This window comes from Oncorhynchus clarkii, chromosome 17 (genome assembly GCF_045791955.1).
Source record: "Oncorhynchus clarkii lewisi isolate Uvic-CL-2024 chromosome 17, UVic_Ocla_1.0, whole genome shotgun sequence".
Classification (NCBI taxonomy): Eukaryota; Metazoa; Chordata; class Actinopteri; order Salmoniformes; family Salmonidae; genus Oncorhynchus; species Oncorhynchus clarkii.
In genome coordinates this window covers 36,456,697-36,577,332 of record NC_092163.1, presented here as the reverse complement: position 1 = coordinate 36,577,332, position 120,636 = coordinate 36,456,697, and the positions used below count along the sequence as shown (strand labels likewise).

The window sequence follows — 120,636 nt, the reverse complement described above, 5'->3', positions numbered from 1 at the left end:
CGACAGATACAACGACACAGAGTTACACATGGAGTAAAACAAACATACAGTCAATAATATAATATAAACAAGTCTATATACAATGTGAGCAAATGAGGTGAGAAGGGAGGTAAAGGCAAAAAAGGCCATGGTGGCAAAGTAAATACAATATAGCAAGTAAAACACTGGAATGGTAGTTTTGCAATGGAAGAATGTGCAAAGTAGAAATAAAAATAATGGGGTGCAAAGGAGCAAAATAAATAAATCAATTAAATACAGTTGGGAAAGAGGTAGTTGTTTGGGCTAAATTATAGGTGGGCTATGTACAGGTGCAGTAATCTGTGAGCTGCTCTGACAGTTGGTGCTTAAAGCTAGTGAGGGAGATAAGTGTTTCCAGTTTCAGAGATTTTTGTAGTTCGTTCCAGTCATTGGCAGCAGAGAACTGGAAGGAGAGGCGGCCAAAGAAATAATTGGTTTTGGGGGTGACTAGTGAGATATACCTGCTGGAGTGTGTGCTACAGGTGGGAGATGCTATGGTGACCAGCGAGCTGAGATAAGGGGGGACTTTACCTAGCAGGGTCTTGTAGATGACATGGAGCCAGTGGGTTTGGCGACGAGTATGAAGTGAGGGCCAGCCAACGAGAGCGTACAGGTCGCAATGGTGGGTAGTATATGGGGCTTTGGTGACAAAACGGATTGCACTGTGATAGACTGCATCCAATTTGTTGAGTAGGGTTTGAGGCTATTTTGTAAATGACATCGCCAAAGTCGAGGATTGGTAGGATGGTCAGTTTTACAAGGGTATGTTTGGCAGCATGAGTGAAGGATGCTTTGTTGCGAAATAGGAAGCCAATTCTAGATTTAACTTTGGATTGGAGATGTTTGATATGGGTCTGGAAGGAGAGTTTACAGTCTAACCAGACACCTAAGTATTTGTAGTTGTCCACGTATTCTAAGTCAGAGCCGTCCAGAGTAGTGATGTTGGACAGGCGGGTAGGTGCAGGTAGCGATCGGTTGAAGAGCATGCATTTAGTTTTACTTGTATTTAAGAGCAATTGGAGGCCACGGAAGGAGAGTTGTATGGCATTGAAGCTTGCCTGGAGGGTTGTTAACACAGTGTCCAAAGAAGGGCCGGACGTATACAGAATGGTGTCGTCTGCGTAGAGGTGGATTAGAGACTCACCAGCAGCAAGAGCGACCTCATTGATGTATACAGAGAAGAGAGTCGGTCCAAGAATTGAACCCTGTGGCACCCCCATAGAGACTGCCAGAGGTCTGGACAGCAGACCCTCCGATTTGACACACTGAACTCTATCAGAGAAGTAGTTGGTGAACCAGGCGAGGCAATCATTTGAGAAACCAAGGCTGTCGAGTCTGCCGATGAGGATGGATGTGGAAGAACATGCTCTGAAAGAAGAAACATGTGGAAGAAGGTGCTCTGGTCAGATGAAACCAAAATTGAACTTTTTGGCAACAATGCAAAACGTTATGTTTGGCGTAAAAGCAACACAGCTGAACACACCATCCCCACTGTCAAACATGGTGGTGGCAGCATCATGGTTTGGGCCTGCTTTTCTTCAGCAGGGACAGGGAAGATGGTTAAAATGGATGGGAAGATGGATGGAGCCAAATACAGGACCATTCTGGAAGAAAACCTGATGGAGTCTGCAAAAGACCTGAGACTGGGATGGAGATTTGTCTTCCAACAAGACAATGATCCAAAACATAAAGCAAAATCTACAATGGAATGGTTCAAAAATAAACATATCCAGGTGTTAGAATGGCCAAGTCAAAGTCCAGACCTGAATCCAAATCGAGAATCTGTGGAAAGAACTGAAAACTGCTGTTCACAAATGCTCTCCATCCAACCTCACTGAGCTCGAGCTGTTTTGCAAGGAGGAATGGGAAAAAATGTCAGTCTCTCGATGTGCAAAACTGATAGAGACATACCCCAAGCGACTTACAGCTGTAATCGCAGCAAAAGGTGGCGCTACAAAGTATTAACTTAAGGGGGCTGAATAATTTTGCACGCCCAATTTTTCAATTTTTGATTTGTTAAAAAAGTTTGAAATATCCAATAAATGTCGTTCCACTTCATGATTGTGTCCCACTTGTTGTTGATTCTTCACAAAAAAATACAGTTTTATATCTTTATGTTTGAAGCCTGAAATGTGGCAAAAGGTCGCAAAGTTCAAGGGGGCCGAATACTTTCGCAAGGCACTGTATAACTTTGAGGATCTGGGGACCTATGCCAAATCTTTTCAATCTCCTGAGGGGGAACAGGCATTGTTGTGCCCTCTTCACAACTGTCTTGGTGTGTTTGGACCATGATAGTTTGTTGGTGATGTGGACACTAGGAAACTTGAAGCTCTCAACCTGCTCCGCTACAGCCCCGTCGATGAGAATGGGGGCGTGCTCGGTCCTCCTTTTTCTGTAGTCCACAATCATCTCATTGGTCTTGATCACGTTGTTGTTCAGCCACCACACTGCCTGGTCTCTGACCTTCTCACTATAGGCTGTTTCATCGTTGTCAGTGACCAGACCTACCATGGTTGTGTCGTAGGAAAACTTAATGATGGTGTTGGAGTCGTGCTTGGCCACGCAGTCATGGGTGAACAGGGAGTACAGGAGGGGACAAAGCACATACCCCTGAGGGTCCCTTGTGTTGAGGATCCAGTGTGGCAGATGTGTTGTTACCTACCCTTACCACCTGAGGGCGACCCGTCATGAAGTCCAGGATCCAGTTGCAGAGGGAGGTGTTTCGTCCCAGGGTCCTTAGCTTGGTGATTTGCTTTGAGGGCACAATGGTGTTGAAAACTGAGCTGTAGTCAATGAATAGCGTTCTCACGTAGGTGTTCCTTTTGTCAAGGTTGGTAAGGACAGTGTGGAGTGCAATAGAGATTGCATCATCTGTGGATCTGTTGGGGCGGTATGTAAATTGGAGTGGGTCTAGCGTTTCTAGGATAATGGTGTTGCTGTGAGCCATGACCAGCCTTTTCAAAGCACTTCATGGCTACAGACGTGAGTGCTACGGGTCGGTAGTCATTTAGGCAGGTTACCTTGGTGTTCTTGTGCACAGGGACTATGGTGGTCTGCTTGAAACATGTTGGTATTACAGACTCTCAGGGACGGGTTGAAAATGTCAGTGAAAACAGTTGGTCAGCGCATGCTTGCAGTACACATCCTGGTAATCCGTCTGCCCCTGTGGCCTTGTGAATGTTGACCTGTTTAAGGTCTTACTTACATTGGCTACGGAGAGCGTGATCACACAGTCATATGGAACAGCTGATGCTCTCATGGATGCTTCAGTGTTGCTTGCCTCGAAGCGATCATAGAAGTTATTTCGCTCATCTGGTAGTGTGAGAGACGATTTGGACATATTTGTATAAAAGACTGAACATACGGAGCGCCATGTATATTTCTGTAAATATATTAAATATTAATGTACATGATGAAATATTAGGTACCTTTATGATTTATATTGACCTTATTGAGATATTTTCATTTGTTAGTGTAACTCAGTTTTTGGCCCCCCCTCTTGCCCATTCATTGTATTGTTCAAGTGTGTTAGGATAAAGGCAGGAAGTTGGGCCTTCGGGGGAGGGAGTCCTTGCTAGATGTGGGAGCGGTACAGTTTTTTGACCATACATACAGACATACATACAGGTAATATGTATTTTCCATATCAAGTAATCTATGCTTTAAGTTGATTGGAGAATCATTTCTTTGTTAGATATAAGAAGAATACACTTTTTTGTTGCACCATATCCCTGGATGTCATTGAATGTTTGGCCGTTTGGAAACCTTGAGTGTGGACTGTATGCGCACCAAACAACCCCGCTTCAGGCTTGGGCAGTGGCTATGGGAAGAAGGAAAGGAAGCCACTACAGGTAGGGCTGTGTCACTGGGCAGCTCGCGGCTGTGCTTCCCTTTGTAGTCTGTAATAGTTTGCAAGCCCTGCCACATCTGACGAGCGTCGGAGCCGGTGTAGTACAATTCAGTCTTAGTCTTGTATAGATGCTTTGCTTGTTTGATGGTTCGTCAGAGTGCATAGCGGGATTTCTTGTAAGTGTTCGGGTTAGAGTCCCGCTCCTTGAAAGTGGCAGCTCTACCCTTTAGCTCAGTGCGGATGTTGCCTGTAATCCATGGCTTCTTTTTGGGGTATGTACGTACGGTCACTGTGGGGATGATGTCATCGATGCACTTACTGATGAAGCCAGTGACTGATGTGGTGTACTCCTCAATGCCATTGGAAGAATCCCAGAACATATTCCACTCTGTGCTAGAAAAACAGTCCTGTAGCTTAGCATCTGCGTCATCTGACTACTTCCTTATTGAGCGAGTCACTGATACATTCTGCTTTAGTTTTTGCTTGTAAACAGGAATTAGGAGGATAGTATTATGGTCAGATTTTCCAAATGAAGGGCGAGGGAGAGCTTTGTACGTGTCTCTGTGTGTGGTGTAAAAGTGGTCTTGAGTTTATTTATTTATTATATATTTTTTCTCTCTCTCTTTACCCCTCTCTGGTTGCACATTTAACTTGCTGGTAGAACAGATTTAAGTTTCCCTGCATTAAAGTCCTGGCCACTAGGAGCGCCACCTGGATGAGCATGTTCTTGTTTGCTTATGGCCTTATACAGTTTGTTTACCATCTTAGTGCCAGCATCAGTTCGTGATGGTAAATAGACAGCGCCGAAAAATATAGATGAAAACTCTTTGGTAAGTAGTGTGGTTTACAGGTTATCATGAGATACTCTACTTCAGGCGAGCAAAACCTTCAGACTTCCTTAATATTAGATTTCGTGCACCAGCTGTTATTTACAAATAGACACAGACCGCCACCTCTTGTCTTACCGAAGGCACTTGTTCTATCTTGCCAAGAACCGAAAACCCCACCAGCTGTATGCTACCCATGTTTCCACAACTCTGTGAAACATAAGATATTACAGTTTAAAATGTCCCGTTGGTAGGATAGCCTTGATCAGAGCTCATCCATTTTGTTCTCCAATGATTGCACGTTGGCTAATAGGAATGATGATAGAGGGGGATTACAAACTCGCCGTTGGATCCTTACAAGGCACCCTGACCTACGTCCCCGATATGTGTCTTCATCATGGGAATGTGGGACTTGTCTGGTGTCTGATGTAAATCATTTGCATCCGACTTAAAGAAAAAATCTTTGTCCAGTACGAGGTGAGTAATCGCTGTCCTGATATCTAGAAGTTTGTTTCTGTCATATGAGACGGTGGCAGAAACATTATATACAAAATAAGTTACCAATAACCTGACAAAAAAAACATAGACAATAGCACAATTAGATAGGAGCCCGTAAAATGTCAGTCATCTCTTCCGATGCCACTCATTAAATCACGTATGGTTTAGATTTTTTCCACAAAACATTTTTTTCAACCCGCCCAGTTGGTGGCGACAATACTTCATTGTGGGTTGTAGTCCGCCATAAAACCCACAGAAGAAGAGGTACGTACGCACCAGGGTTGCCATATCTGCGGTTTTCCTCAATTGGGCTAGCACAATTGGGCTACTTTGAAAACGATGCCACGGGTGACAATGATTTGGTTGCGGGTAGCAGGTTTTTGCGCTACCTCTAAATTGCACTGCGGCCGCCAAGGCATTTCACTTAAAAAAAACATATATACAGTACCAGTCAAATAATTGGATATACCTAATCATTTGTAGAATGTTGTAGAATAATGGTGAAGACATCAAAACTATGAAATAACACATATGGAATCATGTAGTAACCAAAAAAGTGTTAAATAAAGTAGCCAACCTTTGCTTTGATGACAGTTTTGCACACTCTTGGTATTCTTTCAACCAGCTTGAGGAGGTAGTCACCTGGAATGCATTTCAATTAACATGTGTGCCTTGTTAAAAGTTAATTTGTGGAATTTCTTTCCTTAATGCATTTGAGCCAATCAGGTGTGTTGTGACAAGGTAGGGTGGTATACGCTACTGTTATTTGGGAAAAGATCCAAGTCCATATTATGGAACTGCTCAATTAAGCAAAGAGAAACGACAGTCCATCATTACCTTAAGGCACGAAGGTCAGTCAATCTGGGAAATTTGAACGTTTCTTCAAGTGCAGTTGCAGAAACCATGAAGCTCTATGATGAAACTGGCACTCACGAGGACCACCACTGGAAAGGAAGACCCAGAGTTACCTCTGCTGCAGAGGATAAGGTCATTAGAGTTACCAGCCTCAGAAATTGCAGCCCAAATAAATGCTTCACAATGTTAAAATAACAGACACATCTCAACATCAACTGTTCGGAGGAGACTGCGTGAATCAGGCCTTCATTGTCGAATTGCTGCAAAGACACCACTACTCAAGGACACCAATAAGAAGACTTGCTTGGGCCAAGAAACACGAGCAATGGACATTAGACCGGTGGAAATCTGTCCTTTGGTCTAATGAGTCCAATTTTTTTGCAATTTTTGGTTCCAACCACTGTCTTTGTGAGATGCAGAGTAGGTGAATGGATGATCTCTGCATGTGTAGATCCCAGCATGAAGCATGGAGGTGGTGTGATGGTGCTTTGCCAGTGACACTGTCTGTGATTTATTTAGAATTCAAGACACACTTACCCGGCATGGCTACCACCGCATTCTGCAGCGATAAGCCATCCCATCTCGTTTGCGCTTATTGGGACTGTCATTTGTTTTTCAACATGACAATGACCCAACACATCCAGGCTGTATAAGTGCTATTTGACCACAAAGGAGAGTGATGGTATGCTGCATCAGATAATCTGGCCTCCTCAATCATCTGACCTCGACCCAATTGAGATGGTTTGGGATGAGTTGAACTGCAGAGTGATGGAAAAGCAGCCAACAAGTGCTCAGCATATGTGGGAAGTCCTTCAAGACTGTTGGAAAACCATTCCAGGTAAAGCTGGTTGAGAGAATGCCAAGAGTGTGCAAAGTTCTCATCAAGGCAATGGGTGGCTACTTTGAAGAATCCATGTGTTATTTCATAGTTTTGATTTATTCACTCTTATTCTACAAGTTAGAAAATAGTCCAAATAAACAAAAACCCTTGAATGAGTCAGTCCAAATGTTTGACTGGTACTTTTCGTGTGTGTTTGTGTATATATAATGCATATATTATTTATTTTACTGTGACCTGATGCCTATCATGTGAATGATTGAGGAGTGTGTGTTGAGAGCACTGGTTGAGTCACAGATATGGAATGTACACGTCATGAAAACTTTTTACCAGTTGTAGGTAGGCTGTTTAGATTGTCATTATGGAGAGACCTATTTCCAACCTTTTTTCCATAAAACATATTAATGCTCTAGAACTGATATAACTGTGACAATGCACTGGAAAATGTCTTTAGGCGCACTAGAGCGCTTTAGAGTCATTCAGAAGTGGTTTAAAGTAAACTGCATTCTAATGTTGACTTTTCTTATGGCAGGGATTCCCAAACTCTGTCCTTGGCACCCCAAGGGGTGCACATTTGTTTTTTGCCCTAGTACTACACAGCTGATTTCAAATATGCTAATCAACTAATCATCAAGCTTTGATCATTTGAGTCGTGCTATGGCAAAAACCAAAACGTGCACCTCTTGCATCTTGAGGACCAAGTTTGGGAAACACAAAAATACTGTTTAATACATACTATATACAATTAATTCCTTTTAGTATATTGTAAACAAACATTATCCTTTCAGTTGAGTGTTCTTTCGATTTGCCTGTCTATCGGAAGTTGATGCTGTTGCTATGCAACTTCTTGCTAGCATAACAAGTTACTAGCTCGACATCTTATGACTTCATTAACAATTTCCATTGGGACGCACAACGGCTATACCACTTACATAAGCTAAGAGCGACGTGAATAATCAATTCGATACACATTGAGTAGTTAGCATATAGTTAATATTGCAGGAGGTTGGTGCCACCTTAATTGGGGAAGATGGGCTAGTGGTAATGGCTGATGAGGAATGAGATGAATGGTATCAAATACATTAAAAAACATGGTTTCCATGTGTTTTGATGCCATTCGCTTCCTTTCCAGCCATTATTATGAGCCGTCCTCCCCTCAGCAGCTTCCACTGGTTAATATACCGGCAAGTTTGATGTGTTATCAGCCAACTAACGTTAGGTATCTAGCTAATATACTGGTCCATACAAGCAACTGTTGTAATGATATGCGGTTCGTAAGGTTGGTGTAGCTAACAAATTGTCAGCCAACGTAATTTGTATAAGTGTAACGTAATTTAAAAGTCATTACTTTATTACATTGCCAAACATTTGCCATAATTTGTGAAAGCAAGGGATTTGTATCTGCTCTCATCGGACGTCTATTTTCCTCCATTTTCTTCTAGTCTGAAAATGTTGTCAAGCCATGCCCATTTTCTGAAGAATTGCATTATAGGCCCTAAAACCAACTGACATTAAATGTGAAGAATAATACATTTGCAGCTGTTGGCCATCAAGTATGCTATTACTTTATATGCCATTGTTGGCTACTGTAACCTACCATTTGATACAATATGTTGAAATAAGTCATTGCAAATCAATTTCTGCCACTTATTTATTTTTTATTTAAACTTTATTTATCCAGGGAAGCTAGTTGAGAACAAGTTCTCATTTACAACTGCGACCTGGCCAAGATAAAGCAAAGCAGTGCGACACGAACAACACAGTTACACATGGAATAAACAGGCGTACAGTCAATAACACAATAGAAAAAGTCTATATACAGTGTGTGCAAATGACGTAAGGAGGTAAGGCAATAAATAGGCCATTTTTTTTATTTTTTTATTTCACCTTTATTTAACCAGGTAGGCTAGTTGAGAACAAGTTCTCATTTGCAACTGCGACCTGGCCAAGATAAAGCATAGCAGTGTGAACAGACAACACAGAGTTACACATGGAGTAAACAATAAACAAGTCAATAACATAGAAAAAAAAGAATCTATATACATTGTGTGCAAAAGGCATGAGGAGGTAGGCAATAAATAGGCCATATGAGTGAATAATTACAATTTAGCACATTAACACTGGAGTGATAAATGATCAGATGAACATGTGCAGGTAGAGATACTTATGCGCAAAAGAGCAGAAAAGTAAATTAAATAAAAACAGTATGGGGATGAGGTAGGTAAATTGGGTGGGTTTTATACCGATGGACTATGTACAGCTGCAGCGATCGGTTAGCTGCTCAGATAGCAGATGTTTAAAGTTTGTGAGGGAGATAAAAATCTCCAACTTCAGAGATTTTTGCAATTCGTTCCAGTCGCAGGCAGCAGAGAACTGGAAGGAAAGGTGGCCAAATTAGGTGTTGGCTTTAGGGATGATCAGTGAGATACACCTGCTGGAGCGCGTGCTACGGGTGGGTGTTGCCATCGTGACCAGTGAACTGAGATAAGGCGGAGCTTTACCTAGCATAGACTTGTAGATGATCTGGAGCCAGTGGGTCTGGCGACGAACATGTAGCGAGGGCCAGCCGACTAGAGCATACAGGTCGCAGTAGTGGGTGGTATAAGGTGCTTTAGTAACAAAACGGATGGCACTGTGATAAACTGCATCCAGTTTGCTGAGTAGAGTATTGGAAGCTATTTTGTAGATGACATCGCCAAAGTCGAGGATCGGTAGGATAGTCAGTTTTACTAGGGTAAGTTGTGGCGTGAGTGAAGGAGGCTTTGTTGCGAAATAGAAAGCCAACTCTAGATTTGATTTTGGATTGGAGATGTTTGATATGAGTCTGGAAGGAGAGTTTAGTCTAGCCAGACACCTAGGTACTTATAGATGTCCACATATTCTAGGTTGGAACCATCCAGGGTGGTGATGCTAGTCGGGCGTGCGGGTGCAGGCAGCGAACGGTGGAAAAGCATGCATTTGGTTTTACTAGCATTTAAGAGCAGTTGGAGGCCATGGAAGGAGTGTTGTATGGCATTGAAGCTCGTTTGGAGGTTAGCTAGCACAGTGTCCAAGGAAGGGCCAGAAGTATACAGAATGGTGTCGTCTGCTTAGAGGTGGATCAGGGAATCGCGCGCAGCAAGAGCAACATCATTGATATATACAGAGAAAAGAGTCGGCCCGAGAATTGAACCCTGTGGTACCCCCAGAGGTCCGGACAACAGACCCTCCGATTTGACACACTGAACTAGTTGACGAACCAGGAGACTCACTCATTTGAGAAGCCTGAAACCAAGGCTGTTGAGTCTGCCGATAAGAATACGGTGATTGACAGAGTCGAAAGCTTTGGCCAGGTCGATGAAGATGGCTGCACAGTACTGTCTTTTATCGATGGCGGTTATGATATCGTTTACAGCTCTGTTTGCCATTACTACATACCCTTGTCCCTTCATTATTATTTGTGATTGTGCAACATGGAATTGTAACAGATGTTATGTGACCAATATGATTTGTTTAAATGGAATCCACAAAGATTCTTACTGTATGGTGATTGATTGCATGTCTACATCACTACAGCCTGCAGTGTATTTCTTTACTTCTCAACCATGGTTGCTTTTGTCAGTAAACATGTAATGAGCAGAAAGATCATCAAGGACAAAAACCACCCGAGCCACTGCCTGTTAACCCCGCTATCATCCAGAAGGCGAGGTCAGTACAGGTGCATCAAAGCGGGGACCGGGAGACTGAAAAACAGCTTCTATCTCAAGGCCATCAGACTGTTAAACAGCCACCACTAACATTGAGTGGCTGCTGCCAACATACTGACTCAACTCCAGCCACTTTAATAATGGAACAATTTGTCAAAAATGTATCACTAGCCACTTTAAACAATTCAACTTAATACTGTATAATGTTTACATACCCTACATTACTCATCTCATTGTTAGGTTAGATTACTCGTTGGTTATTACTGCATTGTCGGAACTAGAAGCACAAGAATTTCGCTACACTCGCATTAACATCTACTAACCATGTGTATGTGACAAATAAGATTTGATTTTGATTTCAATTCAATCACATGAAGGAAAAACCCTTCATTGTACAGAAAAGGATTAGACTATACATGCAAGATTAGTGGAATCTGTGTGAGTAGCTGGACAGGTAGGATGACTGACAGTGAAGGTGAACAGGTGGTCGGTCACGTGTCAGGTGACAGAGGAATGGATGAGACTGAGGCAGGAATTCCTTTAACCATAAAGTGGTATATTTACCGAGTAGTCTGTGCTGCATCACAAAGGAAACAAATAACATGTATCCAATCAGATTCATAATCAAAGATCAAATCATATCATTCATTATTAACACAAGTTAGGGAGGTCAACAGTTCAGTTCATTAAGTCAATAGTAATCATCCGCGAGTCATTTAGGCTCGTTACTATTTATCATAAATTATGAAAGAATACAAACAGTGAATGGTTATACAATCTATAATCCCCATCAAAGTCAATCAGTTAGCAAACAATGACGTTTCTCATTTCACTCTTTCAATTGTCTTCATGTGTACATATAATTAATTTCATTAAATATTAACCATATCGATTGCATAATTGGCCTATGAGGATCCGTAGGGCCGTGACCATTGACAATTCACATTACACAATATGTTTGAAGCGTGCGCTCCAAGCCGCGCTCCGCGGTAAAACCTATAAACAATAACTGAATGGCCCACTCTCCCGATCGCCACAGATAATTCAGATGAAAGGTAACATAGTCGGTGGACTTACGTGGATTCATGGATGCACAGAACTTCTGGATCAGATGGAGTTAAGGAAGAGAAAGCAGCGAGATCAGGCGATGGCAATTTCCTCCTTTTATGGAGTTGAGATCTGTTGGACATTTCCACCTGACCTAATTAAAGCGCCCCTGGCCCAGCTGAGTAAATGGCAATGAATTAAAGGAGTATTCCACCAACTCCATGGGCCTTTTCTACAATACATGTACATCAGTTCACATAAGTTACTTGGTAAACAATATGAAAGGACTAGACTAAATGTACATCAGTTCACATAAGTTACTTGGTAAACAATATGCCAAGCGATGTGCCAATCAGCCAAATGCACTTGGTATTGATCCCACAACGGGTGTCTGGGGTGCTTTCTCATTAAGGGTCGGTTTCCCGGGCACAGATTAAGCCTCTGAAATTGCCAGTGTAGAAATCCCCTACAATAAACAATGTGTAGCCTATAATTATGTATTCAGTTTTATTCACACTTACTAGACAATCAACACATTTTTATTGATTTGGAGACAACAATATTACAGACGAGACAAATTGTAGGCTATAACATGGGACACATTACAGTAACATCTAGATAAATACATTAACTCGGGGAAGTATTGGGACCCATTGAATTTTCACCTTTTGTTAGGTTATCGCCTTATTCTAAAATTGATTAAATATTTTTTTACTCATCAATCTATACACAATATCCCATAATGACAAAGAAAAAACACGATTTTGACATTTTTGCTAATGTATTAAATATTTAAAAAAGTGAAATATAACATTTACATAGTGTTCAGATCCTTTACTAAGTACTTTGTTGAAGGATCTTCGGCAGCGATTACAGCCTCAATTATTCTTGGGTACGACGCTACAAGGTTATCACACCTGTATTTGGGGAGTTTCTCCCATTCTTCTCTGCGGATCCTCTCAACCTCTCTCAGGTTGTATGGGGAGCGTTGCTACCCAGCTATTTTCAGGTCCCTCCAGAGATGTTTGATCTGGTTCAAGTCCCTGCTCTGGCTGGGCCACTCAAGGACATTCAGAGACTTGTTCCAAAGCCACTCCTGCGTTGTTTTGGGTACTTAGGGTCATTGTCCTGTTGTAAGGTGAACAGTTGCCCCAGTCTGAGGTCCTGAGCGGTCTAGAGCAGGTTTCATCAATGATCTCTCTGTACTTTGTTCTGTTCATCTTTGACTAGCCTACCAGTCCATGCTGCTGAAAAACATTCCCACAGCATGATGCTGCCACCACAATGCTTCACCGCAGGGGTGGTGTCAGGTTTCCTCTAGAAGTGACACTTGGCATTCAGGCCAAAGAGTTCAATCTTGGTTTCATTAGACCAGAGAATCGTGTTTCTCATGGTCTGAGAGTCTTTAAGTGCCTATTTGCAAACTCCAAGTGGGCTTTCATGTGCTTTTTACTGAAGAGTGGCTTCTGTCTGGCAACTCTACCATAAAGGCCTGATTGGTTGAGTGTAACTCTTACATAGGGACACTCAAAGTCAATCTTAAATGAATCACTCCTTATTGTCAGCAAGCTGGAAAGGTCACCATTTTTACTTTATTTTTATTTCACCCTTATTTAACCATGAAGGCCAGTTGAGAACAAGTTATAATTTATAACTGCGACCTGGCCAAGATAAAGCAAAGCAGTGCGACAAAAAACAACAACACAGAGTTACACATGGGAATAAACAAACGTACAGTCAATAACACAATATAAAAATTTATATACAGTGTGTGCAAATGTAAGATTAGGGAGGTAAGGCAATAAATAGGCCATAGTGGCGAAATAATTACAATTTAACATTAACACTGGAGTGATAGATATGCAGATGATGATGTGCAAGTAGAGATACTTTGGTGCAAAAAATAAATAACATTATGGGGATGAGGTAGTTGGGTGGGCTATTTACAGGTGGGCTGTGTACAGGTGCAATGATCGGAAAGCTGCTCTGACAGCTGATGCTTAAAGCTAGTGAGGGAGATATAAGTCTCCAGCTTCAGTGATTTTTGCAATTCGTTCCAGTCATTGGCAGCAGAGAACTGGAAGGAAACGCTGCCAAAGGATGAGTTTACTTTTGGGGATGACCAGTGAAATACACCTGCTGGAGCGCGTGCTAGGGGTGGGTGTTGCTATGGTGTCCAGTGAGCTGAGATAAGGCGGTACCTAGCAAAGACTTATAGATGGCCTGGAGCCAGTGGGTTTGGCGACAAATATGAAGCGAGGGCCAGCCAATGAGAGCATATAGGTCGCAGTGGTGGGTAGTATATGAGGCTTTGGTGACAAAACAGATGGCACTGTGATAGACTACATCCAGTTTGCTGAGTAGTGTTGGAGGCTATTTTGTAAATGACATCGCCGAAGTCAAGGATCGGTAGGATAGTTTTACGAGGGTATTTTGGCAGCGTGAATGAAGGAGGCTTTGTTTTGCGAAATAAGAAGCCGATTCTAGATTACATTTTTGATTGGAGATGCTTAATGTGAGTCTGGAAGGAGAGTTTGCAGTCTAACCAGACAGGTATTTGTAGTTGTCCACATATTCTAAGTCAGAGCCGTCCAGAGTAGTGATGCTAGTCGGGCTGACAAATGCGGGCAGCGATCGGTTGAAGAGCATGCATTTAATTTTACTAGCATTTAAGAGCAGTTGGAGGCCACAGAAGGAGTGTTGACTGGCATTGAAGCTCGTCTGGAGGTTTGTTAACACAGTGTCCAAAGAAGGGCCAGATGTATACAGAACGGTGACGTCTGCGTAGAGGTGGATCAGAGAATCACCCGCGGCAAGAGCGGCATCATTGATATATGCAGAGAAAAGAGTCGGCCTGAGAATTGAACCCTGTGGCACCCCCATAGAGACTGCCAGAGGTCCGGGCAACAGGCCCTCAGATTTGACACACTGAACTCTATCTGAGAAGTAGTCGGTGAACCAGGCGAGGCAGTCATTTTAGAAACCAAGGCTGTAGTGTCTTCCGATAAGAATGTGGTGATTGACAGAGTCGAAAGCCTTGGCCAGGTCGATGAAGAAGGCTGCACAGTATTGTCTCTTATCGATGGCGGTTATGATATCGTTTAGGTCCTTGAGTGTGGCAGACGTGCACCCATGACCAGCTCAGAAACCAGAAACCAGATTACATAACGGAGAAGGTACGGTGGGATTCGAAATGGTCGGTGATCTGTCTGTTAACTTGGCTGTACCCCTTGGCAAGTTGTTGCAAGGGGTACAGAGCTGTTGGCCGGGGTTGGGGTAGCCAGGTTGAAAGCATGGCCAGCTGTAGAGAAATGCTTATTACAATTCTCGATTATCGTAGATTTATCGGTGGTGACGGTGTTTCCTAGCCTCAGTGCAGTGGGCAGCTGGGAGGAGGTGCTCTTATTCTCTGTGGACTTTACAGTGTCCCAAAACTTTTTGGAATTTGTGCTACAGGATGCAAATTTCTGTTTGAAAAAGCTAGCCTTTGCTTTCCTAACTGACTCTGTATATTGGTTCCTAACTGACTCTGTATATTGGTTTATAACTTACCAACCAATCAAAACTCATGTACTATCCATGGTACTATCTCTGCTGATCATGTCTGGGAATCACTTTATCCATATATAATGTTGTAGATAGATAGCAATAGAGGGTGGGTGGAGGTGAGATGATGCCAAGGCGTAAGTATGGCGCAGTGAAGAGCGCTCTGAGGTTGAGCCAGTCCAAGATGAAGTGGGACTACTTGCAGCCACAGGTGTAGTGGAGACTTCCAATGTTTGCCCTGAGAATCCTACCAGAAAGGATTTGAGACCGGGAAAGAATGGATTCCTGATTTTTTTGGCCGACCCATACATTGTGTCAGGCTGGGTAAAGGACAAACTGGCAATGGTTACATCTGTGAACATTTCGAGAAGTGGAATTGCTTCAATTTGTTTGAGTATCCGCCTCCCAGAGGAAGCAGGTGCTTTGAGTCACGTGGCTCGGGGCTCAACCTATGGTAGTGCTTTGCTCTCCGGAGCAGGGCGGTGCTGAAAGTGGTGATCAGTGTGGTAGCGTTGAGTTTGTATGGGGGATACAACCATTCCAACTGCAGATTTTGCTGGGAAGAAACAGAATCATTAGACCATTTGTTTTGGCATTTAGCCTTATTAGTCGCAGGTTTAGGAATGCAAATGTTCTAACTCTGCAAATAGCACTGTGGGTGATTTTAAAAAGTCATAGTTAATTTATCAATAATATTAATTTTGGACTCATCAGACCAAAGGACAGATTTCCACTGGTCTAATGTCTATTGCTCCTGTTTCTTCCAAGCAAGTCTCTTATTATTATTATTGGTGTCCTTCAGTAGTGGTTTCTTAGCATCAATTCCACCACAAATGCCTGATTCACGCAGTCTCCTCTGAACAGTTGATGTTGAAATGTGTCTGTTACTTGAACTCTGTGAAGCATTTATTTGGGCTGTAATCCGAGGTGCAGTTAATTGCCGATTTCTGAGGCTGGTAACTCTAATGAACTTATCCTCTGCAGCAGAGGTAACTCTGGGTCTTTCTTTCCTGTGGCGGTCTTCACGAGAGCCAGTTTCATAATGCTTCATGGATTTTGCGACTGCACTTGAAGAAACTTTCAAAGTTTCAAATTTTCCAGATTGTCTGACCTTCATGTCTGAAAGTAATGATGGACTGTCATTTCTCTTTGCTTATTTCAGCTGTATTTCTATATACCACCCCTACCTTGTCACAACACACCTGATTAGCTCAAACGCATTAAGAAGAAAATAACTTCCACAAATGAACTTTGAACAAGGCACACCTGTTAATTGAAATGCATTCCAGGAGCTGGTTGAGAGAATGCCAAAAATGTGTGAAGCTGTAATCATCTGTCCTTTGGTCTGATGAGACCAAAATTGATATTATTGATAAATTGGCTACTTTGAAGAATCTCAGATATAAATATACTTATATTTAACACATTTTTTTGGTTACTACATGATTCCATATGTGTTATTTTATAGTGTTGATGTCTTAACTATTATTCTACAATGTAGAAAATAGTAAAAATAAAGAAAAACCATGGAATGAGTAGGTGTGTCCAAACTTTTGACTGGTACTGTATACTGAACAAAAATATAAATGCAACCATTGTTGGACCCATGTTTCATGAGCTGAAATAAAATAAAACATCCCATATACACAAAAATAGCTTTTCTCTCAAATTTGTTTACATCCCTGTTAGTGAGCATTTCTCCATTGCCAAGATTATCCACCCACCTGACAGGTGTGGCATATCAAGAAGCTGAATAAACAGCATGATCATTACACAGGTGCACCTTGTGCTGGGGACAATAAAAGGCCACTCTAAAATGTGCAGTTTTGTCAAACAACACAATGCCATAGATGTCTCAAGTTTTGAAGGAGCGTGCAATTGGCATGCTGACTGCAGAATATCCACCAGAGCTGTTGCCAGATAATATAATGTTTATTTTTCTGCCATAGCCGCCTCCAATGTCGTTTTAGAGGATTTGGCAGTACGTCCAACCGGCCTCACAAGTGCAAACCACGTGTAACCATGCCAGCCCAGCAGTTTAATGAAGTAGCCTACACGTTGCTGCAGTTCCTTCTCACCAACTACACCATGCAGCCATCGCCTGTTTTTGGTTTACCCATGCACACGTGACCAAATACATGACTGAAACAGGAACCAACTTTGCCTTTATTCTAAAAGCTACAGGGGAGACACATGAAAGTGATCTTTAACATATGAATTGTACACCTGTTATGTTTTAAGTTTATGAGTGTGTGATTTATAGATTTCATTTATTTTTACATTTAGAAAGAAATACTTTTATGAACAATAGCAGGTATGTTGACACTGCAATGTTAGTCTGAGCCAATGACTGTATATATGAAAGAACAAAGCCATCGATCACGTGACACCGTTCGTTACACTGTGGAAAAAGTACCCAATTGTCACTCTTGAGTAAAAGTAAAGAAACTTTATTAATTATTTATTTATTTATTTATTTTGAATTTTACCCCTTTTTCTCCCAAATTTCGTAGTATCCAATTGTTGTAGTAGCTACTATCTTGTCTCATCGCTACAACTCTCGTACGGGCTCGGGAGAGACGAAGGTTGAAAGTCATGCGTCCTCCGATACACAACCAACCAAGCCGCTGCTTCTTTAACACAGCACACATCCAACCCGGAAGCCAGCCGCACCAATGCGCCGGAGGAAACACCGTGCACCTGGCCACCTTGGCTAGTGTACACTGCGCCCAGCCTGCCACAGGAGTCGCTGGTGCGCGATGAGACAAGGACACCCCTACCGACCAAGCCCTCCCTAACCCGGGCGACGCTAGGCCAATTGTGCGTCGCCCCACGGACCTCCCGGTCGCGGCCGGTTACGACAGAGCCTGGGCGCGAAAAGTAAAGATACTTTAATAGAAAATGACTCAAGTAATGGTGAAAGTCATCCAGTAAAATACTACTTGAGTAAAAGTATTTGGTTTTAAATATACTTAAGTATCAAAAGTAAATATATAAATAATTTCTAATTCCTTACATAAAGCAAACCAGACGGCATAATTTAATTAATTTTTTTAAGGATAGCCGGGGGCATGCTCTAACACTCAGCCATAATTTACAAACGAAGCATGTGTTTAATGAGTCTGCCAGATCAGAGGCAGTAGGGATGAGCCATTGATGTTCTCTTGATAAGTGTGTGAATTAGACAATTGTCCTGTTGTGCTAAACATTCCAAATGTAACGAGTACTTTGGGGTGTCAGGGAAAATGTATGGAGTAAAAAGTACATAATTTCTTTAGGAATGAAGTGAAGTAAAAGTTGTCAAAAAACATAAACAGTAAAGGTAAGTCGAGATACCCCAAAAATCGACTTAAGTAGTACTTTCAAGTATTTTTACTTACACACGTTAAACCACTGAAGAATAAAAAGTGCATTGAAGCCAAATGAAGTTAGTTAACCTCTACGGGATCAGTCCCCCCACAGGACATATATCTGATATCGTCAGAAAGCTTAGATTCTTGTTAATCTAACGGCGCCTTCCAATTTACAGTAGCCATTACAGTGAAAGAATATCATGCTATTGTTTGAGGAGAGTGCACAATTATGAACTTGAAAATGTATTAATAAACCAATTAGGCACATTTGGACAGTATTGATACAACATTTTGAACATATATGCAATGGTTCATTGGATCAGTCTAAAACTTTGCACATACACTGCTGCCATCTCGTGGCCAAAATCTAAATTGTGCCTGGGCTGGAATAATACATTATGGCATTTATCTTGCATTTCAAAGATGACAGTAAACATACATGTTTTTTTCTTTGTATTATCTTTTACCCGATATAATGTATTAAATTCTCTTACATTAATTTAACATTTCCAAACTTTAAAGTGTTTCCTTTCAAATGTTATCAAGAATATGCATATCCTTGCTTCAGGTTCTGAGCTACTGGCAGTTAGATTTGGATATGTAATTTTAGGCTAAAACGGAGAGAAAAAAATACAAATAAAAAAAGGGTCCAATAGTTCTTAATATGGTGTCTCATGGAGACATGTGCATTTTGAGCTACTCCAGGAAGTGACATTGCAGGCTAGCTCATTGAGTAACTAAATTGAAGGCCGACCGGGGTACTGCAGGCTGCCATTAGCAACTAAATAATCCTAAAAACTAAACTAAAAAATAAAAAGTTCAATGACATACATCTGGTGTATTCGAATACATTATTGGTACCATAATTGTCTTCTAAATATGTTTGTATTTACATGAAGATTGACCACGAAGATTACAATATTTCCATTCACTTTAATGGATGGGGGATCCTGTTTTCGGCTAACGATGCTTGCAGTACCGCAGTCGTTCTCCTCTGGGTTGTTGTTGTCATTCACCAAAAATTGAGACCTCTGCAAAAAATTAATTACAGATGTGTTTTCTTGATGTTTCTTCGATGAATTCAGACTATTTTGAGGAGGTGTACACTAACTATTTTGTTGCCACGTGCCGCAAGATGGACAAACAGTCATGTTGCCTAGTATGCGGGCGGGCGCTTTTAACCTAACTACTCGAACACACCCAATGCGTGCAGTGTGCACCCATCCATGAAAATCGAGATAAGAGTAATTATCTCGGGCAAATGTAATTAGCATGCAGTAGTAGTTTAATCAGATTTATTGGAGACGGTCAAGGGTCTTTATTTAAACTATCTAATTTCTTACATGGGATAGATTAATTGATCAAATGAAAAACAATATATTGCAGAAATCAGAATACTCAAAGTTGAAATCGTAATTATAGCACTGTAATGTTATAAATCAGAAAACTATAATTATTACTGTAGTTTACAAAGTTTATCATACAAAAAGCCCTTTAATAACTTACTCTGGCCACCAGAGGGAAACCTTTGCTTGTATACAGCCCATGAAATGACACAATGGGGCTCCAGTTTGCTCCTCGCAGTTGTAGTATAAAGCAAGGTATAAGTTTTCATTAGTGTCATTCCATGCCGACATTTATACCCATTGCATTTATACCCATTGGGTGTAAAATAAATGGGATAACTTTGGCTACTGTTGTTTGACTTCTTATAAGAAATTGAACTGGAACTGGAATGAAAATGTGATGTTGACAAAAGTGCAAAACATTATTTAGCTCCTCCCTCTCAAATATTGTAGTGCCCTTAACCCAACACCAATAGTGACCTCATCAAGAGTTTCAACGCTCTTGGCGCAACGGCAAAGGAAGGGCTCAATTTAATCCGTAGAGCTGAAGAACCGTTTTATAGTGTGATTGACCAATTTAAAGGCAATGTTCCAGCGGTCGTGGAGACTGCATTCACAGTAAAGGCTGCATATGTCAGCTCAATCGGAAAATACCTTTCGTGGCTACCCCCTGAATTTGCTACAATATTATTCTTCGTTGTGGGGTTCAATAAAATATAAAGATAAAAGGCCTAACTAATCATGAAAAATATTTCTAACCATTTCAAAGGGAAATTGGGCAGACATGCATGTTTTTCCAACCTCTTGGTTTTCTCATATTTAAATTCAAAATTTTAAGTTAAGAGCCCTCTGTTTATGCATAAACTGTTGTTTTATGTTTTTGAAATAAAACATTTACATTTGAAGTACAGGTTATATTGCAAATGTAAAATGTGGTCAATGCAAATGTAAAATGTGGTCAATGCAAAACTATCTTATTGCAATAATTTGCATAGGTCTGCTTAAAGAACCTTACATCCTTTATTCAAGATGTTATAGAATTCTTTAGAGAACAACAATTTACATAAAGGTCTCGTTTTTCATCCATGCTCATTAAGACATGCTTGCGGCCAAGACTGAAGGCAAACAAGAGTCGTCTTTGGGGTGTGGTTTGATGTGGGTGTTTCTTGGGTGTGTCTTTGTCATTCAATCACGACAAACAATTGCAGCAATGAGTACAGCGAGGTAAACTAAGCTAGTTTTGCGATGGAGAAAACAAAGTTGAGGGCTTTGGACTCGCCATCTTCAGATGGTCAGCGAATTCAATTCTATGTGTAGGCTAAAGCCTGCACTAACCTTGTGTTCATTGGTGGAAAAGTTTTAAATTGTCAAACTTGAGGTAAAGTAAAGATACTTTAATAGACAATGACTCAAGTAAAAGTGAAACTCACCCAGTAAAATAATACTTGAGTAAAAGTCTAAAAGTAACCCACTTTAAAATGTACTTAAGTACAGTGGTGGAAAATGTTCTCAATTGTCATACCTGAGTAAAATTTGAAATAAATGCTATACATAAAATTCCTTACATAAAGCAAACTAGACGGAACAGTTGTTTATTGCATTTTTTATTTACGGACAGCCAGAGGTACACTCCAAGACATAATTTACAAATGCAGTATTTGTGTTTAGTGAGTCCACCAGATCAGAGGAAGAAGGGATGACAACGCGTTATATTGATAGGTGTGTGAATTGGACCATATTGTCCTGCCTGAGCATTCGAAATGTAACAAATACTTTTGGGTGTCAGTGAAAATGTATGGGAGTAAAAAGTATATTTTCTATAGAAATGTAGTGGAGTAAAAAGAAAAGTTCTCAAAAATATAAATAGTAAAGTAAACTACAGATACCCCAAAAAACGACTTAAGTAGTACATTAAAGTATTCTTACTTAAGTACTTTACACTTTTGCTTGTGTTTAGCCAAGCTGACAGCAGCTAGCTAGCATAGATTTTTAATAGCTGCAGCTGGTTATCCTCCTAGCTGATATGTCTCTGTCAAAATCAGTTATTGCAACATGGCCAGAGCCAGTATCTGGAATGTGTTTCATAAGACACTCATTCTACAACGCCTTGCTACCAAAGTCGCTTGCAAATTAGTTTCAACGTTTCATCATGTCATGTAATACATGTTACCGTGGAAATGATATCGACTACTGCCAGTTGAATGCCCGAGGTCTTCAGTCAGCTCAGCTGTCCTACAACACAATATTCTATAACTGGATGGTTTTGTCTCATCTCTCCTCATGTCCGCTGTTAGATCTTTCCCGGGAGACAAATCCCAGAACTAATATCCCTACAGGTGTAGGATTAGATTCAGGCCGGTGATGCCGTTACACTATGCAACCAACTGTGACATGTTGTTCTATCGCCCTGGGTTGGTTTGGGTTTGTGGTAACCGGTTATAGTCAGAAATCAGTAGTACCATCATAGCAATTCTCCAAAGTGCTGCCTCCATACAGGTATCTGTGAACATATAGTCACTGTTCTATTACCAATAGCAGTTAGAATAGGTCATATCTGACACACAAACATATACTATGTTGAAGTTTGAATGGGTCAGACTAAACCTACCTAATTCTGTTCTCCCCATCGACAACCGTTGGTGAGGAGGCAAGAGGTGAGGTCTTTGCCAGAGCTCCATTGATGGGCATAGCAGCTTAGATCAGCTCCTCGGTCGGTCGTCCGTCAGGTCGGTCGCATGCGCACACACAGAGCACTGGTTGCATTATCAATAATGGTTATGATTAGCCTGGTGGAACCAACCTGATCGCTGCGTTCACCTTTCTATTTCACTTCAGATATCATCAAATGTCAAGTGAAATCGAATGGTGAACACAGTGATCAGACTGGTTCCACCAGGCTACATTATGCCCATGGGCATCATATGCATCTAAGAAGTAGAAAATAAGAACCAAATAATGTCAGTATAGATAAATTATGTTTCACAATTGGGTTATCAAATGTATCAAAGGAATGAAGTGGTTTACCTTCTGTTTTTGTACAAATGATGAGCCTGTGAATGTTGTTGATACTGACAAGTGAATGTTTCTGGATGGATACTTGCCAATATGTGGCTGACTGATCAAATTCATAGGAATGCTCACAGCGAGGGCTGGTCTGCATGATACTGATGAGGGCCCCTCCCACCCATCTCTTGAACAACCGCAGCAGGCAATCTTTCGAGGTGGTGTTAACTGGAGGGCCTGTGACGGGGTGATGTGATCGACAGCCAAGTGGTAAATTGCATTTTGTTCGAAAGAAAGGAAAAAACGTTTTGCTAATGCACTTCACAACCAAAATTAGTCTACTAGTTGTAACTGGCCTACTAGTTTATCAAGCCAGGTATTTTGTTATACAACTTTTCGCATGACACACATTACTTGTCGTTGTTGATGAAGCTGTTAGTGACCCTAATTACTGTCTTGATGACACTAACAGAGGCCTCGTGATTATGTGTCCTTTTCAAAGGAGTCGAGGGAGACTGGCAACAACGGAGGTGTGATAAAGGGTACTTGTGTCGCATGACACACTTTTATTATGAGGCCTGCCTGACATGCTGTGAAAGTAGCAAGTGAACAGTGAATTCAAATATTTTTGGAGGTTGATGAACCATTGCAACCACATTTCTGGACATGTTACCTTTACTCCTTCTGGTAGGTTCCAGCATCCGTTCATGTCCAGGGGATCAGTTTGGCACCCAGCTGTGCACTTTATCTAACTGAAAAAACAGGATCAACGATTGTCATCATCCCTCAATTATAAATATAGTTCGAGAAATAACGTAATCTTTTTTGGAAACTAATTTTATGCTTTACAGATGTAGACTGACTGGCTCCAAATTGGATTAGATTTTGGCCGGTGACGCCGTTACACTATGTAACCAACTGTGACATGTTTTGCTATGGCCCTGGGTTGGTTTGGGTTTGTTGTACACTGTTGTAGTCAGACATGACTTAGCTAGTACCACCACACCTATATTCAAAATATACAGTTGAAGTCGGAATTTTACATACACCTTAGCCAAATACATTTAAACTCAGTTTTTCACAATTCCTGACATTTAATCCTAGTAAAAAATCCCTGTTTTAGGTCAGATAGGATCACTACTTTATTTTAAGAATGTGAAGTATCAGAATAATAGTAGAGAGAATAATTTATTTCAGCTTTTATTTTGTTCATCATATTCCCAGTGGGTCAGAAGTTTACATACCTCAATTAGTATTTGAGGTATGTAAGAGATGACAGAGATGGCCACATCGCTTCGCGTTCCTAGGAAACGATGCAGTATTTTTTTTTTTTTTTACGTGTTATGTCTTACATTGGTACCCCAGGTAATCTTAGGTTTTATTACATACAGTCGGGAGGAACTATTGGATATAAGAGCAACGTCAACGTACCATCATTACGACCAGGAATACGACTTTCCCGAAGCGGATCCTGTGTTTTGCCCACCACCCAGGACAATGGATCGGATCCCAGCCGGCGAACTAAAACAACGATGCCGTAAAAGGGGCAGATGAAGTGGTCTTCTGGTCAGGCTCCGGAGACGGGCACATCGCGCACCGCTCCCGAGCATACTACTCGCCAATGTCCAGTCTCTTGACAACAAGGTAGATGAAATCCGAGCAAGGGTAGCATTCCAGAGAGACATAAGAGACTAACGTTCTTTGCTTCATGGAAACATGGCTCACTCGAGACACGCTATCGGAGTCGGGTACAGCCAGCTGGTTTCTTCACACATCGCGCCGACAGAAACAAGCATCTTTCTGGTAAGAAGAAGGGTGGGGGGGTATGCCTTATGATTAACAAGGCGTGGTGTGATCATAACAACATACAGGGACTCAAGTCCTTCTGTTCACCTGACTTAGAATTCCTCACAATCAAATGTCGACCGCATTATCTACCAAGAGAATTCTCTTCGATTATTATCACAGCCACATATATTCCCCCCCAAGCAGACACATCGATGGCCCTGAACAAACTTAATGTAAACTGGAAACCACATTTCCTGAGGCATTCATTGTAGCTGGGGATTTTAACAAGGCTAATCTGAAAAGACTCCTTAAATTCTATCAGCATATCGATTGTGCAACCAGGGCTGGTAAAACCCTGGATCATTGTTATTCTAACTTCCGCGACGCATATAAGGCCCTCCCCCGTCCTCCGGAAAAGCTGACCTTGACTCCATTTTGTGGCTCCCAGCCTATAGACAGAAACTAAAACAGGAAGCTCCCACGCTCAGGTCTGTTTAACGCTGGTCCGATCAATCTGATTCCACGCTTCAAGATTGCTTCGATCACGTGGACTGGGATATGTTCCGCATTGCGGCAAACAACAACATTGACGAATACGCTGATTCGGTGAGCGAGTTTATTAGCAAGTGCATCGGCGATGTCGTACCCACAGCAACTATTAAAACATTCCCAAACAAGAAACCGTGGATTGATGGCAGCATTCGCTCGAAACTGAAAGCGTGAACCACTGCTTTTAATCAGGGCAAGGTGACCGGAAATATGACCGAATACAAACAGTGTAGCTATTCCCTCCGAAAGGAAATCAAACAAGCTAAGCGTCAGTATAGAGACAAAGTAGAGTCACAATTCAATGGCTCAGACACAAGAGGTATGTGGCAGGGTCTACAGTCAATCATGGATTACAAAAAGAAAACCAGACGTGTCGCGGAACACGATGTCTTGCTCCCAGACAGACTAAACAACTTTTTTGCTCGCTTTGAGGACAATACAGTGCCACTGACACGGCCCACTACCAAAACCTGCGGACTCTCCTTCACTGCAGCCGACGTGAGTAAAATATTTAAGAGTGTTAACCCTCGCAAGGCTGCAGGCCCAGATGGCATCCCCAGCCGCGTCCTCAGAGCATGCGCAGACCAGCTGGCTGGTGTGTTTACGGACATATTCAATCAATCCTTATCCCAGTCTGCTTTTCCCACATGCTTCAAGAGGGCCACCATTGTTCCTGTTCCCAAGAAAGCTAAGGTAACTGAGCTAAACGACTACTGCCCCGTAGCACTCACTTTCGTCATCATGAAGTGCTTTGAGAGACGAGTCAAGGCTAGACCCACTCCAATTTGCTTACCGCCCCAATAGGTCCACAGATGACGCAATCGCAACCACACTGCAAACTGCCCTAACCCATCTAAACAAGAGGAATAACTATGTGAGAATGCTGTTCATCGACTACAGCTCAGCGTTAAACACCATAGTACCCTCCAAACTCGTCTCGACCCCGCCCTGTGCAACTGGGTACTGGACTTCCTGACCGGCCGCCCCCAGGCGGTGAGGGTAGGTAAAAACATCTCCACCCTGCTGATCCTCAACACTGGGGCCCCACAAGGGTGCGTTCTCAGCCCTCTTCTGTACTCCCTGTTCACCCACGACTGCGTGGCCATGCACGCCTCCAACTCAATCATCAAGTTTGCAGACAACCTACAGTGGTAGGCTTGATTACCAACAACGACAAGACAGCCTACAGGGAGGAGGTGAGGGCCCTCTGCGTGTGGTGTCAGGAAAATAACCTCACACTCAATGTCAACAAAACAAAGGAGATTATCGTGGACTTCAGGAAACAGCAGAGGGAGCACCCCCCTATCCACATTGACGGGACAGTAGTGGAGAGGGTAGTAAGTTTTAAGTTCCTCGGCGCACACATCACGGACAAACTGAATTGGTCCACCCACACAGACAGCGTGGTGAAGGCGGCGCAGCAGCACCTCTTCAACCTCAGGAGGCTGAAAAAATTTGGCTTGTCACCAGAGGCACTCACAAACTTTTACAGATGCACAATCGAGAGCATCCTGTCGGGCTGTATACGCCTGGTACGGCAACTGCTCCGCCCACAACTGCAGAGGGTAGTGAGGTCTGCACAACGCATCACCGGGGGCAAACTACCAGGACACCACCGGGGGCAAACTACCAGGACACCTACACCACCCGATGTCACAGGAAGGCCAAAAAGATCATCAAGGACAACAATCACCCGAGCTACTGCCTGTTCACCCCGCTATCATCCAGAAGGCGAGGTCAGTACAGGTGCATCAAAGCAGGGACCGAGAGACTGAAAAACAGCTTATATCTCAAGGCCATCAGACTGTTAAACAGCCACCACTAACATTGAGTGGTTGCTGCCAACATACTGACTCAACTCCAGCCACTTTAATAATGGAAACATTTATGAAACTTTAAACAATGCCACTTCATATAATGTTTACATACCCTACATTACTCATCTCATATGTATATACTGTACTCTATACCATCTACTGCATCTTGCCATCTTGATGTACTACATGTTTCACTAGCCACTTTAAACAATGCCACTTCATATAATGTTTACATACCCTACATTACTCATCTCATATGTATATACTGTACTCGATACCATCTACTGCATCTTGCCTATGCCCTTCTGTACCATCACTCATTCATATATCTTTATGTACATATTCTTTATCCCTTTACACTTGTGTGTATAAGGTAGTTGTTGTGAAATTGTTAGGTTAGATGACTCGTTGGTTATTACTGCATTGTCGGAACTAGAAGCACAAGCATTTCGCTGCACTCGCATTAACATCTGCTAACCATGTGTATGTGACAAATAACATTTGATTTGGTAGCATTGCCTTTAAATTGTTTAACTTGGGTCAAATGTTTTGGGTAGCCTTCCACAAGCTTCCCACAATAAGTTGGGTGAATTTTGGCACATTCCTCCTGACAGAGTTGGTGAAACTGAGTCAGGTTTGTGGGCCTCCTTGCTCGCACACGCTTAGTTCTGCCCACAAATTTCCTATAGGAATGAGGTCAGGGCTTTGTGATGGCCAACTCTAATGCCTTGAATTTGTTGTCCTTAAGCCATTGTGCCACAACTTTGGAAGTATGCTTGGGGTCATTCTCCATTTGGAAAACCAATTTGCGACCAAGCTTTAACTTCCTGACTGATGTCTTGAGATGTTGCTTCAATATATCTACATAATTTTCCTCCGTCATGATGCCATCTATTTTGTGAAGTGCACCAGTCTCTCCTGCAGCAAAGCACCCCCACAACATGATGCTGCCACCCCCGTGCTTCACGGTTGGGATGGTGTTCTTCGGCTTGGCACACTTTTTAATTGAAAAGCATTCCACCTCATGAAGCTGGTTGAGGGTCTGCAAAGCTGCCATCAAGACAAAGTGTGACTACTTTGAAGAATCTGAAATATAAAATCTATTTTGATTTGTTTAACACTTTTTTGGTTACTACATGATTCCATATGTGTTATTTCATAGTTTTGATGTCTTCACTATTATTCTACTATGTAGAAAAAAACCTTGAATGAGTAGGTGTGTCCAAACTTTTGACTGGTACTGTACATAACCACACCTAGACTCTATCCACTCGGGCCAGTACATGGACCCCATGCTTGTGAAGTTGTGGACCACACTGTAGATACATAACCAGCAGTCTATGGTCTAGCTAGAGGTATACTCAACAAACTCCAACCACTTATTCTGCATGGTAGGGTCTTTTTGGCAGGGCATGTAAACCATAGTTGGCTGTGCATCCTTCTGGAAGCATGCATTGTTGCATGGTCAATCTGTATAGGGCATTTTTAGTCTCAAAACGGGCCGTGATCCTTTGAACGTGTTCGGGGAGAGGAAACAACGAAGCTCCGTTCAATGAAGGGAAGCGAAGTGGGCGGAGGGGCCATTTGTATGTGGAGCTTGGCAAAAGGCATCATTCATGGTTGACATAATTATAATCCAAACCCAACCTCCATTTACTCGTGACGCACTCAGGTTCCAAACTCCGAGACTGACTTTATGACAAATTATTCTATTTACATATTGTAGTCAATTTTGACACTAGAATAAATGTTTCTGACTTATATTGATAACACATACGCTGTTTTCAAAGGGATTAGTTGTTTTTTAGGGGCAGTCGTTAATGTGAAAAACAGATTTGTTTCTTTGCACCCCATGTATGGAACAATCTACAGAGTTCCCTACAACTGGATGTACTGGTGCCTCTCGGCAGTTCAAATTGTTGGTTGGGGACATCTTTGCTGAGGAATGTCATTGTGTTTCTTGAGTGTGTTTGTAATTTTGTATATTTGTATTATATTATATTTTGACATTTGAGTACATGCTGAGCCAAGAGACCTTGGTTTCAATGGTGACTCCCTGTTAAAAAAAGGTCAAATAAAGAAGTGACTTGGCTATACATGGTAAGTTCAGATAAGGTATACACGTCAATGGATACATTTGGATAATAACACCACAAAGTAGGTGTGACTACATCTGTGCAACTCAAATGTGACCAGATACTTTGTTTCTTGGTAGGTATTTGCAAAAACAGTAACACAAGAATTTAAAAGGGACATCTAATTGGAACAGCACAACAAAAAACACAGAACTGATGCTACTGCCATGACAAAAGGTGGTGCCTAGAGTTCCAGACAGTAGCTTGGCTGTGCAGACTGCCTTTTTAAGGAGTCCCCTAGGCAGCTTGAAAAACAACTAGGGGCTCTCCTTTAGGGGCCGGGTTCTCTGGTGTTCTATCTTCTCTTCCATCCCCTCCATCCCCCCCAGATACAAAAGCAGAAACCATAGACAACTCCTTTGCACGCTGCCCCTTTATTTTTTCTCTCTAAATAAGGCAGCCTTATCAGAGTTCCTGTCATTTCAGCCCCATTCCCAAACATCCCCTGCTCCGCTATGGCAGTGGGGAGCAGCAGGCCTGCACATTCTTTTCCCTTGTATGGGTAAACGCCTGAGCTGGGCCAGCTCTGTTTGGGACAGCCGGGACAGGCGATTGGCCAGGGGAGGAGTGGGAGGGGCCGGTTAGCAGACTGATGCTTTAAACAAACTTTTCAGCAGAGCTGCCTGCTTCCCTTCCATCTAAACAGTGAGACCCAGACAAAGAGCTAGGAGGACTCCTGAAACAACTACTATTCCCTTGAAGCCAAGGTAAGATAAGTTTTTCTTCCATTTTGCCTTCTGTTTTAATGTTGTTTAGTTGAGAGGGATTTATGTTGGGATTAGATTTGTGTCACTTTAACACATTAGCCAGAGTTGTATGGGAAACTGTCAACAGTGGTAAGAGCTGGGCTAAAGGTGGGGGTGGGATAGGGTTTCTGAGTTCACCTTGTATGCCAAAAGTAACCGGTCATAGGTTTAGGGTCATCTGGAGTAGCGTCTCATCATGCTGGTGTAAATCCCCACAACTTGTGGAAGGAAGGCTTTACTAATGTACTCCCATCATCACACCAGATTAGACAGTGGAATTTCACCACTCTGTGACCCACATAAACTCAGTCTCACTTCTAATCTAAAGCCCGTCATGTTTAGCTGTTTGCAGACAAGAGGTTGGTTAGGTTTGTTGGACTGTGTTGCGTTGTGAAACGACCCCAGTGCTGACCCCTCGGTAGTAGTAGTGACCTGTGGTGAGAGGTTAGGTGCTCAGGTCAAGACTGAGTGATTGACTGTCTGGTGACTAACAGTCTGAGTGAGTGTAAATGTCTGCAACACAGAGGGGAGGGATACATATAATGCATTGGGCAAGGATGAGGTACACTAATAAACAGTTATCAGAGAATAGCACAACACACAAACCAATGATTGAGTTGATCCTGAAACGTTTTCAAGACCTCATCGGTGAGTCAGACAGTCGAGAGTGCTGAGGAATTCAATAGGTTTCAGAAGCAGTGAGGTCATTGGGGCGTAGAAATCCACTTGAATGTTACACACAAAGGTTGGCAAACACAGGTTTCCAAGGTGGCTTCAGACTGAAGAGATTTAGTTAGTTGGGATTAGATGAGGGGGTTTGGACTAGACTAATTGATCCATTTTAACAGTTGTGCTAGCCGTCACTACAAGGGGATAGGGATCTCGTTGTCCCTTGCCCTCTGGAGTCACACAAGAATGTGAAAGATAACGGGAACATTCCAAAATTCCACAGATTCATGTTTACAGAAAGTCAGTTAACTTGGCCCTGAAAGTCACTTCTCCTAACAATCTCCTTTTTGACCAGCCCCCTTTGTCATAGTGGTGTGTTATAAAGCTCTGGAAAAGAGGACTGTGAGAACTTCTGAGAAGAAACAATTGCCCCCTGGCCCAAAATCCTAATCATCTTCTAATTCCTTCATCCTCTGAAAAGGAGCTGGACAATGTTTTGTTTAGGGCTTCCTCACGTAGCAACAGGGAGAATTAGCAAACTTTCACACTCCCTCAGATCTCTGTTACCTCTGACGGCAAGCAGAGAGACCGAAACAGAGTAAAGTAAACAAACCTAATTAAAACAAACAAGCAACTGCTTGGAGTGCAATGCTGTGTGATTGTCTACTTTGTTAGTGAGGGCATAACGTGCAGGTTTTACACACAGGCCTGTTTACTTCTACTGGGTCATATACAGTTGGCTGGCTGATAGCAGTAAGGATGCTTTGCATTGGAGATCTTGACTAGGTTGAAATGTGGTTACATATTACAGAGTAAAATTGAGAGCACTGTCTGTTATTGCAGGTTGATCCAATTGGGAAAATGACTGTCCCTTTGTACCAGAGAGGGGGAGAGAGAGAGAGAGCAATAAAGGACAGTGAAGATAGGCAAACGACGAGCCTTAGCTAACATAGCCTTCCTTGGAAGTCTGAGTATTGCCTCTGAAACCAACTTTGGAGAAATATTCTAACCACTCGTGGCTTATGAACTGGAAACAGTTACTTGTAACTAGAGGGTTCTGTAGAAACAAGTAAATGCAATATGTTTACCTGTCCGCCTTCATATGTTCCAGTTGTTCCGTGTTAACAACCTCATCAAGTCTATGTCCAGAGAGGAGTTGCCCGCAACATATGAAGGTGGACTGGTAGACATATTACGTAACTTGTTTCTGCAGAACCCTCAAGTTACAAGTAACCGTGTTAACAACAAGTAGGGGTGAAACAGTAGATTTTTGTTAATAATACCTGAATTTGGACGATAAGAACGCTAATTTTAGTTAAAGTTTTATAACGTTCTCCGGTTTGTTTTTTTGCCTGAACACAATCACTATTTAGTGTTCTACCATTCTACAAGCTGTTATCACACGCACACACGTTGTTCCAATCTACCCCCCAAAAAAGGCTTGCTCAATGACAGTATTTGCAGTGCATTCCGAAAGTATCAGACCCCTTGACTTTTTCCACTTTGTTACAGCCTTATTCTAAAATAGATTAAATCATTTCCCCCCTCAATCTACACACAATACCCCATGACAAACCCAAAACAGGTTTTTATACATTTTTTACACCAAACAAATGAAATTTGACATTTAAATAAGTATTCAGACTCTTTACTCAGTACTTTGTTGAAGCACCTTTGGCAGCGATTACAGCATCGACTCTTCTTGGGTATGATGCTACAAGCTTGGCACACCTGTATTTGGGGAGTTATTCCCATTATTCTCTGCAGATCCTCTCAAGCACTGTCAGGTTGTATGGGGAGCATTGCTGCAGGTCTCTCCAGAGATGTTCGATTGGGTTCAAGTCCGGGCTCTGGCTGGGGTACTCAAGAACATTCAGAGATTTGTCACGAAGCCACTCTTGCGTTGTCTTGGCTGTGTGCTTAGGGTCATTGTCCTGTTAGAAGGTGAACATTCACCCCATTCTGAGGTTCTGAGCGCTCTGGGGCAGGTTTTCAGCAAGGATCACTCTGTACTGCTACATTCATCTTTCCCTCAATACTAACTAGTCCCCCAGTCCCTGCCACTGAAAAACATCCCCACATCGTGATGCTGCCACCACCATGCTTCACCGTAGAGATGGTGCCAGGTTTCCTCAAGAACATGAGGCTTGGCATTCAGGCCAAAGAATCTTGTTTCCATTGGTCTGAGTCCTTTAAGTACCCTTTGGCAAATTCCAAGTGGGCTGTCATGTGTCTTTTCCTGAGGAGTGGCTTCTGTCTGGCCACTCTCCCATAAAGGCCTGATTGGTGGAGTGCTACAGAGATGGGAAAACCTTCCAGAAGGACAACCATTTCCACGTAGGAACTCTGGAGCTCTGTCAGTGACCATGAGGTTCTTGGTCACCTCCCTGCCCAAGTCCCTTCTCTCCCCTTTTGCTCAGTTTGGCCAGGTGGCTAGCTCTAGGAAGAGTCTTGGTGTTTCCAAACTTCTTACATTTAAGAATGATGGCGGCCTCTGTGGACCTTCAATGCTGCAGAAACTTTTCAGTACCCTTCCCCAGATCTGTGCCTCGACGTAATCCTGTCTTGGAGCTCTAAGGACAATTCCTTCGACCACATGGCTTGGTTTTTGCTCTGACATACAATGTTGACTGTACGACCTTATATAGACAGGTGTGTGCCTTTCCAAATCATGTCCAATCAATTGAATTTACCACGGGTGGACTCCAATCAAGTTGTAAAAACATCTAAAGGATGATCAATGGAAAATTGAGCTCAATTTTGAGTCTCATAGCAAAGGGTCTGAATAATTATGTAAATATAATTGCTACAATTTCTAAAAACCTGTTTTCGCTTTGTCATTATGGGGAATTGTGTGTAGATTATTTATTTTTTAAATCCATTTTAGAATAAGGCTGTAACATAAAAAAATGTGGACAAAGGGAAGGGGTCTGATTACTTTCCAAATGAACTGTATATCTCCTGTACTTAATGCCAGTAAAGAGATAAACAATAGATACTCCATCAGTCACTGATTCAAATCCAACATATTTTTTTAATTACCTGTTCCTTCCTGCATGGCATTGGCTCTCTCATAATCAGCATTCTGAAGTACCACAACCCAGCAGCACTATCATCTCCTGTACACACTTCCTCAATGGTGCACACTGAGCCCCGCGTGTGAGTGACAGGTCTAAATTTGGCCCATTCTCCAGGAAAGCAGGTGGCCGTCTTTTGTCATCTTGACACTGTTCACTTTAGGGGTAGCACCACCGGTGTCTTCAGTGCATTGAGAGAGAAAGTATGATTTGGAGGTTGATGGCATGATCTTTCTCACAAATGCAGAGAAACTGAAGATGGTAGAGATGCACGACATATCAGTGAACATAACGGAATCGGACGATATTAGCTAAAAATGCCAACGTCAGTATCGACCCGATGTATAGTTTAACGGCGATGTTAAAAACTGATGTCAAAGCTACCGTGCATACCTATATAATGTAGGTCCATGGCATAATGACGCAACATAATATTTTTGCGCAACACTAACCTAAACTAGCCCACAATGTCTGCTTTGTGGATTGAGCAGTCAACAAGTCGAGCCGTCATTTGAAAAAGAACATTTCAGCGAGACAACTCGAAAGCGAAGATAGCAGACAGATCACCAACCATTTCGAATCCCACCGTAACTTCTCCACGATGCAATCTGGTTTCCGAGCTGGTCATGGGTGCACCTCAGCCACGCTCAAGGTCCTAAACAATATCATAACCGCCATCGATAAAAGACAGCACTGTGCAGCCGTCTTCATCAACCTGGCCAAGGCTTTCGACTCTGTCAATCAATTCTTATTGGCAGACTCAATAGCCTTGGTTTCTCAAATGACTGCCTCGCCTGGTTCACCAACTACTTCTCAGAGTTCAGTGTGTCAAATCGGAGGGCCTGTTGTCCAGACCTCTGTCAGTATATGTGGGTGTCACAGTGTTCAATTCTCGGGCCGACTCTTTCCTCTGTATATATCAATGATGTCACTCTTGCTGCTGGTGATTCTCTGATCCACCTCTACGCAGACGACACCATTCTGTATACATCTGGCCCTTCTTTGGACACTGTGTTAACAAACATCCAAACGAGCTTCAATGCCATACAACACTCCTTGTAAAACTAAATGCATGCTCTTCAACCGATTGCTGCCTGCACCCGACCGACCAGCATCACTACTCTGGACGGTTCTGACTTAGAATATGTGGACAACTACAAATACCAAGGTGTCTGGTTAGACTGTAAACTCTCCTTCCAGACTCACATTAAGCATCTCCAATCCAAAATGATATCTAGAATTGGCTTCCTATTTCGCAGCAAAGCCTCCTTCACTCATGCTGCCAAACATACCCTCGTAAAACTGACTATCCTACCGAGCCTTGACTTCGGCGATGTAATTTACAAAATGGCCTCCAACACTCAGCAAATTGGATGTAGTCTATCACAGTGCCATCCGTTTTGTCACCAAAGCCCCATATACTACCCACCATTGCGACCTGTACGCCCTCGTTGCCTGGTCCTCGCTACATATTCTTTGCCAAACCCACTAGCTCCAGGTCATCTATAAGTTTTTGCTAGGTAAAGCCATGCCTTATCTCAGCTCACTGGTCACCATAGCAACACCCACCCGTAGCGCTAGCTCCAGCAGGTATATTTCACTGGTCATCCCCAAAGCCAACACCTCCTTTGGCCGCCTTCCAGTTCTCTGCTGCCAATGACTGGTCAGATAGCTGATGTGTTGTGCACTGAAGTCCACAAGCGAAGGGAAGAGGTGAGAGGAAGAGAGTGCGTAGAGGCGAGAAGGAATTATATAACGATGTGGCTGCTATGAAAGTGAACTGTGTTTGCATGTGATCAGGGGTGTATTAATTCCGTCGATTCTGTTGAAAAACGTTTCTTAAACGGAAGCGAACGAAACGGAGATAAACATACCTGAATTTGTCCAATAGAAACTCCCATTTGCAACTGTTGGACTAATGATTACACCCTAGGTCAGCTAGATGCAGGCAAGATTGCAAGGCGGTATTGAATGTGTCAAAGTCTGTCACCTTGATTACTCACATTTCTCTCAACTGTGCACCTATGTTGTAAACTTTCAGTCATAGGCTAGGTTGTAGCAACCTCATGATGGTTATAGGGAGAATTTGAGTGTCATGTAGTAAGTAGCCTAAACCTATTCTATTTACATTGAACTGGGTGAATGGAATATGAATGACAGTCATCCAATATGCTCTAATAGAAATAAGGTCATGCTTCTAAAAAAAGAATCGTCCTCCATCATCTTAAATGGCACTGACCGTCACTAACTCATGTATGATCATTTAAAATGCACATCGTAATGACACCGACTGATTTAGTCTTGTAAAGCGTCACTGTCTACATTTTCACTTTATATACTCTCAAATTATTTTTTGGGACATTCCCCTTCGACAATATGCAAGTCTCTATCTTTCATCTGACTAACGATCCATGTCCTATTCTGCAACCCGTAGGCCAATCCAACCGCCACCATGTCGAGCAAACGCGCAAAGGGGAAGACCACCAAGAAGCGCCCCCAGAGGGCCACGTCCAACGTGTTCGCCATGTTTGACCAGTCTCAGATCCAGGAGTTCAAGGAGGCCTTCAACATGATCGACCAGAACCGAGATGGCTTCATCGACAAGGAGGATCTGCACGATATGCTGGCCTCACTGGGTAAGACACGGGCCAAAGGGGAACCCATTGGAAACTGTTGTTAGAGGGTTGACTATATTCTAAACATCCCTTTTTCAGGACCCTGTCTTTCAAAGATAATTCATAAAAATCCAAATGACTTCACAAATCTTCATTAAAAAGGGTTTAAACACTGTTTCCCATGCTTGTTCAATGAACCATAAACAATTAATGAACATGCACCTGTGGAACAGTCGTTAAGACACTAACAGCTTACAGAGGGTAGGCAATTAAGGTCACAGTTATGAAAACTTAGGACACTAAAGAGACTTTTCTACTGACTGAAAAACATCAAAAGAAAGATGCCCAGGGTCCCTGCTCATCTGCGTGAACGTGTGGTGTGTCACAGCATCATCAGACTGAGCTTACTGTCATTGCAGGCAATCACAACGCTGTGCGTTACAGGGAAAACATCCCCCTCCCTCATGTGGTACCCTTCCTGCAGGCTCATCCTGACATGACCGTCCAGCATGACAATTCCACCAGCCATACTGCTCGTTCTGTGCGTGATTTCCTGCAAGACAGGAATGTCAGTGTTCTGCCATGGCCAGCGAAGAGCCCGGATCTCAATCCACTTGAGGTCTAGGACCGTTTGGATTGGAGGGTGAGGGCTAGGGCCATTCCCCCCCAGAAATGTCCGAGAACTTGCAGGTGCCTTGGTGGGAGAGCGTGGTAACATCTCACAGCAAGAACTGGCAAATCTGGTGCAGTCCATGAGGAGATGCACTGCAGTACTTAATGCAGCTGGTGGCCACACCAGTTACTGACTGTTACTTTTGATTTTGGCCCCCTTTGTTCAGGGACACATTATTCAATTTCTGTTAGTCACATGTCTGTGGAACTGTTTCAGCTTATGTCTCAGTTGTTGTATCTTATGTTCATACAAATATTTACACATTTTAAGTTTGCTGAAAATAAACGCAGTTGACAGTGAGAGGATGTTTATTTTTTTGCTGAGTTTATATACAAGGCCTAAACATTCAACTCATGAGTTGAAAATCAAATTGAATTGGCCACACCCCACACAATGTTGCGTTTGAGTGACAGGAAGTAGAATTGAATTTAGTGCAATTAAAAGAAATTCCACTCAGTCATAGAACATGAGTTTCATTGAATCTTTATTGCAACAGAAATGCATTTCCCAGCTAAACACTAGTATACTGTAAAATAGAGAGAACAATAAGCAGGCAGATCAATAATAACATTTAACCATAATCTACCAAAAAACAAAGCCTGACCTAATTAATCAATGGCTACTGTTGAACAAAATTCAGATTTGACTACTTAAAGACATGCTCCAGAACTTTAAGAGAACATGCTCCAGATATCTAAGTATTTTTTAAACCTCCCGCTTTGGGCTGGATGTGTCAATGTGTAGTTCATACATGAATATTCTATGAGCAGAATTACTGTCTTACCTAGTTTGAAAGCAACTGTTTTTCTGTAAACTGTGCAGTGCTATTTTCCCCCACGTACGGTTGGCCAGCCCCCTAGAAATTTGAGTTCAGCCCCTCCCCATATGAGTGACAGCTAGCAAGAGGAACATCATGCACCCACAGCAGAGCGAGAGAGAGCAACGATGTGGTGCGCATATCTGCACAGTGTGAAATAGTATGCCATTTTCGGGAACCACTTTTGGCTAGTGAAGCTACTTTCAGAACTACTGGCTAAAAAGTATTCAAAAGACCGCTGAAATGTTGACCATAGTGTGTGTGTTTCGTTGTGTTCCTCAGGTAAGAACCCATCTGATGAGTACCTGGAGGGGATGATGGCTGAGGCGCCGGGGCCCATCAACTTCACCATGTTCCTCACTATGTTTGGAGAGCGCCTCAACGGCACCGACCCCGAGGACGTCATCCGCAACGCCTTCGCCTGCTTCGACGAGGAGGGCTCTGGTGAGACACACAAACGCACACACAAGCACACACAAACACTCTCCAATGTCAACCCCTAGCCTCCACCATAACAACAACATCAAATGCTAAAAAGGAAAAACAAATGGGAAAATTATAGGAATTTAATGATACACAGATATGCATCAGTCCCCGGTTCATATGTTTAAAGTTGAACTATGCAGAAAATTCTCCACCTTTTCCTGGTTGCTAAAAATCTAATTTCAGTTTATGTAACAAAATAAGCTAGTCTAATGTAGAGAATCATTGTACCTAAACTGCTGTGAAATATATTTTCCATAACCAAAAATATTGTTTCAGCTGTTGAAGCTGGTGTACAAAACCAAAAGTAAAAGAAGCAAAAACAAAACTTAAGAACCAGAAGCATAGAAATAGTGCACATATAACAGATCTACTGCTTCTTAGACTTGCTTTCAAGTAGGATGACAGATCAATAACTGACATTTCTATGTGAATTTGGTCAGCTCACCCAAAAAGTTACATATTGCTACTTTAAAAGGCCCACCTCAGAGGAAGTTGCTGCAACTATTGAGTAATTCCTGTCAGTTGAAAATCATGATTTCAGAAAATGACTACCTGTCATGCTGTATAATGATAGGAGACAAGCGCAGGAATACATAGCAGGGTTTTTTTTATTTTCTCCACCCAAACAAAGAGTGAGGTATAAACCTCTAAATAATACACGGGACGAGACCCGTAAAAAAAAAGTGCACAATAACACGTAGCATGGAAGCTGATACAACAGCACAGGTGCTCACAAGACCAACGGACATGGTAACAATAACCGACAAGGACAATGGGGAACAGAGGGCTCATATATAACATACTTATCAGGGGGAAGGGGAACCAGGTGTGCATAATGAGACAAGACAGTCCGGGGTTGGTGGTAATGAATCCAGTTCAGTGACGCCTAGAAGGCCAGTGACGTAGGTGACATAGACCTCTGGATCAGTGACACTACCAGCCTACCTGTCAAGAGATGAGTCTCAGCTAAACCGTGCCTATATGAGCTGTTGATAGCTATGTATCAATGTATTATCTAAATTGCGGCCGCAAATCCGTCATAGAAATAGAAAGATTATTGCTGGTAATATGGATAAAGTAACTACTGAACAGTTCTTCTTCTTTAAAGTTTTATGGCAGACTACACCTATTGGTGTATTGCCCCGCCTACTGTGCAGGGTATTGAAATAAAACAAAAATAATATATTTAATTGCGGGAAGGGATAATACAAAAATAAATCAAAATAACCATCCCACTCCTTCAGTCACATTCAAATCACAATCCTACTCAGGCTCAGGTGCCTGTGAGGACGGAGCATTCATCGACAGGATTCCTTGTAAATGCCTGCAGAAAAGTAACCAAAAAACGCTCAGCCGCACTCACAATGATGCCTATCTTCTCTGTGCAGTTGATAACCAAAGTAATAAATGCTACAAAGTCCACTTTCTTAACATGCAACATGTCAGGATCCCTCTTGACAAGGAACATCATCTTGTGTCTCTACTCCAACTACCATTTCTTATTGAACTGCACGCCATTCTTCCATTCTTCTCAATGCCACCGGATAGGAGAAATTCTGGACAGACCTTATTCTTGCCACCTCTGTCTCCTTCACCCTAACAGGACACTTCAGAAATTCGGGGGTGCATGTTCACCACCACATTTGCTGCATTTAGGCTTAGCTGGCATATAATACTCCTCTTGTCTACATACTAGAGGTCAACCGATTAATCGGAATGGGTGATTAATTAGGGCCGATTTCAAGTTTTCATTACAATTGGTAATCAGCATTTTTGGACACCGATCATGGCCGATTACATTGCACTCCACGAGGAGACTGCGTGGCAGACTGACTACTTGTTTTGCGAGTGCAGCAAGGAGCCAAGGTAAGGTGCTAGCTAGCATTAAGCATATCTTATAAAAAACAATGAATCTTAACATAATCACTGGTTAACTACACATGGTTGATGATATTACTAGTTTATTTAGCTTGTCCTGCGTTGCATATAATCGATGCGGTGCCTGTTCATTTATCATTGAATCATAGCCTACTTCGCCAAACAGGTGATTTAACAAGCGCATTAGCGAAAAAAGCACTGTCGTTGCACCAATGTGTACTTAACCATTAACATTAACGCCTTTCTTAAAATCAATACACAAGTATATATTTTTAAACCTGCATATTTAGTTAATATTGCCTGCTAACATTAATTTATTTTACCTAGGGAAATTGAGTCACTTTCTCTGTGCAACAGAGTCAGGGTATATGCAGCAGTTTGGGCCGCCTGGCTCGTTGCAAACTGTGTGAAGACTATTTCTTCCTAACAAAGACAGCCAACTTCGCCAAACGGGGGATGATTTAACAAAAGCGCATTTACACAGAAGTATATATTTTTTAAACCTGCATATTTAGTTAAAAGAAATCCAGGTTAGCAGGCAATATCAAATTAGGGAAATTGTGTCACTGCTCTTGCGTTCATTGCACACAGTCAGGGTATATGCAACAGTTTAGGCCCCCTGGCTTGTTGCAAACTAATTTGTCAGAATTTTACGTAATTATGACACAACATTGAAGATTGTGCGATGTAACAGGAATATTTAGACTTATGGATGCCAACCATTAGATAAAATATGGAGAGGTTCCGTATTCCACTGAAAGATGAAACATTTTGTTTTCGAAATGATAGTTTCCGGATTTGAACATATTAATGACCTAAGGCTCATATTTCTGTGTGTAATTATGTTATAATTAAGTCTATGATTTGATATTTGATAGAGCAGTCTGACTGAGCGGTGGTAGGCAGCAGCAGGCTCGTAAGCATTCATTCGAACAGCACTTTAGTGCATTTGCAAAATTGCGCGACTAAGACCTCCTCAACAAAAACGTCAAAATTCATGTCAGATTTATGTATTATTAATTACTGGCTATGGCGTCTCAAGATGGACAAATAGTACTATTCAAATCAAATGGTATTTGTCATATGTGCCGAATACAACAGTGAAATGCTTACTTACAAGCCCTTAACCAACAATGCAGTTCAAGAAATAAAGTTAAGAAAATATTAAATAAAACATAATAAAATACCAATAACGAGGCTATGGGGGTACCGGTACCGGTACCGAGTCAATGTGGGGGGTACAGGTTAGTTGAGGTAATTTGTACAGGTACAGTGACTATGCATCAATAATAAACAGAGAGCAGCATCAGTGTAAAAACAAATGGGGGGGTGTCAATGTACTATTGCTGCTTATTTGTGGTTTTTCAAGCGAAGGTCTTCTAAGGGATTATGCGAGCGCACACGTTCGAGTGCCAAGTGGTCACACATTCAGATTTGGCACTTCATAACAAAATATATCATACTTTGACTAAAACAATGACTTATTGACTTCCATCTCTGTGCAACATCATGGGAAACTCAAACTTTGTCCATCCTCTTTTAGCTCGAAAGGTGTGGGAGTTTAAGATACTACTGTATCGGTCTGCAGGAGTCCAAACCGATTTGTTCACTTATGTTTTTAACTAATATTGTTTTATTTCTAAAATAGCTTCCTCTCCATCAGTTCAGTAACCCAGGGTTTCCCAAAGTCGGTCCTGGGACCCCCCTGGGTGCATGTCTTGGTTTTTGCCCTAGCACTACACAGCTGACTCAAATAATCAAAGCTTGATGATGAATTGGTTATTTTAATCAGCTGTGTAGTGTTAGGGGGGAGTGGGGACGCAACAGTTGATAGGAGTTTCCAATCATTACGATTTTATTTAGATGGTTCAGGTTCACCATAAGAAATTGTTTTGGTAGTTTTGTTTTAAAAAGTCAAGGTATTTGGTCATTTTTATATGAACAGGGTGATTTTGGGAAGTTGTACATGGTCACATTCATATATTTTTTAATGTTGATAGTATCTCGAAATATTGACTTGCGTATCTTGGAATTTCTAGATAGTAGAACATACATATAGGTAGGATATGTGTTTTCATTTGTAGCATTATGTGGTGGTATCCATCTATCCAGCAAACGTGAGATCAGCAAACGTGTGGCGAGCTGGCATATTCCCCAACACTTTTGATTGTTTGATAAATAAATATTGACATAAAAGTGTTGAAAATAGGGACAAAGTACTGTTGTTTAGACTGATTTGCCAAGTCGTGCATAATTAATCTGTGCTTCAGTCTGATCAACTGTAGCCTACTGATAACAGCTGCAGTAAGCCTAGAGAAGCCTATGAGCTCTGATCCCCTCTGGCAAAGGGAAACAAGTGTTTTTATAGCCGCCGAAGCTATAAAATGTGTTCATAGCCTAAAATTGGACAATTTATATATGTTAAGAGAAAATGTGAGTGATCAAATTTGGTTTATATTCAAACTTTGGGTGGCTAGGCTACCTAGACAATAGTGATGACATACTGTATGAGTAACTTTTTAATTATAGATGCAAAGGCCCACACAACGCAACCCTGCCTCAAGCAAACTCAGCTCTGTTAGTTCTATTGTCCAATTTTTTTTTAAACCGTATGACCTGATTAGAAAAAATCTCGTCCCATCATAGCAGATTTATCACTGTCCTACTGTAAGAATATTCCGAAGATAAATACACAACGCAGAGGACGAGAGGTCAATAGAGTACTAACGAACAATGGAAATAATGTTTGTTTCCTGCAATATCAATGGGCCAGTGACATGTGAGGAATTTCAGTCCAGGACTCATAGCAAGTTCTCATTGGCCCAAATTGTTTATACATTGAATCTGAAATAAGATACTTGTTATTTGGCCATTGGCCTCCTTCTCTCACAGGAGAGAATCACTGAGGACAGGGGAGCATGAACATCTACCTCCCCACATGATTTGTTCTCTTTGAATAAACCTATTTTCCTCCCCTTGATTTGCTTTGGGGTCTGTGTTATTGAAGAGTAACATCAACTTCTAATAATACCATCCAACTAGGGTGCAAAGTTTTAGCTGGTTAGGTTAGCCCAGTGGTTCTCAAACCTCTCCTCTGAGACCCCCAGACATTTCACAATTTTGTTTTAGCCCTGAAATAGTTTATCTGATTCACATTAATCAAGGTTAGGGTGATTTGTTGAATCAGGTGTGCTAGTTCTGGAATAGATAAAATACATGAACTGTCTGAGGGTCCCCAAGGAGAGGTTTGAGAACCACTGGGTTAGCCTAACAGATTAGGAAATCTCTGGGCCACAGGGAAAGAAATCTTGAAATTTCGACTTACACTGAACAAAAAATATAAACGCAACATGTATGGTGTTGGTCCAATGTTTCCTGAGCTGAAATAAGAGCCCAGAAATGTTCCATACGCACAAAATATATAATTTCTTTCAAATGTTTACATCCCCGTTAGTGAGCATTTCTCCTTTGCCAAGACTATCCATCCACCTGACAGTGTGGCATATCAAGAAGCTGATTAAACAGCATGATCATTACACAGGTGCACCTTGTGCTGGGGACAATAAAAGACCACTCTAAAATGTGCAGTTTTGTCACACAACGCCACAGATGTATCAAGTTTTGAAGGGGTGTGCAATTGGCATGCTGACTGCAGGAATGTCCACCAGAGCTGTTATTCAGATAATTGAATGGTAATTTCTATATCATAAGCCGCCTCCAACGTTGTTTTAGAGAATTTGGCAGTACAACAGCAGACCACGTGTAACCATGCCAGCCAAGGATCTCCACATCCGGCTTCTTCACCTGCTGGATCGTCTGAGACCAGCCACCCGGACAGCTGATGAAACTGTAGGTTTGCACAACAGAATAATTTCTGCACAAACTGTCAGAAACTGTCTCATGAAAGCTCATCTGCGTCCTCACCCGGGTCTTGACCTGACTGCAGTTCAGCGTCATAGCTGACTTCAGTGGGCATATGCTCACCTTTGATGGCCAGTGGCATGCTGGAGAAGTGTGCTCTTCACGGATGAATCCCGGTTTCAACTGTACTGGGGCAGATGGCAGACAGCATATATGTCGTCATGTGGGCGAGCAGTTTGCTGATTCCAATGTTTTTAACAGAGTCCACATGGTGAGGTTATGGTATGGGCAGGCATAAGCTACGGACAACGAACATAAGTTGCATTTTATCGATGCCAATTTAAATGCACAGAGTTACCCTGTCGAGATCCTGAGGCCCATTGTCGTGCCATTCATCCGCCGCCATCGTCTCATGTTTCAGCATGATAATGCACTGCCCCATGTCACAAGGACCTGCACACAAAAATTACCCAGTTCTTCCATGGCCTGCATACTCAGACATGTCACCCATTGACCATGTTTGGGATGCGCTGAATCGACGTGTATGACAGTTCCCCGCCAATATCCAGCAACATCGCACAGAAGAGGAGTGGGACAACATCCCATAGGTCACAATCAACAGCCTGATCAACTCTATGCGAATAAGACCAGATATAGTCTTTTTCTGATCCACACCACTCTTATTTTAAGCTGTATTCCCAGTCATGTGAAATCCATAGATTAGGGCAGTGTTTCCCAAACTCCGTCCTGGGGACCCCAAGGGGTGCACAATTTAGTTTTTGCCCTACACTCTTAGAAAAAAGGTGCTATCTAGAACCTAAAATAGTTATTCGGCTGTCCCCATAGGAGAACCCTTTGAAGAACCCATTTGGTTCCAGGTAGAACCCTTTTGGGTTCCATGTAAAAGTCTTTCCACAGAGGGATCTACCTGGAACCAAAAAGGCTTCTCCTAAATGAAGAGCCGAAGAACCCTTTTTGGAAGCCTTTTTTCTAAGAGTGTGGCACTACACAGCTGATTCAAATAATCAACTCATCATTAAGCTTTGATTATTTAATCAACTGTGTAGTGCTAGGGCAAAAAATCTAAACGTGCACCCATTGGGGTCCCCGGGAACGAGTTTGGGAAACACTAGAGTAGGGCTGATTTGATTTCCTCATATGAACTTTAACTCAGTAAAATCTTAGAAAATGTTGCATGTTGCGTTTTTACATATTTGTGTCGGGAATGGCCTTCCATACATAGATTCACTGATCTGTAAAGGAGAAGCTCTAAGTAAAATTCCAAAAGATCTACCATTTGCTTTTGAGACGGTAAAAATCCTAAACTCATTATATTAATGGCTAAATGGCATGCACATTTTTTTGTTCAATGGCACGAGAGAAGAAGACTGACGTTTTACGTGTCCCCAACCGATTGTTTTTTTGTTCATTTATTTCCGTTGTTTGTAACTATTTTTTTTGTACTTATTTTGTACATAATGTTGCCGTTACTGTCTCTTATGACCGAAAATAACTTCTGGACATCAGGACTGCGATTACTCACCACGGACTGGCAGAATCCTTTTTTTTCCTTTAACGAGTCTAACACAAATTATATACTGCTTTCTCGGGAACAGGCCCAGATCCCTGTGATTTGCGTGAAGAGGAGGTGGAGAAAAAGGGGCCTGAGGGCGGGCTGCCTTCTGAGAAGTCGTAGGCGATCAAATAAAACCCCACTTCCTTCCATTCTGCTAGCACACACACACTTCTTAAACTGAGGGCTAATCAATTGTGAGAAGTTATCCCATCAGCAGCGATATTCATTTAAAATGGAAAATGAATTTGTTCATGCAAGAAATGTAGTGCATCGAATCGTATTGAACCGAATCGCATCAATTCCTCCTCCGAATTGTTTCAAAATAAAACGTATCTTATCCAAGCCCATGTATCTAGATGCTTATTGAACCGCTCATGAAAGGCGAGATGCACATCCCTAGAAAATTACAAACCCAATTAGTTTGGTCCAGATGTAGGTTGTGCAAAGTCGTCATTGTAGCCTGGTCTAGATCTGAAGCTAGAGCTGATCAACCCTCCTTAGCACATACAGATCTGGACCACCGGACCAGATATACAGGCTACAGCCCATTATCTTGGAAAGAGAGTCCACGAGGCTGAGTCCACGAGGCTGAGTCCCAGATCTGTTTGTGCTGTATTACTCCATTGCTGGCATGACAATGACAATACTAGGAGTCCGCTAAGTGACACAGGCCCAATAACTCTCCCCTGTTTGCAGGGGTGATCCACGAGGACCACCTGAGGGAGCTGCTGACCACCATGGGTGACCGCTTCACCGACGAGGAGGTGGACGAGCTGTTTCGCGAGGCGCCCATCGACAAGAAGGGCAACTTCAACTACGCCGAGTTCACTCGCATCCTCAAACACGGCGCCAAGGACAAGGACGACATGTAGAGAGACAGGCGACTGCCTCGCGGCCCACACACATACAGTGCTTTCTAGCTGGGATGGACTCCTCTTCAGTGAGTTTTATTGTCAATGGTGATTATCCATTGAGGAGGAGTGCATCTCAGCTAAATGCATCTTAACAAGTCTTTAGTGGCTTCGTCTCCATATGTCCTCTCTGTAATTCGTAGTCTCTCATAAATCAGTGCAGATGAAGGAAAGGTGACAAAGTGGTAGGAAGCCGTGTTAGACTTATAAGATGCACTGAACACCTTTTGTGTGTGTGTGTATTGGCCAAGTTTACCTCTCCTTCTCTCACATCAGCACCAGCACTGCCTTTGTAAGAAACTGCACCTTCTATCCAGGAGCTGTGTTGGAAAACCACATTTTAAAAGGACTATTTTGTTCTATTCATGTAATGTTTTTGACAATCAAAGCAGGTTATAGTTTACCTTCATTGCTTAAATGCTTATTATTCCACCTTTTGTTTGACATGTTGCTAGTCGTATCCTCTTGCCAGCTGGTCAGGTCTATTCTAACTATGCCTGCATTGATGCATCAAAATCATTCAAGTTGGAACACTCAACATGAATGTTGCTGAAGGATTGGACATGTTAAAAAAAAAGAAGCCAGGGGCAACGTTGTGGAGGAAGTCAGCCTTGAAATTGTGTTTTGCCGAGCAAAGTCTTATGTGTTGCCCTTCCAAGGAGGATGAGTTGTTTGGGTTGAAATGTTGTGGAAAAGTAGCACGCCTGTAAAGAACCAATGAAGGACCCTTGTTTTAAAATTTAAAAAATCATGTGTCCTTTATTCCAAGATGAAGAGTTGTTTCAATGTCCTGCTGCATTCAGTGCAGCAGCTGTATACCTTTTATATTCTGTATTGGAGAAAATAAAAGACATTCCCATACCAAAAGTACCGATTTGATTTCCTCACATTGCAGTTTTGACACCATTTTGACAAGTGATAAAATTAAGTAGTCCACTATAATGAAACACTGGATCCCACTTGTGAACGGTTTTAGTAAAAAGCGGCAGATAATGTTTCAAGAGCCACTGAGTCTTTAGGGTCAATAACATCTAGATATCTAAAAGGGCTGTCATTCTCTCGTTGTAACGTATACGCTGCGAGTCAGGAAGCAGATGCAAAGGGTGAGTTTAATAAGAATCCTAAAGATAAAAACAGAAGTGTACAGAACGTGAACAAAACCAATACTGATGACTGGGGGAAAAATAAAAGGGAGAGAACCAGGGTGATGATGAGGTCCAGGTGTGCGTAACGATTGCCAGGAACGGTAGTTAGTAGACCGGCAATGTAGAGGAGTTTCTGGGTCTGGGTGTTTCAGCAATGGGCGGAGGTCTCATCGGCTGCAGGACTCCACAGCCACTTAAGGGGACCACCCTTGAGGTGAGAGGAGCGGCGATGGAGTTGCAGTTATTAATGAAGCGGCTGTAGAAGTTGGCAAACCACCCCAAAAAAGTTGTAGTCCCTTTATGGTGGTTGGGACTGGTACCTTCCATTCTTCCATAACCACTCCCTGCGGGCTGATCCGGTATCCCAAGAAGGAGACATCGACCTGATAGAACAGGCACTTCTCCGCTTTGACGTACAGATGGTTCTCCAGGTGGCGCCTCAGGACTACCCGGTCAAGGGCGATGTGATCCTCCAAGGTGGCCGAAGTAGATCAGGATGTCATCAATATGCACAACCACCTGGCGCCCGAGCATGTCACAGAACACCTCGTTCACGAATGCCTAGAACACCGACGGGGCATTGGCTAATCCATAAGGCATCACCAAGAACTCGTAGTGCCCAGACATTGTGCTGAAGGCCGTTTTCCATTCATCCCCCTCTTGGATGCGGTTTAGGCACTCCGCAGGTCCAGTTTAGTAAAATAAAATGGGCCTGGCGGAGCTGTTCGATGGCGGGGGGTATTGTGACTTGGTGGTGATGGAATTGTGGCCTCTAATCGATGCACGGTCGTGGACCTCCCTCCTTGGTCATGAAGAAGCCATCCGACTCAGGGGAGGTGGATGAGTGGGTGAAACACTGTTGGAGAGCCTCCTGGATGTACTCCTCCAGGGCTGGAAAGGAGAGCGGGTACAAGGTGATGTTCAGGGAGGAGGCGAGGGCCTGGTCGATGAAATTCCCTGCGGCACCGGGGTCCTTTAGAGCTGTAGAGCCAACACTTGAGGGACCGCCAGCCAGCGAAATGGAAACCAGGAAGGGTTTGGTGTAAAGCGATGATGGAATACTCACGCCTTCCCCCTGGAGACAGATGATCACGGGGCCCTCCCTCTGTCCCTGTGGACACCGGGTTGGGACGCACCGGACACCACTGAATCTGGTGCCCCTCATGGCCCTCGCGATGAGCGCATCGAAGGGAAGGTTGTCATCCCGGCACGCCAACTCCATCTGGACCTCCTCACGCAGTCCTCTTTGGAATATGGTGAGTCGCGCCGGCTAATCCCATCCGCTGGTGGCTGCCACGGTCCTGAAGGTGAGGGAGTACTCCGCAGGGGTCTGGACACCCTGCCGGAGTTGAAGTAATCACTCACCTCCGATGGATGGTCGAAGACTGCCCTGAACGGAGCCATGAACCTCTCGTAGGAGCCAAGCTCTTCCTCTCCTCTCTCCCAGACCGCCATAGCCCACTCCAACCCCCACCCGGTCAGCAGGGAAATGACCGGCATCGCTGACCTGGGCGGACTGCTGGATAGGCTGGGGGACTGACTTGTGGTAGGAGGACCTCCGCTAGATGTAGGTGAATCTTCTCGGCCGGTGTCGAGGCGGTGGAGAATGCGGAGGACCTTATCTATAGCTGTACACAATTGTGCCAGCTGATCCTGGTGTTGGCATATTAGGTGTCCTTGTTTGTCAACCGTCTAGGAGATGTCCTTATCTTCTGCTAATAATATTTTTTAAGAGTCAGTATTCTGTAGAGCTGGGAGTCAGGAAGCAGGTGATTTTAATAAGAATTACGATAACCAAAACCAATATTGCCTGATGATTGAGGCTACTGAGGCCTAAATAAAGGGAGTAATCAAGGTGATAATGAGGTCCGGTGAATGTCTCCCAGTGTCTGTGGGAAAGCAGACTGAACCTAGTATTTCTCTAGGAATTTTCCTGTGCTTAGCTCTATTCCGTTTATTTTTATCCTTAAACTCCCTAGTCCTTTCCAATGACAACCATACCCATAACATGATGCAACCACCACCATGCTTGAAAATATGAAGTCGTACTCAGTGACGTGTTGCAATGTTTTTGCCCCAAACATAACACTTTGTATTTAGGACAAAAAGTTAATTTTACATTTTTTTGCAGCATTACTTTGGTGCCTTATTGAAAACAGGATGCATGTTTCGGAATATTTCTTAAATGTTTTCTTTCCACTCCATTCTCAGTTCTATCCACAGCCATTTAACTCTAACTGTTTTAAAAATCAGCATTGGCCTCATGGTGAAATCCCTCGGTTTCATTCCTCTCCAGCAACAGCGTTTGAATGGGCACCTGTATCTTTGTAGTGACTTGGTGTATTGCACAGGAGATTGGTGGTACCTAATTTGGGAGGACAGACTAGCAATAATGGGTGGAGCGGAATGGTATCAAATACATAAAACACATGGTTTCCATGTGTGTGATGCCATTCAGGCCATTATGAGCCACCCACCCCTCAGCAGCCTCCTGTGGTATATTGATGCCACCATCAAAAGTGTAATTAATAACTTGAATGCTTGACTGAAGACATTTAAGCTTCTCATTCATAATTAATTTGTAAACATTGAAACAATTGTGTAGATGAGTGATAAAATCTCAAATTCATTCTAAATTCAGGCTGTAGCAAAATGTCGAGGGGTGTGAATACATTATGAAGGCACTGGTATTGTGCTGGAGATAATCAAGTTGAAGTGTCCTTGAACCCTACAGATGGTCAAAAAAAAAAAGTACATCAGGCACACCCCTATGGATAGAGCAAAATGGTTATCTGGGGGTCTATGGGAGTCATCTGGAGTACTCCAGATAAAACCATCTAGTATGTTAATTACATCCAAAAGGTTATGTACAACTTGACCTGCCTTAAATTAAAATCATTTGATAAACTGGGGTGGAAACCCAGTGTACAATATCTTGCCCATGTAATTAGTTCCAAGAAAGGAAGTTGTGCTATTACACTTTGTTGAGACAAAAGAAAGCACAAGGACATGGTTAATTCTACACACTCAAGTTGGATTTTAAAAAATGCACAAGGAGCAGCGTATAATAACAGGTTTTATTCTCTGAAACGCTTGTACAAAACACATTTAAAGTTTAAGGCATATATTGCACAGACTATTCAAAAGTTTCTATGTAGAAGGGGCATGTTCCCTCAATCCCAGGTTTAAGGCACGATAGCCAGTTATATTGTCCTACACATCAGCCATGATTTCACAGTGAAATGGAAAAACATTTAGGATGCATTTGGTCGTATTGAGATGCTACACATTTGAGACAGTTCATGGCCCCGTCCCCACCGTGACATTTTTCCCATTGGCATCTACGACTCAAGTTTCATTCTGCATCCAAAACCTGATATATATAAAATAGCCTTTCTAAATAATGTTCAGTATCCAGCCAATTCCAGTATCACAATGAGAAATATGTAGTAACATAGAAGTGTAGTAATGAATAAACCACATACCCGCTTTATTGTACTGCATTCAAAACATGTTAAAATAGTTAACATTCTTTGCTTAGTATTCAGACTCAAGTCTGACCGAACCCTACAGTCGACCCAAAGTGTGTGAGAAAGAGGTGACTCTTTTAGCATATCTCCGTTAGCAGAGGATCTAGAACATCTACCCTTCCCCACTGATATTCTAGACAATTCAGGAAATGGTGCTGACATTAAGCCTCACCTCACGAAAGAGCAGAAAACAAGAGGAAGTGAAGGAATGGGGGTTTGTGCTAGTCACAAATCTAGGTATATAATAACACAGGATTCCATATCTGCTCTTCTCATGCATCCAGTTGTAAAAAAACAAAAACAAAAAAAATCACCACCAGGGTCATTACATGTATGGCACCGGTAACATCTATTAAAGACTAAGTTAGTCCCATTTTAACTGACCCATGGACAGAAGAAAATTACTTTGCAGCAGCACTGTTTACGTAGTAGAGCCCCAACTAACTTTGTGCGGCGTCGATTTGGCCATAACATGCAGTATGAGAGATTGTTTCATGGAAACTACAACCATATAAGAAATAGTCAAATAGTCTAACGAGAGGATATGCGTCGCTAAAACAGAGGGAAAAGAGAGAGTGAAAGGAAGTCAGACAGTTTGCTTCTCAATAACTTACTCAACATTAAAAATCAACTAATTCAATACAACACTGACCAGATTGTCATCCAAGCGAACAACAGGCGTTTCAATTAAGATATATTTGTTTGCAACACAAGGACCAAATCTTAAGCCGCCAATGATTCGCTACTTGGGTCAATCCCTCTCCAAACAGGGGGGCCCAAAAGCTTGAAATGTTTGTGACAAGCTTCATCCATAAAAGACTATGGCAGAATAGGGCAATTATAGCAAGTGTTACATTACCCTTAAGAACTAAGCCTTTAGCTTCGCCACAAAATCGATTTCTATAACGGGACCTCCCGCCCCATCGCTCTCAAACACACAGACAGGAATTCCACCTCCTTCACATCCACAATAAAAACAATACATCCCTGGAAATTGTACATGATGCATAAAGATAGCGCAGAAAGTAACAGACCAAAAAAAAAATATCATTTCTGGTGTGTTTTCACACAAAAACATTTACCTACTAAGATACTATTTTGGAAACAGGTTTAAATGAACATTTTAAAAAAGTTTTAAAAAAGAGTTCATATTCTTTGCAACTGATGATTTAGTGTCTCAAACATAGAATCCATGGTGGCCACTTGTTTACAGTAGCTTTAATTAAGGCAAGGAGAGAGGAGACAGACATTGGAGCTGTGCAGTCAGGCACACTGCAATACAATCAATTTCCCCTTCCGCCCGTCTTCCGGCACTGTGTGAAGATGTGGACATGAAAATATCTAAAGTGCATAAACTGTACTGGAGGAGCGCAACACCAGGGCTTGAAAAACACTTGTCTCAGCCCCAGGTCCACCCTTGTTTAACCTTGGTGGGAATGATTGACAGGCTAGACCGCCAGAGATAAAAGTAACCTTAATACATTCAACCAAGTCCAGTATTGCTACAGATAAGCCTAGCTCTACTGGTGCAACTTCACTGTTAAAAAAAAAAAAAAACATCACAGGGGAAGGAAATGTCCTCCTTGACCCCTTTTGGAAATAGTTGAGATAGTGGAAAAGGGAGTTAAAAACTACATCATGGAACTTGGTGTCGTTGTTCTTATGTCAACCGTCGCAACATTTAACCTATACTCTGAAAACCACATTGAAAGGTTCCACCCAGCAACAGTCTGCATTGGATAAGTCCTGATAAAAATGCTTAAAAAAAGCACTGTCTTTAAAAACAATAGTCTTTCCATCCCTCGTATCCTTCCTAGCGTCTGATGTATGAACCGTATGCATGAGTTCTGCCATATCCAAACTGCAGAGCATAGTGTCAGAGGGGCCGATGAAGGAAACGTACACATAGGTAGGGGCAGTCTGAGTAGGGATACGGGGCTCCCTCACATACACACAGACAAGGGAGTGGCCGTGGCTCTAGTTGACGGTTTCGCTGACAGTGTGCAAGGTGTGCTGTGGCCCCCACACGGCGGCCTTGGGAGTCTGAACCACGGGGACAGGCTGTCGGACTGTAACATCGCTGTGGACCACACTCCACACACTGGGCACCGACTGGGCCCTCTGGACACTGCTGTTGGGGATGGAGGAGGACAAGGGCTGGAGGGAGGCCAGGCCCAGGAATGGGTTGAGGGCTGGTGGTGCTGGGGCTAAAGGTTGGGCCGGGGTTAGGACAGAGGTTAGGGTTGGGACCTGGGTAGAGCTTGGAGCTGGGACTGAGGTTGGGACACAGGACACAGTTGGTGCACCGGCAAAGGTTTGAACGGGGCTTGGGAGAAGGGGTTTGGTTGGGATTGGAGTTGGAGTTGAAGCTGGGACAAAGGTTGGAAAGGGGGTTGAAACTGGCACTAGGACTGGCATTTGGGCTAGGCAGGGAGGCACATTTGGAGCCGGTACAGAGGCCATGGCGAGTTTAGGTGCAGAACAGACTGGGACATGGATTAGGACTGAAACTGGGGACACCACCGCCTTGTTCGCAGGACTCTGCTCTCTGGGCGAGTCAAACGTAGCTTGGCTCTGCGCCGGTGGAGTGGTCGGACCCATAGCACTGCTGCTGTGGCTACAGCCACCCGTCGCTTCTGCAGTAGCCCTGCTCTGGTACTCTGGGAGCAGCCTCTGACTCTCGTGCTCGGCGGCCCTCTGGAGAGCTGCATCCACCAGCAACCTCAAGTCACTGAAATCCTGGCAGGGGCACAGCTCCGGAGGCGTGGGGGGCGGCGTGTTGAATAGCCCGCCAGTGGGGCTGGCGCTGATAACCTTGGAGCCCTTCTCCTCGGCCTCCCTCCTCAGGAGACTCTGCATGTCCAGCTGCATCAGGGCCTGGACACAGTAGCCCTCTTGGCTGGGGTAGCCAGCTCCCAAAAGGATGGCAGTGGCAGTATTTCCCAGGAGGCTGAGGTCCAGTGTGGGGGCTGGTCGGATGACAGAGGGCCTGAGAGGGGGCAGGGCTGGAGAGTGGACTGAGGTGGGGCTTTCAGGGGAACTGCCAAATCCTCCTGTGGCTGGGCAGCCCTCACCCTTCCCCGTCCGCCTGGAGATGGTGAACTGGGTGGGGTCTTTGCCATCCTTGCGGAGAAGGTCGGGGAGGAGGCGGCGGCGGGCATTGATGAACCAGTTGCATATCTGGAAAAGAGTCAGTAACTTTAACAACACCTGCAAAAAAAACAACAGGGGTGCATCTCAAAAGCCTAACAGATTCCCTGAAGAATCATACTGCAAGAACAGATGACAGTGGACAGTTTATTAAGTACACCACCTCATTCACGAAAATGGATCGCTAGTCACGTGGCCGTGGCTCGCTATATAATGCAGGTAGACAGGCATCCAGTTACTGTTTGATTGAATGTTAGAACGGGCAAGACGAGTGACCTAAGCGACTTTGAGCGTGGTATGATAGTCAGTGCCAGGCTTGCCGGATCCAACATCTCAGAAACGGTCTCTCTCCTGGGCTTTTCGCGCACGACAATGTCTAGGATTTACCGAGAACGGTTCAACAAACCAGAACTCAGCAGCAGTCCCGTGGGCAAAAACAGCTTGTTGATGAGAGATTGAAGGACAATGGCAAGAATCATGCAAGCAAACAGGCAGGCCAGAAACAGACAAATAACACCGCAGTACAACAGTGGCATCTCGGAACACAACTCTAACCGATCCTTGTCAAGGATGGACTATTGCATCAGATGACCACACCGGGTTCCCCTCTTTTTCAGCTAAAAACAAAAGGAAGCAACTCTTGGGGACACGACCACCAACACTAGACAATTGAGGAGTGGAAAAACATTGCATGGTCCGACAAATCCTGTTTCCTGTCACGTCCCGCTGATGGCAGTGTCAGGATTTGGTTTAAGTAGCATGAGTCCATAGCTCAAACTGGTCCGAGGGGTAGTTTGTTGGAATGAGACTTCCGCCCACATGTTCTCATTCTCCTGCTCTCCTCCAGGTCTCGTTTACTGCCATCTTGTGGTAAAAACCTCCCACACGCAGTGAGATGAGTGGCCTCAGACAGCTGGCATTAATGAAGTCTCGGGTGAAAAACGCTGAGTGGCAGAGCAAGTAGAGCACAGCCAACCAGGGACATTTCACTGCAGTGACTACACTATGGGTCTGTCAGCGCTACTCTAGCCCTGCTTGCTCTCTGCTCAGTCCAGGAATACCTCATGTCGCCACTCCTGGGGTGTGAATGTGTGTGTGTGTGTGTGTGTGTGTGTATTTGAGGAGAGAGGAAACGACAACAAATGGTCGGCCTACAAGGTGAGAAGGGAAGACTGCGGTGACGGTGTCAAATTAATCTGTACAGTAGTACCTTGCCCATGTGACATTTGAATATTGTTGTACGCTAAGCTGTTGAGAAACACCCTAGCGCTGAAGTATGATGATAAGTACAACGTAAGTATCATGGGATGAATCTATTTAGCGCCAGCCTGAAGTAGACCTATAGGTGCTACGGCATTCATCTCCCCGCACACAGAGACACTTACAAGGGGCCAATAGAGAACACAATAGAGAACACACAATAAAGAAACCACCATCTTCGACAGAGTACGTAGTCATGGCTCCATCTGGGCCCCAAGTGTCTGCTATGATCAATTGTTTACACTACATCAGGCACTAATCTGGAACAATTGAACTGGAGGAAAATTGTAAATCCCTTTCGCAATTATGTTAGCACAGCTGAAAACAGTTGTCCTGATTAAATAAGCAATAAATCTGGCCTTCTTTAGACTAGTTGAGTATCTGGAGCATCAGCATTTGTGGGTTTGATTACAGGCTCAAAATGTCCAGAAACAAAGTACTTTCTTCTGAAACTCAAGTCTATTTTGAAATTAAGGCTATTCCATGCGAGAAATTGCCAAGAATCTAAAGATCTCATACAACGCTGTGTACTACTCCCTTCACAGAACAGCGCAAACTGGCTCTAACCAGAATAGAAAGAGTGGGCGGCCCAGGTTCACAACTAAGCAAAAGTACAAGTACAGTAGGGTCCAGCAGCAATTTAGCCAACAACTGTTATACTAGCTGTCCAGTATGTTTTATAAATGTGTGAAGCATAAAACAATTATATAAAGGAATTGGCAACTTGTTCTCAATCTGAGAAATTGGGTATGCCCCTTCAACATCTGAACACTGTAGACAGGATACCGTGCTTTTCAAAAAGGGTGTGTTCATAACTTTTCAACCCTGTTAGCTAGCAAACAGATCCAAGTTGGCTAAACTTGAAATATAAAGAGCAACTGGATAAATCGCCAGGGCTTGAGACCTGTTAATTTTCTATAGCCCAACACCCGCTACAAGAAGTTTGTTATTATTTGTGAATGTGCACTACACGTGGTTCTAGTAATTTTTTAAAAATACAATAAACATATTCCATAACAAGTCTTGAAAGACAGATCATTGCAACAAAAAAAGATTGCCGACTGTTTGAAATGCAGTGTATTTGACCTTTAAAAACAACCATGCTTATTTAGAGAACATTTTTTAAGAGATCTTGATTTGCCAATAAGTTAATAAATAAATAAAATAATCTCCCAGCCCCATGTTGGTGCTCTGCTACACAGCTCAAAGTTTCCACCTGGCAAAGGCTACTGTAGGCCAAAATGTCTGGACTGCTGCTTGATTAGGCCCAATTCAAGCATTTTGGAGCAAGAATTAACTTGAATTTGTTTAATTATTATTAATTAAATAAATGATTTAAAGTCTGATCCCGGTCCACTCACCTGCAGCACAGAAAGGCTGGTCTGATCTGACAAGCTGAGTTTCTCCTGCTCTGAGGGGTAGGCGTTGAAGCGGTGCTCGTACAGCCAGCTCCGCAGCACCTGCACTGCCACCTTGGGCAGGTTGCCACGGCGACGCCGCTTGCCTGAGCCCCCACCAGACAGGTCAAGGGTGGAGCTGTCATCCTCAAAGGGGTCACTGTCAGACATGGCTGACAGCTCCTGCTCTCGCATCCGCTCCTCTTCCAGAACTGAGGACAAGGAGAAGGGGTTCAGAGGGGGTTGTTGAGTCAGTGATAGTGTTTGTACTCATAGACCAGGGTTGGACATTAACTTGTTATAGAATGTGTTGCTTTCCCTCCAAATCAGAAACTGACAACCATCTACTAGTTGATTGGGCATGTGCTTCTTGTTTGTTATTTTAATGTGCATTCACCCAGAGGCAAGTGTGGGTGTAGTAGTTGACAACAAATGTACAAGCATGCATGATGACGCAATGAGACACTCCCTCATTAAATTAAGTGATGAGATAAGCTAATTGAAAGAAAATAAATACATTGAAAACAAGATTTGTCTTCCTTCCCCAAATCACTATATTTGTGGCACTGGGGAAGACCAACTCAAAATGGTTTCTCCCGGGGTATAGAATGAAGTAAATGTCTTTCTCCGGGTGAAATCTGACCCCTAGAGACAGCTCCTGTCCTCACAAAAGAAGATCGTGTGCATGTCAACATCTCCAGCCGCTAGGGCTCTATAGACCGTGCGAGGGGCTATTTTCACCTTTGGCCAGGGAATTTAAGTCCTGGAGCAATTTATTTTAATTCAATGGCTAACAGAGTGTATGTGGCTAGCTACTAACTATAATCTTAAAATCAAGTTAGGAAATGTGCGCATGAATGGGCAAAACATTTTAAATATGCTAGCTACCAAACTTGGTGGCCAGAAGAATCCGACTAGACGTGCATTACTTTTCTAGCTGGAAGTGAGCGATGCCAAGATCAAGACAGCGCCCGCATGAGAAACGGGTCAGAAAACGTACAGTATACGTTCAAAGTTGACACACCAACTCATTCAATTTAGCCGACATTCGGTGTATCGTTTTACAGCAAGAAATGCTTAAATTCAACATGAGTTACTATTAAGGCCACGAGAGGTTATAGTGTCCATATTGCTATTTAACCCATCTGAAAAGTATAGGGATGCAGTTCCCTTGACATGCCACAGGTCAATTTGAAGTCCCCTTCGTGTGACTCAAATGTGTATAGCGCCTCACAATCACACAGCCACCCTCCTCTTTAACCACTTCAACATTACTTTTCTGGCCCACCCCTTCTGTTATTTTCTAATATCAATTTCGCAGCTTTTCTCGTAATGAAATCAGTCAGCCTTTTTGCCTTGGATCCACATTCAATTGTTCTGGTAGTTCGCCGAAAAGCATGTGGCGATTGTCTTGTAGTCTATTTGGCACGCGTACAGTCAGGACCTAAAACGTACTCAGTCATTCCAGATAGCCTAAAATAACGAAAGGCCTCCGTGTAGCATATAGATATAAAATGCACAATAATGGTACATTTATGAATTTAAAGGTACTCTTTACTCAACCCGCCAGCTACCCACGAAATATTTCATGACCCTGAACCCACCCACCCGAGCCACAGGTTACGAGTCAACTCGCGCATCACTAGTAGAGGTACAGTCCGCCCACTCGTCTCCGTTGATGTTATAGTAGCGATATAAGGTTACGCTAGAAAACGGCTTTAAAATATGTGGTAGCAACATCGTGGAGTTTTACTTTGCTAGCCAGCTACAGTAACGTTACATGTCACACGCTGTTCCTGTCAAACCTCAACTTTTTGTTTGCATAACAAAAGGGCGTTATTATTTTTCTTATACGGAGTTAGCCATCTAGTCAAAATACGTTGACAAACTTAAGGCAAAAGGTGTGCATAATTTGAGTTTGTTCAAATGTACTAATCTTCAAAGGCGGATTTAGCTAGCTAGTTTCTGGCTAAAGTTAGCAGGCTAGCTAACAAACAATGAAGCCATTTCGTGGAATTGTCTCGTTCTAGTCAATGTAGTCTATCGTGGGGTTAAGATTACTGTTGCAATGACATCGAATAGCTACCGAAATTGCTATCCATTTGCCAAATGCAAAAATAAGACGTAACATGAGAATTATAAATTAATTTAAAAAACGATGACTAAGTTGGCTAGCCATCTTCCCATCGTGTATCAAACGTACAAAGAACCCGCTGAACGCACGCCTCCGCGGATGCAGGACTGTTCTGTCGCTCCGCCAGATGGACACCATGCTTGCTTCCAAAGATAACTTAGCTGGTTCGCTGTCCCTCCAAATTCAAACAAACACACGCTGCATTTGCTCGCAACAAAAAGCCGCATTCCATTAACACCCAAAAGCCGGGCACACTTGGCAAACTGTCAGGGTGATAATGAATGCCTGCCAATATTTTCTGTACTAAAATCCCCATAAAACGTACGCCTACCTCGTTTGAATGATTTCATTCTTTGTTGATGGCTTGTTTGAAAACACGCAGCTGTCGAAGTGCCTTGTAAAAAAAAAAAGAAGTGTGCCCCCGACCAAACGTTGACGCGATATTTTCTTTCCAAGGTGTTGCACGCTTTTATTTTGCCGCTCGTGGGTTCAATTCTTCGTTCGTGTGACATAAACGTGTTGCTCGTCAACAGAACAGTGTCTGGCCATTGCTTTTCGTTGTCTAGTAAGGTAGGAGAAATACTGTACGTTACTTCGTTTGTGTTGCTTGGTTCTCTTTACCTGCACACAGCAACGCCGAGCTCCAATCTGACAGTCGAATATTTATTGATCCCGCCTCCTATACCAGTGCCCTCCAATCACGGCTCTTCATTTCCAGTAGACAGGCCCGTGTCATCACTCCTTGAGTGAATGACAGGATTAGCATTTAATTCAAATTCAGGCAGTAAAAGATTTCATTAAAAATAGTATTTTGTTAACGACATGATTGCAATTCCTTGGACAGGATTAATCAACACACGAGCCCCCTGTTTGCCAACACGTTATAGTGGCCACTGGCCAGCAACACAAGAGGATTTCCTCGTGTCGTTGGAGTTCTGCGTTTATTATGTAACCGAAACGATCATGTTTTCTTGTTACATGAACGGGATAAACAGTGTCGACAAAAAACAGTGAGCCACTAATGGATGCAATAATTAAATAATATTCTGATAAAGTATTGACACAAGAACAGAAATATCTTCCCAACAACGGCTGGAGAAAGTTGAGGCTTCCTCACCTTGATCCTGTACACACATCCTCTTTCATTTGCAGGAATTTTCTATGTAAAACTGTAAAACAGTGCTGTGGAATTGCTTCTGAAAGGTTGTTGTTGCCACTGCAAAATGACATGTCAGGAACTATTACCATTTTTTCCGCAGAATACTCTGATTGACCAATAAATCAAACAGAACATTATGTAGGCCTACAGTTGTGTTTCAAAAGTCATGAAAAGGGAAGTTTTGGAGAAAATCTAATTGTCACTGCAGTCCAATTATTAACATTGGTTAACTATGAATTAAATATCAATACAGTTTATAATTAAACGACAGAAAATACATGAATATAGGCATAGTCTATCACCTATTTCGAAAAAGACAGTAGGAATGTGCATTATGTGACAATACAATGGGAAAGCATGTATACATACTGGCATGGCAGATTAACCAAATGACTCACTACAGTTGTTATAGATTACAGTGGGTATCATAAATATTCAACCCCTTGGATTTCTTTACATTTTATTGTGTTACAAAGTGGGATTAAATTGTACATTTTTGTCAACAATCTACACAAAAAATACTATATAATGTCAAAGTGGCAGTAACATTTGTAATATATAAAAATTAATTAAAAATAAACATGAATATACTTTGATTACATAGAACCGTATTCTCCCCGAGTCAAAACATGTTACAAACACCTTTGGCAACGATTACAGCTGTGAGTATTCTTGGATAAGTCTCTTAGAGTGTTGCACACCTGGATTGTGCAATATTTGCCCATTATTATTTTCAGAATTCTTCAAGCTCTGTCAAAGTGCTGGGGATCATGGCTAGACAACAGTTTTCAAGTCTTGCCATCAGTGGCAACCTGTCATTCAGGGAAGGTGGGGCAGTGCCTTCGGAAAGTATTCAGACCCCTTGACTTTTTCCACATTTTGTTACGTTTTAGCCTTATTCTAACATGGATTAAATAAACAAAAATCCTCAGCAATCTACACACAATACCCCATAATAACAAGGTGAAAACAGGTCTTTAGAAATGTTTTCCAATTTATTAAATATAAAAACAAATACAAATACTTATTTACATAAGTATTCAGACCCTTTGCTATGAGACACAAAATTGATCTCAAGTGCATCCTTTTTCCATTGATCATCCTTGAAATGTTTCTACAACTTTATTGGAGTCCACCTGTGGTAAATTCAATTGATTGGACAGTATTTGGAAAGGAACACACCTGTGTATGTAAGGTCCCACAGTTGACAGTACATGTCAGAGCAAAACCAAGGCATGAGGTTGAAGGAATTGTCCGTAGAGCTCTGAGACAGGATTGTGTCGAGGCATAGATCTGGGGAAGGGTACCAAAAAAATCCTCCACCTTTGACGGTCCCCAAGAACAGTGGCCTCCATCATTCTTAAACGGAAGACGTTTGGAACCGCCAAGACACTTCCTAGAACTGTCCGCCTGGCCAAACTAAGCAATTGCGGGAGAAGGTCCTTGGTCAGCGAGGTGACCAAGAACCCGATGGTCACTCTACAGAGCTCCAGAGTTCCTTTGTGGAGATGGGAGAACCTTCCAGAAGGACAACTATCTCTGCAGCATTCCACCAATCATGCCTTTATGGTAGAGTGGACAGACGGAACCCTCTCCTCACTAAAAGGCCCATGACAGCCCGCTTGGAGTTTGCCTAAAGGCACGCAAAGACTCTCAGACCATAAGAAATAAGATTCTCTGGTCTGATGAAACCAAGATTGAACTCTTGGCCTGAATGCCAAGCACCACGTATGGAGGAAACCTGGCACCATCCCTACAGTGAAGCATGGTGGTGAAAGCATCATGCTGTGTTGTTGTTTTTTCAGTGGCAGGGACTGGGAGACTAGTCAGGATTGATGCAAAGATGAACAAAGCAAAGTACAAAGAGATCCTTGATGAAAACCTGCTTCAGAGTGCTCAGGACCTCAGACTGGGGCAAAGGTTCACCTTCCAACAGGACAACGACCCTAAGCACACAGCCAAGACAATGCAGGAGTGGCTTCGGGACAAGTCTCTGAATGTCCTTGAGTGGCCCAGCCAGAGCCTTGAACTGGATTGAACATCTCTGGAGAGAGCTGAAAATAGCTGCTCAGCAACGCTCTTCTTCCAACCTGACAGAGCTTGAGAGGCTCTGCGGAGAGGAATAGGAGAAACTCCTCAAATACAGGTGTGCCAAGCTTGTAGCATCCTACCCAAGAAGAGTCAAGGCTGTATAATTGCTGCCAAAGGTGCTTCAACAAAGTCGTGAGTAAAGGGTCTGAATACTTACGTAAATGTTTTTTTTTTGTTGTTTTTTTTACATTTGCAAAAATTAGTAAAAATCTGTTTTTTATTTGTCATTATGGGGTATTGTGTGTAGATTGATGAGAGGAAAAAATGATTTAATCAATTTTAGAATAAGGCTGTAACATATCAAAGTGTGGAAAAAGTCAAGAGGTCTGAATACTTTCCGAAGGCACTGTATATACAGTACCAGTCGAAAGTTTGGACACACCTACTCATTCAAGGGTTTTTCTTTATTTTTAGTATTTTCTTCTTTGTAGAATAATAGTGAAGACATCAACACTATGAAATAACACATATGGAATCATGTAGTAATCAAGTGTTAAACAAATCAAAATATATTTTTGATTCTTCAAAGTAGCCACCATTTGCCTTCATGACAGCTTTGCACACTCTTGGCACTCTCAACCAGCCTCACCTGGAATACTTTTCCAACAGTCTTGGAGTTCCCACATATGCTAAGCACTTGTTGGCTGCTTTTCCTTCACTCTGCGGTCCAACTCATCCCGAACCATCTCAGTTGAGTTGAGGTTGGATGATTGTTGAGGCCAGGTCATCTGATGGAGCACTTCATCACTCTCTTTCTTGGTCAAATGGCCCTTACACAGCCTGGAGGTGTGTTGGGTCAAGAGTCCTGTTGAAAAACAAATGATAGTCCCACTAAGCGCAAACCAGATGGGATGGCTTATCACTGCAGAATGCTGTGCGTTGAATTCTAAATGAATCAGTGTCACCAGTAAAGCACCCCCACACCATCACACCTCCTCCTCCATGCTTCACGGTGGGAACCCCACATGCGGAGATCATTCGTTCACCTACTCTGCGTCTCACAAAGAAATCTCAAATTTGGACTCATCAGACCAAAGGACAGATTTCTATCGCCGTTCTAATGTTCATTGCTTGTGTTTCTTTGACCCAAGCAAGTCTCTTCATGTTATTGGTGTCCTTTAGTAGTGGTTTCTTTGCATTAATTCAACCATAAAGACCTGATTCACGCAGTCTCTTCTGAACAGTTGATGTTGAGATGTTGTATGTTACTTGAACTCTGTGAAGCATTTATTTGGGCTGCAAATTCTGAGGCTGGTAACTCTAATGAACTTATCCTCTGCAGCATAAGTAACTCCGGGTCTTCCTTTCCTTGGCATTCTCCGGTTGAGAGAATGCCAAGAGTGTGCAAAGCTGTCATCAAGGAAAAAAGTGGCTACTTTGAAGAATCTCAAATATAACATTGATTTTGATTTGTTTAACACTTTTTTTCTTAATACATGATTCCATATGTGTTCTTTCATAGTGTTGATGTCTTCCCTATTATATGTAGAAAATAGTACAAATAAAGAAAAACCCTTGAATGAGTAGGTGTGTCCAAACGTTTGACTGGTTATGTATGTAATTATTTTTTTAAACAAATGAATAAAAATGAAATATCTTTTCACTTTGACATTAGAGTATTTTGTGAAGATCAATGACAAAAATAAATCACAATGAAATGCATTTCAATCCCACTTTGTAACGAAACAAAATGTTTTTAAAAAACAAGGGGGGGGGGGGGGGTTCTGAAACTTTATCAGCTTGAGACCCAAATTAGAATTTGAACGTCCTCCTGTGACCCAAATCATCCTTCAACGACCCAAGTTAAAAATAAATAGTGTGTGATTATAGATGTATTCTCAAAACTCGGGACCCATGTATCACATGCCCAGGACCCTCTTTGGGTCCCAACCCATAAGAAACCCTCATATTAATTATAGTCTAGGTTGACTAGATCAAATACTATATGACCAAAATATATTATAGACTGTAAATCGGTTTACTCACTATATCAAAAATAATCTGACACCCATCAACCCAAAAAGGATGAACAAAATAACCATTGTGAACGTTTTGAAAAAGTATTGTGTGCAATTTATTGAATGATACTCTCTTCGTTATACAGTACATATTTGAACAAATGAGCTCTTTGAAATTGTATAAAGAAATCTACAACATTGTAAAAGATTAAGCGGTTCTCTGCATTCAGATTTAGTTCATATTTACAACAATGTGATTTTGATGAGCACATGGGGAATTACTAGCTGGTCCCAGATCTGTTTGTGCTGTGTTACAATGACCATAAGCCAAGACATCACAAAACAGATCTGGGACCAGGCTAGTGAATTACTTTATCATAGCATGTTCAACTTAGCATAGAACCAATTTACTCAATTAATTTTGTATTTCATAATATGCTTTAAATGTTACCAGAGTAGATATAGTCACAGTAATCATAGTAAATCTAATTTCATCTCAACCTTTTACACTAAACTGAAAACCCTGAAAAATACAGTCTAACTTGTATAGCATTATCAATAATGAACAAATCCTATTCAATAAAATATGTGCTTGTTTCATAAAATATTTCATTATTGTTTGTTATAGTGTCTCTCTTTTTTGCTTCATATCTCCTGTGGTATGAGTGTTGGTTCTTTCCCTCTCCCAACCCTTGTAGGCCAAAGGTACAAAGCAAAAGCGGACAGACAATTCAGGAGGGGGCTTATTTTTGCTTCGTAGGCCTTTGGACCAGGGAGTGGCATGACATGTACTCCTACCCTCGAGTACCCTATCTGGGCACCCCCTGAAATGTATTGTTGTATCCTAGCCTTGAGTCACATACTGTAAATCAGTTCAAAGTGACTTCAGTCTCACAGAAATGAGTTTGCTGTGAGTCCAAGTGAGAATGGCAAGTGTCCACCACGACAGTCATGTCTTCTAGAAGTTTGAAGATGTAGAAAAACGTTCAGGAAATGGCCCGTAGTCAGAATTCCATAGTTAACGCATCCAAAAAGATTGTTGACCACCCTAATATGTCACACTCACTAACAGCACAGATGAGTCGAGTCAAAACTGGTGATGTGAAAAACACTTCTGAATTGTAAGGAGATTAAGTGTGACAAGACAAACAGAATCGCTAAATGCAGTAAGGAATTGGAACATGGCCACACTTTACCAATATTGTAAAGCCTTGAAAATACCATTATAATAAACAAGAGCTGTGAATTATAAGACAGTCTAAAACGTCTCTTCCTTGTGGAGGTTTGCTACCAGTGCAGACCTACAACTCATGAGAATATCAAGTGAACACTTTTAATGCATGAAAACAGCATGGTCAAATGCGGTTTCATGGAACACATCAAGAAAGTGTACACTGTGTAATCTACACCAAAGGGACCATGATAAAGTTGTTGTTGTTGGTTTAAGAGTATTTCAACTGCCCTTCGTCAATTAGTCACTCAATTTCCTCTAAACAAAACAATGGCTTCATAATTTCAAGCAAAATGTGACATTGTGAATATCGACCAATCCAATACACCTGGGTAAGGCCTAGATCTAAATCGCCAAAACAAACGCTTAAAACATTATGTTTTAAAACACCTCAACACGTGTCATAAGATCTTTCATGCCTACAGAGAATCAGGAGATTGGTTAAACATCTTGAGGAAATTGGCCTAGGTGTGTCCCTCGGGTTTGTGTATTGGAGCAGTGGGTTGTTTAAAATGTATGAGACAAGCCTCTGCCGTAGTCTCTCAGGGACAGACAGTTGCTGTCATTTACGTATTCACGCAGATTAGAGCAGAAGTGGACTGCCTTTCGGTCATCCTGTAATAGCTTTTTTGTCCTTGACGCACTCCATCACTCTCTCTTTCTGCCTCGCACTCTCACCATATGCATATTACATTATTTCAATTCCTGTCAGGAACTGACTCAAATCGAAATAAAGCTGGCAGTGTTGACAGATCTCAGTTGTCTTTCCTCTGAAACTAACAGGATTATCCCTGATTAGTGCTTGGATGGGAAACCACCTTGGAAAACGGGTGTCTGGAAGTGGTTTTGGAAGGCCAGAAGGGGCCCGCCGGAGCCCAAGTGAAGTGATAGGGGGGGGGGACATCCATTCTTATCAGTATTGATACAGTCAGTTTCATGATTTTTTTCATATGACCATTACCCTGTTACCGACTTACAATATAAATTGCTTTGCGCAATCTAGCAGGCTCTCATATAGTGCTACAAATAACACTTGTTACCCCCATGTTCACGCTGCCTGAAGAAGACTCTTTTAGTCAAAATGCGTTGCAGTCGTGCGTTCTATACGTTATATACACTATAGGCCGATCTGCTCCTTGTACAGTATGTATTCGTTGTAAAAATGTTCTGTATCGTACTGGCCGCCTACTTGTTTTCTTTCTTGGCCTACCTTCCACTGCCCTCATCTCACCAATATGTTTTTATTATCATTTTTTAAAATTACCTTTATTTAACTAGTCAAGTCAGTTGAGGACAAATTATATTTACAATGACGGCCTACCCCAGCCAAACTCGGACGACCCTGGGCCAACTGTGCACCGCCCTATGGGACTCCCAATGTGGTGCAGCCTGAATTCAAACCAGCTCCTGCAGTGATGCATCTTGCACTGTACAGTGCCTTAGACCACCGCGCCACTCGGGAGCCTCATGTTATAACAGAATGCATCCAAGTCCAAGGCACTGGATTACAAAACACCAGAGAAACGAGTTGGAATGGTCCAGAATAAGCATGAAAAACAAATAGCCACGTCTAACTACATTGGCCACAAGAGCAAACCAAGAACACAACTTGTCAGACACACCAACCCCCTTCCTGGTAAATGATCAAATCACCAATGACAAGTGATTGTCACACAAAGCCTGGAGATGACTTATTCACAGAGAGGGAGCAGAGCCATTGACACCCCGCCGTTTACTGAGCAGAGCAAAGGGGGCCATCAGCAATTCAGGCAAACACACAACAGCAAACAATAGGCTGCAATCAAGACCGACCTTTTCCCAGGAGGGGGGATGATGGCCAATAAAGCCAGGCCTTTCCAATGCAAAGCCTGATGCTCAGGCTATTCTGTCACTGTGGTGGTGGGGAGAAAAATAACCCCAAAATGAGAAACGAGAAATGGAGCAACTAGCTGACAAGCAACCAGGCATATGGTTGGAATGACTTAAGTAAAAAAAAGTGAATGTCGTTTTTATTCAAGCGAACACATTGTATGTGTCCCATGTGGTGACCCGGGTGTTGCGAGCACCATCTTCAACAGACTGAGTCATTGGAACAACTGAGGAACCACTAATTAATGAGCAGGGAAAGGTAGTGTTTGTCGCCAGCAATATGGTGCAGGAGAACATGTTGGGGGGGATGGGAAGGAGAAATGGAAGAAAAGTCATTGGTTTTGACTCTGACATAGTGAAGATGTAGGTAGAGTTCCCTGTCACTACTGCACGCCCTAGCCATGTGTGGGGAAACCACGTGGATTTGGACAGAGAACATTCAATAGCAGTTGGTCATAGTGTGTGAGAGATAGAGAGAAGGGGGAGGAGACTGCATTCTTCAGTGTTTTGTCAAACAACAAGAAACAAACACAATGAACCAGTATCTGGCTACCACAAAAAGTCTTAATTAGCTATAAAAAAATATATTTTAAAACAGTACTGGTTGGAAATGTATGGTCGGAAGCATTTTTGTAATGACCAACTGTGAAAATGCTGTTCACTGGAAGTATACAGTTCACTCTGCCTTTTTTATAGAATTTGTCTCAAATTGCACCCTACTCCCTAAAAACAGTGCATTACTTTTGAAAAGTACTTTCAAAGGGAGTTCACTTTGTAGGGAATAGGGTGCCACTTGGGTCACACCCATGGCGTCTCTTCCCGCAACCATTGGAGTCTTTTAGAGAAAGCAACATATTTTTAGAGAAAAGGAAATGCTACACTAGCTACACTCTAGTAGCTCCGATGCTATGATTTAGTTACTAATGTTTTCGACAGCAAGCTGTCTTCATCAGAGTTTCATCATTTGAAAATCAAGAACTTTTGACAGGTACCCTCTAACAAATGTCCCCAAGTGGTGAATTAAATGCCATTGCATTTCAAAACGTATTGATCTCTCACACCCAGATAAAGAATGTATTACCGATATTTTCATTTGACAAAGTTAATATGTTTTGTTAGATGAGCGATTAGGCTACTTTTTAATCACTTGACTGGAATCATTCCATTTTCCACATTTACAGGCCCCTTGAGAGAGTGAATCACCTGATGGCTATTCATACCACACAGGGGGGTAAGAGAGCTTCCAACATGGTTTCACATAGTGCTACTGAAATAGTCTAAAGCAGTTTCCTCTCCTAGTCTCCTAATCCTTTCTCGAGTCTCCTCGAGTTGTGTCCTTTCCTTTCTCCCTCTCTTTTGAATAGGCCGCCTGGTCAGGAACTGTGACATGGGAAAAGCCATACAGTAGCACTGAATATGCAGTGCAGTGAATCACAGACCATTTACATGGGTATGTGCAGTGTGGAGAATAATTGAATACAACCACTGTCATTTAGCAGGCATTAGTCAAAGTTATTTGATGCTTAACCTCAAGTCCGAATTGGCCTTAGTTTCATTTGCTATCCTATAGATTTGAAATGGAATTAATGGTTGACGTGACTGAGATTTGAGGTGGAACTAACCACAACTTTCCCATGCATACCGAGTAGTGGTCCCATATGTGAAACACACCAGCATCTGTGCAAACTCATTTACAATATAAAAAACAGTGATGCCAAAACACCAAAAGGTGAATTGTAGAGAGGGAAGTTGAGGCAGAAGTTTGGGAGAGAAACCATTTTGAATTATATTGCTGCCGCAACAAGCTTGAGTTGCTAGAAGTACCTACTTTATAAAACCCACAGACTTTTGAAATGTTCAATGATAATCGCCACAATGATGCAGCATGATAACGTTGTTAAAAGTATCCTGAAATAACGAGGAAACAATAAAAACTCAATCACTTTTTGCCCAGTGGGACAGTTCTCTATGGTGGTCCTGTCTACGTTTTCCACAAAACCTGAATTATATTCAATTGATCTGATATACCTACACCATGGTTGTATTCATTAGGGAACAACGTAGCGAAACATTTTGCAATGGAAAATTAAACGAGAGTTTCCACCAGGTTTCAGTCTGTTTTTTCCCCCTGTGTGGTGCCTTATAAAAAGGACCGATTAGTAAATTCACAGACCAATGGAGACACATGTGAGTGCAAAGTGTTGTCACGGGACCGTGGACATTGTCACGGGACCGTGGACATTGTCACGGGACCGTGGACATTGTCACGGGACCGTGGACATTGGCTGATGAATACATCCTCAGACCAAAAATGGCAGAAAACAATATCTCAATGGAAAAGTAGGATCTTCAAACGTTATTCCAGTAAATATCGACGTGTGAGTAGTTCGAGTCGGTTATAAAGTACCGATTCTTTTTTTTTCATTATTATATCTTTAAAAAGGTTGGACAAAGACATACATTATGTTTTCAATAGATCTCACTTATATAAAGTTGTGGTATTTGACATGAAATACCCCAATCCTCTATTTCCGAATTCAGTTTTCAGTGCCCTGCTCTCCGAAACTGCTCACAAATCTAGAGCTGCAGGCAAGGGCTCATAGAAAACAGATGAACACAATGAAAACAAAAAAGCACCAGGAAGACATAAGATAGCTGTGGGTCTGATGCGTGCGTGTGTGTGTGTGTGTGTGTGTGTGCGCTCCTCCGAATAAGTGTGTGTACGTTTGACCGCATGGTGGTGTTGTGCAAACTATGAGTTGGCCAAGGCAAGGGAGAGGGAGGGGCATTGGAAAGCACAAACGCTTACTCTTGTCCGCATATTAGATCTCTTATAGCCAAGATACAGGTACATCTAAAATAGTCTTGATATAGTTTCTTAAGGAGATAATAATAATACCATCATCAACAACAACAAAAATGTCATCATTTGCGAAATACTCAAGAGTTTTGTGTGTATGTACTGGTATGTAGGCTATCTGCGGCGTTTTAAATGTGTGCTGCATTATGTCATGTTTCGTGTTTTGTGTGGACCCCAGGAAGAGTAGCTGCTGCTTTCGCAAGAGCTAATGGGGATCCTAATAAAATAACCCCAATAAAAGTTCTAAAAATAGTAACAAAGGCTGTGGTTTAGGTTTTTCCATTGCAGCCTCATGAGTGGAGACAAGCATTCCCCATATAGTCTACAGCCCAAAAGTTCTCTCTCTCTTTGTTTCTCACTCCATCTACTGTAGACTGGTGGCCACCAAGACCAGACGACCCTGCGTGTGGTGAAAAGACCCCAACCCTCCCTCTCTCCCTCCGCCATCATCCCTTCCTCCATCCCAGTTTCTCTCTCTCGCTCTCTCTCTCTTAGAGGCGAGTCTGGGCCTCAGGGACATAGATCTCGATGCTGTCGGCGCTCTCCGTGGCAGAGTTCTGCCGGACCGAGGCGGCCCTCTTGGCAGCCAGTAGGCGCTTGCGGGCCTCCGTCCGCTGCTTCTCCGCCGAAGAGGTGGACGAGGCGGAGTCGGCGCTCTTCTCGCGGCCCAGCACCGGCCTCCCCTTACCGGGCTTCTTTGGCACTGGAGGAGGGGCCTCTTTCTTGTCCTCCTGGTGGTGGTGGGCCACAATGGACGGAGTCAACCACAAGGGGGCAGAAAAGACATGGGAAAGAGAGACACAGGAGAGAGAAGGGGTTGGGTGGAGGGGGGAGAGATGAGAGAGTGAGAGGATGCAAGGCGTTGTTGCTGTAGGAAGAAAACCTTGTAACTCCATTAAAAGCTGTAACTCCCCCACTTTTAATATTTTATGACTTTAGGACCAAGAAAAAGTATTCAAAATAGCATCTGATTATTAATAGCTTTCGTGAAATGTATGTTCATACATGGTTTCAGTTTGTTTCAGTTTTGGAGATACAAGGTTTTATTCTGAAAGCAACGAAACAACGGAGGGTAATGCAGAGGTTGCAAAAAAAGAGCATTGTGAGTGTCATTTGATAAACGGAGATCTTTGACAGGGACATTTGATTATGGTGAAGCTTTCTACAACAAAATGTACAAGGTGGCTAACTTGACACAGGGCCAATTATATGGACAACACAGATAAAATACGTTGAATATAGGAGATTTAAGGTGACACTTTGTCAGAGTAGACGCTGAACAATACCTGTGTGAATAACATGACGAGGACATTAAAAAATGGTCACACTCTATTTGGCCGTACGCCATAAAAAAAGTGTCACTATATTCATATAACTTAAACAAGACATAACACATATCGATGCTGTTATGACGAACAGTTCAAATGAAGTGTATCCCATTGGATGAATCACACTGAATCTAATGCAATGTCCCTGCAGAAGTAGTGAAACGGAAACTGCATGAACTCAAAGCAGTTGAACCACACATCCACCCAACTGCTCTCACCAAAACATACTCCTTCCACTACAGTCAATCCAGCAGCCATCAAACTAACCGCTCCCTACACACGCGCGCGCGCGTGCACACACACACACACACACACACATCCAAGATAGAGCGAAAGCCAGGGCCGCATTCCATGACGTGATGCAACCTTTGCCATTGCCATGCAAGTTCGACTTCAGACCGGAGCATTTATTTTACCGCTGACATGCATGCTCAAAGGAGGGGCTTAAAAGCGCAGAAACAGTCCAAAACAAACTGCCCTCTTTGAGATTGAGCACCATGCATGTGTAAAGGGAGGTGGCTTCTCTCTAGCCCCCTTTACATTGGGCTGGGAAGCCCCTTTAAGTGTTCCCCTCACACAGGGAGGGGGAGAAGAGAGAGGGGAGATGGGGGGGAGGGAGGAGAGAGGCCAGTTTCGGCGGCTTTCCTACCCCAGTCTGGGCACTGGGCAGCAGGGGTGGGAAGTACCTTCCGCTCGGGGGGCGAGTGGGCCACGGCAGGGGACTGCCAGTCGCTGGACTTGAGTTGGTAGAGCTCGTCAAATTTGAGGCTGATGTCCTCGATGGAGAGCTGCAGCAGGTCCCAGAAGCCCGCCAGGTCCTGGGCTGTGGGCCGCGGGTTGGCGTTCACATTCTGGAGGGAGGGAGAAAAAAAAAAGAAGAAACAAAATGGGGGAGTAGGTGGGAGAGGGAGAAATAGTGAAAAAGAGAGCGAACGTTAGAGGGGGAGAGGGAAATGGTGAGGGAGAAAACAAGAGAGGGATATAGAAGAGGTTTGAAATTCATCCGAGTCTTGCTCTGTCCACTTTTGATACTAGAGGGAGCTGTCCTACAACACAATGTCAGTGAAGACCTCTGTCCCACTGAATAGATCCGCGTTTCCCAAACTCGGTCCCGGGGACCCCAAGGGTTGCAAGTTTTGGTTTTTGCCCTAGCGCTACACGGGTGATTCAAATGATCAACTCGTCACCAAGCTTTGATTATTTGAATCAGCTGTGTAGTGTTAGGGCAGAAAACAAAACGTGCACCCTTGGGTTCCCCAGGAACGAGTTTGTGTAAATCATTCTGTCGGGATGTGTAGATGTTGTCTGTCCTTGCACTCAAGTGTGCTACTGTATTGTCATTTGATATATGCCTCTGTAAAAACCTACGCTGCTGTCTTGGGGCAGGTCTTCCTTGAAAATATATATTTTTCCCTGCTTGATAAAGTATAAGAAGTCAAATGAAATAAAAAGCACCAAAAAAGTCCCTTAACGCAAGGTAGAATGACCACTTTACATAAGCAGTATACTGACTGTATAGTGACTTGGGTGGCACTCTGTTTTGCCGTGCAAGCTAAGTCTGTCAGAGTCTGACGGACGGCTTGACGGTCACACTTCCACTTGTTTTCTCCACCTGACCCACTCGTTCTGTGACTAATGCGCTACCAGACTATTCTTTGTTATGGTTGGGTCTCCCTGGTTATGGTCGGGTCTTGTGTGGCTCAGTTGGTAGAGCCTGGCGGTTGTGGGTTCAATTCCCACAGGGGACCAGTATGGAAAATGTATGCACTCACTTACTGTAAGTCACTCTGGATAAAAGCGTCTGCTAAAATGTACAATTTTTTTTTTAAATGCTTGCGTTTCCTGCCATCTGTTCAACTAGACTTAGTTCGAGGGACAGTTCTCGTTCTGTGGGATTTAAACACCACAACAATGTATGGTAGAACTAACTGTTTCCAGCTGAAAACTGTATGTATTGAGAGAAATTATCTGGATTCTGAATAACATTTCTCCTTCAAAAGGGACATGTTGTGTAATGATAGGGGGGGGGGGGGGGGGGGGGGATCCCAATAGGTAATTGTCCAATAAATACAAAAAAAGGTAGTCTTTATTTGTAGGATAGAATTTGTATTGGATGTCAGACCATTTCTTCTGAATATAGATGCCTTTTGATAGAATTATATCAGCAAAGCCCAAAGGTTCAATACACAACCATTAATGCAAAACATGAGTTCAACAATATGGTGGCATTAAAACTGACTCCCATTACAACCGACTCATTGAACACAAACCAGTACCCCTTTCTACAACGATACGCACACTGAACTTTATGACCGCATGATCACTATTCAGAAAAACGGTGTTAACATCCATGGATTCTTGGTCCTCTGTCTGAATAACTGCACGTCTAGATCTCATTTGAGAGAACGTAAAACATTCAGTCAATGATGACACTGAATTCCCCTGAGAATAGGCTACAAGAGGACGCAACCAACAAAATGCAGTCGTTTGCCGAACGTCAGTCTTATCCTATTGATTGGGGCTGTCATAGTCGGAGTCCACTGTACTGAGATCATGAGATCAGTGGAATGATGGGATACAGAGAGACGTGTCTGACTTTTTAAGGGTGCTTAACCCGTCAGGTCGGGGAAAAGCCCAGTCAATTAATTTTCCATTAACCTTACTGCCTGTTAGCATTCAGCTTGTCACTTAGCTAATGCTAATCTCGCAGTCGCATTTCATGTGGCATGTGCTTGCCTAATGATGTGATGTGTGTACGATCAGATGTGGATTTTTTTTTGTTGTGTGCTTTTTTGTAATGTCTGGTTATTTGATGTGTGTGTGTAGAGTATGGAATAGTATTGTTTTGTCTGGTAATGTGGTGATATTGTTTTGTCTGGTGATGTTTTTGTAGGGTAGTGTTGTTTTGTTTTGTGATGTTGTTGTGGTGGCAAAACAAACATTGTTTGGTCTAGTCAGTTGATGTTGTTGTCACCGGGTAGTATTGTTTTGTCTGTTTATGTGATGTGTGTATGGGTGAGTTGGAATATGCAGAGGTGATTACTTACCAAGTTTTGTTCACACAGCCCTCTGAACTGCTCAAATTTCTTGGTCATGAGGAGCTGAGCACTGCCCACTGCACTGCGGACCTTCCCCAACACTGCAGATAACAAACACACACACAGAGATTGACTCAAACAGACAAGACAGACCAGACACATTTTGCTGTGCATTTGGAATACAACGCTAATCAATGGAGCGCCTTGAATGTCTATTGTTTCACTCAGGAATGAAACCCTAAACTAGGCTAATGGTAATAAACTCTTCCCATAGCTACTGATGTGTATCAGGTCTTACTGTACATCCATTTCCGTACTGTCTCAAAAACAACAAGACAGTGTTCTTGCCATGTACTGAGTAAATACTTAGAACACTACCATCTTGAGAGAGATGTGGTTGTCTACACACTTCCCCCTGTCTGTACAACTACATTGAAAGCTAGCACACAAGGGAATCTGTGAAAAGGATTTGTCACACAGGGAGAAACGAGATGATTTGCGAGGGAGAGCAACCTGTTTTAACAGGAACATTACATTGTAACAGCAAAACATGCCAACAACGTTACCAAAATGAACCCCAAGCTAATGTTGGGCGTCTAGACTAGAGGTGGATGTTAATTAAGGCCATGTCAAAATGACCATGTCAGAATGACTCCATAAGAGGGCAACACGAGAGGATCACAATGTCTTTATGACGTGGTTTTACTGCTGCGTCAGAAGTAGAACGAACATCTGCATTGGTGAAATCTGACCATTGGATGATGAGGTTATGGAATTGAGAATAGGGACCAGCGGAACCAGGTATTTTTCCATGGTCCTGCAGTAATCCGATTTGATGTCGACTCGATCTTACCAACAGTGAGAGAAATGCACATGTGAGCACGCATACACTGTGCACGCGCAGATACACACATGCTTGACCTTGGCTGGTTCTTGGTTTGGGGCGTGCTTGACTGAGATGATGTGTCAGGACTGTGCAGTGTGTGTGTGTGTGTTTGAGTGTGTGTGTGTGTCTCAGGCCTAATCTCTCTTGTGTGCTGTGTCAGCCTGATGTTGAGGCGTTAATATTATCTGGGTCTGTAATTCGGTCCAGAGTAGATTAGTGTAATTCTAGTATAACAGGTCTGTCTGTGTGTTAGCCCCAGGTATTACTGCCTCATCCACTGCAGTGTGTGTGTGTGTTTGTGTGTGAATCCTGTGGTTGAACCCTACTTCCAAGGCTTTGAACCTTTGGATCGAGTCAGTTCAGGTCTAACCACTATCTAGATCAGTTCATCCGCATGGTGTGGATGTTAGTGGGTGCTCTTTCATAAAGAATAGGCTACATTATGTCATCTCAGAAAAACTTTGCATAGAGTTGAGTTAGGGAGAGGTTTGTCCCGGAGCATAGTCTGTTGTCAGGGTATGACCTACTTTCTGATAAGTTCATGATCATTATGTCTGCACAGGAGCAAACATTTTCAAATGAAAGCGGTCAATGATAGTTGTAACTAGGGTAGGCAATTGTTTGTATATGTCTTGCAAGAATAGAACGATTAGTTGTCTTACCCTCCTCTGAGAGCTGGTTGTCTTTGGTCTCTTGCTCCATCTGCTGGCACCAGCCCTCCATGCGGCCCGTCTCCGCCTGCAGCAGCTTGAGGAACCAGTGGCCGTCTCGCCGGCAGGCAGGGCCTGGAGGGGGCACCGCGTTAGGGTTCCCGCTGCCGCTATTTCCGTTCCCGCTCTCCAGCCAGGGGTCCGGAGGGGGCAGAGATGAGGGGTCCAGGGCCGGGTCCATGCTCTCGGAGAAGGAGTCGGAGGAGTCGGACCGTGTGGTGGAGCGGTTGAGGATCTGCCGAAGCGGAGGTGGCGACGTACTGGTGTCAACGGTGGGATTTGATCCGTTGCCCTTGCTGACCTGGCCGCTGCACGGGGGTGAGGCCATGGATTGGCAGGCGCTGTTGACCATGCTCTTCTTCTCGGCGGCGGGCTTGGCGTGGGAGTTGGCGTGCGAGTTGATGGGAAGGTCCTGTGTGTCAGAGTCTGTCTCCTGCTTGGAGGCCATGCTACTGGAGCGACTGTGCCTGAAAAAAACCCCACACAAAACAGTGAGAAAATAAAGTGGTCAATGTTCCATCAATATCGATGGCAAAACAGACAATGCATCTCTAATAATGTTATTCTGTCAAAACAATGGATAAGTAACACCAACCTGCAATCAAAAGCCAACCAAACCAACCCCAACTGCTTCGGTAACTGAGCCAACCATCCATAACAAAGACTAGAGGACAAAAATACGACCTAGCCTTTTCCTGCTGCCAAAAAAACCAAGGAATGTTCTCAACGCCAGCCACAACATCCTCTACTGATCAATACAGGTATAAACAGAAGACGGATATCGATCACAGTGTAGCGTTGCCTTGTCGACATGATGCGGTGGTGCACTCAGCTTGGAGGCAGTAGACAGGAGACACAGAACATAGCCTAAATCATAGAGATGGATAGAGAGCATACCACACAGTTGACACCGTTAAAATGGTGAAAGCCCTCCATTGCACTGCACATGCCATCGCAGTCTTTTGTGGCAAGTTCGATCTCTATCCATCTCTATGACTCATCACGTGAACTGGTAAAGGGCTTGGCTGGGGAATGGTATGTTAGTGCAAACCCTGACCTTTGTCGGGACCTTGGCTACAACGCTACCTTCCGATTGAAGTGAGAGAACAGGAAACGCCAAACAGGGGAATGGACGTTCATCTGTGGAAATATTATGGATACTTGGCAGTCTGAATATCCATGGTTAAGAATAGGATAATAATAATAGATGGGAAGGGAGGTAAAATACATACTTTAATTGTTGGTATGGGGTGCCAATAAATAGCATTTATGTTTTAATTAGAAATAGGACTAGGAGGTGGTGTTTTGAAAATGAGTATGTTATCGGTGGACATTCCGGTATAGAAGCTCTTAGTTTAGGCTCTGTCTAAGATATCAAATGATAGAGGCCACATTCAGATGTATTCAAATAGTGAGATAATTCTGACAACCAACTGGTATTTGCAAAACAGCATGAAAGCTAGGAGGGAGGTCAAAGAGAGGGAACAAAGGGGAGTGAAGCCGAGTGTGGCATGCGAAGACTTCCTGGCATTCAAAATATTGCGAAACTATGTAAAACTACATGACAAGTACTACGCTACAGAACTACAGAATGACTTTCAAATGTTGCATGCGTCATTGTAAAATAGCTTATGTAAATATCGTATGCTCTTGGCAATATAGAAGGTGTGTTACTGTTTTCTCACATTATGTATATTTTCTCAGGGTCTACATCAAAATGGCCCCTCGGAAATGAATATATTTAGGCAACATTTTATTGTGTGGAGGAGAAACGAACGGGAGTCACAAACGGGACAGGAAGTGCACTTACCAGCCGTCGTCCGCCTGGATTCCGATTGACTGGAATCTGGCCAATGGCGGTGGCGGTGTCTCCTCTCGCTGGACTTCCTCCTGAATGCAGTCAACCTAACAACCGATCAAAAAAACAGTATTCAATACAAAACATTTGTCACCTGGAAAAGGTTGATTCCGGTAGAAAATCTGTGGTGCTCCAGGTCATATTTTTTTGCAGTCGATCTGCGCGCCTGCTACTGTATATAATGTTTATGTGGTTCCAGAGACAGTAAACACTTCTGCAGGCATTGTGAGATCTGACCATTTGCATCGCGCAAAAAAAGAACCAGCTGCCTCATTCTAGAGACAGTCTGAAAAAAAAAATAATGAATATTAAATAATTAAGTGAAAGCATAATGTTTTCCCCAGGCAAGGATGGGGAGAACTCTGAGTTTTTCATTTTCCAGATGGCACTTTTTCAAAACTCTAATTCAGCATGCCCCATATGAGCTGTAAGCATAAGAAAAATACATGTTTAATTAGCACAGTTCCCTGTTTGTTTATTCTTTAAAATTATCAATGGTTAGGTTAAATAGCCTCCAGCAGCCCAATGGTTGCACGACAGTCCATTGCTGGACCTAAGCCATACTGCCAAACTTGTACCACAGACACACTTACTCTAGCTTTTTACCTCAAACACTAAGAAACATACTGTGATATTACTGAATTTAATGAAACGTTAATGACTCCACTGTAACACCACTGACAATACCATAATGTCACCGACAGTACTTTAACGTCACTTTTATATTACCGTAACGTCACTTTTATATTACCGTAACGTCACTTTTATTACCGTAACTTTTATTACCGTAACGTCACTTTTATTACCGTAACATCACTTTTATTACCGTAACTATTACCGTAACGTCACTTTTATTACCGTAACGTCACTTATATTACCATAATGTCACTGACTATACCATATCGTCATTGACTAAACTGTAACGACGCGCTCCAACCTGTATCCCTATGGAGGATAGCTTTCTCCGGGGCACGATGTCCGCTCGTGGCTCCTCTGCTGTCAGGCTCCCTCTGCTGCCGGCTGTCCTCAGGGGTTCATGCTGGGAGTCATTGGTGTCAGTCCCGGTGGTGGCGTGGTGGACGGTGGTGGCGAGGGGTTCCCGGTGGATGGCGATGGGCATGGGGATAGGGCGAGGGACACCCCGAGCCAGGCTGTTGGCGCGCGTGCTGTCGAGGCTGTCGGAGGAATTGCTGTGTGCCTGGCTAGACTGGCTGGTGATGGTCTCGCTGCGACGGTCGCGCTCAGACTGGTGGTCCAGGTAGGTGTCCTGGGCCGACTCAGTGCTGCTCTGCACCGTCACCGAGATGTAGGGCTTGGAGGTGGTGCGGGGCGGCACGGGCGGGGGCGCCGGCTTCTTACAGGTGGTGATGCATGTGGAGACTGGAGGGGATGGAGAGAGAGTTTTGAGTTAACAAGTCTTTATTGTTCTACAATGATATACTGTAAAGCTTTGAGGGTTCAGAGAGATCAATTCCTATGAAGTGGCGTCAGCGTGAATTTTGAAGACCGCTGTACTTTGTCTGTTCATTTGCATACCAACAAAGCTGATGTCAGGGAAAGTGTCACCACCTTTAATATAAGATACCTTTATCTCCAAGCAGAAATAAACAAACCAAATGCACGCTAGATTAGCGCGAAGGAGGAACACCCGCACCAACAGGAATCTTCTAAAGCGGAGAATTACATTTACTGGCACACGGAACATACAGTACATACCGTGCACATAATGTCATACAGGTGGTTAGCATGAGTCGCATGCATCAAAGTCCACATTTCAGATTCAGTCAATTAAATAATGAATGCAATTGCATGTGAACAGGAAGTACAGATCACCACCGGCTGATTGCTGAGTGGAGCCTATGGAGCTTTCACATAGCTTGATGAATAAGACAATTGATTCAAGTAATTCCAGCCCAGAACCCCTAGCCCGAAGAACACGATCCTAATCCCACGCTTCAGGTGATGTGACTGACTGAGGATGGATGCATCGAGAGACAGAGAGAGAGAGAGAGAGAGAGAGAGCAATTCCTGGTAATGGAGGACCAGTACCTGAGAAGCAGCTCCAATGGAGTGACTGACCATTCGGAAAAGCAGGTGTGCTGTTGATTAGCGCCGATCCTGTTTTTTCAGACCGTCTTTGTTTCTTTGTTTCTCCTCCTGTCCCATCGATGCCTTCTCCACTGAACCTACAATGCCTTTTCAACTCAAACTTCATCCCAAGTCAACTGAGGCTTTCAATCTTCGTCATTTAAATGTTTTGTTTGTTGTTTTACCTTCAATGCGCTTTTGAGATTATCTGAAGTATTTTGGGGGAAAATTCTTAACTATTATTATATATGTAACTCGAGTATGCCTAGAAGGCTCAGTCTGTTACGTTTGTAATTGTTTTTTGGCATTTATTTAAGAGGACCTCAATGAAAATGTTTTTTTGTTTGTCATCCTCGATTTATTTAAATTTAAATTCATTATCCACTTGTCTGGTTGTATTGTGTTTTAAATGATCAAATAAATCCATCTATCCATGGTAGAGTAATCACCCTGCTACACTACAGCCATCGAGGGAGTGATTCCTTTTATATCAATGAAGGCTGCTATACTGCCTGCGTTGCGTTGAGTCCAATGGAATCGTCGAGGTTCAATTCTCGATAGAATGAACGCGCGTCAGCTATCGAGAATTGAAATAACGAGAAATAAAGTTGATTTTGGTTGGTTTCTGGTGTAGCAGGTAGAGTGTCGAATTGACACGATGCTGATGGCGACGCAACGCGACACGTGTAGCGTAGCTGAAGTGTAAGCGAAGGGCTGTGGGGATGAAGTTGAGAAAGAAAGAAAAAGAGAGAGAGGGAGACGAGAAGCACTCCCAACTGAATAGAAGGAGGGTGTTGTGTGCAATCTGTTCTGCTACATCAGCATTTAACTGCGAAGGCCAATTCTACTCATTCCCCTCTTTGTCAACAGAATGGTGACATACAGTACAGCAGGTGACATGAGGGACATATTAAGGACGATACTCAGCAATAATATAATAACTAAAGGAACTCACCACTGTTGGATTACCAAATATATATATATTTTTTAAATGGTTACATATAATTTAGCAGACACTCTTATCCAGAGCAATTAGGGTAAAGTGCCTTGCTCAAGGGTACATTGATAGATTTTCACCTAGTCAGCTTGGGGATTCAAACCAGTGACTTTTTTGTTACTGACCCAACACTCTTAACCGCTAGGCTACCTGACGGAGTTCCTATTGTGTATTTTCATTATAGGAACTCCATTCCCACCCACGGCTTACCCCACCGCACACTAATGCTTTTCTAACAACATTTAATAGGGACTTATGTTTGTTTTTTTGCCGAGTCATGATAACTAAGCTCGGTGACCCACAATTGGAGCCATTAGGCTGTGTGTGTCCAAATCGACAAGGATACTGCCTTTGGATTGGGACACAGCCATAGTCTGGTTCAGTACATAAAGCACACATTCATGGCTTGCGAGACGATAGAAATGAATTATCAGTGAAGTGCTTTCAGTCATCACTGTAGCCCACGTGTTGGAATATAAGTAGGCTACATTAAACCACTTACTGATGCAGACTAGTTCAACACACTATCACAGCTTATTGTGAAATAGACAAAAATTACTTATCCAAAATTTGTGACAGGCACACGATAAAGTCCACTTTTCCATGTGCATTAAACGATTTTCATCACAACGCATTTTTCCATGTGCATTATACAATTTTCTTTCTTCATAACGCATTCGTGTACAATTCCAATTTGATGTGGCTAACATTAGCTAGGTTGCTAAAGTTAGCTAGGCTAGGGGTTAGGGGTTAGTCAACATGCTAGCTAAGTAGTTAAAGGGTTATGTTTAGAAGTTAGGTTAAAGTGTTAAGGTTAGTGTTAAGGGAAAAGTTAGCTAACATGCTAAGTAGTTGCAAAGTAGATAAAAAGTAGTAAAGTAGCGAAAAAACAAAAGTTATCCGTGATGAGATTGGAACACACAACCTTTGGGTTGTTCGACGTTTGCGTTATACACCTACACATCCTCCCTGACCAACTCCCTCCTATCATTTCTGTTTTAAGTAACCTACTGTCTTCATCTGTGATTGAAATGTACTGTATACAAAATCATGTACTGCACATGAAAACATTTCCAATAAGCAATAAGTGTCTATTTCACAATGGACTAGCTACATATTATTGACCAAATACTTATTTTCCACCATCATTTGCAAATACATTCATTAAAAATCCTACAATGTGATTTTCTGGATTTTTTTTCTTCTCATTTTCTCTTTTATTGTTGAAGTGTACCTATGATGAAAATTACAGGCCTCTCATCTTTTTAAGTGGGAGAACTTGCACAATTGGTGGCTGACTAAATACTTTTTTGCCCCATGACCCTATACCTGGCATGTACAGTGCCTTGCGAAAGTATTCGGCCCCCTTGAACTTTGCGACCTTTTGCCACATTTCAGGCTTCAAACATAAAGATATAAAACTGTATTTTTGTGTGAAGAATCAACAACAAGTGGGACACAATCATGGAGTGGAACGACATTTATTGGATATTTCAAACTTTTTTAACAAATCAAAAACTGAAAAATTGGGCGTGCAAAATTATTCAGCCCCCTTAAGGTAATACTTTGTAGCGCCACCTTTTGCTGCGATTACAGCTGTAAGTCGCTTGGGGTATGTCTCTATCAGTTTTGCACATCGAGAGACTGAATTTTTTTCCCATTCCTCCTTGCAAAACAGCACGAGCTCAGTGAGGTTGGATGGAGAGCATTTGTGAACAGCAGTTTTCAGTTCTTTCCACATATTCTCGATTGGATTCAGGTCTGGACTTTGACTTGGCCATTCTAACACCTGGATATGTTTATTTTTGAACCATTCCATTGTAGATTTTGCTTTATGTTTTGGATCATTGTCTTGTTGGAAGACAAATCTCCGTCCCAGTCTCAGGTCTTTTGCAGACTCCATCAGGTTTTCTTCCAGAATGGTCCTGTATTTGGCTCCATCCATCTTCCCATCAATTTTAACCATCTTCCCTGTCCCTGCTGAAGAAAAGCAGGCCCAAACCATGATACTGCCACCACCATGTTTGACAGTGGGGATGGTGTGTTGCTTTTACGCCAAACATAACGTTTTGCATTGTTGCCAAAAAGTTCAATTTTGGTTTCATCTGACCAGAGCACCTTCTTCCACATGTTTGGTGTGTCTCCCAGGTGGCTTGTGGCAAACTTTAAACAACACTTTTTATGGATATCTTTAAGAAATGGCTTTCTTCTTGCCACTCTTCCATAAAGGCCAGATTTGTGCAATATACGACTGATTGTTGTCCTATGGACAGAGTCTCCCACCTCAGCTGTAGATCTCTGCAGTTCATCCAGAGTGATCATGGGCCTCTTGGCTGCATCTCTGATCAGTCTTCTCCTTGTATGAGCTGAAAGTTTAGAGGGACGGCCAGGTCTTGGTAGATTTGCAGTGGTCTGATACTCCTTCCATTTCAATATTATCGCTTGCGCAGTGCTCCTTGGGATGTTTAAAGCTTGGGAAATCTTTTTGTATCCAAATCCGGCTTTAAACTTCTTCACAACAGTATCTCGGACCTGCCTGGTGTGTTCCTTGTTCTTCATGATGCTCTCTGCGCTTTTGACGGACCTCTGAGACTATCACAGTGCAGGTGCATTTATACGGAGGCTTGATTACACACAGGTGGATTGTATTTATCATCATTAGTCATTTAGGTCAACATTGGATCATTCAGAGATCCTCACTGAACTTCTGGAGAGAGTTTGCTGCACTGAAAGTAAAGGGGCTGAATAATTTTGCACGCCCAATTTTTCAGTTTTTGATTTGTTAAAAAAGTTTGAAATATCCAATAAATGTCGTTCCACTTCATGATTGTGTCCCACTTGTTGTTGATTCTTCACAAAAAAATACAGTTTTATATCTTTATGTTTGAAGCCTGAAATGTGGCAAAAGGTCGCAAAGTTCAAGGGGGGCGAATACTTTCGCAAGGCACTGTAAGTTTCTCACTTATGGGTGGCACAAATTGGGATTTGGGGGAGGGGAATGGGAAGGGTATATGCAAACTAAATTCTGTAGTATTACTATATTTAAAAAACTGTAGTGTTTTTGGGGACATTACTGTAATATTAATTATGGTATTCTACAGTATACAAGACAATTTTATACTAAGTACTACACATGATCTAGGGTCTTCCAGCATGACAACGACCCGAATCACACAGCCAGGGCAACTAAGGAGTGGCTCTGTAAGAAGCATCTCAAGGTCCTGGAGTGGCCTAGCCAGTCTCCAGACCTGAACCCAATAGAAAATCTTTGGAGGGAACTGAAAGTGAGCTGAATTTCCTAAATTACAAGCAGTTATAGTTAAAGGCTAACAACAAGCACTAAGCATGACACATACAATATAGGCCAATGCCATGGCACATCACATTTTGGACATCTGGGCAAAAACTGGAACCGTCCTAAATCAAAAATGCCATGACCTTTTTCTAGCACATTTCCTGAGGCAATCCCCCAAAATGTTTTACCCTTGGCCTAAAGGAAATGTGTACGACTATGACAACTCTTTCAAAACAGCTCAAACTTGGTACGAGGCGTGGTGTGAACATAAAACATACAGGAACTCAAGTCCTTTTGTTCACCTGACTTAGAATTCCTCACAATCAAATGCCGACCGCATTATCTACCAAGAGAATTCTCTTCGATCATAGTCACAGTCGTGTATATTCCCCCCAAAGCAGACACATCGACGGCCCTGAAAGAACTTCATTCAAATCTATGTAAACTGGAAACCACATATCCTGAGGCTGCATTTACAGTGCCTTGCGAAAGTATTCGGCCCCCTTGAACTTTGCGACCTTTTGCCACATTTCAGGCTTCAAACATAAAGATATAAAACTGTATTTTTTTGTGAAGAATCAACAACAAGTGGGACACAATCATGAAGTGGAACGACATTTATTGGATATTTCAAACTTTTTTAACAAATCAAAAACTGAAAAATTGGGCGTGCAAAATTATTCAGCCCCTTTACTTTCAGTGCAGCAAACTCTCTCCAGAAGTTCAGTGAGGATCTCTGAATGACGCCATTTTGTTGCTACCAGCCTATAGACATAAACTAAAACAGGAAGCAACCGCACTCAGGTCTGTTCAACGCTGGTCCGACCAATCGTACTCAATCCAAACTCGTTATTAAGCTCGAGACCCTGGGTCTCGACCCCGCCCTGTGCAACTGGGTCCTGGACTTCCTGATGGGCCGCCGCCAAGGGTGAGGGTAGGTAACAACATCTCCACCCCGCTGATCCTCAACACTGGGGCCCCACAAGGGTGTGTTCTCAGCCCTCTCCTGTACTCCCTGTTCACCCACGACTGCGTGGCCATGCACGCCTCAAACTCAATCAAGTTTGCAGACGACACTACAGTGGTAGGCTTGATTACCAACAACGATGAGACGGCCTACAGGGACGAGGTGAGGGCCCTCGGAGTGTCGTGTCAGGAAAATAACCTCACACTCAATGTCAACTAAACAAAGGAGATGATCATGGACTTCAGGAAACAGCAGAGGGAGCAGCCCCCTATTCACATTGAAGGGACAGTAGTGGAGAGGGTGGAAAGTTTTAAGTTCCTCGGCGTACACAAACTGAAATGGTCCACCCACACAGACAGTGTGTTGAAGAAGGTGCAGCCTCAGGAGCCTGAAGAAATTTGGCTTGTCACCAAAAACACTCACAAACCTTTACAGATGCATCACCGCCTGGTACGGCAACTGCTCCGCACATAACCATAAGGCTCTCCAGAGGGTAGTGAGGTCTGCACAACGCATCACCGGGGGCAAACTACCTACCCTCCAGGACACCTACAACACCCAATGTCACAGGAAGGCCAAAAATATCATCAAGGACAACAACCACCCGAGCCACTGCCTGTTCACCCCGCTATCATCCAGAAGGCGAGGTCAGTACAGGTGCATCAAAGCGGGGACCGAGAGACTGAAAAACAGCTTCTATCTCAAGGCCATCAAACTGTTAAACAGCCTTCACTAACATTGAGTGGCTACTGACTCAACTCCAGCCACTTTAATAATGGAAAAAATGTATCACTAGCCACTTTAAACTATGCCACTAATGTTAACATACCCTACATTACTCATCTCATATGTATATACTGTACTGTATACAGTGCCTTGCGAAAGTATTCGGCCCCCTGAACTTTGCGACCTTTTGCCACATTTCAGGCTTCAAACATAAAGATATAAAACTGTATTTTTTTGTGAAGAATCAACAACAAGTGGGACACAATCATGAAGTGGAACAACATTTATTGGATATTTCAAACTTTTTTAACAAATCAAAAACTGAAAAATTGGGCGTGCAAAATTATTCAGCCCCTTTACTTTCAGTGCAGCAAACTCTCTCCAGAAGTTCAGTGAAGATCTCTGAATGATCCAATGTTGACCTAAATGACTAATGATGATAAATACAATCCACCTGTGTGTAATCAAGTCTCCGTATAAATGCACCTGCACTGTGATAGTCTCAGAGGTCCGTTAAAAGCGCAGAGAGCATCATGAAGAACAAGGAACACACCAGGCAGGTCCGAGATACTGTTGTGAAGAAGTTTAAAGCCGGATTTGGATACAAAAAGATTTCCCAAGCTTTAAACATCCCAAGGAGCACTGTGCAAGCGATAATATTGAAATGGAAGGAGTATCAGACCACTGCAAATCTACCAAGACCTGGCCGTCCCTCTAAACTTTCAGCTCATACAAGGAGAAGACTGATCAGAGATGCAGCCAAGAGGCCCATGATCACTCTGGATGAACTGCAGAGATCTACAGCTGAGGTGGGAGACTCTGTCCATAGGACAACAATCAGTCGTATATTGCACAAATCTGGCCTTTATGGAAGAGTGGCAAGAAGAAAGCCATTTCTTAAAGATATCCATAAAAAGTGTTGTTTAAAGTTTGCCACAAGCCACCTGGGAGACACACCAAACATGTGGAAGAAGGTGCTCTGGTCAGATGAAACCAAAATTGAACTTTTTGGCAACAATGCAAAACGTTATGTTTGGCGTAAAAGCAACACAGCTGAACACACCATCCCCACTGTCAAACATGGTGGTGGCAGCATCATGGTTTGGGCCTGCTTTTCTTCAGCAGGGACAGGGAAGATGGTTAAAATTGATGGGAAGATGGATGGAGCCAAATACAGGACCATTCTGGAAGAAAACCTGATGGAGTCTGCAAAAGACCTGAGACTGGGACGGAGATTTGTCTTCCAACAAGACAATGATCCAAAACATAAAGCAAAATCTACAATGGAATGGTTCAAAAATAAACATATCCAGGTGTTAGAATGGCCAAGTCAAAGTCCAGACCTGAATCCAATCGAGAATCTGTGGAAAGAACTGAAAACTGCTGTTCACAAATGCTCTCCATCCAACCTCACTGAGCTTGAGCTGTTTTGCAAGGAGGAATGGGAAAAAATGTCAGTCTCTCGATGTGCAAAACTGATAGAGACATACCCCAAGCGACTTACAGCTGTAATCGCAGCAAAAGGTGGCGCTACAAATGATTAACTTAAGGGGGCTGAATAATTTTGCACGCCCAATTTTTCAGTTTTTGATTTGTTAAAAAAGTTTGAAATATCCAATAAATGTCATTCCACTTCATGATTGTGTCCCACTTGTTGTTGATTCTTCACAAAAAAATACAGTTTTATATCTTTATGTTTGAAGCCTGAAATGTGGCAAAAGGTCGCAAAGTTCAAGGGGGCCGAATACTTTCGCAAGGCACTGTACCATCTACTGCATCTTGCCGTTCGGCCATCACTCATTCATATATTTTTATGTACTGATTCATTCCTTTACACTTGTGTGTGTACAAGGTAGTTGTGAAATTGTTAAGTTAGATTACTTGTTAGATATTACTGCATGGTCGGAACTAGAAGCACAAACATTTCGCTACACTCACATTAACATCTGCTAACCATGTGTATGTGACAAATAACATTTGATTTGAGGCTGGTCCTTCCATTGAGATGTACAGTATTTCAAACCCTAATATTGTTATGTTAGTAAGATCTCCCTATGACTGTCCATCTCAACTACTCTATGGGCACCAGCTTTTTAAAAACCCTCACAGCAGCTTTTAAAAACCCTAGCAGCAACAAACATGCGAGGGAACTCGGAAACAAACACTCCAAACAAAAGATCTGTTGTGTGGCTTGATCCACAGACAGCCTTAGCCTCAATATGTGTCGCGACCTCACCTAATTAATGTTGCACGGTATACCAAAGCTTTTTCGATACTAGTACATGAAAAACGGTTCGGTACTAGATTTTTAAAAATAAATAACAACTTTCGGTACTTCTTTCAAATGTGTCTCACATCGTCTACTGATTGAGGATGAAGTCTCTCTATCAGCACAGCTGATGTCCCCTGTTTACGCGTGAGCACCGTGCCTGCTCCACTTTTAGCCTGCACTGGGAGTCTGGGCTGCATCATGTTAGCTCCCCACCACAGGAGGTTGGTGGCACCTTCATTGGTCATTGCTGGAGAAGAATATGTGGAAAGGTATCAACAACAAACACATGGCTTCCATGAGTTTGATGCCATTCCATTCGCCCCGTTCCAGCCATTATTATGAGCCGTCCTCCCCTCAGCAGCCTCCACTGCAGTCCCCACTCTTGCTGCAAAGAAGTTAACAAACTTGAATAATGCAACACGGCACGCAGAAAAGCTAAAACTGTTAATTACTGTTCGCAAAACAAAATGTCCATTACAGGCTAGAAGAATTTACAATGCAAGAAGATGCATGTAGCTTCCATCTTAGTAGGCTAACTTTCCTTGTTAGCTTACTGCTAAAGCTAACATCAATTCACTACCCTAGTACCTTGTTTGTGATAATATGCAAACCACAACGTAAAATATTGCTGATTTGAAAGCTGATCGTCACAAAAAAACGTTATTAATTCACTTTGTGTCCTCTGTCTCATGTCTCTCCCAATCAAGATCATGTTCACTTGATCCTTGAACTGATTGTGTGTAAATGATGTCATGGGTCTTAAAGAAACAGCACACACTTTTATAAAAGAAGAGATTTCTTCGTCTATGCAAATGTTGTTGATCAGTACAATAAAATAAGTCCCAAATGCATGCACACTCTATTGAACACTATTGAAAATGCATTCTTCTGTATTGTGCGATCACGCCTAGGCTACATCTTGATTTACCCAGTTTATCGATAGACTAGAGATTTACCATTCAAATAAATAATTACAATTATGTGGTTATGTAGTTAAAATATTTTTTATTTTATTTAGTTTTTTACAAATGTATTATTTGATTGTATAATTGATTCATTAAAGCATACATTCAAAAATCAAACGTCAAATGTAATGATATTGAACTCAAAATATCTATATGGATGCAATTCTGGACCTGGGCTAATACGCCTTTTTTGTTGTTGTTGCCATTGTCTCGTTGTGGTATCAAGTACCGCGATGGTATCGAGTATCTTGATAATAAACCTGGTATCAAAGTCCAAATTCAGGTATCGTGACACTACACCTAATGATACGCACACATGAACTCACTCGCGTCTTGCTGTAAATCGCCAGGCTAGTTTTTGCGCTGCCTCGTTGCTGCATCAAAGTACAGGCTAGCTCTCGGTTACAGTAGAATGGCTGAGCTGGAACTACTAAGGCTTGTCTCTAGGTGAAACGACAGGCTGCACCACTGAGAAAAACTGTACGCCCTTGTGTCACTCCAAAACCACAGACAATTCATGAAGAGTCTCAGTGTAAAAGAACTGCAAACTTTCAACGTCTTCTCACTGTAAATGTTGTAAAAGACTATCCAGAACAAAAAAAAATTGTCTTGTACAAAATGGTACATAAATCCCTACAGCAAGGTCAAGAGCAAGAGGGGGGCCTTCACTTGGAATGCAATAACAATACACAGAATGTTTCAAATACATAGGTTTCACATTGACAAAGAACATACCAGCATGACGGGTTGAGCCCTGAATAATGGATGCTCTTCGGAATGCTCTGGCTTTCACCATTCTGTCACTACTAGCAACAATAACACTGTACCCAGTTGCTTCTCTCGCTCTCCTCATACACTAGAAGTTGCCTCACCTCGCATATCTAGTTCAAATGGTGCCGTCACATTCTTTCCCACAACAGTAGAGCTTTTAGAACTGTACAACAATGGCAAATAGCTTGTGTAAGGACGAGTAGAAGTACACATTTCCAATGTTGTCATCCCATCTCTTCATTGACATACCACCGATAACATAATCAGTAACTACCATGGTCGGGCCCCAGGGAAAGAGTTTTCTAAAGAGAGACAGGAAAGCAACACATGTTGTCAAAGATGTACTGCCATATCGACCGTTGTGAGTCGTTGATTCCTGTGTTATGTATGGGTCTGCGGGTCACACTTAATATGGCAAAAATCCTATACCAGAGTAAATATCTGGGTAATACATTATAATATATGTAATTACCCTGTAATAGGATAGAAGTAAACACTTATGGCTTGCTTACCATCTTTTTGCAGACGTTTTAGAAAACCTATTATGAAACAGGTTTGCACCGTGTACAGTAACTGCTTGTAAGTAAGATTATATGACATAAATTATCTAAGACTAGGCCTATATGAGAACATATTCCCTCATAGCTAGCCAGGAATAAGACTTTTGTGAATTAGTCAATGTGTTTCCCTGCTGTTTAGTGCTATACCTGTATCCCCGAGCTTTTGACAGACATCCATGCCAGGGGAAGATAGTGCTGAAGGGGGACTAGTGACCACTGCCTGTCTGCCAACTCTAATAACAGAGACGTCGACAGGGCTGAAGGGGCTTGTCGTCGCAATGGCAGCTATGTGACATGCTGGCTCCACTCCAGATGCCAGTCTGTATGTTTGTGTGCATGTTCGAGACGCATTTTTTGGATACTTGCCCTGCCCTATGGGGCACCAAGTGGCATATTATTATTGCATAATTACAAACAGTCTGCCCAGAATTTATCCTTGTGTGAACCCCCCCCCCCCCCCAAAAAAATCTGATTATCTTACAAAAAACCCTAACAGATGGAAAATCATAAATGACCTCCTCTTTTCAAATCACACAGAGATTATTCATGCTGGTTTACATGGTTATTGAGGCTGTGGGTTTTGGGTTTGCCTATAACCTACATCAGGCTAGCTCTGTTGCAAAGAGATGGATACAGAAGAGAGGACACATCTCGAGAAGGGGAAAAAAAGGGTGCATCTCAATAGTTTAAAGTAGCTTCCTTTAGTTGTCTTCTTTAGGTCATTTGCACGGGACATTAAAAAAAAAATGACAGGCGAGAGGAAGCCACTTGAGACTTTTGAGATGCACCCAATTAAATGTGAAATGTGTGATCTCCTACCAACACGGGAAGAGAGTGCAGCTGTCTCCAGAGTACATTTCCCTCCCAATTTCTGGCTATTATGCATAAGTCACTCACACACACAACATAAGACAGCCCCAATGTGCGATGACTGCGATGACGCAACTAATCTTTCCGCCAGTTACGTACATAATGTTGATGCTGACAAAGCTTGCTTTCAGAAGCCATCTGCAAAGCAGTTTAAAGCTTTGCAAACAGTCCAGCTAAATACTGTTCCTGCTTAATGGCACTAATTGAATGAAGCTCAGGCGGTACGGGTTGTTGGCTGCCACCACCAAACTGAAATCCTATTAAATAGGAGTAGCTGTTCTGACTTAAACAGAAGGACTAAAACAAAAACAACACTGGAAACCCAGAGATTTGTTCAAAATGTTTACTCTGACTGGAATGCGTGTGGACAACGGTCCGGTCTTCTGCCATCTGTATTAACGGTCAAGCTATCAACTGGCGGGACTCTAGTTCACCATGAGTTATTGGAAGTGTAAAAAATAATATATCATGGACAGATGCAAACTAAGCAGGATAGTTGTCATGACAAGTCATTCCATCCCACTGGGCACATACTGGTTGAATCAACCCTGTTTCAACTCCCGAGTGGCACAGCGGTCTAAGGCTTGCTTCTGAAGCTAAGCAGGGTTGGTCCTGGTCAGTTCCTGGATGGGAGACCAGATGCTGCTGGAAGTGGTGTTGGAGGGCCTGTAGGAGGCACTCTTTCCTCTGGTCTAAAAAAAAATAACCCAATGCCCCAGGGCACTGCCCTGTGTAGGGTGCCGTCTTTCGGATGGGATGTTAAACAGGTGTCCTGACTCTCTGAGGTCATTAAAGAACCCATGGCACTTATCGTAAGAGTAGGGGTGTTAACCCCGGTGTCCTGGCTAAAATCTCAATCTAGCCCTCAAACCATCACGGTCACCTAATAACCCCCAGTTTACAATTGGCTCATTATTCCCCCTCCTCTCCCCTGTAACTATTCCCCAGGTCGTTGCTGCAAATGAGAACGTGTTTTCAGTCAACTTACCTGGTAAAATAACGGATAAATAAATAAGACAGTGCACAATTGGCCCAACTTCATTCGAGTTTGGCCGGTGTAGGCCTTCATTGTAAATACGAATTTGTGCTTAACTGACTTGCCTAGCTAAATAAAATAAATATTGAATAATATAAAAATTCTACGTGTATTGTGATGTGGAAAATACATCATCAGCCAGTACTGTTTTCATCTAACTTCAATCAGCGTTGTCAACATTGAAATGAAGGTAAAACTTTAACTTAAATACATTGACTTAACCCGACTAACAGGTTGTAACATCAATATAATCATTAGAACTGTTTATACGTTGAACTTTTGTTGAAAAGTCCACATAGAAATGTAAAAATGTTTTTTTATACGATAATCAATATACTGTATCTAAGCCCATTCAATCTGTCCCATGAGGTGGTTTGAGTAAAATTATTATTATTCAATTTTTTTCAGCAGAATTGACATTGAAATGACTAAAACTAAATCCTAACGATAATGATAATAGACTTAAATGTATAGTCTCTTTACTCTCTCCAGCTTGCTAACAGTCATCGAAATGAAAGCTAGAAAGTCGGGGCAAAGGAAATATGACGGCAAGGAAATAGAACCAATTTTAAGTGCGGCCATCCGGACCTTTGTCAATTTGGTCATATGTGCATTTTAATTCTTAAAACCTGTTTGGGATAGGGGCAGTATTTTCACGTACGGATGAAAAGCGTGCCCAAAGTAAACTGCCTGCTACTCAGGCCAAGAAGCTAGGATGTGCGCATATAATTGGTAAATTTGGATAGGAAACACTAAAGTTTCTAAAACTGTTAAAATTATGTCTGAGTATAACAAAACTTATTTGGCAGGCGAAACCCCGAGGACAAACCACCCAGGAAATTTTATTTTTGAGGTAACTGTTTTCAATTGGTTTTCTATGGGAATCTAGATTTCTGAGGCATCTGGTTGCAGTTCCTAGGGCTTCCACTAGATGTCAACAGTCGTTATAAATTGGTTGATGTTTATATTTTGAGTAATGAAGAAGTATGGCTGTTCAGACTGAGTGTCGAGTCTAGTGTACTGTTGTGTTTGGGGCGCGTGACCTGGCGCTCCCTCCACTTTAATTGTATCCGCTATTGAACACGGTTTATTCCGTCTTAAATGTTATCGATTATTTATGTTTTAAAATATCTAAAGTTGGATTAGGAAAGTTGTTTGAAATGTTTGGACCAAGATTACAGGTAATTTATTAGATAATGTGTAGTCATGTTGGGCGAGTTGGAACCTGTGTTGTTCTGAATCAAACACGCCAAATAAATTGACATTTTGGGGATATAACGACGGAATTAATCAAACAAAAGGACCATTTGTGATGTTTATGGGACATATTGGAGTGCCAACAGAAAAAGATCGTCAAAGGTAAGGCATGAATTATATCGTTATTTCTGAGTTGTGTCGCGCCTGGCGGGTTGAAATATGATTGTCATGTGTTTGTTTGATGGGGTGCTGTCCTCAGGTAATAGCATGGTTTGCTTTCGCAGTAAAGCCTTTTTGAAATCGGATACGGTGGCTGGATTAACAAGAAGTTAAGCTTTATTTTTGTGTATTACAATTGTATGAAAGTTAAATATTTCGAATAATTTATTTTGAATTTAACATTTGAGTGCTAAATGAGTAGATGATGATCAAGTAGAGATACTGGTGTGCAAAAGAGAAGAAAAGTAAATAAAATAAAAACAATTATGGGGATGAGGCAGGAAGATTAGGTGGGCTATTTACAGATGGACTATGTACAGCTGCAGTGATCAGTTAGCTGCTCAGATAGTTGATGTTTAAAGTTGGTGAGGGAAATAAAAGTCTCCAACTTCAGCGATTTTTGCAATTCGTTCCAGTCACTGGCAGCAGAGAACTGGAAGGAAAGGCGGCCAAATTAGGTGTTGGCTTTTGGGATGATCAGTGAGATATACCTGCTGGAACGTGTGCTACGGGTGGGTGTTGTTATCGTGACCAGTGAACTGAGATAAGGCAGAGCTTTACCTAGCATAGACTTATAGATGACCTGGAGCCAGTGGGTCTGGCGACGAATATGTAGCGAGGGCCAGCCGACTAGAGCATACAGGTCGCAGTGGTGGGTGGTATAAGGGGATTTTGTAGATGACATCGCCGAAGTCAAGGATCGGTAGGATTGTCAGTTTTACTAGGGTAAGGTTCGCGGCATGAGTTTAGGAGGCTTTGTTGCGAAATAGAAAGCCGATTATAGATTTGATTTTGGATTGGAGATGTTTAATATGGGTCTGGAAGGAGAGTTTACAGTCTAGCCAGACACCTAGGTATTTATAGCCTGTCCACATATTCTAGGATGGAACCGTCCAGGGTGGGGATGCTAGTCGGGCAGGTGCGGGCGGGTTGAAAAGCATGCATTTGGTTTTACTAGCATTTAAGAGCAGTTGGAGGCCACGGAAGGAGTGTTGAATGGCATTGAAGCTCGTTTGGAGGTTAGTTAGCGCAGTGTCCAAGGAAGGGCCAGAAGTATACAGAATGGTGTTGTCTGCCTAGAGGTGGCTCAGGGAATTGCCCGCAGCAAGAGCGACATCATTGATATATACAGAGAAAAAAGTTGGCCCGAGAATTGAACCCTGTGGTACCCCCATAGAGACTGCCAGAGGTCCGGACAACATGCCCTCCGATTTGACACACTGAACTCTGTCTGCAAAGTAGTTGGTGAACCAGGTGAGGCAGTCATTAGAAAAAACAAGGCTATTGAGTCTGCCGATAAGAATACGGTGATTGACAGAGTCGAAAGCCTTGGCCAGGTCGATGAAGATGGCTGAACAGTACTGTATTTTATCGATGGTGGTTATGATATAGTTTAGTACCTTCAGCATGGTTGAGGTGCACCCGTGACCGGCTCGGAAGCCGGATTGCACAGCGGAGAAGGTACGGTAGAATTCGAAATGGTCAGTGATCTGTTTATTAACTTGGCTTTCGAAGACTTTAGATAGTAGGATATACTTGGTGGTGGGTGGGTCCATGAAACAATCCCATAGTGTCCCACTGTTCCGGAGGGAGACCCACACAAGCCCAGAAGCAATAAAAGCAATTAAGGGGGGGGGGGGGGGGGGGGGTAGCAGTCGATATGGCCCTCAGGCATCAGATCTGTAACTAAGGATGGATGGAGGGAGAACAGTATTGTTGGGTGGAGAAGCTGCCTCAACGTGTGAAAGAAAGTGAGTTGTAAACCACTTTAGGTGGTTTATTGCTTTTGTGCTGATAGTCCTCTATGGCGTCAACGATACTAAACAAACACAAATGTCTCATGGCACACAATTCCCACTGTCAGTTTAACTCAGTCTTACTTTGTGGCTTAACTCCTACAGTACCACGTGACACCGGCACATTTTTGCTTTTTACTTATTTTGCTTGTACCATTGGACTTGTCTATTTCTTCTGCATCCACTGATATCAACCATTGGTCTGTGTGATTAACAGGGGTTGAGCTAGAGCGATGTATGTGAGACAAGGGCAGATCCCGAAAAGGTCCGGGGGTGATTCTTCTCACAAAAAAACGTCTATAAAATTCAAATGGGTTTCACAAAAAAACTATTATGACCCATCTATGAAAAGCTGAGACTCTCACGAACACGTACATTTAATGTATTGCTCTATGATGCTCACAAGCCACTCAAGAGTAGTTAGGAGGTAAGGAGTAGCTTCATTCTATAGCTAGAGGACTCCTGATATCTCCAGGAGTGATAAGTAAAAATGTGTGTCTTTTTATCTGTTGTCTTTTTGCTAGCTAGGGCCATTTACTTTAAAGTGCTGCCTGTTTTCCCAGTAGCCTACTTGGTGTGTGAACTGCCGACTGCTAATAACTTGCAGATGATTGCTGATACATCAGCCAGGATCAAGGGGCAGGGCAATTTGTGACATGCTTGGTAATCAGTGGCTGTATTGGAGGGGGGAGTTGTTTCTCCTCTCCTAAGCTATCAGCAATTAGTACAGGGGGGGGGGGGGGGGGTGCTCTTCACCTCTGCTAGGCAATTAGCAATTAGTGTTAGTACTTCAGTCTCCCCTGGTTTCTTAGCGGTGGTCTTGTCGGCAAAACTAAGATCATCACCGAAAACAAAGACAGTTCTGTCGAGTTGTTCAAGGAAGGAAAGAAGGTGCCGCTCTCACTTGAGTATCTTACCTAGTTATTTTCAGATGATCTCATTTAGCTCTTTTGTAGCTTTGGCAACTTTCTATACCTCACCCTTTCCAAATCCCCCCCAACTCAGAAGACAGACAATTTGCGTGACCTCATCTTTACTAGAGGCTGTTTTCCTACTAATCTCACTGCAAACCCCATCCAGGTCTCTGATCACTACTTTGTTACCCTTTTCTGTCTCCCTTTCCTCCAGCCCCTACCCAGATGGTCATGATCTGTCAATCGTTCTCCTCTTCTATCCTATCATCACTCCTGCTAAATCCTTCTCCCTCCTCGACCCTACTCTCCTCACTTTCCGCATCCTATGACTCTCACATTCCCCTTTCCTGCTGGTCGGCTCATCCATCCCCTCTTGCTCTGTGGCTGAGTGACTCATTACGAGCTTACAGGGCTGTGGACAGCTGAGCAAAAATGGAAAACTAAACTTCTGGAGGACCTATCATACTTTACTCTCTCCATCTTCTCTTCCCCTGTATCAGCTGCTAAAGCCACTTTCTATCACTCTAAAGTTCACGCTTCGGCCTCTAAACCTAGGAAACTATTTTCCACCTTCTCACTCTCTTCTCTCTATAGTCACTCTGCTCTTTCATATCCTCAAATGGTCACTCCCATCATTGCTATGTGGATGACACGCAACTACCCCCCCCCCCCCCCCCCAGTTTCACCCAGCAAATATTCTTTGGGTGACCCTGGACAACATCTTCCCCTTCTCCGCTAACATGACATTAGTGACTCGTTCATGCTCTACAATATCCGTAGAGTACGACCCTACCTCACAAAAGAAGCAGCGCATGACCTAATCCAGTCACTTATCTCCTGTCTGGGCTTCCTGCTTGTGCCATCAAACCCCTGCAACTTATCCAGAACGCTGACGCCTGGTTTTTAACATCCCCAACTTCTCCCAAGTCACCCTGCTTGTCCACACATTCCAACGGGCTTCCAGCTGAAGCTCACATACACTACAAGACCATAGCACTTGCCTACGGAGCAAGAACTGCCCCTTCCTACCATGCTCAAACGCTACAGCCCAAGCACTGCGTTCTGCCACCTCTGGTCTCTTGGCCCTCCCACACCTACCGGAGGGCAGGTCCCACTCAACCCAGTCCAAGCTCTGCTTTGTCCTGGCACCCCAATGGTGGGACCAGCTTCCCCCTGAAGCTAGTACAGCAGAAACACAACCTCAACACAGGAGGTTGATGGCACCTTAATTGGGGAGAATGGGCATGTGGTAATGACCGTCGAGGAATGGTATCAAACACACGGTTTATAGGTGTTTAATGCTGTTCCATTTGCTCCTTTCCGGCCATTATTATGAGCAGTTATTCCCTCAGCAGCCTCCACTACTCTTTGAAGAGTATCTCAAATAATTTCCCCCCCCCCCATGCCAGTGATGTCCCACCTAGCTATTTTAAGATTAACTGCAAATTGTGTCTGCTAAATGACTTGTTCTACATAGAATATCATAGGGAATCCCAGGACATGGGGTCTGTAATAAACTCATAGCTGCAGTCAAACTCCGCAACAGTTGTCACTGACTAGTTGGATATATTTCCCACTGGGCAAACCATTTATGCACTTACAACATTCATATGCATTTTCGCTCAGGGTTTTTCTTGGGGGAACTTTTTATTTATTGACATTTGCCAATAACAAATCAACTGTTTTTCAAAAGAAAATGGTAAAACACTTAATTGTGAGGCTAAATATAGGGCTGGACATGCAGATAAATGAAAGTAAAACAAATAAAAATGCTTGGGTCCTTGAGCCTGATGAGGTTAACAGATAATATTCCATTGGTTCAGGGTGACATACAGTATAGACATTTATTTTTTTGCATGGCCTCAAATTCTAGATGTAACATGGTAAAACGAAATATGTTATCTTACATTTGGTATGGTTACTTAAGCCACAAATGAAAGGAGGTTGGATGGGTAGGCTACTTAGTATGTTAGCAAACCCCTAACCTTAACCCTAATGCAGTATTCCTTAAAGGGCCGTAGCCATTTCCTGCAGTCAAATTACCTAGCGGCCTCATGGGTGGAATGTTAATATTTGTTCTGATATGATAATTCAACTTTTTTTTAAAAATAACACCTCATCCAGGGTTTGTCAAATTGTTTTGTTATATTTCAGTCTCTGTGATGTATACTGAACCAAAATATGAACACAACATCTAAAGTGTTGCTTCATGAGCTGAAATAAAAGATCCCAGAAATGTTCAATTAGCACAAAACGCTTCTCTAAAATTGTGCACAAATTTGTTTACATCCCTGTTAGTGATAATTTCAAGATAATCCGTCCACCTGACTAGAAGCTGGTTAAACATGATCATTACACAGGTGTGCCTTGTGCTGGGGACAATTAAAAACCACTCAAAAATTTGTTGTTTTATCACAACACAATGCCACAGTTGTCTCAAGTTGAGCGGAGTGTGCAATTGGCATGCTGAGTGCAGGAATGTCAACCACAGCTGTTGCCAGAGAATTGAATGTTAATTTCTCTACCATAAGCCACCTCCAACATCATTTTAGAGAATTTGGAAGTACATCCAACCGGCCTCACAACCGCAGACCATGTGTAATCACGCCAGCCCAGGACCTCCACATCCAGCATCTTCACCTGCTGAGACCAACCACCCGGACAGCTGATGAAACTAAGGAGTAGTACTGTCTGTAATGAAGCCCTTTTGTGGGGAAAAGCTCATTCTGATTGGCTGGGCCTGGCTCCCAAGTGGGTGGGCATATGCCCTCCCAGGCCCACCTATGGCTGCGCCCCTGCCCAGTCATGTGAAATCCATAGATTAGTAAAATCGTTGAATCTATATTTTTGTTCAGTATATATTTTGTTGTATGGATACATATATAATACGTTGTAGAACAATCCACAAATATATATATATATATATATATATATATATATATATATATATATATATATATATATATATATATATATATATATATATATATATATATATATATATATATATATATATATATACAGTGGGTTTACTGCCTGTTCAGGCAGTTAACCCACTGATCCTAGGCCGTCATTAAAAATAAAAATTTGTTCTTAACTGACTTGCCTAGTTAAATAAAGTTTTTTTTTTTTTAAGATACACACAATATATATATATATATATAAAAAAAATGGAGACCAATCCACACTCATATATATATTTATATATATACACAGTGTGTGGATTGTTCTCCATCCGCCCCGGATTCAGAATATACCATCTTCATAGTCATGGCATTCTTGGTTCAATAGTTAGCTACTGATGAATGAATGTCCATCGAATTTCCTATATAAAACAAATTTGACCTCGGTTGACTTAACGTTACACCGCGCGCGCTCTGATCTCGATTCACGAATATTGCGCATCTATAGGCTAAACTGTGGCTAAATATTACGAAAGTCAACTGTCATTGTGCAGGTTTACTGTCAAAATCAAATACAGCTACAGTAATATATCCATCCAAACAGTATCCCTTGCATTATACTCGCTAACATTATAGTTTGCAAAGCTGTTCAGGACTTAAAATGAGAACCGATTTGGATAAATAGTTATTTCCATAAAAGTCACAGCCGAGGTAAACATTATTGTCAAAAAACACTTACCCTTGTATCAGAAGATAAAAACTGAAAACGAAGCCTAGAAATGGCTTCGGGATTGCAGGAGCTGTTACTTCGAAACAACCCGTTTCAACACAAGCTTCTTGGTAAAGCCTTCTTTTGTATTGCCCAGTTCCCAGGAAACGGTGGGAAAAGAGGCGTGGTGATTACGGTCAAGAGCGCTGCGATGTGGAGGCTTTGGACGTGGAAGTAGGCTATCATTTCATGGATACAAAATAGCAAGGAAACTCATGATGGCAATTCAAACCAACTGAGTGTGTCTTTCAGCCTCTGTATCACGAGTGGTTCATAGTCTAGTAGAGAGGGAGAGAGAGACATGCTTCAGCCTCCACCGACGCCAACTTCACAGGTGGCCAAGCCTGGACCATAGCCAAGGGTGACTGACCTTGTCAGATATGGGATAACAACAGGATGTGTTCACAGCCTGGTATCATAGACTAGACATAACATAGTACATGTAAATCTTGCATGCTCAAATTAGTATGATATGTTACATTTGGTATAGTTACATAAAGCAGATGGTTACTTGGGTGGCTGTATAACCAAACGTTTAGCAACCCAAAGGTTGTGAGTTTGAATCTCATCATGGACAACTTTAGCATTTTAGCAACTTTTCAACTACTTACTACTTTTTTAGCGACAGTACTTTGCAACTACTTAGGATATTAGCTAACCCTTCCCCTTTTAGCTAACAATTTCACAAACCCTAACCGTAACCCTTTAACCTAACTCCTAAACCTAACCCCTAGCCTAGCTAACGTTAGTCAGATAACTATTAACCACCTATCCACCTAGCTAGAATTCATAGCATGTCATACATTTAGCAAATTCGTAACATATAATACGAATAGTAATTCGTAACCTACTGTATAATACAAAATGGGTGATGGACATCCACAAATGAATACATACCAAACGAAACATAACATATCATACTAAATGAGTGTCCCGGATTTATGGACAGAATAATACAATGCTCTGAGACCAGGTTGGTGTTCAGGGTGGTGAGTAGTCTGACAAGTAGAAAGCTTACCCTCTCTATAATGATAACCTCAACCATTAGCAGGTAAAAGTGAAAAAATGACCTAAGATCAGCCTCTAAGGTAGGCCTACTCACCAGTGCTGGTGCTGTAGGTACGAACAGTAGTGGCGGTTGGCGGCGGCGAATCCGAGTCCACAGAAGCAGTGTCGTCATCCTGCGAGCATCCGGCCTGGATGGCCCGCAGGTAGCTATGGCTACGAGATCGGAAGCACGTGGGCATGGGTAGATCGGGAGGCTCCACTGCCTGGGAATGGGAGCGCGAGAGTGTGTGGGAATCTCGGAACGACGACTCGGCGCAGCTATCCTCGTAGCGTTGGCTCAACATCTCCAAGTCTCGTAGCTGGAAGGAGAAAGACAGGTTGGCATGGGTGGCATAGGTTGGCATCTTGGCATGGGTGACAGAGGTAGAGAGAGAGGGACAGCGTTACACGGCTCCTGCTGCTAGCAGGAGAGTGAAAGAAAGGCATGGTTTGTCCCGGGACCAGAGAGGCATGGTTGTTAGAGATCCATGGATTAAACCTGGGTTCTAATAGTATTTGCATTTTTCAAATACATTTCCTGTACCTTTTTCAGGTTACCTAGCAAATTGGAACCAATGGAATAGTCCCAAAAGTGCATGTAATAGCCATGTAAAACTTCAAGCAGGCTCACGGAAACACTAAGTGTTTTGAATGAAATCAAATACTATATGAACCAGGTCTGCCATTGAGAGCACAGCTGACTGCGTCTGTTAGAGGACTGAGCTAATTCCAGTTTTTTAAATGTATTATATTTCACCTTTATTTAACCAGGTAGGCCAGTTGAGAACAAGTTTTCATTTACAACTGGCCAAGATAAAGGCCAAGATAAAGCAAAGCAGTGTGACAAAAACAACAACACAGAGTTACACATAAACAAACGTACAATCAATAACACAATAGAAAAATCTATGTACAGTGTGTGCAAATGTAGAAGAGTAGGGAGGTAAGGCAATAAATAGGCCATAGAGGCGAAATAATTACAATTTAGCATTAACACTGGAGGGATAGATGTGCAGATGATGATGTGCAAGTAGAGATACTGGGGTGAAAAAGAGCAAGAAGATAAATAACAATATGGGGATGCGGTAGTTGGGTGTGCTATTTACAGATTGGCTGTGAATAGGTACAGCTGCTCTGACAGCTGATGCTTAAATTTAGAGAGGGAGATATAAGTCTCCAACTTCAGTGATTTTTGCAATTCGTTCCAGTCATTGGTAGCAGAGAACTGGAATTAAAGGTGGCCAAAGGAAGTGTTGCCTTTGGGGATGACCAGTGAAATATACCTGCTGGAGCGTGTGCTATGGTGGGTGTTGCTATGGTGAACAGTGAGCTGAGATAAGGCCGGGCTTTACCTAGCAAAGACTTATAGATGACCTGGAGCCAATGGGTTTGGCGTCGAATATGTACCGAGGGGCAGCCAATGAGAGCATATAGGTCACAGTGGTGGGTAGTATATGGGGCTTTGGTGACAAAACGTATGGCACTGTGATAGACTACATCCAGTTTGCTGAGTGGAGAGTTGGAGGCTATTTTGTAAATGACATCGCCGAAGTCAAGGATCAGTAGGATAGTTTTACGAGGGTATGTTTAGCAACGTGAGTGAAGGAGGCTTTGTTTTGCGAAATAGGAAGCCAATTCTAGATTTAATTTTGGATTGGAGATGCTTTATGCGAGCCTGGAAGGAGTGTTTACAGTCTTACCAGACACCTAGGTATATGTAGTTGTCCACATATTCTAAGTCAGAGTAGTGATGCTGGTCGGTCGGGTGCAGGCTGCAATCGGTTGAAGAGCATGCATTTGGTTTTAATAGCATTTAAAGCAGTTGGAGGCCACGGAAGGAGTGTTGTATGGCATTGAAGCTTGTTTGGATGTTTGTTAACACAGTGTCCAAAGAAGGGCCAGATGTATACAGAATGTTGTTGTCTGCGTAGAGATGGATCAGAGAATCACCAGCTGCAAGAGCGACATCATTGATATATACAGAGAAAAGAGTCGGCCCGAGAATTGAACCATGTGGCACCCACATAGTGACTGCCAGAGGTCCGGACAACAGGGCCTCCGATTTGACACACTGAACTCTGAGAAGTAGTTGGTGAACCAGGTGAGGCAGTCATTTGAGAAACCAAGGCTATTGAGTCTGCCGATAAGAATGTGGTGATTGACAGAGTCGAAAGCCTTAGCCAGGTCGATGAAGACGGCTGCACAGTACTGTCTTTTATCGATGGCGGTTATGATATCGGCAAGTTGGCAAGTTGCTGCAGGGGGTGCAGAGCTGTTGGCCGCAGTAGAGGTAGCCAGGTGGAATACATGGCCACCGGTAGAAAAATACTTATTCAAATTCTTGATTATCGTATATTTATCGGTGGTGTGACACATTTGGATGGGATGCAGTAAAATGCACCCAAGAGGACACATTACAGTATTAAGGCTGGGTGAGGGGTCAAGAAAGTGCAGCAGTAACACTTTCTCCCAAATCAACTCCTCATAGCAACTTGTCAAAGTCTAAGGCAGTTGAGAAGCTAAGCAAAGCTAACAACCATGCAATTTTTAACTGCCAATTAGTTTCAGTATCACTTTGTAAGTATTAATCAAAGATGTCTAACTTCTCATAAAAACGTAGCCATTTGATTGACTTACATTAAATTGGTTTCGAAACCAGATTAAAGGCGCAGCAGTGCAAATGAAGGACTCTTGAGGTTTGACTGAGGGACATGAACAATCTTTCTAAGAGGCGAGCCTAACGCAGTGTTGGAGTGACAGGGAAGTGATGAGTATGGTGTTTGAGTTGTCACTTATGCAGTTGGCTCTGTCGCACACTTCAGCAAATCAAAGAGTGGGGAGTAACGACAGCTCAGAGAGAGAGCGAGAGAACGAGTGACAGAGGGAGAAAGTGAGAGAAAGAGTGAGGGCATGAGATCTATAGCCTGATCCCCGATCTGTTTAGCGCTGTCTCGCCAACTCTTAGGGTCATCGTCATGTCTGTACTTTGCAGTCCCCTTTATAATAACAGCATGTTATTCTGCGGTTTTTGGTTGATATACAGTCAACTCACAGAAAGGCGTTCTGTACCTTGCAGCTCTGAAGATTAGTAATTTACATGTAGGCCTGAATCCGCATGCATTTTCAAAGAGGATCAAGAGTCGTTCTTCATAACCATGATGACCTAGAAAGGTAATGGATCTTTCTGTGTAAATGGAGGAATTAGCTTTTTTGGCTCAGAACATTAATATGAGAGACATAATGAAAATGGACTCTTTTTTTTCAATAGGAGAATTATTCTATTGCAGTCATGTCGCTGAAGGCTGTTATCAGAGTAATTGCCCATTTGACAAGGCAAACTCTCATTTCGAGGCAAAAGAGGGGCCTCTTGAAAATGACTTGAGTGATTTGCAGGTGGAATGAGTGGAATGAGCTAGGTGATTTTTGAGAGGTGTATAAATACTCTCTTCTACCTCATTAGAACAGAATCAACTGAGGTGGAGAATTGGAGGGCTAATGTTATACTTCACTCCAAAATCAAAATATGTCCAATTATATGTGCCGCAGTCTGCTCCTTCCTGCATCTAATTCCCTTTCTCTGTACATCCCCACTATTCTGTCACAAAAATAATTAAAAGTACGATCGGAAAGAAGAAGAACAAAATAGAGTCTAATGAGTCTAATGCTGAGATAACCCCCATCACAGGTGACCTCTGACCTGGCTAATGCAGCTGCTCCTCCCCAGGGTGCTGCATCCGCCACCCTGGCTGAAGTCCTCATCATCCCAGCGGGGAAACTGGGAGCCCCCCATCGGACCCCCCAGACAGTCCAGGTTGTCCAGGCTACGGTTGGTGGACAACTCTCTCAGAGAGGGAAGACAGCTGAAGAGGACAGGAGGAGGAGGGGAGGATGGGAGGAGAGTTGACGTGAGAAGACAGGGGGATGATATCAGAGAGAAGGGAAGGAGAGAATGAGCAAAGAATGGAAGAGCCGAGAGGAGTGGGAAAAGGGATTATGAAGGAAAGAAAAGAGAGAAGTAGAGGGGAGGGGCAGACAGGAGATGAAAGGAAGAGAAATTCAGTTTAGGTCGCTTCTCATCCCTGGTTCCATTCATTATCATTTTCATTACCTGTCAGCATCATTGCCCCTATCATGACACCTGTGAATAATGTTTCTCCCATCTCATCTCATTACAATAATATAACCCATATACTGTAGCCCTCAAACACTGCAAAGCCAATGATACACAGGTCAAGCATATGTAAAGTCTTATTCCACGCATCAGGGTGCCAATTTCAAAGACTATTAGGGAAAACAATCCAAATTCACTTCATATCAGCAATATTGAATGTGATTACCAAAAGAGAACCTACTATTTATTTGTCTTTGCTGGCCCACAGTGATAGCGACATGACATTTCACTTTTCATGTGATTGTGATGATTCTTCCGTACATACAGTTGAAATTGGAAGTTTACATACACTTAGGTTGGAGTCATTAAAACTCATTTTTCCACCATTCCACAAATTTCTTGTTAACAAACTATAGTTTTGGCAAGTCAGTTAGGACATCTACTTTGTGCATGACACAAGTAATTTTTCCAACAATTGTTTACAGACAGATTATTTCACTTATAATTCACTGTATCACAATTCCAGTGGGTCAGAAGTTTACATACACTAAGTTGACTGTGCCTTTAAACAGCATGGAAAATTCCATAAAATTATGTCATGGCTTTTGAAGCTTTTGATAGGCTAATTGACATAATTTAAGTCAATTGGAGGTGTACTTTTGGATGTATTTAAAGGCCTACCTTCAAACTCAGTGCCTCTTTGCTTGACATCATGGGAAAATCTAAAGAAATCATCCAAGGCCTCAGAAAAAAAATGGTAGACCTCAAGTCTGGTTCATCCTTGGGAGCAATTTCCAAATACATGAAGGTACCACGTTCATCTGTGCAAACAATAATACGCAAGTATAAACACACATGGGACCACGCAGCTGTCATACCGCTCAGGAAGGAGACGCGTTCTGTCTCCTAGAGATAAACATACTTTGGTGCGAGAAGTGTAAATCAATCCCAGAACAACAGCAAAAGACCTTGTTAAGGTGCTGGAGGAAACGGGTACAAAAGTATCTATATCCACAGTAAAACGAGTCCTATATTGACATAACCTAAAAGGCCGCTCAGCAAGGAAGAAGCCACTGCTCCAAAACCGCCATAAAAAATCCAGACTACGATTTGCAACTGCACATGGGGACAAAGATCGTACATTTTGGAGAAATGTCCTCTGGTCTGATGAAACAAAAATAGAACTGCTTGGGCATAATGACCATCGTTATGTTTGGAGGAAAAAGGGGGAGGCTTGCAAGCCGAAGAACAACATCCCAACCGTGAAGCACGGGGGTGGCAGCGTCATGTTGTGGGGGTGCTTTGCTGCAGGAGGGACTGGTGCACTTCACAAAATAGATCATAAGGAAGGAAAATGATGTGGATATATTGAAGCAACATCTCGAGACATCAGTCAGAAAGTTAAAGCTTGGTCGCTAATGGGTCTTCCAAATGGACAATGACCCCAAGCATACTTACAAAGTTGTAGCAAATTGGCTTAAGGAGAACAAATAGTAGGTATTGGAGTGGCCATCACAAAGCTCTGACCTCAATCATATAGAACATTTGTGGGCAGAACTGAAAAAGCGCGTGTGAGCAAGGATGCCTACAAACCTGACTCAGTTACACCAGCTCTGTCAGGAGGAATGGGCCAAAATTCACCCAACTTATTGTGGGAAGCTTGTGGAGGGCTACCTGAAACGTTTGACCATGTTAAACAATTTAAATGCAATGCTACCAAATACTAATTGAGTGTATGTAAACTTCTGACCCACTGGGAATCTGATGAAAGAACTAAAAGCTGAAATAAATCATTCTCTCTATTATTATTCTGACATTTCACATTCTTAAAATAAAGTTGTGATCCTAACTGACCTAAGATAGGGAATTTCTACTAGAATTAAATGTCAGGAATTGTGAAAAACTGAGATTAAATGTATTTGGCTAAAGTGTATGTAAACTTCCTACTTCAACTGTACAGTCATGACCGAAATTGTATGCTAAATAAATGGGATAATTCTATTATTTTATACTAATACAATTGCTCAGAGAAAGATATTTGTTTAAGAAGTGGGTCGTTCCACCAATTCAAGTTGATCACATTTTTGGGGGGATTTCACCTAATGTTAATATTCTGTCATAAAGAGCACATGTTTAATTTAATTTAAAAAATAGTTTTCCCATCTCAGGAGGTCTAATTTAAAAAATAAGTGCCTGTTAACTGCCAAATAAAGTAACAGGGTTGACAGTAACAGGGTTGACAGTAACAGGGTTTATGATTTAATCTTAAATCAGCCATAAATCCCCTTGTGACAGGGGGAATGGAAGCGCATTGTGGCCAACAGGGAGTGGCAATTGAATGCGAGCTTCACAAGGACATTTGAATTGTTAAAATACTCATTTCGTGGAACGAAAAAGGATAGGGGTCAATATTTTTGGCACCCCGGCTTTCAATACTCCGGCACCCTCCCTTTGCGAGGATAACAACAAAGAAAGAAATTCATAAATGATTTGACCACAAAATAAAGAATTTACAATGGCCATCTCAGTACCCGGACCTGAACCCTATTGAAAACCTGTGGTTTGAATTGAAGCGGGCAGTCCATAAGCACAGATGATTAAGGATCTGGTAAGATTCTGTATGGATGAGTGGTTGAAGATCCCTCCCAATGTGTTCTCCAATCTCAGAAAACATTTGAGAAAAAGGCTCAGTGTCATTATCCTAGCAAGAGGATGGTGCCGGAGTATTGATAACAGGAGATCCAATCATTTTAAATCATATTTCTCTGAGCAATATATATTTTTGTCATGACTGTACAGACGGAGATCCCTGGCATTGAAGGCCAGCTGGGCATTGGCAATCCTTTTTTGGGAGGGGGGGTACTTTGTGTGAGGGCAGAGGGGGCAGTGAGGGAAGCAAATTAGTTTGGAGGAAAAGGCGGGTGTGGTGGGTGGCATGACTTTGGCATGGCGTTGGCACTCACGCGGCATGGGTAACCGAAGAGGTGGGCAAGACCTGGGGGGCAGGGGGAGTGGTGACTGATTGATTGATTGATTGGGGCAGCATCCAATCCAGTGCAAGCGTAAGCCTGCCACCTAATGGTGATTAGCTGGCTGCCTAGCACTGACCTGCCCAGTTGGTGCAGAGAGGACACACTGTGCAGAGGAGACCACAGTGCCTCCAGCTCCCCCTGCAGCATGGCGTAATCCAGGGCTCTGCTGCTCCTGCCAACCAGGGTGGAGCAGACCACGGCGGGAGAACAGGGGTTTGGCGTTTGGGTTTTGGCAGGGTGGGGGGGGGGAGCAGGGTTAGAGTCATTTAGCATGCAGGTTTGAAATCATTTACGTATTTTAATGACATGTCATTTTTTTTAAGCAACACTCCTGCTACTTTATCATGTTGTGTGTGTTGTCAATATCAACAAAAAGCTGCGTCTATCATGACGTAACAGAATATATTAACTTTTGCTTCGTGATTGCCAGTCTGCAACAACACGTCCCTATGGAAATACATCCGTGTCAAATTCTATCACGCAAAGGTTTAGGATATTATTGGCACACATGTCATGCCATATAATCCTGACCTCAGAGAACATGGAGAACACAAACCTTACAAACTCCTTTAAGTTCCTTCAAATCAAAGGAGACATTAGAGGAAACCGTAAACCCAGCAGCTTGCTCATTGTTGATCCCATTCTCTGTGACTCTTAATCAAAATGGGTTTCGATTCGTTTGTCATTATGTGAAAATGAACAGGACCCCCAATGCACTGCCCCCCCCCCCTGTGTCTAGCCCAGTGTGTGTCTGTCTGCTTCAGAAAGCATGTAATCTAGAGACAATGAACTAGAAACCCTAGTCAGTCTGGGGGAGAGGAGGAGACTATAGCCTAGTTTGTGGTGACTCACTATCTGTCTGTGCAGTAGCTGAAGGCGGCATCGTGTGTGTGATGTTCCGAAAATGTTACGGTAAGAGGACTCTATCCTTTCAGGCCAAGCCGCTACGTTGTGGAAACGTTAGTAAATCAACGGTGAGGAAACCATAATCAGAGCTCTGGCATGTGTAGGAGGCAGGAGTCTGACGGTGCTTAATCCCACGCGTGAGTGAGCACAGCTTGTCTGACTGTGTGTGTTAGTCTCTATAGTATGCAAGGCCTGTTTACTGGCATGCCAAAAGCTGGCAGCATGGCCGTCTCCTTCCTGCATGTCACAGCTCTGTTTTGAAATGGTGCCATGGGCTCAGTGTGTGTGTTTGTTTATGTGTGTGTGTTTGTGTGTAGGTCTGTGTTCGTGTGTGTGTGTGTGTGTGTGTGTGTGTGTGTGCGTGCGTGCATCTAAGAGAGAGGGAAAGGATGTGGATGTGTGTGTATACTATGTGACATAGCCTTATTCATTCTTCTCGAGTGGTGCAGTGGTCTAAGGCATTGCAACTGAGTGCTAGAGGCGTCACTACAGACACCCTGGTTCGAAATCCAGGCTGTATCACAACCGGCCATGATTGGGTGTCCCACAGGGCGGTGCACAATTGGCCCTTCATCGCCTGGGTTTGGCCGGTGTAGGCCGTCATTGTAAATAATAATTTGTTCTTAACTGACTTGCCTAGTTAAATAAAGATAAAATATACATCATGTAACTGTGTGTACGTCTGTATGCTTGTGTGTGGGCGTCTAAGAGAGAGTGAAAGGATGTGTGTATGCTGTGTGACGTAGCCTTATTAATGCTTATCCTATACAATGTAATTGAGTTGATACTACACTGAACAAAAATGTAACAACAATGTAAAGGATTTTACTGAGTTACAGTTCCTATAAGGAAATCAGTCAATTGAAATAAATTCATTATGCCCATAATCTATGGATTTCATCTGTTGGTCACAGATACCTTGAAAAAAAGGTAAGGGTGTGGGTCAGAAAACCAGTCAGTATCTGGTGTGACCACCATTTGCCTCATGCAGCGCGACACATCTCCTTCACATTGTTGAACAGGCTGTTGGTTGTGGCCTGTGGAATGTTGTCCCACTCCTCTTAAATGGCTGTGTGAAGATGCTGGATACTGGTGGGAACTGGAACGCACTGTTGTACACGATCCAGAGCATCCCAAACATGCTCAATGGGTGACGTGTCTGGTCAGTATGCAGGCAATGAGGTGATGGTGGTGGATGAATGGCACGACAATGGGCCTCAGGATCTTGTCACGATATCTCAGTGCATTCAAATTGCCAGTGATAAAATGCAATTGTGTTCGTTGTCTGTAGCTTATGCCTGGCCATACCATAACCCGACCACCACCATGGGGCACTCTGTTCATAACGTTGACATCAGCAAACCGCTCACCCACAAGACGCCATACACACTGTCTGCCATCTGCCCGGTACAATTGAAACCCGGGATTCATCCATGAAGAGCACACTTCTCCAGTGTGCCAATGGCCATCAAAAGTGAGCATATGCCCACTGAAGTCGGTTATGACGCCGAACTGCAGTCTGGTCAAGACCCGGGTGAGGACAACGAGCATGCAGATGAGCTTCCCTGAGAAGGTTTCTGACAGTTTGTGCAGAAATTCTTCGGTTGTGCAAACCCACAGTTTTATCAGCTGTCCGGGTGGCTGGTCTCAGACCATCCCGTAAGTGAAGAAGCCAGATGTGGAGGTCCTGGGTTGGCGTGGTTACATGTGGTCTGCGGTTGTGAGGCCCGGTTGCCAAATTCTCTAAAACGACATTGGAGGTGGATTATGGTAAAGAAATAAATGGACATTCCTCCAGTCATCATGTCAGTTGCGTGCTCCCTCAAAAATGTTGACATTTGTGGCATTGTGTTGCACATTTTAGAGTGGCCTTTTATTGTCCCCAGCACAAGGTGCACCTGTGTAATCATCATTCTGTTTAATCAGCTTCTTGATATGCCACTCTCAGGTGGATGGATTATCTTGGCAAAGGAGAAATGCTCACTAACAGGGAAGTAAACAAATTTGTGCACAACATTTGACAGAAATAACGCTTTTTGTGCGTATGGAACATTTCTGGGATCTTTTATTTCAGCTCATGAAACATGGAACCAACACTTTACATGTTGCATTTATATTTTTGTTCAGTGTAGTTCGGGTTTGCGTCAACTTGAAAGTGTTATAAAGTCTACAAACTCTATGTCAGCAAGGCAGTATTGATCAAATCGCTACATCAAAAAAGCCTACATGTTAGTATGCTGACATGAATGCATGTTTGCCTAAATTAATGTCCATGTGGGATACTTTGGTGCTGAGCTTACTTGCGTGACGGTAGCTGGTCGCTCAGAGACTGCTGGGTGGCCCTGAGGTAGCTCTGGCGCCGGGCGGCCATTTTGGGCGAGGGTTTGATGCTGACGTCTGAGTCGTCGCTGTCCTCCAGGTCACCCATGGCCTTCACGTAGCTGCCACTCCGCATGCGCCTGCATGGGATCTCGTTGGCTCCGGCTACTCCACCGCTGCGACCCAGCGTGTTACTCCAGTCCCCCTACAAGCAGCAGCCCATATATATTCTTATATATGACAATATACCACTATGTAATTTATATTGAGATGATTGTGTGTGTATTGTGATATTCACATAATATAATTTGTTTTGCTGAATTCATTCAGTAATCTAAAGTATCTACAGTATGTTCTAAAGACCCACAACAGATCCCTGAGGGACACCATCCTACTTTTCTTGACCATAGCTATGGTGTTATCGATTGCACATGTAAATAAACGTTTTGAACAAAAAAAAATGAATGAAATCATTAAGAATGCTATAGGGCTGTTACATTTGACCAACTCCTCCCTCAATATCTTTACTTTGAAAACCAAGTAAAAACTATTTGTATCAAAACAATTCTATGGGTAAAAAAAAGCATGTTAATGTCACATGGATAAATGTCACGACATAAAGTCAGGCTGATAAAATGGATGATGCACAGTAATCATACCAAACTGGTAGACAGGGCCATATCTTAGTGAAATAAACTGAGGTAATTGAAAAACAAGACAAGCGGACATACAGTGGAGGAATAGTCAACCTAACACTCAAATGGTCCAACACATACAGTATAGTAGGTTTATTGTAGTCACAAGGCTACAAGTTTTATGTTTCGATCCAAACAGATCTTTGTCAAACCTGAAAAACTGTCTGGATATTTGTTGGAATATTTAACCCTATAAGTGCCAACAGGGGTCAATTTTGACCCTCAAGTGGTCAAAGATTGCCATTTCAGACAACCCCCCCACAATTTACCATGATTTCAGTGTTAACATAGTAATCTCTATTTTGTGTACTTGTTTTGCGTGGCTAAACTGAAAATGTAAACTTAGTAAACTTAGTGATAAAAGCACCACATTTGTACCCTGAAAAGATATAGATATGGAATACCATAGTATCGTAACAAAGTCATAATACCCATAAAACCTAGCGGTCAAACAGCGAAATGGTTCCAATAGTCCCCCCCACATACGATGTATGTGTTGTGATAATTGCGTTGTTTGCTCTATAACCTGTTCATTTATATGCCTTGTGACCGTGATATATAGGCCTAAAGGCCGAGACAATAAGAAGACGCATTGGCAGAATAAATTCAACCACACGTTTGTTTTAGCACAAAACCGGACAGCAACCTCTGTCCAGTGAAGTCCACAAAGCATATTGCATGTACAGTAGCAGACACTTACATGACCTACAGCATGGTGTTTCTAAAATCCCCTGTGGAAAAAATGAATGGTGGTAAAACGATTGGAACCATTTCACTGTTTGACCCATAGGTTTTATGGGTATTATGTGGGGCTCTATGCAGTGGTGTAAAGTACGTAAGTAAAAATACTTTAAAGTGATACTTAAGTAGTTTTTTGGGGTATCTGCACTTTACTAGTTATATTTTGGGCAACTTTTACTTCACTAAACTAAATGATGTCTGAGTGTTGGAGTGTGCTCCTGGATATCTGTCAATAAAAATAAAAAATGATTGTTTAATATAAGAAATTTGAAATGATTTTTGTTTTACTTTTACTGTTGATACTCAAGTACATTTTAGCAATTCCATTTACATTTGAAACTTATGTATATTTAAAACCAAATAAAGACTTTTACTCAAGTAGTATTTTACTAGGTGACTTTCACTTTTACTTGAGTCATTTTCTATTAAGGTATCTTTACTTTTACTCAAGTATGACAATTGAGTACTTTTTCCACCACTGGCTCTATGGAGCTACCCCAGATATGGCCGCTCGGGGGGCATGGCAACCACTGTAACTAAAAAATACCAAATCGAGAGTCTCATCTTTTCGATGCAATAGGAACTGAATTGATAGCCCATAGCATTCCAAAGTTAGAGCTAAGAGTCTGATGGCACCGGTGCCCATATCGCCTATATTGCCGGCCATTTTAGGTCATACCAGTAGGTCAGATTAGCTGTTTCGCCAATGTCTCAGCCTCTGAGTATCACAGAAACAAAACACTTTGAATGAATAACATGTTCATAACAAGTGGCTATGGATGAAATTGATCAAAATTTCTGTTCAAAACATGAAACCATACAAAAACGTTTATTTTGAAACATCAAATTTGACTATAAATGTGTAATTATTTTCAAAATATATGCTTATTTTGGGGGAATTTAAACTATTTACTTGTGTTACAAAATGCAAACAAAAGAAAAAGTGTTATTGTTTGACAGAAAGTGTATTTTTGTCATATTTTCATATTTTGGTAAAAAAAAATATCCCCTTTAAAATCTTTAATATGTTGGGGTTGTGTCCACTATGCCTTATTCTATCTCTCCGCAATTTCTTTATGTCCAGCACATATCCGTTTGACAACAAACATTTTTTAGATACTACTCACCTGTCGGCCCACTTGCAGGTAGTTGCAGGCCAGCTCCTGCTGGCACGACTTGGACTTGAGCATGGACCGGTCCAGGGTGGCCGAGTGGCCCTTCTGCAGCACCTGTCTGGGCTGACCCAGGGTCAGTGTCGACCACGAACCCCCCTTCATAAAGTCATTACTGTTCACCCCCATGCTGATCCCACCTCCTCCTCCGCCCCCACCTCCGCCCCCAGGTCCTGGCAGTGCCTGTTGATACTTTATGACCTCGTTGTGGCTCTTGGATGAGCTGATGGTGTTGTATCCGCTGTGGACCACGTAGCGGCTCTGGTGCCCCTGCTGCTGCTGTAGTGCCCCCTGCTGGGAATCGTAGGCAGTACCGTGGGTGGCGTGCTGGGTGGCATGCGCTGTGGGTCGTCCCAGTGTCATGGCTATGGGGTTGCGGTAGTTGCTGAGGTCAGCACTGTCCAGGTCGTCCGAGCTCCAGTAGCCCGACATGTTGGAGCGCGGCCGCCGCTTGCCCGTGCCGCCCCCATCTGACTTGGACCCGCCCCGGTCTTTGCTCTTTGCTCGCTGGTCCCGCTTCCCACCGTCCTCGGTCCCGGATGAGGTCCCACCGCTGCCACTTCCTGCCCCCGAACGCCCATTGACACCCTTGAGGTTGTGGCCATCCATGGACTGTGACTTGGCGAAGAGCTTCTGGACAGAGCACACCAGGTTACGAATGCGCCCGGGGCTGTCGGTGCGCTGCTTGGAGGCGGCGGAGAGGGCGGCCGATGTGCTCCGGTGGAACTGCAGTGTGCTGAAGCCATCTCTGGGCCCCCCAGGCAGCTGCTTGTCCAACTGGTCCAGCAAGTTAGGCGCCAGCTGCCGGTTCATCTTGGCCCCGCCGGAGATGGTGGCAGAGCCGCTGGTGATCATGGGCCCCCGACTGCTCTGCAGGCCCCCCATGCCACTCGAGCCATGCATCCCTATGCCCATTCCCATGCCCATGGACATGGAGGTGCCCAGGGTTCCCGTGCTAATGCCCCCAATGCTGTCCCCCTGTGGCGGGGAGAAGTCGGACGGGTCATAGTGGGCGTTGTAATGGATGCGGGGGAAGGTGCTGCTGTTGGACAGCTGGTTGTTGAGGGGGAGAGAGTAGTCAGGGGGCAGGGAGCCCTGATTGTAGTGGTGGTCCACAGAGGGGTTGTAGTGGTGCGGGTCCATGGTGCCATAGTGGTCCATGCTGGTGGGGCTGAGAAGGTAGGGACTCCGAGGCAGTGTGGAGGCCTGGTGGGGGTACAGGGGCTCCGGGGGGCCCTGGGTGGGGTCGCAGGAGTCGGAGCGATTGCGGTTGGCTCCTAACCCTTTCATGGTGGTCAGGAGGGGCCCCCTTCTAGAAGACTCCCCAGCCAGGGAGAGACGAGAGGCCTGGAGGATGACTCCTGGAAAAGAGAGAGAGAGAGAGAGAGAGAGAGAGAGAGAGAGAGAGCGAGAGAGAGAGAGAGAGAGAGAGAGAGAGAGAGAGAGAGAGGGGGTCAGCTTCTACCCAGACAGACACACACCATTTCTTACATGCAATACATATGCACAGGCAAACAGAAACAAAACATTAATGCTCACAGACAGACTATCACTGTGAAATATTTTCATCTCAATGAGCCAACACCCCACAGCCTCCCACGGAGAACATCAGTCTTCAAATGTTAAAATGTTGGAAATAGATAGGAACAACAAGACTAGAAACAATGCAATGTTGCAACCAGTGGGTCAGAAGGTTTGTTTTTGTCAACAATTGCTGGCAGCCACAAACAGCTACATCCATGGCATTGTAGAGTTATACTTTCAACTGAAGAGAGCACAGAAAACAACACAAGGAAAATTGGCAATTCATCTCTCCTTATCAACATTTCTTGACGAGATAATCATAACCTGACATTGTAATCTGAGAGAGAGAGAGAGAGTGTGGATAGTGTGCGTTTTTGTGGTGTGTGCATGGGGATGGGATGTCGTTGTCATTGCTCTCGGCATAGCATGAGTAGCCAGCTAAACCCATCAAGACATCCCTTTTTATCCTCTCACACGTCCAACATCAAACCTCCACCTCGCTTCTGTTCCACTCTGATAGCAACACCTCCTGCTACCAACTATCCTCCACAGCCGGGAGGTACCCAGTGCCTTATCACCAGGAGAGCCCTTACCTCCGGGTAGACCCCTCCCTTCTCCCAGCTTCCCATCTGTCTCTTCCTCGCCAGTCTCCAATACATGAGAGCTTTTCCAGCGGGCATCCCTGGCACGGGGCACTAAGACTGGCACGCCCAGTGGTATTATGATGAGGGTTAAGAGGATTGGTGGCAGGGGGTGGCAGATGGGGATTGGCTGGTTGGTGCCCCGCCGCCCGCCTGCCCAGCCCAAGACGGTCTGTGCCAGTGCCCAGCCTGGCAAGGTGGTTAACGCTTGCCATTGCAAAGGGATGGAGCTTTACGGAAGGATGGTTTACGGGGTCAACAACGAGTATCTAATACACTGCAAGTTGTGTCTGATTTATCTGTGTTTTCTTTATGTAACATGGGTCTGGTTGATCTATTAGGGGAATGGTTAACTAAAGAAATACAGAGTAACTGTCTCTGTTGTCTCCTGTTTCTCCATATGCACTCTCAAAAACTGCAGGTACGTACAGACACAATAAGCTCCTTTACAACCTCTTGTGGAATACAATCATTTGGTGTAAACCTAAAATGCTTTCAACATGTTGTTGCTACAGTATGGCGTTGACAGACTGTGTACAGATTGTCTGTACTGCACACACTTTTATTCCTCTGAAAGAGATCTCACCTACTGTAGTTTATGGCTGTGGGCACAAGGCCAAGCCCAGGACAGTACTGGATACGAAAGGACACCAATCAGAATTGATCTTTACCCTGGAGTGGGTTTTTGACTACAAACACTTTCTGATGGGCTATAACGGACTCGTTACAGGGGGAAAATAAACTTGTATAGTTAGAGGGAAACAAAACTCTGGTTGCAGGGTGCAGCACATTGCTTCAGCACCAACAGTCACAAGAGGAGGCAGCGATTCACAGATTGTTTAACAGCAGTAAAAGTGAGCATTCAGTTTAAATACGTTAGTCATAAAATGTGTTCAATTTTCTACAACAATCTACTCTACAGTATTTGAATAACCGTAGCGACGGTTTAATTAACGGTATAAAGCCAGGTCTTTATACACAAACGATCTCTTGCGTCATTATTTACTACACAATTCTATGTCAAACAACAAGAGTTCTGTGATAATCGAGTCCTGCTTCTTGGAAAAGTCAACAATCGTTGGTGTCAAGCAAAAACAAGAATGATCACCAAAAATGTGCACCCCTTTTAGGTCCCCAGGACCAGGGTTAAGAAACACTGCCCCAAGGAGCTGCTTGGCCTTTAAAACGCCAAGGGTGTGTTCAGTTGGTAAAACGTCTTGCTATGTTTTGCGACAGTGTGCTGAACGACATTGTTTTCTTACAACTGAGATACGTTTGCTCGATGGGCATGAAGGGGTGTTGACCGGAAGGCTTGCTTAAAAATCTTGGCTTGCTAAAAAAATCCTGCTGAATCGGAGCGCACTATACACAGTCACCCAATCAACAGCAAAGAGTTGCAATACTCCTCAATGTTCTGTTCACATAAACATTTGCTACATTTCTCTCTTTCGGAACGCAGCAGGTGTAGTAGGCCAAAGGTATTTTAGTTGGGACATATAGTATGTGTACACTGTATATGTAGTGGTATTAAAAGTATTGAATGGGGGAGTAGGTTTTTATAGGGGTATGTATCGAAGGTGTGTGCATTTAGTGAGTGTGTGTTTATAGGGAATCGGTGTGGCTCTACAGGGATTTCTGCTATTTTACAATTGAAAATAGACTTGAACAGCAAAGTCAAGGGAATTAAACAAGTTAAGTTTAAGCCTGTAGCTGTATGTTTAGTTTGGTGTGTTTTGTGTTTTGTGTTTTACATATGTATGTGGTCAATAATGAGTATCTGATTTCTCAATGATTTCTTGGATGCAAAAAGGGTCAGATTAATCTATTTGGTGAATGGTTAAATCAATAAATAAAAAGTGGAACTGACTCTAGTCTGTTGTCTCTTGTGGCTCTTTACACACTCTGAAAAACTGTCAGGATGTTGTTTTTATTGTCTGATAGTATGGTCGTCTGTAGCTCAGTTGAGCGAGCATGGTGCTTGCAATGCCAGGACAGTGGGTTTGATTCTCGGGACCACCCATCCTTAAATTGTGTACAGGCATGACTAAGTTGCTTTGGATAAAAGTGTCTGTTAAATGGTTTATATTATTATATCAAAATGTTATTAAGTATCAAGTTGATAGCTCTGAACAACTAATAAAAGTGCATTGATTTCTGACTGAGGACAGGACAAGAGCAAAATGCCCATGTAGAAAGAGCTAATTTGGCTGACAAAATTGCGTAATTTATTCAATGTAACTAGGGTGGAAATAATATAAGGTATACATTTTCTTCCGAAGCAGAAAATATGATAATTGTACTACGGCGCTGATTGAAAATGATAGCAACGGACAAATAAATCACACATTATATCTCAATTAATTTACAGCCCCATGTAAATGGAGTGTGATTTTCTAGCAGGCAAATGAGATGAATGATTCTGAAGGTGCAGCTGGAATACGCGCACACATACACACAGGCGCACATGAACGCATTCACAAACAGGAAAGAATGCACACACACACGCTGGATAACCCAGCTCCCGGAGAGTAGTCTAACTCATCCGTATACGCTAACGATTGATTTAGCGCATCTCTCCCCACACAACCGACTGCCACTTCTATCCCACCGCAATTAGCATGCGACAGACTCATGCTCATTTAACGTGATAATCAGAGAACTGTTTAAATACAATCTCTCTGCTGATAGATAGCCCAGAGGGTCAACTCCTCACTATCAATTCACAGCACATTTAGCTGACAGTCTCATATCGCATCCTGCCACACTGCTTGGCTTGGTTTAGCGTAGCCTCCTGAATGCTAATCAGCGTTGTCCTCTGTGATGAGCATAAAATATGTGCTGTAGTAGGAGGGTATACGCAGGAATAAACCATTTACCTTTAATATTTGTGGCCATTGCATGTACTCACTTCTTAATCCCCACAATCAATGTTCACTTTTTTTTGGTCACTGAGCAAATTTCAGGTCTGCTGAGCACAAACTTGAACTTTGTAAAAAGGATGTACAAATTCTAGCACGTGTTTATTGTGAACACTGAGGATGTACCCGCTTTACAGTTTCAGACAGTGGTCAAGTAGGCTACTGTGATCATAATGTAGGACTACCAGAGTGGCCTACCATCAACATTTTAACTTGGAAATAGCTGTTCTATAATTTCGCCTACAGCAGCAGCCAATGTGTGGTGTTCAATGTAGGCCTACATTCCATGATACTTTTGGGCTTGACATTAACATGTTTATCCACTTGTCCTTCAGACAAGGAGGTGACTGAAAATGTTGTTGCGTTTGATGCAAGAACCTACTTTACAAAATAAATAAATAATATTATTATTGCCATACCATTATTACAGAGAATCAGACAAATTATGCTACCCTCTGCCTATTGGCTGCCTAGCTTATTCAAGCCTGTCTCAAAATACAACACTGCCCCTTTAAGACCAAAAAAGTAATTTACCTGACTTGCTTTTCAAAGATGTCTAGAAATGTAAACATGTTGTGCTCTTGTAGGAACCAATCACTCCCCCATTGCTGACTACAAATGATCTATAACTGGGCTAACAACTCACTAACTAGTAAAGGATATAAACAAATGTGCACACTTGGCTACATGCAGCTCTCGCTTTGATCACAAAACAAGCGCATCTACTCACAACTGCTCATGCTGTAAACACAGTCCAGTCCAATTGCACAGATCCATATGGCAATGGTCTATTTGCATATAGGCCTACTGCAGCTCTGATTGGTTATGCAGCTCCGATCTGTGTAGAATACGGGCTAAGTTGTGCCTGTCAATGTAATAGAATCCTACTCCAATGCGTTCTGCCTACAACAAAATCTCTTGCATAGTCATTTTTGCATACCAAGTCTTGCATAGTTTGTTTTGTTTTGTTACATAGTTTGATATGTTGCATTGAAAGTGGCTAATATTGTGTTGATTCGATCACAATTCACCCAGTATAGGGAAATGTTGATAGTGCCAACTAAGGAGGAAAACTCTAGAAAGTTGAGTGAAGTTCAATCTTGTGCTTCTCTGCAC

The 120,636-nt window shown here is 42.9% G+C and overlaps 3 protein-coding genes across 4 annotated transcripts; 1 reads left to right on the top strand and 2 right to left on the bottom strand.

The window, feature by feature from the left end:
- The first annotated feature begins 29,436 nt into the window (after positions 1-29,436).
- LOC139370754 (myosin regulatory light polypeptide 9) lies at positions 29,437-47,335 on the top strand. The gene is made up of 4 exons (XM_071110441.1): positions 29,437-29,863; positions 36,083-36,284; positions 38,036-38,197; positions 46,251-47,335. The coding sequence occupies exons 2-4, from the start codon at positions 36,101-36,103 to the stop codon at positions 46,424-46,426; spliced, it is 522 nt and encodes a 173-aa protein (XP_070966542.1). The 5' UTR covers positions 29,437-29,863; positions 36,083-36,100; the 3' UTR covers positions 46,427-47,335.
- Positions 47,336-50,668: 3,333 nt separating this feature from the next.
- LOC139369722 (uncharacterized) lies at positions 50,669-59,731 on the bottom strand. Its single transcript, XM_071108982.1, has 3 exons — positions 59,413-59,731; positions 56,912-57,159; positions 50,669-54,320 (listed from the first exon to the last, which is right to left on the bottom strand). Exons 1-3 carry the CDS (start codon positions 59,591-59,593, stop codon positions 53,118-53,120), a joined length of 1,632 nt encoding a protein of 543 aa, XP_070965083.1. The 5' UTR covers positions 59,594-59,731; the 3' UTR covers positions 50,669-53,117.
- Positions 59,732-70,684: 10,953 nt separating this feature from the next.
- Positions 70,685-115,742, bottom strand: LOC139369721 (discs, large (Drosophila) homolog-associated protein 4b). 2 transcript variants are annotated; one of them, XM_071108981.1, is made up of 11 exons: positions 114,393-115,742; positions 111,811-112,034; positions 108,681-108,776; positions 105,159-105,321; positions 101,517-101,781; positions 79,007-79,449; positions 78,022-78,116; positions 76,164-76,678; positions 74,625-74,716; positions 72,264-72,428; positions 70,685-70,980 (listed from the first exon to the last, which is right to left on the bottom strand). In XM_071108981.1, exons 1-11 carry the CDS (start codon positions 115,725-115,727, stop codon positions 70,741-70,743), a joined length of 3,633 nt encoding a protein of 1,210 aa, XP_070965082.1. In that variant the 5' UTR covers positions 115,728-115,742; the 3' UTR covers positions 70,685-70,740. The 2 variants fall into 2 exon arrangements, with proteins under 2 accessions (XP_070965082.1, XP_070965081.1); XM_071108980.1 differs by lacking the exon at positions 108,681-108,776 and having other exon boundaries at positions 114,393-115,727.
- Positions 115,743-120,636: the final 4,894 nt, after the last annotated feature.

Coding starts and splice junctions, on each gene's coding strand:
- LOC139370754 (XM_071110441.1), top strand. CDS start 36,101: ATGTCGAGCAAACGCGCAAAGGGGAAGACCACCAAGAAGCGCCCCCAG. Junction 36,285..38,035: donor CGATATGCTGGCCTCACTGG/GTAAGACACGGG, acceptor TGTGTTCCTCAG/GTAAGAACCCATCTGATGAG. Junction 38,198..46,250: donor CTTCGACGAGGAGGGCTCTG/GTGAGACACACA, acceptor CCCTGTTTGCAG/GGGTGATCCACGAGGACCAC.
- LOC139369722 (XM_071108982.1), bottom strand. CDS start 59,593: ATGTCACACGAACGAAGAATTGAACCCACGAGCGGCAAAATAAAAGCG. Junction 57,160..59,412: donor AATGAAATCATTCAAACGAG/GTAGGCGTACGT, acceptor CCTTGTCCTCAG/TTCTGGAAGAGGAGCGGATG. Junction 54,321..56,911: donor CCAGCCTTTCTGTGCTGCAG/GTGAGTGGACCG, acceptor ACTCTTTTCCAG/ATATGCAACTGGTTCATCAA.
- LOC139369721 (XM_071108981.1), bottom strand. CDS start 115,727: ATGAAAGGGTTAGGAGCCAACCGCAATCGCTCCGACTCCTGCGACCCC. Junction 105,322..108,680: donor TCTCTGCACCAACTGGGCAG/GTCAGTGCTAGG, acceptor TGTCCTCTTCAG/CTGTCTTCCCTCTCTGAGAG. Junction 78,117..79,006: donor TATCCTCCATAGGGATACAG/GTTGGAGCGCGT, acceptor ATCGGTTGTTAG/GTTGACTGCATTCAGGAGGA.